Source organism: Procambarus clarkii, chromosome 45 (genome assembly GCF_040958095.1).
Source record: "Procambarus clarkii isolate CNS0578487 chromosome 45, FALCON_Pclarkii_2.0, whole genome shotgun sequence".
Taxonomy (NCBI): domain Eukaryota; kingdom Metazoa; phylum Arthropoda; class Malacostraca; order Decapoda; family Cambaridae; genus Procambarus; species Procambarus clarkii.
In genome coordinates, this window is record NC_091194.1 from 8478674 (window position 1) to 8622852 (window position 144179).

At 42.4% G+C, this 144179-nt stretch overlaps 5 protein-coding genes across 10 annotated transcripts in view; 1 reads left to right on the forward strand and 4 right to left on the reverse strand.

The window, feature by feature from the left end:
• Positions 1 to 415, reverse strand: part of LOC123770070 (uncharacterized) — a gene marked incomplete in the record, with an annotated part of 133140 nt that extends 132725 nt beyond the window's left edge. Inside the window, 1 exon segment of the mRNA XM_069301342.1 lies at positions 321 to 415.
• A 5969-nt stretch (positions 416 to 6384) lies between these two features.
• LOC123770066 (protein kinase shaggy) lies at positions 6385 to 71846 on the reverse strand. 5 transcript variants are annotated; one of them, XM_045761725.2, is made up of 9 exons: positions 71282 to 71814; positions 39932 to 40122; positions 27221 to 27304; positions 25669 to 25779; positions 21217 to 21454; positions 19161 to 19354; positions 18257 to 18316; positions 13204 to 13390; positions 6385 to 10686 (listed from the first exon to the last, which is right to left on the reverse strand). In XM_045761725.2, exons 1-9 carry the CDS (start codon positions 71364 to 71366, stop codon positions 10544 to 10546), a joined length of 1293 nt encoding a protein of 430 aa, XP_045617681.1. In that variant the 5' UTR covers positions 71367 to 71814; the 3' UTR covers positions 6385 to 10543. The 5 variants fall into 5 exon arrangements, with proteins under 5 accessions (XP_045617681.1, XP_069157445.1, XP_045617682.1 ...); XM_069301344.1 differs by lacking the exon at positions 71282 to 71814 and adding an exon at positions 68030 to 68081; XM_045761726.2 differs by lacking the exon at positions 71282 to 71814 and adding an exon at positions 57967 to 58108.
• A 23988-nt stretch (positions 71847 to 95834) lies between these two features.
• On the forward strand, positions 95835 to 114609 carry LOC123770183 (uncharacterized). Of its 2 annotated transcripts, none has more exons than XM_069301345.1 (24): positions 95835 to 95975; positions 98360 to 98537; positions 98639 to 98808; positions 99084 to 99192; positions 99689 to 99785; positions 102390 to 102544; positions 102693 to 102848; positions 103555 to 103663; positions 105135 to 105215; positions 105472 to 105677; positions 106300 to 106389; positions 106940 to 107081; positions 107473 to 107582; positions 108823 to 108926; positions 109312 to 109428; positions 110063 to 110273; positions 110740 to 110877; positions 111654 to 111822; positions 112100 to 112199; positions 112474 to 112619; positions 113257 to 113370; positions 113505 to 113678; positions 113903 to 113977; positions 114159 to 114609. In XM_069301345.1, exons 2-24 carry the CDS (start codon positions 98364 to 98366, stop codon positions 114314 to 114316), a joined length of 3105 nt encoding a protein of 1034 aa, XP_069157446.1. In that variant the 5' UTR covers positions 95835 to 95975; positions 98360 to 98363; the 3' UTR covers positions 114317 to 114609. The 2 variants fall into 2 exon arrangements, with proteins under 2 accessions (XP_069157446.1, XP_069157447.1); XM_069301346.1 differs by lacking the exon at positions 95835 to 95975 and adding an exon at positions 96200 to 96222.
• A 5860-nt stretch (positions 114610 to 120469) lies between these two features.
• LOC138350413 (uro-adherence factor A-like) lies at positions 120470 to 121560 on the reverse strand. Its single transcript, XM_069301046.1, has 2 exons — positions 121505 to 121560; positions 120470 to 121379 (listed from the first exon to the last, which is right to left on the reverse strand). Exons 1-2 carry the CDS (start codon positions 121558 to 121560, stop codon positions 120470 to 120472), a joined length of 966 nt encoding a protein of 321 aa, XP_069157147.1.
• A 19-nt stretch (positions 121561 to 121579) lies between these two features.
• On the reverse strand, positions 121580 to 137976 carry LOC123770181 (fap1 adhesin). The gene is made up of 3 exons (XM_069301347.1): positions 137128 to 137976; positions 133232 to 133377; positions 121580 to 131823 (listed from the first exon to the last, which is right to left on the reverse strand). Exons 1-3 carry the CDS (start codon positions 137304 to 137306, stop codon positions 121583 to 121585), a joined length of 10566 nt encoding a protein of 3521 aa, XP_069157448.1. The 5' UTR covers positions 137307 to 137976; the 3' UTR covers positions 121580 to 121582.
• Positions 137977 to 144179: the final 6203 nt, after the last annotated feature.

The window sequence follows — 144179 nt, forward strand, 5'->3', positions numbered from 1 at the left end:
TATAATGGCTGTATGTGTCTGTTAGTAATATTAGGCAGGAACAAAAATACGACTGATTTCTTCACTAACCTGTTTGTAACAGAGCCTGTCCTGGCAACAGTGGCGACATAGTGCACTTACACCACTGTTATGGTGACTGTTAATGGTGTGCCGTCACCCTCAACTGGCAGTGAAGTAGTTACTGCCAGTCGTTAATTGCTGCCGGCCGCCCCCAGGCTACAGTCGTGTAATAATTCTCAATCATTTAGCATGTAGCGCCATCTATAATCCTCACTTTTATATGGTTTTTAATGTCTTTATGTCACTTGTATTCCCGCTACTGTATTCTTGTATGTATTCACAAACTATATAATACGACCCACTGCTGCCTTCAAGGACACAGTTTAACCACCTCGAGAACCATCAAGATATCAACGTTTTCCTTAGGAACTCTGCTATGTTCTCTAGGGTAGAGGTGTTCTTCGCACCCTCGTCTGGTGTCCTAACACTACTGCTCTTGATTGATTGGTAAAGATTAAGCCACCCAAGAGGCGGCACGGGCATGAATAGCCCGTAAGTGGTGGCCCTTTTGAGCCATTACCAGTATCAAGAGCTGATACTGGAGATCTGTGGAGGTGCGACTGCACCCTACGTGACGGGAGATGTCTCCCGTCACTACTGCTCTTGCTGCACAACTCACAAATATAAATATACCAGAAGAACCCTGGGTGGAACCACCGTGATAACGAGAGCCGCCGACACACCACCACAGCCGTGGACGCCTCGAGGGTGACGGGGGAGGGTGAAAAAATAAGTCACAAATAGACTCGTTTCAACAATTTATAGTACTGCACACGCTTAGTAAAATACACTATATCCAAAAATATGAATGTGTTATTATGAATAGTATTTAAAAATAAAATAAAGCTAGCAAAGAATTACAAACAAAATTCATGATTGAAATATTGTTGATTTCGGGTCCACGAGGAGCAAAAACACCGTGACGTCAGAGGCATCCAAAACTCACCCGCGTGAATTTTATTATGACGTCACAAACCTCGTGCACACCATATATATATATTTAACACAATAATTTATATCTTAGTTGCGTTTAGTTAGGATAGGATATATTAAGTTTGTTTATATATTAGCGATGACGTAGAGAGATACCTACGTCACTCGTATCTTAGACCCAACTCACCACCCGCCCAGTGAGCACAATTATCTAAGAGTAACATTAATTCAAAGTTGAATTAACGTTACTCTTGGACACTGAGCTCACTGGGCTCCAACGTGCCAGTGTAGTGTACACATTTCAATAACTTCAAGGTATAGTTTACATTAGTTCTCTTTTTTTTAATTATCATCATCCTAATTTTACATCTCACAGCTCTAATGGCAGTACAGTTTTATCAATATCACCATTCAAATTGTAAGCTCAATGTTATTCAATTTGTACCTAAAAATATGAGTGCTATACACTTGTACAGCTGTCCAGTACATAATCGTAGCGATTTGTACAAGTTATTACATATATAGTTCCAGATTTCCTTTCTAATGCTATACGTCGCCTATCTACTGAGCTTTACAACACATACGTTTGGCAACCACTACAGTCACTGGGGAACAAACAAACGCAGTTTTATTTTTTTAATATAAATTCTAATTTGAGAAATCCTGTGGATGGACTTGACTTGTTTAGAGAAATCTGTTATAGGGAGACCTGGACTTAGGATGATGCCCCACATTAGAATCGCACTACAGTGTAGCGGCGACTGAGCCTTTAACATCTATGTTCAAGGATCAACCTCTCATCTCAAGGCTTCAGACTCCTGTCCCTGGTTCATTAATCGGGATGAGGATGTTCCTTCGTTGGGGATGGCATTAGCATTTGTGCTACCTCAACAAGTGTTCACCAAAACTGGAATATGCAACGGTTGTGTGGTGTATTTATCACATAAAGCACATCAGCAAACTGGAAAAAATGCTACTACACATATGCCTTCCAGAACTGAAAAACTAGAAAAAACTCCAGGTATGAGAGGCTAGAAGTGTTGAATTTGCCAAACCTGTAAGAGAAGAAGAAAAACAAAATATACGATCACTTGCACACAAAATATTAACAGGAATCAATAAAATTGACAAAAATGAATTCTTGAAAACTGCAATTTTAAGAACAAGAGGTCACAGATTCAAACTAACAAAGATGCTAAACAAATATTAGAAAGTTCTCCTCTGCAGAGCAGTAGACGACTGGAACACGGGAAGTGTGGTGGTGGTGGATGGCATAACCGTTAGTAGTAGTACTAATACATCGCATGACAAAGTACTTGGAAGACGGATACAAGTGTAGGTCTCATCCTGCAACTACACTTATGTAATTATACTTACATAATTTCACCACATCACTACCCACCATCAGTTGATTGTGTGTCCTCTCCACTTGCGGGTGTCCTTTCTTAGCCATTCTAATTTTCATGATGAAAACTGCCAAGTATGAGAATCTTAGGCCTCGCTCATCAGAGCACTGTACCTCTCTTTTGTTACCTTTAGATAGTTTTCACTGTCATACAGTATTCCTCCTTGGTATTTAGTGGGTAGTTGTACACGACTTACTCTATTCTTGGTGTCAATTTTCTATGTACAGTATATAATACAGTATAAAGTCCTACGAGTTGTTATCATACGCATGCTAAAGCATGTAACTATCAAAAGAAGGCACCAAGCCGGGAAGGCTATGTAGTGCGTACATATGCCAAAATTTCAGTGTAGCTGAAGCAGAAGAGTTAACTTCTCTCCTGTACAGCCTTTCCTGTCTTACTATGTATCCTCATGGAAAATTGCATTCCATATTACACATACCAGTTTTGATTGTTATTCAGCATAATATAGGAAACTACTAAAAGCAGAGTGGCCCAAATGAGGTAGCTCCTATTTTATATCAAACCAAGCCCATCAGTATAGGGTATAATGTATGCCTACAGTTCACTTTGCTCACACTGTCACATTTTTCATCACGTGTTAATTTTCGTGATTTACACACACACACACACATTATATATATATATATATATATATATATATATATATATATATATATATATATATATATATATATATATATATATATATATATATATATATATATATATATATATATTATATATATATATATATATATATATATATATATATATATATATGCTTGTTCTGTTGCAATGTAACCTATTTCATCCATAAATCAACAACTTTTACCAGACCAGATTATGCTCAGTTTACCAATATCTGCCGATTCATATTCAGTTTTTGGTTCTATTTTGAGAAGATAATGTTTAGAACCATATTCCCCTCATAATACCCTTTAATCCATTTGTATAATTCTATCGTATGTGCCTTTCTGTCTTGTTAAGTAATTATCAGAAAAATGCACCAAGACTTGAAGGCTATATAACACAACCTGTCACACTGAATGAATACATCAGTGTTCACACGAGATATTAACTGGCATCCCAATACCCACACACAAGTTTGAAGGAGATGAAGAGAATGAATTGTGTAATTCATTAGTGAATTACACATTCCATAACATGTATCATAGTAAGGAAGAGCATTAACAAAATAAAAAGGTCCAAAAACTCAACGTATAGCTGGAATTCAATCCGAAGACAAAAGAGCTGGCAAATGAACTATGTCACCCACTGACACTCATTTCCAGAATCCCTTGGTTCAGAGAACTATCCTTCCGGACCAAGTGATAGTTTCCCTAGATTGGAAATATGCAATCACCCCAATTTTTAAAAAAAGTCAAACAGCTCAGTAGAAAACAGCCAATCCATGTCCAATCAGCTTGACTTCACACATCTGTAAGCTCTTGAAGAGAATCCTAAGGAAATCATTCACAATCTCTCAGTGAACACTAATAAAATCAACTCAACATAGGCTTGCTAAAAATAGAATAATGCCTTACAAACCTGCTCACATTTTGGGAAAGGGTAATAACCTGCTACTCAGAAAAAGGACTTCCAGTAGATGTATTATACATGGACTATGCGAAAGCTTTTGACAAAGTACCACATGAAACACTAGCAAGGACATTACAGGCATATGGAATAAATGGTAGAATACTAAAGTGGCTAAAACAATGGTTAAAACAAAGAAAGCAAAGGGTCGTTCTTAACAGAAATGAATCTGACTGGAGAAATGATGGAGAGTGGCACTACAAGGATCCATTTTGAGGCCATCCTTTATTGTCATATACATCAATGACATAAGTGAGAATATTACAAATCACATCATCAATTTTGCAGATGACAGAGTTATTATGAAATTAGAAGTGAAAGTGGGACTGAGGCCTTACAGAGAGATCTACATGAACTTCACAAATGGTTAGAAGACCGGAAAATGCTTTTTAATATTGAAAATGCAAGACGTTGCATGTGGGACATAATAATTTTCATCACAACTACAAAATTAACAAAATTATCATAACAGCAGATGGATGAAGAAAATGACCCCTGGAGTCAGAATCCATCAATCACTGAAAGTTGCCCAAGTGGAAGCTTCAATAATAATAATAATAATAATAATAATAATAATAATAAAGGCTAACCAAACCGTTGGAATAATAAAGTCAACATTTAACTCCAAGAAAAAGAAGGTAGTTATTCAACTGTATAAATCTCTGGTGCCCCCCCCCTCCCCCCACTTGGCTTATTATATCCAAGAATGGAGCTTTCACCTATGGAAAGACAAAGCTGCTCTGAAGAAAGTTCAACACTGGCCAACAGATATCATTCCAGAACTAAGTCGACTCTCATACTACCAACGGCTGAGGGCCACATGGCTAACACTACAAACCAGACACAACATGGCTGATTGCATAGAAACTTTACAAATTCTGAACAATTTTGAGGATATTGATCTGGACAGCTTCTTCAAAACCAACAAATGTTTGTCAGATGCAACACAAACAAGGTGCAATGGTTTCAAGGTCAACAAGCCACATTGTAGGACAAAACAGGAGGCTTTTCACCCAGTTACAAACCCATGAAACTGCCTTCCCGCCAAAGCTGTAAATGCCAAAGCACTGCTGAATTTTAAAATTCAGCTCAACAAAATCATCAGGACAAATGGGGGTACATTTGATAAGTTGCTGGCTTCCTGTCCTCACGGAAGCCACTTGTGAAATAGTGGCCCCACAGGTAAATAACACTCCTGTTCCTAGATATTCACAATGTCAACACATGAGCAGAAAGGAGCAAGACAAGTAATGTTAAAGGATCTCTTTTAGGAAATGTACATAAGGATTCATTCTCTTCATAAAGATGGTTCCTAATTCCCAGGATTAACCTTTTTCCATCCTTTTTTAACATCTTCAAGAGAATATGTCATTTAAAGTCCTCATAGCCTTACTAACTATATAGCCAGTAAAGCTGTATAGCACTGTACATGTTACACAATACTATACCTTACACCAAAACCAATATTAAACAATACCAAAATTACACAATACTATAAAACTAGACATAACATTTACTTACCCTCCACATTTGACATAATTAAAACAAAAAAAAATTGACAATATTATCAATTGACTGGAAAAAGCTAACAAGAATGAGCTCAGTCTATTACCTTTACCTGTGTCTACCTGTAGCTGAATGGTAGTTTCAAGTGTTTATATACTCTTGACGAGTGCCAAATTAGTGAGGCCATTGCTGTTATCGACCACTGGCCCACCTAACCATCACAACCTGATCAATCAAGCCCTATCTGCATTTCAACTTTTGTTTTGGCAATATATTTCTCAAATTAACTGTTGGAAGGAAGTTGTTCAAAATTTTGTATTGCAGTTACAAAACCACTATTAAAGATCATTGTATCATTTATTTATTAGTGGTTATGGAAATTCAATGGATACAAACTGCATCAAGTGCCCTTAAAAACACAGTAATGCCTTGCAAATGAGCTTCGAAGAACAGCAATTTGGTTGTACTGTACCTCTCGTCTAAATAATTACATTTTATATGAATTATTTGTAAAAAGCAACTTTGGTATCATTTATCATTGCATGGTTTCCCCACTTTCATGGGGGAGTAGACATTAGCTGGAGTGAAAAATAAAAGGTATTATTCATTCATGTACCAAATAACACACAGTTTTTCACATGAAAATACAATACGGGCAAATGTTTTTTAAATTTTGAACTCAAAAATCACATTAATGACGAGACAAAAATAACAAAAACCGGTAATGTCTTAGTGCATTGTAATGACCAGGACCAAATTGATCCCTTGAAACAAGACATAACTAGACAAAAAAAAAGTATGAAAAATATCCTTTTGAAATAGTTTGCCATTTTCCTATTCACCGAGGTAATCTACAAAGGATACTGAAAAATGCTCCATGTGACAGTAATACAACTGCTCTTTATTAAAACAATTATACTATAAACTTAGTACATGTACTACATGTCATTTAAAAGTACATCCATTAAGAAAAACATAAGAACAAGAACAGTTGCATCTACATTAATTTAAAAGCACACTTTAAGCATTAGAGTACATTTTTACATTAGGGTAATTACAAATATTATTGGCTAAGGTGTTGTGAACTCAGGATAGGATTCCCTCATCAAGAGTGGGCCGCGACACTACTCGGCAAAGGGGCTCGTGTTTGTCCACATACATCTAGTTTGGCTGAAAGCTATATGTGATACCCATGTGTGTGGATATCAAACTTTACTAGTGCCCCATCCAAAATCCCCTATATATATATATATTCCATCCTAAATGTATCCAAGGCCTGCTATATACCTAACCTGCATTAAATCTTCACGAAAAATTCACTGTAAATTAATATAATTGACTGATAGCTAATGTTTCTTGTAATATGGAGATACTTTAGGCAGAACATTATCTATCAGTACTAACAAATTTCAACCTGTTGAAGTAAAAACAGTATTATCACTTATCTCGACGTTCTCTACCCTTTCAAAACATAACAATAAATACACGAACAGGAGAAACTTGAGCAATGTTAATTCATACCACAAAGGATACATTCAACACCCTCCTACTACGGGTTCGAGTCAGTTTTCTCGACATGTTCGGCCATTTCCCCAGTTTGGCGTTGTATACCTTGGAGAAGTGTCGCGGCCGTGTGTCACACCATTGACAGACAGTTGAGCACTCCACCTCAACTCTCAGGTCAATTGCTACGCCTATCACGTAAACAATAATAATAAACCATTAAGCCCTCTATTGTGGCAAAACTTATCTGTCAACTGGTAACAGCTCCTTATTGTAGTGCTTGGGTTGTCAGATCTGTTCTGCATTAAAAACAAAGAGCTTTTATAACTCAATTGTCAATATCCATCTTACTGTTCTTCCTTTTTTCTGTACATGAGGTATTATATGCGAAACTTACCCTGGTATCCTCATATTTTTACAAAAGGGGAACTTGGGATCATCAACGATTTCATACTTTTATACACCCTTAGCACAACAAATTTAGACACCCAATGGAGTAAAATTGAATTTTCATTCAATAATCATTCCTGTCTTGACAACCCACCGCACAAACATGCACACACACCTGATCTTGCCATGTCCCCTCCCAGCAAAAGTTTCTACCTCTATCACTACATTGCAGTCTATATATATATTTATATATACATACTGTGTATATATATATACATATACATATATATTACTTCTGCACAAATTGTGTTTCATTCTATTGAGTGAACAAGCCACAAATCAAGGATGACTTTTTTTTTTGCAGCAATACCCATAAACGCCCAGCACTGCATTTTTATGTATTGAAGTATTCAGTGAATGTCCTTCCGATGCAGGGACTTCCACAATGGCTCATTATTTTGCACTATGAAACGGAATATGAAACCTAATTGAGAGTCCCATCTAAAACTTGGCCAACACTGAACTTGTCCATTTTACTACAATATTTGAAAGGAAATTATTTCGTGCCCTGGATGAGTAGCAGAATATACTAGGTGATGAGATGCTCACCAACACAATTACTCAGTACCCGTGCATTCAGAACATGAGATTTTTGTCACTATGTACAATTTAAGCTTATTTCCTGAAATCAGTGTAAACCATACACAAACCTCAAAATTCCACATCCTGCACAAACGAGACTGAATAATCGAAACTGTTGGCTAATGAATATATATGTATATATATTAGCCCATCCTGCTTCACTTTACTTGCCCTAGGCCCTAAATGATCTGTGAGAGTCTTGGCGCCCAGCACCAATGCCTCAAAGAACTGCTTGACCCACTTAATTCCCAGTTACCCACAATAAGAGATTATGACATGTGATTTGTCTAGAAATTGTACATATGTCAATTGTGAAATGAATACAGCAGTCAAAATCCAAAACTGAGAATAACCAAAATATTTATTAAATGGGCCCACAGACAATCGAGGTATTGGTGGGCTAGATGCCCTTAAATCATGACTGTGAAGAGCTTTTCACCAAGTTATGACTAAAAATGACAAGATATATGCAATTAAACAAATCTGATTTGGAGAATGGACAGTCTCACTGGAGGAAGAGTAAAGCTTTCAAGTAAGCTTTAATTTTTGATTTGATTAAAATAAGGCTTTACTTCCTACTATGTAATATATATGGAAATGAAACCTCATTAATTATTTTAAAGCTCAACTGCTGATGCGGTCTGTGTATCCAAGAGACAAGAAGGACAATACTCGTTTTGTACCTACCATAGCGATACCAATCATATTATTATAATACCTTTATAACTATGATATCATCCATGCTATGAGAAAAAAATAGCAACCAGGCTGTTTACTTATTTTGTCTCCCACTGCATCATAATAAATGAGAAACATGAATGAGCAAATGCTTTAAAAAGAGTAATTATAAGCCCTGGACATAGTTCAATGAGGTTCAAGTGGTTGCTTCCAGTTGAGGATATTAAAAATGAACCTTATTGTAGTACGACCTTCTAAAGCTCCTAATCACTGATGGTATAACTAGGCTTCCATGCAAGTGTCACTGGTTGGATGGTGTCGGACAAAACCACCGAGGGATGGGGGATGGGAAGGGTGTAGTTTACCGAGTTAGCATTATCTTCCTGCTCAACCACTTATACAATAGGGTTAATTAGAAAGAAAAGAAATGAAATGACAAATATGATACACCTGACACCTCTCCCCACCAGCAATCGAACAGTACAGAGGATCACACAGGATCCATGGAAGAGTAGCATCCATTCAAATACTGCGATGAACTACATGGTGGCCAAGGGCCCTGGTCGTCTGCAGAGACCACTTTAAGGACTGTCTATGTATAAATTGTACTTGTGATGGCAAAGTGAAAATGAACACTATATACAGAAGAGGAAACCCAACATTAAAGTGCTAGACAAGCAACAGACTGCTTGCCATGCCTAGAAGTTCATCAGCCTATTCAGAGGGACAGTACCACAAACCTCATCGTAACGACTTCCACGCGTGTAGCACAAGCATGTCGTCCAATCCTAGATTATCCTGCCATCAGCTGTACAACCTCGGCCATAACCAGCAACGATCCACACTATGATGGTTACAGATCACAAAATATGGTGACGAGCCCTAACTCGCCCACTACTGGTGATGGGATAGTGTGGTAGAGTATGTGCTGTCTAGGGATCACTGAAGTCCAGACTGGCCTCCTTATAATTATAATAATAATAATAAACTTTTTGCTTTTTTTTCAACTCCAGGGACACTGATGCTACATGGGAAGCTGGTGTCCCCAGCAGAAGAGCAGGAACAAAGTGAGCCCAGGGCGGGCAAACAGAGGTGATACTACAAGTAACATTGGCACTAACTCAGTGTGACACACCAACAACTCACAACTCATCACTAGCACTGGCTTGGGGTGAACTAGCTGCTGCAGGTGAGAAGGTAAGGGGACAGCAGGGGAGGTGGGAGGCAGCAGAATACCAAGAGGGAGCACATTGCTGTTGGTCAAACTATACACCTCGTCAGAGCATACACACTCCCATGCAACAGTGGCCTACAAAACTTGGTGCAGACATGATGGACCTAACTATGATAGTCCAAGACAATTACAACGCATCCGAGGCTGGTTCCACTGCTGGGCGAGGAGTTGGGTGCTCGAACGACCCCATGAGCAGTAGCTACCACGCATGCAGTGGGCTGGGCACCCGAGGGCTAGCCGTCAGCACCAAGCTCTTGCCTCAAGATCGAGGACACCTGGGCCCAGCCACACTGGCACAACAGTGTATGCAATAACAAGCAAACGGTGTGGCTGCTAGGTGCCTCAAGCCTGGGGAGTCATTCACTAGTACAGTATTGTTCAATGTATTTACACTTTACACATCACGAGGGCCGCACAATTTACAGCCAAACTGCAGCTTGAGGTACAGCTATCCGCCCAAGAAGACAGGCCTCCTCAGCCCCATCACCCCGGCCTTATTCTACATTGGAGTAGTCAATGGCACGGCACGAAGGGGCAGGGAAGCAAATGGGGAGGCTGCAGGGGTGGCTGGCTGAGCTGACCACCTCTTAACTCAGTTATCATTGACAGCAGCAGCTGCAGCACCCTCTGATGAGTCCACAGCAGATGAGCCGCCCCCGGTGCTACTGTTAGCTGGTTCCCCACGATAATGTGGAGGAATCAGTTTGCTGTTCAACTCAGGTTGGATCTTGATTTCTGTAATAATAATAAGTTAAATACCACTACTGAACATCAAAGATTAACTTAAGACTTTTTCTTTGTGATTCATGCAAATAATTTCACTAAAAGTTTAAATGAAAGAACCTATTTTTGATAATAGGAAGCCAGACTTCAGATTCTGTCAACATTAACTGTATAGGTTTGTGAAACTGAAGGCAAATTTTAAGTATGTTGTGTGTATTCCAACTGGTGTCCAGTTACTTAAATTCAAGTATAATTAGTAGCTCTGAAAAAAAGGCAGTATCCATCTTTGATGTTTTGTTCCACACTCGCTGAACTATTCATCCATGAGGTGGCAGCTATGGAGAATTTTCCCAAAATATTGCATGCAGCTTTCAGAAAATCAAATACTCCTAAAAGTGTAAAATAATTCTTGCTAGTTTGGAGGAATATGAAGTGTCTCAGGAAATAATGAGCAATGCCCTCAGTGCACACATGTACTAAATGAACACAAGGGCAATATTCTGAGGCAAACTGGTTCGCTACATGTAAATCACCATAGAGCAAAGTTTTGTGTACTAAGCATGGCAACCTGTGAAACATTTCTATGTGACTAAATCTAAGAACTCAATTAACAGAATTTGCCCACTCAAACACTGTTCTTATACACAATATATCTTGTGCAATCGGCCCTTTGTCAGTAATCTTAGCATTTCTTTTCCCACTCAATGTAACTCAATTTTACAATCATTTTCGTATTGACATGTCACATACCAAATAAGTTTCTAATTTTTCATGTACTTTGACAACTGATCTCTCTGTCCAGAAACTGAAATGCCTCACCCTTTTACACCCAATGTCTATAGTTGATACTATTATTCCTTGAAATACTGTGTCTTAATAAACAGCCGATAGCTTTCACAGGCAATCATATACACACCATTCATCCAACTTATCCTCAAGATCTTTAAGAAATTTACTATTATTCTATTATGAATTTTAAATTTCTTAATAACTAACTTTATTTTCTAAAAAATTTCTTAATAATTTTCTTAATCATTTTTAATACTGCAATTCCAACAAACTGAATAAAAATGTTTGCCAGATTCCAGTAGTACACTAGACTCCCGATCAAACGGACAAAGTTGTGGTTGAAACCCGACGAAGTTCTCGTGTATTCAAAAAAATTTTATATTTTATAATATTTACAGTTTATCACCAAATTTTGGGAAGTATTCTTAACACAAATGATAGAAAGCAGCTTTATGCACTTTACAAATAATATATATATAAGCAAGAACTTATGAATAATGTATTTTTGTTTACCAATAATTTCTATCACATTAAGGTTCCAAATATAGATGCATATATTGGGTAAAATGGTAATTACAACCCAATATAAGATGAAAATTGACAAAGAAAACCTGATTATATAGTTTTCACCCTCATCCCAGGACTTTTCCACAGCAGTCACCAACTCATATTGCTCATATATAGTACTGATAAACAAAAGCCACGTGTAACTGAAAATTAAGAGCAACCACAGTTCAGTCTTAATGGCTTTCCTCATGTTGTACTGCTATATTTCTAAACGTAAGAAAAGTCTTTGAAACTGTATCCCCAGCAATATTGAACGAGTTACCACAAATGTTCTTATTTCCCATGCTCTATGGGTGAATTTTGCTGAGAACAAAAATAACTTTCAACCTATCACATAATGGACATATAACCTGTCATATAATGGATATCTACTAGAATTTCCTAACTGCACCCTCATTCTGTGTCTATCCCCATAGTCCAACAACTATACCATACTTTTCAAAGACAGTGCCATGACTTCCCTATCAGGTGAAAGAAAACGGCTTCAAACTCAAGTGAAAAAAAAAATCCAAACCATTCCTAATGATTTTTACACAACACAAAGTGTTCATCAAGATTTAGTTTTAAATTTTTTTATTAACAGAATAAAATCCAAGTTAAGGAGATATGGGGACAATATCTAATAATGACCAACTGAGCTTGTTGCTCTCCAAATGAAAACTAAACGTTAAGACATTTCCAAACCCAGCCCATCGACTTTCCTGCTACTGAAACAAATTAATCTTTGAAGAGGTATCAGCTCATAACCATTTTTGGAATAACATTTCGAGTACTTCCACAGAACCAAACTCTGATCCCCAAGAAAGCATATTTGGTCCTATTGGTGTATAGAGAACAGGTACTCTATATATTTCATGTACTGGTATATATCTAAGATGGGGTTCCAGTCCATGCATACACATCAACTTCACCCAGTAGTACCAAAATCAACCACAAGAATTCATCGTTTCCACTGAGAAGCTTTCCAAATGACCGAGTTCTGTTTGAACATAAGTCTAATGTATTACTGTATCAGTATAGACAATGTAATGTCACAAACAGGAATTTCTTAAATATAGCATGCTTGTTTCTGCTTCACATACATAATTTCTTACCCATATTCTAAGACATAAATATATTTTATTGAGAAATTTTGAGAGGGCGAGATAAATAATATTGGATGTACATAGATACCTTGTTCGGTAAAGTTGTAAAGGGGTGGCAATTCCCGGTTGTTGGGTAGTCTGGTGTTGGGGTCCCTGAGTTCGTCGAAGAACTTGTGTGCACATGCCTGCAGTGGAGTGATACGAGCCGAAGGGGTGTATTCTAACAGCCGAGCGACAAGGTTAATAGCGTCTTCGGGCGTACGCTGACGAAATACCTTATAGAAGAAATTGGAGAATTACAATTTGTACAATACAGTAACAATATTAATACATTAATACATAAATAAACATGAGCATTGGAATGTGAGGAAAATGGTACAAGACAGATCACTAACAAATTTATAATTCAGCTAAAAGGATTTTAGATGTAACCTTAAGGAATAAAACATGGAAAGAGAAAGCATATAAAGAGGTTAACCAGAGACAACAGAGCTTAAGGAAACAACCAGATGATATAGAGTATATTGCACAGAAAAGTATGTCCAAAATCAGATACCAAATGGATAGCTACTCCCAAAACTAGTGAGTGGGATGAGATACACTACACGTCTAACGTCCAAGAGGAATGACTGCAAAGGGTGGGGGGGGGGGGATCTCAAACAGAACATATACAAAAATAGGGATTAGACGCACACTTTTACTTCTGACAGCACTGAAGAGTGTGTTACTTAGTAGACATTGGGCAGAGAGAAAAGATAGAGCACAAGGGGAAATCATTGGATGAGAGAAAAGGTACTAAATGATGGGGGATATATGCAGGGTTAAGAGGAGAGAAAAGATATAGGACGAGACAAGAAAAATTTTTAACAGAAAAGAATGATCATGGCAAGAAAGAAATAATACAAAAAATAAAAATAATGCAAAAAAAAAAATATACGAGACAAGAACAATTTTTAGCAGACAAGAATGATCATGGCAAGATAGAAATGATACAAAAATTAAAATAATGCAAATAAAAATATACTAATACAAATCAAAAGCATATAGCTGCACATTTAGGAGACAAGTACAGCCTTCATCCCTCACATTTTGCAACCATACACACAAAATAACAGCTTTTGAATTTTGTTTTCAATATTTTGTACTTCCATCTCCAGTGACTATGCACATACTGTAAGAGCTTGGTATTTTTCATTCCTGCGATCAAAATTTTCAAGTACTGCAATCCGAATTAATTCACGTTCACGGTTTTTACCTATTTTGACCTTTTAATCTGAATAGGAGTTCAGATTAAAACATTCTACCAAACTCGGGTACTTCTCAACATGAATAGAAATTCGGGTTACTGCAATTTCTACTGAATAAGAAATCAGAATAAATTTGTGTTCATTTTTCTCAACATTTCCCCCTTAACAAAGTTGGCTAACTTGAGTGGGGTCTCATGATTCTTGACCCATATGATTCATATTATCAAGTGCAGACAGTATTATTCTAGGACGTTGTGCTAATTCATAAAGATAATCCTTTCATGGCTAAAAATTCAGTCAGGTTTTGAAACGAGACAACATGCAGACAATCTTTGCTAGTGCTACTATCGCAGTACAGTACATACTTCAATCTATAATTGAATAGGTACGAACACAGTTATTACAGAACAATGACCAACGTACTGAATCTCTCTTTGGTATCACATTACAAGATGCAAACATCAGTCATACAGCAGTGCACGAGTTTCAGCAAACCATAATACAGGGAATATCTATGCCTTTCAAATCACTAGGGGGGTTACAGCTAACTAAATCCTCCTTTTGTTACATACAATCCTTTCATTTTACAGGAAGCAAAGTACCAATTCTCAAGCAGCAATAATATACTGTATTATAAAATGTTCAATTGGTTTATCTAGATTTGCTAATTTTGTGGGGGCCTCTGCTGTACCCTTCATATATGGCAATTTGAAGTACAGTATCAAGAATGCAACATTTTTAATACTGTATTAACATTGACATTTTACTAACTATATGGGCAAAGTTCATAAAGCATACCTTTCTTATACTTCTAATTAAATACTAATGAAGCCAAGACAAGTAAATTATATACATTTAATGCCAATAAAAGAAACCTTCAGAAACAGGAACTAATATAGCAATCACAAAGCAAATGAGACCAAACAAGAGAGATCAAGACTCATTGAACTAAAATAGCCCCCTTCAAAGTTCCTCAATATGGCATCAAGTCACATACAACAGAACATGCAAGGAAGCATAGTAAATATTCAATTTAAAAAGCTTCTGCATGCTAGATCCAGACACCAATTCTCCTATGTTTTGCCAAGATGACGGAGATACTGTACATAAGTGAATAATAGTGCTTTATTTTATCAGTCTCTCTTACTTATCCTTTGCGAATGCTCGTCACACGTGTATAGTACAGCACGTCAGCTTTATCGGATTGAAATCAATGTGCTCATAATTAGCCTGTTGCCTGTCACAGTTTGTTCCAAAACTAAATAATACTACTCCCCATATGCTATTACACATTTATTAACCATAACATACTACAGTATACTGCTAGAAAAGTTCCCAAGATCATCTATCTTAGGAACACAAAAATATACAATTTTATTTTATATGTAGGTTATACCTCCCAAAAATACTTTTAACTTCAGCAGTTATTATGATACTTATAAGTAATCATCAGTGTTTAAGAAAGCAGCAAGTTAATGTGTAGTGTGTGGTCATCACGTGCTGATCTCGTGAAATGTCATCATCATGTGACAATTTGCGTGTCAATGTTAGAATGTGATGCTGCCCGCATGACTCCCCATAGCTCAACATGATCTGCCGGCAGTCATGGGAGGCCACAACACATTTTGGGGTCAGATGTAGTTCAGCTCCTGGTCTACCATCACTACATGATAACCATTACACTTACCTTGGCCAAAAAAAAAAAGAATCCCACTGCTATTTCTTAGCCAGACATGACCAGATAGCCACCCAGTCAGCCAACCTGACAGCATGCCTTCCATGCTAACCTGACTGAATGTTTACATGCTGGCCTGCTTGTATCCCAGCATGGCAAACATATATGCTTTTATAGCTTGGTTTTGTAACAACAAAAGGATTAATGGAAGGAAGCGAGGTACGGCACAATGAAAATACAGTAGTGTGGATTAAACTCTGAAGTGTGAACTATTTCACAGGATTCATGAATAAACTAATCCCACCTCTTAACAATTACCAAATGAATTGCTCAAAGCAGACAACATCAGTGGTATTACTTTTTAGTTTAACATCAATGTATTACTGAGAGAAAAGATTTTATTTTGTGACCTCTTCATTGTTTTTTTCCTGGAATGCTTCCCCCCCCCCCCACCTTCATTTTTTGTTCAGGGTGTACTATACATTGGAGAATATCGATCCAGACCCCTTCTTTAAAAGATAAATTATAACATACAAGGAGCAACAGCTTCCAGCTCAACAAGTCCGATAATAGGACAATAAACAAATGATTTTTCACCTACAGGGTTATAAACCCATGGAATTGCCAACCCACCAAAGCCATGTCAAGACATTACTCCAACTCAAAATCCAGCTGCAAAACATGATCAGGAAAATGATGACGTAAGGAGAACTTTGACAAGCTGTCTGCTTCCTGTCCCCACTGAGGTCAACTGAGCCAAAAACTGAATACTATTTAAATTCCAAAAGTCTGAATAAAATATATTTGACTGGCCTTGTGCAATTTAGTATATAATCTCTTTGATGTAATTTTCTGAGAGGGGGAGAGAAGGAAGGAGAAGGGTCCATCTACTGTTCCCTCTCTTTGTCCATCCACTGTTCCCACTCTGTCCGTCTACCGTCTATTAAATCAAGCATGACTTGCCACAATTTTGTGCATAGAAGAAGTACACATAAGCAAAACATCAGAAGGTTTACTCAAGGAGTAAAAATTTACCAAAATGCAAAAGTTTTACTAGTAATGGCAAAATAGAGGATAAGACAAGAATCACGAGATACATGACCAATAATAATGATAAAAAAAAAGGTTTCGGTCAACATTTGTTAACTTCCCCAAAGATGACACCTCCTGGGCCAACTGAAGCCATCCAAATATGATAATGCTTACTATGTGTAAGACATTATTACTGGTATATTAGTGCTTTTTAAATCCCATTTTTCATCAAACCCAAAAGCTGATCCTAAAACTCAAATTTCTTATCTGGCAAAAACTGTGATAGGTTAGGCAAGAAGCCAGATAGCAACACTACAAGGCTTTAAGATCAACAGGTCAAAATAGCAGAGATGTCCTTAGACATCTATTATCAGTAATGAACTCCTAGACTTTTGTTGGCTTCACTGAAGAGCCAGATAAACTTGCATTGAGATGTGAATCTTTTACCGCTACTCAATTCATAATAAACACTACTATCCAAATAAGTCTCTAAATCATGACGAGAGCGTGTGGGATACGGTGCAGACACAGGTGAGCAAGATTATGCACATAAACGTGACAAGGAACAAGTTCAAACTCCGGTGAAAAATTAGCCATTCAAAAAAATAAATAAATAAATAACTATAGTAAATAAAACATGGCAACATAAAAAATAAATTAGGTATTTGAAAAAGGGATGTTTCTAGTCAGACGGTCGAGATCAGTATATGTTAGTGAGGAAGACTTTTCTCAACATAACTGTCCAGGTTAGGAAAAATAAGTTCACCCATTTCACAAACACAAAATCCAGTAGTGAAATTATTGATATTAATGAACTCTGACAATTCTTAAAATGTGTCTACAACATATATACACTTTGTACAATGAGAGTAACATACTCAGCATGTCGTAAAACTGCTTCAAGTCGCCAATAAAGCATCTAAAAGTGTTTCTCTAGGTTAAAACACTGACTGTTACATCCTCAATGTTATGCTCATCTATCCATTATAGTGAAATGCACAATATATTACAAACTCAAAACAAAATCAACAAAGACATTCACTGACAGCCTACGTTTAAACACGCGATTGCCATCACAAAAGTACCCAGCGTCCCCCCACAAGAACTAAGGTTTTTAGGTGGTAAATGAGGTGTGAAGGGTCTAACGCATCCAGCATACCAAGCCACCACGTCCAGCACTTACTTACTCTAAGCTTCTGATGTTTTTTATCATTGTTAGCAGAATCAGCCATGCGAGTCATCAATGCCTGTAAAACAACATCACCGCCTCCAGTTAGCATTTGGCCCCGTCTGCTGGCCCAACGACAGAAATCACTGCCAGGCCGACCGTTCCTTTCTTTTTTTTGATGTGGAATGCCAATTACGTTTCAACTTTTAAATATATGCAATGCTACTTATCCTAAAGAATTAGTGAGCATTAATAGAATATGATCCAGCTATTGACACATTATTTGTTCTCAACCAAAATATTTAGGAAGTTATGTCATGAACAATAAATATCGGTTGTGCTGGCTCTAACTATTGACGTCAAAACTGTGTGCTGGTTTTACATCTAGAGTATAGTGCTTTAGAATGCTGGATGCATAACTAATATATTTATGAAATTATCATGCATTATCATTCTCAGGTAAAAAATACTTAAAAGTATAATCAGGAATACCTAACAAACTGCATACAGTCATATCTAAATATATAATGCGACATTATAATACAATGCCTGAAATTCACGATATATATACTAGCTCCAGGCACAGCCTAGAAGCCACCTCATGAACAACAGCATAACTACAACTGCTCTCATCTAAAAAGGTGGCTAAAGGATGTACTGTATCAATATTTAGTTCTTCGCTACAGTTTTTAATAAATTCCTTTATTATTTAGAAGATTCTCAAAAAACATATATTAGTTTCACACATTCTCTACAAGCACAGACAATATAACAACAATTAAAACAAACGGTTAAGTTTAGCATACGCATCTCTCATCACAGCACTCAAGATTGACAAATATGTACGTAGACAACAAACCTTGCACAGGCCATACAATACATCCCTATACAAAGGAACATATGCTTACTCCCACTAATCCTACCTTTTGCCATGGATGAGACTTAATTTGAGGGAATTTGAACTCCGTATAATTTGGGTTCATCTCCCGTATCTGCTCACGGGTGGGTGTGCCAAGAACCTTAATAATTTCCACTAACTGGTCAACACCCGAGTCACCTGGGAAGATAGGCTGCCCAAGCAGCAGCTCTGCCAACACGCATCCCGCACTCCATACATCTGCAGGAAAAATTTTAACAAAGATAAAATATGTCTGGCACTAAGGCACAAGAACACTGTCTTATTTTATACTGAAAAACACAAAGAGCTGTGGTGTATCAAACAGCTACAGTCTAGTGAAAACCCGTATGAAAAATTTAAGCATCAAGATGCTGATGTAGTGGTTTGGCTAAGTGCTTACCTATCAGTGACTACAGGGGAGTGAGATCTAGCTTTTTATGCCCCACCTCCTTGCCGTTTATACATGGTGTGCTAAGTACTGTATTGTACTTCTCTCCACATTAACATTTTCATATTTATAAAGTTGTGGATGGAATTGGGTTTAACCTCTTCCCTCAATGCATTCCATTTGCTGACCACCCATAGAGGGAACGTGAACTTCCTTACATCTCCTTAACTGCATGTCCAGCTTCTGTAACACCCAGTGACTACTATACTGCCAGGTCAAGAGATCAACCACATGCACAGACGAGGGTTTTAGTTTTGCAAACAATTTTAATTGAAACATTTTCTGGCTAGACCCGAGTCAGCTTTCTCAAGTAGACATATTAATATATTAATCACGATAGTCTTGTCAAACAATTATAATGCACAATTCCTGGGTGTAACATGGAGGGAGGCAGACTACCTTACAAGCCTCCCACTTCCAAGTTAGCAACAACCACCCCCCTCCCCCAACCAGCTTACTGGGCATGGCAGTAGGGGTGTATAAAAAGCCTGTAGATAGATTATTGAGACAGAGTGACTGAATCAGGGACAAGGGCTGGACCGGTTCATCTAGGGTCCAAAAGGAGAGACAGGGACACCAGCAGGCTGAGAGACAGGAGTTTCCATCAGATAATGTGTGTGTGATCTCTGATGTTATTATTCCATGTCTAAATTCCGTAACATTTGCCAGTGTAAGTGTAGGGAGTTGGTGAATATCATAATTTTTTCTTAAATAAATTCTTTTTAAATTTGCGATCTGTATGTATTACTCACCTCTCCCTTTGTCATCTCCCATGTGCATTCGTCATCAGGGATATTGAACCTCCCAATCCTCTGGGTTCAGATTGTTAACATACAGTCATTCAGTAATTACATCTAGAAGAGAACCCTCTCAACACAGTAATGTTTCCTGTCTCATTGTTGTATAGGATTTAATATCAATAAGACAGGATGGTGGCAGCATTGGTTAATAAGTTTTCTCAATTTAATATTTCCTTGAAAGGTACCATTGGTCGAGGGCTTAGCCAACCAGTGTTATACAAAATTTCAGTTCATATTACCCTTGAATAATTTATCAGTGTTCCAAAATACTAGTGTTACCAAGTGTTACAAATCATTAGTGTTACAATTGCTAGTTCAGTAATCAAGGGTTAGTTTAACATAGTATCACACAATCGACTTGAGAATGGTCCAGGACGGGCCAAAACGTCATCGTCCCTTCACCTTCTAGTGTGTGGTCTGGTCAACATTACACTTCCACCATGTCCTACCTCTAAGTGTGGTTGTGCTGGTTCACTATAATGCTATTCAGCATATAAGATGCTGAATGTTTGAGTGTCATTTTATAATAACTTTTACTTTCTTGTATTACACCGCTTCTCATTTTTATCCTTTGCTATTGAGAAACGAGAAAAAAGTAGTAATAATGATAAATTTACTATTACCAAAATGGGCTGTAGTATTGTATCCTGTCTTTCATGTGTCAACTTTAAACATTTTTATAAATAAAACACCCTGCTGAAACCAGCAGCCAAATCTGACATTTACAAATATAAAGGATGCTTTCTTTTTTGTACCAAAAATTAAATGAAAGTAAGCTTTCTTTAAACTTTTCAAATATATAAATTATCTTAGTGAACTACAATTGCACTTACCAATATTGGTGGTGTAGTCGGTAGCCCCAAATATGAGCTCTGGGGCCCTGTAGTAACGAGAGCAAATGTACGACACATTGGGCTCCCCACGTACCAAGTGCTTGGCACTCCCGAAGTCACATAGCTTAAGGACCCCGGTCTCAGGATCCAAAAGGAGGTTCTGGGGTTTAATGTCACGATGACACACGCCCAAAGAGTGAATGTACGCAAGGCTCCGGAACAACTGATACATGTACAACTGAAATGATTCAAATTATTATAAAATGTTTTTGAAAATCACAAAGTTTGATTCACATAAAAGATGATCATTATAATATGCATACATAAGCTATTTCAACAAGAATAGAATGGTTTTATTCACACCAAACATCACCACATTCTTTTCAATAACTTCCTCTTCTAAATTATCAATCATTTTTTCCCTCACTCATCATTGTCAGAGATAAATTGAAAGATAGATGTATTCATAACCCTGCTTTCAGTACTGACCATTCATTTTATCTCTGCAAATGTTATCATGCCCAATTATTCATAGGGATCCTTCCCCACTTCCAGTAGTATCCTCCCCTCCATATATTCTTTCAAATTTTAGACAACCCATTTGCACACTAGAATGCCATTTATATCTGCGAGTGTAATGCTGCTTCTCCAAACAGCACATAAGCCACACTGAAAATCATTACACTCCACTTTACTCTTCATATGCCAAGCCACTTATTCCATGGCATCTATCCAAAGCATAAGTAAATAATTATCAAAAGGTGCCAGGCCAGGAAGATTAGTTAGCACAGTCACAGAATATTCAAAGGTCTTAAATATCACTCAAGATACCAATACAAGAGCAAAAAGTCTTAGAATGTGTTAATAAATATAAACTTTTATAACACAGACTTATAGAACACAAAAGAGGTGTTAAACTTGTAGACATACACAATGTCCTCTTCTGTCATGCTAGTGACTCCAATCATCCCACAGCTTGGTCTTCTTCCAAAATAATCTTTCCTGCTTGTACCCTACACAAATGCTGTCTTATTGAAGCAGCTTTCATACACAACATGAACTTTGTTGTCATATGTACAACAAAGTTGTGGTTGTGTTACTGTCAACTCCTGCCTTTGTTCAGTACATAGTTAAATGCTCAAAATCTTAACAAGTGTCATCTAACTTGAACCTGTCTTCTAGTAATGATAGCAACTATTGGTTGAATGCACATAAACTGACTATTACATCCAAAAATTTGTACGACTTTTTGTACTACTAATTTTGTAGAGGGCACGAGAGAAAAGGCAACAACCAAACCTAAACTTTCCAAGACGTCCAAAATTACTCTTCCTGGACCACCTCTGTTTGCAATATCACCAGTTGCAATGGCCGACTAATCACAGTGGTCATCAACAGAGGTAAATAGTTTAGAGCGACACTAACAATTCAAGTGAATTCCATCAGATTATTGGTCGTGTCAAACTCAACCTGTTAGGCCAGGAATTGGTCTCAGATCCATCAATATTTATATAATGTTGTGCTAGCATTAACCTTTCAACTCTTTCCCTAGTCAGAATGCAACTAAGAGCCTTCATCGTCTCCTGCGCCCTACTAACATTTTCCTCGACCTCATCAGACTCTTTGTTACTCCAACTACTGTACTTCCCTTTCAATGGAAAATACTTCTCTCAAACGTTCAGTGTAGCTATGGGTTCAACTCCGTCGCCACTATATGGAATACCTGTACTGTACTTTGAAACTACTTTTCTTTCCACTATTAACACTCATCCCTATCTCTGACTAAACTATGTTGATGATACTTTTGCTCTACAGCCTCTTTATGGCAGATACAGTTTAATGCTGACAAATATAAGGTTTTGAGGCTAGGGAGAGTTACCAGATAACGAGCTAGATGGTGTTAAGATTGCGAAGGCGGATTGTGAAAGGGATCTGGGAGTTATGATTAGTAAGAATTTAAAACCAAAAAAATCAATGCATAAATGTTCGTAATAAGACAAAATAGGACACTGGGATTTATTTATTGAATTATTGAAGCGTTAGTAATTAGACACCTGGTGTTGTTCTTCAGCTATATCTTGATCTGGTTAGGCCATATTTAGATTATGAAGTTCAGTTCTGGTCGCCGTACTATAGAATTCATTCTATAGTATGTTCATCCGTACTAGTCTTTCTTATGAATAAATTCATACGAACACATCCACCGTAGGATGACAAAGTTAATCCCACAAATTAGAAACCTGTCGTATGAAGAAAGATTGACAACGCTTAAATTACATTCTTTAGAAAGGCAAAGAATTAGGGGTGACATATAGAGGTGTACAAATGGATGAATGTACATGACAAAGGGGATATTAATAAAGAGGATATTAACAAAGGGGATATTAACAAAGGGGATATTAACAAAGGGGATATTAACAAAGTGTTAAATGTATCAAGACAAGACAGAACACAAAACAATGGGTATAAATTGGATAAGTTTAGATATAGGAAAAACCTGGGTAAATACTGGTTTGGTAACAGTGTTGTTAATTTGTGGAACCAATTACCGTGTAACGTGGTGGAGGTGGGGTCCCTTGACTGTTTCAAGCGTAGGTTGGACATGTATATGAGTGGGATTGGGTGGTTATAAATAGGAGCTGCCTCATATGGGCCAATAGGTCTTCTGCAGTTACCTTTATTCTTATGTTCTATTATGCTAGTCTTTTCTAACCTTTCTTCTACTCACTTAACACTCTGGCTCCTCTTATCAATTCTAAAGTTGAATGGTAATCTAATTCCATCCTATCTTTCTTAGATGTTTATGTTCACAGCTGTGTCTGGTTTCTCTATCTGTTTACCTTAAGTCCATGCATTAGTATGTACATTCACTTCTTTTCCTACTATCTACTTTCCAATAAGAAGTGTTCTCGTCTCCCTCTTCCTCCAGGCCCTAAGCATCAGTGACCCTCAGTTTCTTGATTCTGAAATGTCTTTAATTTACAAGTCTTTCTCTCGCCTTGGTTATCCTTTACATTTTATCAACTGTACCTACTTTCCAGCTAAAAGAAATTATTCATCTTTAACCTTTTTCAAACACTAGTAAAACTACTGTGCCTTCCCTACATATCTGAACTAAAAAATCTGATACCCTTCAGCCCCTTGATATAAAGCTCGCCTTTTAACAAACTAATATGGTTCATATTGCTCCTGCTTCAAATGCTGCTGGTATTTGCTCTATTTCCTATTTGTTTTGTCCTCTCCAATAATAGTGAAACTGACCATACACTGAATGACAAACAAAAAAAATATGAAAGAAGTGTTAAGTCTGCAGACACAAACAATGCTCTCTTCCGTCATGTTAGGGACTCTAATCATCCTATAGATTGGTCTTCTAAAATAATCTTTCCTGCCTCTACTCTTCACAGGCTCCATCTTATCGAATCGGCTCTTCATACACATATCCAGCATTAACCTTAGTTCTAGCTTTGTTAGCATTGACTCTTTCATTTCACAGCACAGTACATACTTAAATGTTCTAACCTTCTTAACATATGTTATCTTGAGTTTATCTTGAGATGATTTCGAGGCTTTAGTGTCCCCGCGGCCCGGTCTTCGACCAGGCCTCCACCCCCAGGAAGCAGCCCGTGACAGCTGACTAACACCCAGGTACCTATTTTACTGCTAGGTAATAGGGGCATAGGGTGAAAGAAACTCTGCCCATTGTTTCTCGCCGGCGCCTGGGATCGAACCCAGGACCACAGGATCACAAGTCCAGCGTGCTGTCCGCTTGGCCGACCGGCTCCCAAAAAATGTGACCTAGGAGTTATATCCCCTTTATGTTCTCCTTCCATTCTGTCTCGTATGTTAGTACAGTAGATTTTTTCTCTTTCTCTATTACCCGACTTGATAAATGGTCCAGGACAGACTGAAACGTCATCGTTTCTCCGGGAAAATGCCACATATGCATTGTAATATCTAATCCAACTCTTATCATTTAAAATGGGAGAGGGCGGGTAAAAAACAAAACAAAACTTGTACAAATGACTACAATCTGCAGGTACCAATGACCACCTTGTTACAGCATCAGAAAAATTTATTTGACTTAATTACCAGGTAATCAATCCCAATCTGCAGCCAAAGGAAATATATATGGATTTCTATTACTGTATATAATTTAGTAACATGCTATACTAAAGTACTGCTTCTTTTTATTGACCTTTATTGCACACAAAACAAAGGACAAGGCATCAAGTTGTATCTTATGCACCTCACAAGGTGTTGGCCCCACACACACACATCAAGACAACATACAGCGACTGTAACACACATCCTCACAAGATGTGAGGATGAGCATCCTCACATCCAGTGGTTGCTTATGTTGCAAGCATCCACACACGCTGCCTGCCCCACACATTATTGTTACAAGATCACACCTGTGACTGTTTTACACAATCACAACAGATCACTTACCTTAATATAGCTGATTGGTATAGTCTGTTTCTGTTTGCTATGATGCCTTGCTACTTTATATACTGTCTCTGGGATAAACTCTAACACTAGGTTCAAGAACACCTCTTCTTTCTGGGGGGGAAAAAATTAATTAAAATGTAACTTTCTAAAAAAAAAAATAAAATTATATCGTGAGAAAATATTGAAGCCATGTAATGGGATCATACCTATATCCGTGGACTCTCCCCACACACACACTGCTGGTAGTGTATGTGTTTGGGGGGTTAAGAGACGTGGGTTTGATCCCATCACATGGCTTCAATAGTTTCGTCAGATACACTGCCTCTTCGTGATTTCATTGTGCATTATTGTATTTGATTTCTGCTCTTACCTGTCACTGTCATACCTTCACTGCTTTGACCTTCCAATTATTCCTAAAAGGAACAAAGACAAGGACCAACATGGAAATCAGTTTTGAGCAGTTTCAAAGAATCAAATATTGTGACAATGAGAATGTCTGTGTACTTGTGCACGAGAAGCACTACCAATATTGAAAATGCACAGCCAGCATTATGGTGCAAGCAAACTCTAATGAGAAAAATTCCCGAGGTAAAAATACTCATATTTTTGATAAACGAGTGTAAGGAGTGAAATATTAAGAAGTATTCAAGATAAAAAACTGCACAATAACATAAGGGTGATCAAGACGGGTATCTTCAGACACCCATATTTCAGGACATGAATGAACACAAGCTAGTGTAAGGAGTACAGGCTGGTGTAAGGAGTACAGGCTGGTGTAAGGAGTACAGGCTGGTGTAAGGAGTACAGGCTGGTGTAAGGAGCACAGGCTGGTGTAAGGAGTACAGGCTGGTGTAAGGAGTACAGGCTGGTGTAAGGTGTACAGGCTGGAGAAAAGATTACAAAAGACCACCAGTGAAAATGACACTCCCAGAATATTTCTCCTATGTGATCTGTACTCACTACCACTATACATAAATGGGATCAACTTCAATATGAACATTTATTACTAAATTATGTTTCAGAAGTATGTGATGTTTTGCATAACCTAAGTTCAGGAGAGCTGGAATTATGTTTTACTTCATCACAATAAATCCTTATCAAAATATTGCTTTAAAGAAATTGTTGGTCTAAGTTTTAGCATATAGTGGACTTTAGTATTGAACATACCTCATAGCAATATTATATATATAGCAATGTTTCATCATTAAATAATATTATTAACTCAATCATTTTCAGTATCTAAGTACTGAAATTAACAGAGTTCAATTCAATTTCTTACATACTAACCAACAAACTGACAAACAAATATATTGTACCATTAACTTGCAATCTCATAGGGAGATAGTTGGGGTTAAAAAAAAGTTAGATTATTTCTGCATGTTGGCCAAGGCAGAGAGGAAGAGAGTCTTCCTATAAGTCAGTCAGTTCTATTACACACTCCACAGACATTTACATTCTTATATAGAGGAGTGTAAAACCTCAAGTGATACTGTACCATGAGGGTGACATGACAACTGTATAAGAAGTAATACTACACAAGCATGGTACATACCTTATCTCCACTGGAATAGAAGAAATACATCAGTTTAACTATATTACAATGTTCTAGTCTTCTCATTATCTGAAGTTCTCGATTCTGGAAATAGAAAGAGTATCTTAGAAGCTGAACTTCCAGGCTGAAGAAACTGTGAAAATAAATAAATAAATAAATATATATATACATATACAGGGGGTGGGGGGGGTGGGGGTGGGGGTGGGGGGGGGGGGGGGGGGAGGTGTGTGTAATTACCTAAGTGTAGTTACAGGATGAGAGCTACGCTCGTGGTGTCCCATCTTCCCAGCACTCTGTCATATAATGCTTTGAAACTACTGACGGTCTTGGCCTCCACTACCTTCTCACCTAACTTGTTCCAATCATCTACCACTCTGTTTGCGAAAGTGAATTTTCTTATATTTCTTCGGCATCTGTGTTTAGCTAGTTTAAATCTATGACCTCTTGTTCTTAATGTTCCAGGTTTCAGGAAATCTTCCCTATCGATTTTATCAATTCCTGTTACTATTTTGTATGCAGTGATCATATCACCTCTTTTTCTTGTGTCTTCTAGTTTTGGCATATTTAATGCCTCTAACCTCTCCTTGTAGCTCTTGCCCTTCAGTTCTGGGAGCCACTTAGTAGCGTGTCGTTGCACCTTTTCCAGTTTGTTATCACGCACGCGTGTGTGCATGTGTGTGTGCGTGTGTGTGTGTGTGTGTGTGTGTGTGTGTGTGTGTGTAAATCACGAAAATTAACACAGGATGAAAAATGTGACAGTCAGACCACAAAGGACGGAATGAAACGGGAATTTCCTTAAGTACTTTTGTATTTTAATAATACATCTTCAAAAGGATGGCTTTACAAGTCAGTAGTGTGGATATATAGGCAGAAGAGAGATGAAGTGAAGTGAGGTACAATGACATATATGAATGGGATTGGGTGGATACAAATAGGAGCTGCATTGTATGGGCCAATAGGCCCATACGTGGATATTAATATCATAAGATAGTGGATATTAACAAGATATTAGCGAGACAAATGAGCATAATGATCCTACTCAAATCGCCCTTTAACTGATAAATAAAAAATGGATCTAAATTATACAAACCACTGCTAATGTTCAAATTACATGATTTTGTAATCTGTATAAAAGCAGATTCAATTATGTTCCTATTGAAAGTGCTTTAACAATTTGTTATTAAAGAAGCCATCTCCCAATCAATTCAGTGAGAATTTTCTGACAGATGAACAAAAAAAAACCTTAGACAATTGGCCGTGTCTTAGAGTATTTATGTTGCGAAAATCTACATTTCAAATCTTTAGATGTTTGCCCGACATAGAACCTATTACAGTCTTTACAAGGTATTTTATAAGTGACACAATTATCACTACAAGGACTGTTTCAAACTAATAAGTTTTTCAACAGTATATTCGTAATTAAACACTTAATACATGTACAGTATATCAAAAAGTTTCTCAAGGCCTTGACCATAATTTCAAACCCAGAAAAATATGGTAAACATAACACATTCTTTGGGTGAATTTTCTCACTGTATATATTATTATAATATGTACGACGTGCTTTGCTACGGCAAACTTCAAAAAAACTCGGCGGATAACAAAGTTCGAGACCAATAGAAACGTATTCTTAATCTCTTCATCTAGAACTCTGGACTAACAACCCGAAGAGCTCTTAGATACATAAAGGAAAAAATTTATCGTTTCACATTGTATCTATGCCCAGAGAAATAATGAACTCAAGATAAATTATTCGTAGGCTATCTGTAAACTAAACTTTACTGAAAAATCTTCCCTGTGAATAAGTATATCTAAGAATGACAAACATTTATCAATTTCAGTCTCGATAGTAAATTTTATAGAGGTGACTTGATCATTGAGTTTAGCTACAAATTTGTCTGTATTTACATTTGTAGGTCATATACACAAAATATCATTAACGTATCTAAACCATGGAATGATTCCAGGGGTAAGTTTTTAAACAAATTTCTTTTCAAAGAATTCCATGTCCAAGTTAGAGTGCAATGGAGATAAATATACAAGTCATTGTACCCCACTTCATTTCACCTCTCTCCTGCCTATATATATCCAATCTACCGACTTATAAATCCATCCTTCTGAACATGTATTATTAAGTACGAAAGTAGTTAAGGAAATCCCCGTTTCATTCCTTCCTTCATGGTCTGACACACACACACACACACACACACACACACACACACACACACACACACACACACACACACACACACACACAGGGAATCGACCGGGTAGACAAGGATAAACTATTCAACACTGGTGGTACGCGAACAAGGGGACACAGGTGGAATCTGAGTACCCACATGAGCCACAGGGATGTTAGAAAGAACTTTTTCAGTGTCAGAGTAGTTAACAGATGGAATGCATTAGGCAGTGATGTGGTGGAGGCTGACTCCATACACAGTTTCAAATGTAGATATGACAGAGCCCAGGTAGGCTCAGGAATCTGTACACCAGTTGATTGACAGTTGAGAGGCGGGACCAAAGAGCCAAAGCTCAACCCCCGCAAGCACAAATAGGCGAGTACACACACACACACACACAAAGTATATATATACAGTGGTACCTTCTTTTACGATTTTAATCCGTTCCGACTCCTCGTACACCAAAAAATCATAAACCATAACGAAGTTTTACTAATATAAATAATATAAATGGAATTAATCCACTTCCCACCCAAAAATATAAACTTAAAAATACATTTCATACCGAATGCCACTCATATTTTGCATTACAATACAGTATGTATGTACTGTATATACCTTTATTGAGGACTCTTGGTGTATGAGGACAATGAGGACCCGGCGGGGTGAGGGGGAGATGTTAGTGTTTGGAAAGTGAGTCCCCCTACATTATAACATCAGGCAGTGATAATTTTTCTGGGGTACTTTCTCCTACATTTTGCAGGCAGACCACTAGGACCTGGTTGGGGCTCAATGCTTGCTTGTCTTACTAGGAATTTGTCTACAGACACGTTTTTACCCCCCTAGATTTTATCACTTGTCTGTAGTGGGACATCACATTGTCTCATTATGAAAGATCTCATTTTTCCTCTATCGTCATCCTCACAACTATTTTCTTAGATTGAACATTACCACTGACTTTCTTGGAACCCATGGCGTGATATATAATAAGAGCTTTTGTGTTCAGGAGACAAAAACAGCACAAAAACAATTAAATTCTTCATAAAGAATTCAAGCTTGATCATCACTAGGTAGGAGACACTGGTAAACTGAAGCGCCACATGCTCGATGGACCCCCACGTGTATAAACAAACTCCGAAAACCGAGGCAAACAACGAGTACCAAATCAAATATTTTGAAGAAATTGAATTCGAGTACTGAAAAATATGAAAACAGGGTTTAGGAAAACCGAGGTTCCACTGTATATACATAAATACATATATACACAAAGTACATATAAAATGATTACACTGAATTATAAACATTAAATGCAAGATATATTGCATTTTATGCCCCAATCACACTTCACGCTCACCTCCTCCCCCCTACCCTCCATAAAAGAAAATACTTTTCTAATGTTCCTAATCACTTACAAATTATTTACTCTGAAACATCTACACTAGCAGTGTCTTATTAAAAACTTTGTCACATGAAAATGACACAACGTAATGATGACAGGGGGTGGCAAGCAGTGCAGCTGTACGTGTGCTTGCACACACCTCTATATTCTCCTCCATATTCTGGTACTTGTCTGTGTACATTTCTACCTACCTTAGAAGCTTTCAAGAGCACTTCTATTCTGCACCTTGGTCCGATGTCCGACTTCCACGGCAACTACCTGATCAACCAGACTGTCATTGTTTACAGCCATACAAGTATATTTTAATGGTACGCCTAATAGAACACAATACATCTGACCACTACATTAACATTCTTTATGATTAGCCTTTGGTATCTTAAATGTTTCCATTAAGCATACAGTACACACTCAATTCAACAAAGAATATGGAGCTTTACCCTACTCATTGTTTACGATACTGTAGTTTAATGTGTGCTACCAAAGGTGATATATTGCCAATCATGCAAATTATATAACTTGCACATATAAATAAAGCACTTTACTGTGCAATAAAATACAATACTGTACTTATAATTAAATGACCAAATATTTGTGAGGGATGCACAGTATAATTCAAATTCTGTATTTATTATGCATTCCAAGGATTCTATTAGCCATTCTGTTAAAGTTTTAAGTGTCAAGTTAGAGCATGCATCAGAAAAATATAGTACAAAGGCATTGAATATGGTCTGGGTTCAAAAGTGGAGTGAGAAAATTAACTTCTTTTAAAGGATTTGGCAAGATAAAATATTTTCTTTTTAACATTGTACATACTTTTGATTTATGTTAATAGTATATGTGTTTTTGCTTTATTTTAATATAATTGTTATTTTACTTTGAATGTAACCATTTCAATCAACCCACATCGCTGAGCAAGCCTAGGTTAGCCTTCTCTCTCTTCAACCCTACTCTTGCAACAATAGTCCAATTACTCACCAACATAACCAAAAAAATAAAAAGGGCAACAAATAAACCATTGGAAATTCAAGCTAGGGAACACTAAGAAAACACAGGAAGGCATGAGCCAACATGACATGTTCATATCAACAAGAAAAACATACCAAGTGCTATTTTATTGTCGTAGCATTTAACCCTTGCACTGCATGTATCGTATGATGTTTTAGATACTTTGCAGTATATGAAACTCCTAATGGTATACTGTGTTCACATTTGGTACTCGAGACCTCCACGTATAACATCTGCCATCTTAAAAAACCACTTATGATATTTGGGATTTTTTCCTATGCTGAAGGCATGGGATTTAACACCACTTTATAGGAAGACAAAAACATTGTATGGAATACTAGTTCCTGAACGAATACAGATAATGCGTCATGCAACACCTGCAAAATGCAAGGGTTAACATAATAAATTATACATTTTAAAAATAACAATTGTTTTCAATAATAACTGGAGCCCTGTAGGAGATAGCCGGGATAACATTTTGATCAAGAACTTCATCCAGTATCGACATACCATACATGCATGACATGACGTATTTGCTGGCATATAAGACACTTTTTTTTAATGTATCAAAAAAGTGCCCTGTGTCTAATATGTGCCGTATTACAGATGGAAGACTGAGGGGCATAGGCTAGGGAGCCGGACGAGCACACTGGGTAAGTTCGCTATTCACAAAAATCGTTGCTAATAATAAAATATTGAAAGCAAGCGGAGTTATAACAGTCTGTTAGCACAAACTTATAATACATCAGCAGTTATGAAGGAAGCTCTCATCATCTTACCCAGTATACATAACCCACACCTGATATGTCATACATGTTGACCAAACCACACACTAGAAAGTGAAGGGATGACGACATTTTGGTCCGTCCTGGACCATTATCAAGTCAATTATGTCATACATTATTTAACAACTGTGTTACCTTTAAGACACATTTATTAATTTACCTTTAAGACACATTTATTAATTATCTAAATGAAAAATGATTCTAGAAATTTAAAAGGAATGTTCAACTTCCATCCGCTGTCAGACATTTGCAATGCGTGAATGACACCACCACCAGAGCACTGTGACGGTGTGCCACAGCCGGGTGCGCAGCCCTGGTGGCTTGATGAGTCAACAAACATAAATTAATAAATCTCTCGAAAACCATAAATTAATAAATGATTCGCAACATTGTTTTACAACTGGCCATTTATGTTTAACAAATTTTTTATTATTTTTTTCCAGCATAGTTGAGGCAGTTGATACTGGTCAAGTTTGTGATGTTGTGTACTTTGACTTTAGCAAAGCCTTTGATACAGTTCCACACGAAAGACTGATTAAAAAGATAAGAGGCTCAGGGTATTGGGGGTGCTATATTAAGTTGGATTAGAGCATGGCTATACCGAAGGAAATAGTGTAAATGGGGTTAAGTCAGAATGGGAAAATGTTGTAAGTGGAGTGCCTCAAGACTGTCCTGGAACCTCTGTTATTTATAATATATATATATAAATGATTTAGATTCAGGCGTGAGCAGCAATATTTGCAAGCCGATGATACAAAAATCGGGAGGGAAATAAACACGGAAAAAGACTCACTATTACTTCAAGACTATCTAAATAGGGTTTTGCGATGGTCAAAAGATTGGCAGATGCAGTTTAATGCTGACAAATGTAAGGTTTTGAGGCTAGGTAATAATGATAGGAGTTACTAGATGTGAGCTAGATGGTGTTGAGACAGCGAAGTCGGATTGCGAAAGGGATCTGGAAATTATGATTAGTAAGATTTTAAAACAAAAAATAAATGAATAAATGTTCGTAATAAGGCAAATAGGACACTGGAATTTATTAATTGAAACGTTAGTAACAAGACACCTATTGTTGTTGTTCAGCTATTTCTTGCTCTGGTTAGGCCCCGTTTAGATTATGCAGTTCAGTTTTGTTCGCCGTACTATAGAATGGATATAAATTCACTTGAACGCGTCCAGTGTAGGATGACAAAGTTAATCCCCCAAGTTAGAAACATATCATATGAAGAAAGATTAACAAAGCTTAAATTGCATTCACCAGAAAGTCGAAGAGCTAGGGGTGCCATGATAGAGGTTCACAAGTGGATGAATGGACATAAAGAGGATATTTAATAGGGGTATTAAAAGTATCAGCACAAGACAGAACAAGAAACAATGGGGTATAAATTGGCTAAGTTTGGATTTAGGTCTTTTGGTGGAGCTGGAGTCCCTTGATTATTTCAAACGTGGGTTGGACATGTATATAAGTGGGATTGGGTGGTTATATATAGGAGCTGCCTCGTATGGGCCAATAGGCTTTCTGCAGTTACCTTCATTTTTATGTTCTTAAAAAAACATCACATCCAGAAATACAGTACATGTTTCACATCCTGTATAGCAATTCTCTTGCCCAAAATATAAACAACTACACCACAGCTGATATCTTTCAATAAATGTATGATGAAACATACTAAAATATGTTGACCAGACCACACACTAGAAGGTGAAGGGACGACGACGTTTCGGTCCGCCCTGGACCATTCTCAAGTCGATTGTCTTGAGAATGGTCCAGGACGGACCGAAACGTCGTCGTCCCTTCACCTTCTAGTGTGTGGTCTGGTCAACATACTTTAGCCATGTTATTGTGACCCGTCACCTGCATACTAAAATAGTTTTTTCCACAAGATATGTTTGTAAAATAGGGGGTACCCTATGCGAGGTTGCATTTTTTACGCCTGCAAATACGGTACTTGCCATAGCATTGGACACACCTGCATACGATGTACCCTGTTTTTGAACATACTGTACATTTATTGAAACGTGATTTTAAAGTGGTTTTGTAGCGGAAAACACGATTTTGTGCACGTAAGGTCAATATACACTAGGAAACAAAGTAGGAAACCAGGTGTACAGTAACTACCTCTATATAATGTTTATATTTTGGTCAAGACAATTACAGACAGATGTCAAACTGTAATGTTGTGTGTTGCAGCACTCTACCGTCATGATGCGATGCAACACCATCGCTAGTTTTTGTCATCAACTAGTGGCCAAGATTTGTTAACATCCTTTAATCTTTAGGGCTCTTTCATTTAGATAATAAAATGGTTCTTAAAAGTAAAATACTGTATTGCAAAATAAAGTATCATATATATATATCTGGTGTAGACCACATATGCTGAAAATGAGGTACAGATGTACAGCAAGATGTCAGCTTCCCTCTGCTGTTAACCTTTAATGTAACCTACGATAAACCATTATTTACATCGACCAATTTGTTCTAAGTCTGTACTAATAGATTGTAACATTTAGACTTGTTTTTTAATATTATATTTTATTAGCAATACTATTAGTAACACAATTTTTGGGCTTGGTGAACTTCTACTTGTCCAATTCCTTAGTTAAATGTCTTGTATCTGCAGAGTCGACTCCCATTCAGGTGCATTATATACATAGATATACATATTTTTTTGTTTAGTTTCATCCTATCTGCTAACAATTATGGTTATTTACCCAATTGTTATAATATTGTTAAGCCATCACTATTTAGTTGGGCTTGACGGGTGAGTGGACAGTTCTCAGGATTTGTAGTCCTAAGGTTCGATCCCCGGTGGAGGCGAAACAAATGGACAGTTTCTTTCACCCTGATGCTCCTGTTCACCTAGCAGTAAATAGGTACCAATGAGTTAGACAGCTGCTATGGGCTGCTTCCTGGGGATGTGTAACATAAAGGAGGCCTGTTCGAGGACCAGGCCGTGGGGACGCTACCACAAGGTTTACAGATCCAATGGCCCACATCCTGCACAAAGTTTGAGGTGGAGCCCGAGTAGCCAAAGTTAACCCCTGTCTACTACCGACAAGAGAGAAGAGAAAGCAAGGGGGCAGCCAAAAGAAGAATTGGAGGTACTGAAACTGACTGTGTGCTGATGAAACGGCCAGATGGACCCTATGTATTACAGCAATACTTGTCAGTAGCAATGTACTATAGAGAGCTGGGAAGAAATGGGAATGCTTTAAGAGCTCAGAGCTAAACTCAACGGGAAAGCTTAGATCTTTTACAGGCACACACACTGGCTAGCCTTTATACACACTTACCTGAAGAACTATTATATCCCAATACCCTGTAAGCATGTATATAACACAAGTAAGCATCATCATCACACTACCACCCAGTCTGCAACACACACCATGGATACTCAGGACAGCAGAGCTGAGAGTCTGGGGACTGTGTTGTGATGAAGACAGCCAGGGAAAGGGGGGGATAAGGTGCAGTGTAAACGGAGTGCTGAATACCAAATCATTGCATGCACATAATACAGTTCTTCTGACAGGAAATTAATAAGATGTAAAAAGAAATTAGTTTCATTGATGTAGGCCAATGTGAGACAAGACTGCAAGAAAGTTGATAAAGACAAAAGTAATGTAATGATGGTGGAGCAGGAAGTTCTGAATATGAAATAATACCTTGGGATCTCTATATGACAAAGTATGCACTTGGGCAGAACACTTAGCCAGGGAAGGCAAGTGCCAAGTGAAATTAAATTACTGACTTGGAAGGCTATAATTGTGAGTGATTGAAGCCAAAGAAGTTGTAAAGCCTTACGTATGAAAGAAAGATGTAGGCATGGCATAAGTCTTAACAAATTGAATAGTAAGAACAGTAGAAATTAACAACCTGAGATGCTTTAGAAAAATCAATGATGATCTCATTGAAAGAAATGGAGTGAAAAAGTTGATAATTCATTAGATTGAGGGAAGTGTATCCAGATAATTTAGTCAAATTGAATGAATGAATGATAGAGTGCCTGAGATAATTTGTACAAGTTAATGAATTTCAAGAGGTAAAGATGACTAAGAAAATGGGCAAACACGGCAAACATGCACGCGTGCGTGCATGCGTGTGTGTAAGAAGCAGAGACTTTTACTCCAGTGGCCTGACCAGGAGTATGGATATTTTTAGTAAAGCTGTTGCTGACAGCAGTCTGAAGACCCACATATCCATCACTGCCTGGCCAATTTGGAACTTCCTGCAAAAACAGCTTATCCAACTCCCTCCTGAAAATTTCATTTTTTGTTTTGGCAATACTTCTTATATTAGCAGGAAGAAGACTGAAAGTGTGTGAATTATAAACAAGATGCAGTGGAGAATAGGGTTGGGTAATAAAAAGAGCACAAGCTCTAAACCTGCTGATATTACTCATGATCAGTGTGTTGGGTCTGCTGCCAGGGGCCAGAATGCTCATCCATTCGAGCCCACACACAGGATATAATTTGGATACTTAACCAACACAGCTATGATTCATACAACAGATTGTAAGCAGCTGCATTTATACAGCCTGGTAGACCAGACCACCAAACAGGAGGTCTAGTCAGACTCAGCTGTGGAGACATTAATCCCCAGAACCAACATGAGGTGAGCTGGTATAAGTAACTGAATGGGCTACCAGGAAGAACTAATAGAATATACAGGACCACAGTTTTTCAATACCTCCCAGCAAATATGTATAAGAAATATTGCTGGAACAAAAGTGGAAGTCTTCAAGAAAATACTGGACAATTTTCTGCAAAAAAGTGCCAGACCAACTGGGCTGTACCGTACAGTACTGTATTAGATATGTGGGCCTGCGGCCTGCTCCGAGCAACAGCCTATTGGACCCGTTTGGTAAGTCAAACCTGTCCCCGGATCAGACTTGGGGAGTACAATACATGAATTCCCAAAACAACATCCAGGTACAAGCAGATATGGTCACCCATAAAAATACAGGAATATTCTTAATGCAAGAAATTATCACTTTGACAATTCTGCTGACCACCACATCAACACCAGACACATCACATAGAGAAAGCATCACACCTATCGGCCAAACTTATCATTTAGAATTTGTTTACAAGTTCTTCACCATTCTGTATGTGCAGTACATGGATATTGTTCACGTTCTGTCATTATTTACATTACAGTATTATTAACACAGAAATCACATTATGTAATGTGATATATCAATGAGAAAATACACTGGGACTATAGGTGGGCGCAAACCTACGACCCCGCCAATGCCAGGCTCGTACTGTACCACTAGACCACCACTTTGCCCTTTCACCCGAGTGCTTGTGGGTCATACATAAAAACTTGGACTGGCTTCAGACTTCATGTTATTTTAGTTGGAATCCGGTTATATGCCTTTTTACAAATTCAGCGGTGGTCTAGAGGTAAGAGTATGTGACTGGCAATGCTGGGGTCATAGGTTCGCTCCGACCTATAGTCCCAGTGGATTTCTCATTATTATTATTATTAGTAGTAGTAGTAGTATTATACAATATTATATTATTATTCCTATCAGTATTACAATATTACAGAACAGCCACAACACTAGATTAATCATTAGCAGGATGATATATGTAACAGGGACATGCTGTGTTGCAGCCAGAATAAAAATCTGTTAATAACCATAACAGATCTTGAAGCAACCTTACAAAATATGGTAAGAGACCCAGAACCCAGTGCAATGCTCGACTATACCTTCAAACCTCTTCAATGCACCACATATAGTAGATTGTAAATCTGTCATTGCCATGAAATTATTATGAATCAAGAAGTACTGGAAACTGCTATAATTTTAAATGCAAGTTTTTATATGAAAAATGTATTTGGGCAAGTCAAGGTGGCAGCAGGGTGCATCAGGGAGGGGAAACAAGATAAACAGTGATGTGATCAGAGAGGTGTATGAAGGAGTGCGATGATGTATGGACAGAGGAGACACTTGTGTGGCATTTGGTGGCATTAGGCCAACTAATTAAATCCCAAAGTTACAGTAGATATGGCACCACACACAAGGAGAATGTGAGTGGTGCTGGGGTAGAGTAAATTTGAAAAAGCTAAGGAAAGATTGCAAGCCATTATAATTGCAAAATTGAAGAAGTGTATACTGAGGTTGAATCAAGTTAATCATGAATGATGATGGACTAGTGAGGTGTGTGTTCGAATTGATTTGACAGAAAGAGGGCGAGAGGAAGGTCAAGCAGATGGACATTCATGGTAAGTGTGTGAGATGGCAGCCCCAGTGTAGAGAGAACACGAGAAGTGGAAATGAATAAGGCTAAGTGGCAGCAGATGGTGAAGAGCGAGTGAATGTTTGTACAGTATGCCATTGTGTCAATTCACAAGAAGCACTACAAGTCAAGTCTTATGAAGTACTTGCCTAGTTTTACCCACCTATTTGTATTTGCAAGGTATGAGCTATGGCTCTTGGGTCACACCTCTCAACCCTTAATCAGCTGATATATAGGTTCCTATTGTACTGCAATACGTACATTTAAATCTATGTATATAATTTTCCTCCACTTTACTTCTTAGTTCATTCCATTTATTCACTATCTTGAGTGAAAAAATAATTTATAGTGTGTTTGTGGCTCACTTGGGAACTTTGTTTCCCCTTGCAGAAACAAAGTACACTGTACCCAGATTTACAATCCCTGCTAGTCTGTAACTGTCATGGTGGAGTGGTGCTTTGGGTGATGTGCTAGTGAGTGATGCCAGTTCTCTATGATGCTGTGTGGTTAAAAACTCTGCAAAAGGCCATATGTCAATGTTACATATCTTTAGTCTTTTATACCTTATATTGTTTCCCCAGGTGTAACTGTGCTAATCACAAATTGCCATATAAGTACAAACAAAATATTTACTCTCAAACTGTGTCACTCAGGTATGATAATTACCAAATTTCCTGTATGGTTCACATATAATCCCTACTTACTCACATCTATGGTTTCCAATGTCTTCTTGGGCCTCCTCCCACCCTCAAATTCATCAAAATGCACTCTCTTCACTAGTCTAATATTATCCAGACATTTAAAACCACCACCATCACTCCTGGTTGACCAGTACAGCAACCAGGAGGCCTGGTCGGGGACCGGGCCGAGGGGACGTTGAGCCCCGAAATCATCACACGGTAACCGCCAGGTAACTCCCCACCACTCCAGCAAAATGAACAGTACCACCCCTACTGATTTATGAAATTAATACAACCTAAAATATACATATACTAACAGAGAGAACTGCTACAGTATATAAAACTTCATGAATTTTGATTAGGTTTAAGCCTATTTTTTTTTATGCCATATGCAGCAGATATCAACTGACCTTAAAGCGTTTGTCCTGCAGCACCTTCTTGATGGCGACGAGCTCCCCAGTCTCGCACAGCTTGGCTTGGAACACCACACCAAAACTGCCATTGCCAATGACTTTCGTGTCCATGTAGGATACCTCCTGAGGTCTATCTGAGCCCTGACCCGGGGTGGCAATAACTGTCGTGATCTTGTTGCCATCTTTACCTGTAAAGTCCAAACATAGCAACATGTAACACACACGTGACAACTGCAACAACAAAATAATTATAAAATTATTAAAAAACTGGATAATTAGGGTACTGTAGCTGCAAATGTGTTTAACAGACTTTCTACCGGCAACTTGCCTTATTTGTCTAGAGCCCCTAGCCCCAAAGGGCAGGCACACAATTGCTTTATTTTCCTCAGGAAGATAAAGTCAATAACTAGTCCCAGCAAGCATAAATTACTTTAAAGTAAATACACTACAGGTATAAGTAAAGATTGCTTATCCTATGCATGTCAACTAAAATTCTATTTAGTACTGTAACTGAAGAATTCGTGTAAAGCTGAATACATATTGCTGTACAATATATAAAAATTATTTACATTTGGAGATCTCTCAAGGATTTCCACCTGTGCAAAACTATCATTTGGAGACTGCAAATGATATATTTTTCTGCCTTCCTGTCAAGCCAAGCTCTAAAATTTGGCCAATATTTTCATGCCAAGCATTAATTACACCATGAACAATTATTAGAGAACAAAACAGTCCAGTATTCTGAATTTTGTATTTATTTATTTATGGATTTTAGAATCAATTCCTTAATAAAACACACACTGTACGCATCACTCAGTGTATCCTGCAAACCAAATACACACACCCCATGATTCACTAACTTTCCCCTTATGTTATCTTTCCAAATACCTACGTGCAAGATCCTGAAGGGAATAGACCGTGTGGACAAAGGAAGCCTATTTAAATTAGAAGGAAGTAAGACAAGAGGACTTCTGTGGAAGCTGGGCATGCTATCAAGTTGTGGAGATGTCAGGAAACTCTTGTACAGTACTTTGTATGGGTGGTTGGCAAAAGGAATACATTGAAGAGGTTGTCAAAGCCAATTCCTTCCACAACTTTGAGAAAAATTTGAAAAACTTCATTAATTTTAAGAGAAGCAATTAGTGCACCAGGTATAAATGGCTAGGAGGTAGCATAATGCACTAGATTTCACTTCCTCGTAATCACTGATAGGTAAGCACTGCTAAATTAGCACCTTGCCTTTTGTTTAGCTATCCAAGTAACTTGGCTAATGATTTTTTACCTCCATTACCAACTCCTCCATTATATCCTTGATCAATAAAAATTAAAAACAATTCTTCGGGTATTGTATAATCAAATCTAGAACAAAACAAGTGGAAATGACGTTAAAAACTCCACACTAGAAAAAAGCCTAATGGTAATAGAATAAGATATTCAAAGACAGATGCAACTGTTGTGAGGCAGAATATGAAGACAGTTGTGGTGGTGGAGAGGCAATGTGGTGTAGCGTGGGGGAGGGGAGGACGTGGTGTAGCGTTGGGGGGGGGGGAGAGGAGTGGTGGAGGAGGGGCACGTGGTGTAGTGTGGGGGGGGGGGCTGGAGGAGGGGCACGTGGTGTAGCGTGGGGGAGGGGAGGGCGTGGTGGAGGAGGGGCACGTGGTGTAGCATGGGGGGGGGGAGGACGTGGTGGTGGAGAGACACGTGGTGTAGCATGGGGGGAGGACATGGTGGTGGAGGGGCACGTGGTGTAGTAGGGAATGGGGGGGGGGTAGGGCTACCTGCTGGGACAGAGTGCTGCGAGATGATGTGCCATGACACAGCAGCAAGCAGTCTATGAGGAAATGAGATGATTAATGGAGGGGTGAGAGGGAAGGAGGGAGGGAGAGAGGGGAGGTAGGTAGGTAGGGTGGAGTGCCAACAAAGGCGGGGGGTCAAGAAATAGTGGGTATAAGAAACCTCAAGGGGGGAAGGGATACAAGGGATATAAAGCCAGATAGAAGGATAGGGAAGGAATATGAAAAAGCCAAATTGGAAAACAACAGAGGTGGCGGTTGGGAAAGATACGAAAAGACCAAATTGGGAGAAACACATTAGAAGCCATGCAGCAGCAAAGAATGAGAAGGGGTAATAAAAGGGTAGCTAAGGGAATTCACTTGCAACTGAGCCGATCCCTTGCCACTCGCCATGAAGCAAGGGATCAGCTCAGCTGCAAGTGAAACCACTTGTTATGGTTTAAGGTTATACTCATCAGTATTATACTATTGAAACCTTATTCAGATTTACGTTTCTCCAGACATGCTCTCAACTCTGGTTCCCTCTCACTATACTACATGTCCTCTTACCTGCTGTCTCTCACTGTACCACATGTCCCCTCCTGCTCTCTCTCACTGTACCACATCCCCCTCCTACTGTCTCTCACTGTACCACATGTCCCCTCCTGCTCTCTCTCACTGTACCACATGTCCCCTCCCTGCTATCCCTCACTGTACCACATGTCCCCTCTTGCTGTCTCTCACTGTACCACATGTCCCCTCTTGCTGTGTCTCTCTGTACCACATGTCCCCTCCTACAGTCTGTGCTGTGTCCTGCACATCAGAGGGCCTTGGCTTTTCAACCTCCTCCCACTAAATTTAAGAAATCTTGCCAAACTCAAGTACTGTACAGGTTTAAAAGAGGTAATTGGGCAAGTTCCTGCAGGAAGTACCGCATCAGCCAGGTAGCACAGAATATGTGGGTTTACAACAGCCCTCCAGGAACACAGCTCTTGGAATTAACAACAGGTAAACTACAGATAAACAAATTGCACTCCCCCCCCTTTCCCATCCTGTCACAGTGTACTGTTAACAAACTTATTGGGGTACATTAATAATATTTCTGAGAAACTTGGAAAAAAACAGCAACTTTTGTCATTCCTGCTCTTCAATATTTTTCATTTGCCATGATACATCTCCAGAAAGAACCATCGCAATTATCTTTTTTTCATATTCTGTATCAAAGTCCAAATTTTGACACATTGCTAGTGTTGAATATTTAGGAACACTCACAATAACCATTCACCAACCAAGTTCATTCATGGCTACCAATGGAGTTACCCTTTTAACTTGTCAAAGTCTATACAACAACCAATAATAATCATGGAGCCAAATGTTACATTTACCTATAACTTTTTGTTTTCTCAAGGTTATTGTCTAGCTTGCACGTTTATAAATTATGCAAGAATGTACTACGCACCAACCAGTATATGTACTCCCATAAAATCCCACTATCTTCTCGTATATGAATAGATAAAATAAAAACATTAAAATACATTAGGTTTGATAAGATAAAAAAAAATACCTAGACACATTAGAATAAGAAGTTTCCATTTCCAATTGTAAAATGAACCTGGCCGTGGTGTACGTGACTTTGCTAGGCTAAGCACTCTACTACTGTATATCAAAATGTTTTTAAAGTAGCTTCAGTGTGTACATACTAGGGTCTCAATGCTGCATTCGCCATTATTGCACGTAACAAAAAAATATGTTACTCGTGTACCGATCCTGCCTTAAATTGGAGAAATAGTTACATTATCATTATGCAATGCTAAAGTCCCGCCACCACAGTAAACATCCACACTTCCTTTGGCCTCATTTACCCGTCCGAATTTTGAACGAGTTCATATACTGTATAAAAAAGTGTGCAATTTAATTAGAATGTGATAAAAACTCCTATTTGTATGCAAATTTATCCACAGAATATTCAAAAGTGGTCCTCGCTAAACTAATGATAACGTGGGAAGTAATTCCATCAAGTCTAGATTTCAAAAGTAAATTATTACTATTGTATGAAGCTACAACCAGCCAAAATTCAACATTGTAACTTAATACAGTATAAAAATATATGAAATTGCCCTGTTTAATATTCCACAATTTTTCAAACCAATTTTTTCAAATCAAATTTTTCAAAATTTGACGAAGGATATTGAATGAACTGAATAATCTAAATAAATAACAAGTGCAAGAGGACGGATAGGGCAAGGAGTGTCCAGCATCACATGTAGTGACAAAGGCCAATTCTGCAAGAGATATCCTACTGGTGGAACGACAGGCATACCCTGCAAGATCAACCTGTCCTCTTGAATAATACATTGCATTTTGACATGAAAATCTCCAACAGACAAAATATGATGAACTATAAATTAGAGCTACTCACAAGAATTCAGGTTTTCCATGTAATTACCTAAATGTAGTTAAAGGATGAGAGCTACACTCATTGAGTCCCATCTTGCTAGTATTCTGTGTCATATGACGATTTGAAACTACTGACGGTTTTCGCGTCGACCACCACCCCACTAAACTTGTTCAAGCCATTTACCACTCTGTTTGCAAAAGTTTTTTTTCCCAACTTTGTTTCATTAGCTCGAGTCTATGACTCTTGAAGATGCAGAAAATCAGTAGGAGCCATGAGGAGAATTTGAACCTATCTATGCTCTGGGTACTCCCAAGCACTTGAAAATGCAGGTCAAAAGAATTCTTCCTTGTCAATTTTGTCGCTTCCTATTACAGTACAGTACTATATTGTATGTAGGATCTATATTGAGGGAATACAGAGAACATATATGCCATACACAGACACGATAAAACACCTAAATTATTGGGATCGTCTCAAAAGCTCTCCAAATGTACTCACTAGAAAGGAGATGAGAGATATCAAATAATATATATGTGGAAAATACTAGAGGGCCAGGTCCCAAATCTACACAGTAAAATAACAACGTACTGGAGTGAACGATATGGAAGAAAATGCAGAATAGAATCAGTGAAGAACAGGGGTGCCATAGACACAATCAGAGAACACTGTATAAACATCAGAGGTCCACGGTTGTTCAACATCCTCCCAGCGAACATAAGAAATATTGCCGGAACAACCGTGGACGTCTTCAAGAGAAAACTGGATAGTTTTCCCTCAAGGAGTACCGGACCAACTGGGCTGTGGTGGGTGTATGGGCATACGGGCCGCTCCAAGCAACAGCCTGGTGGACCAAACTCTCACAAGTCAAGCCTGGCCTTGGGCCGGGTTTGGGGAGTAGAAGAACTCCCAGAACCCCATCAAGCAGGTATGTAGGATCATATCATCACCTCTTTTTGCTCATACCTTCTATCTTTGTCATATTTAGCACCCTTAACTTCTTCACATAGCTCTTGTTTTTCAGTTCAAGAAGATTTTAGCTGTATGTCTTTGCACCTTTGAGTTTATTGATGTGCTACTTAAGATATGGGCATCATATAACTACTGCATATTCCAATTTTGGTCACACACAAATTATTAACAATTTCTGTAATATTTTGCCATCCATGTACAGTACTTACAGGCCATTCTGGAATTGGAAAGTGTTGCACAGGCTCCTCACACAATGTGTGAGGAGCCCAATGTGGTCCTAAGGTGCCAGTTTTCTACCCATGACCTCCCCCTAGATGCCTTTGTTTATCAGAGTTTTTTAAAGACCTTTTCACGTAATTTGAATGTTGCATTTGACCTATTTTCTATTCCATAATATGGTTCAGTTAGATTGGGCACAGGTGCTCTTAGTACACCATTTTCTGTCCTTTGTGGCAACTCTTAGAGGATGGACTAATAAGATATCCTACTGGTGGATAAGACAGACAGACTATGCAAGATACAAGTAAAGGGGGCCTGATAGCCGAGTGGACAGTGCTCTGGACTCGTAATCCTAGGGTCCGGATCGGTCCCCGTGATGGCAGAAACAAAATGGGAAGAGTTTCTTTCACCTTATGCCCTTGTTACCTAGCAGTAAATAGGTACCCGGGAATTAGACAGCTGTTACGGGCTGCTTCCTGGGTGTGTGTGTGTGCAGGAGGGGGGGGAAGGGGAATAATTAGCAGTTAGTAACAGTTGGGAGATGGGCCGAAAGAGCAGAGCTCAACTCCCACAAGTACAACTAGGTTATCTTGAGATAATTTCGGGGCTTTAGTGTCCCCGCGACCCGGTCCTCGACCAGGCCTCCACCCCCAGGAAGCAGCCCGTGACAGCTGACTAACACCCAGGTACCTATTTTACTGCTAGGTAACAGGGGCATAGGGTGAAAGAAACTCTGCCCATTGTTTCTCGCCGGCACCCGGGATCGAACCTGGGACCACAGGATCACAAGTCCAGCGTGCTGTCCGCTCGGCTGACCGGCTCCCAAGGTGAATACAACTAGGTGAATACATCCTACTGGTGACTAAGACAGCTCACCAGAAGTAAACAACTCTCTAAACAAACAATACACACAAAAATACAGTGAAATGTTAAGTGGATAAGATAGGCTGTATGGAGTGAGTCACCAACTGTCTAGGCCCATGGAAATTTAAATACATATAGGCATAACCTTATTTAGAACAAGAGGAAGTGAACAATATGTGCATGAAAATGGCATGAGGATAGATGAAATATCCAGGTAAGGAGGGAAAATGGGCGGATGAGGTATAAACATCCAAGGGTGATGATGTATAAACATTCAGGGGGGGGGGATGAAGTATAAACATCCAGGGGGGAATGAGAAAGTATAAACATCCAGGGAGTGAAATATAAATAACCACGGGGGGGGGGGGGGATGATGACATATTAACATCTAGTGTGGAATGATGAAGTATACACATCTAGAAGGGGATGAATTAAATATAAACAACCAGGGGGGGGCTGGGATGATGATGCATAAACATCCAGATGGGGATGATAATACACCCAAGGGGAGGTGGGGGGGGAATGAAGTATATAAACATCTAGGAGGAACAAGGACACAAACATTCAGGTGGTAAGCAATGGGAAGTGTCCAAGAGTTGGCACAGATGAGAATTATGACGGTTAAATTTGTTTTCCAAATATTTATGAGGTGCTAGCAAGATGACTTCTGAAAGGATGATGGCTGCAATGTTTGTTTACATTAGCTCAAAAGCAACTTGGTCATTGCGAGCATGTTTACATCAGAAATGTGTTATGCTTAAGTTTTCACACGCCTCTTTTTATATACAGGTAGTTACATGTGGGCAATTTCAACAGCACTTCTACTATTGCAGCCTGGCAAGGGGCCAGCCTTCCCAGGTGGTGGCCTGGGACCTGGTAACTCCAGTATAAACCCGACAAGTTTTCTCTTCAAAGCTCCTACTTTGCTCCCATTAAACAATCATTTGTTCCAAGACCAGCACTATCAAACATATGGCATGATACGTAGTGCACAGACTTCCTAGCATTTACTTTACTTGTGCTACACATCTGATACGAGTCTTGACATCAAAGAGAAACTCGTCAATCTACCTAGGTCTATGAATCTATGTATTTATATCTCCTCTAGATTCCTACTATTGTTAATCTTGTTGCTAGCATTAGACTCAGAAGCCAGAAGTGAGGGAAGCAGGCAAGATTGTGAGACCAAGGTTAGTCACTTCACAAGTATTAATGCCTCATGTTTACCAAGAGTGTAAACTGCCAAAATCAGTCCCACCAAGTTGAGATAAAAACAAAAAAAACTGGAGCAGCAACAAAGGCTCTCAGAAGTGATAATCTAACATGGAAAGTTGCATGGAGGTTTTCATGAACCTTCAACAGCCTAAGAAAATACACTTGGGATGTTACATAGAAAGGTACTGTGAAAGATAATTGTATTACTACACACCATCAGTAGTTTGGTGAAGCATTACACTCACTCCACAGTTTTACCACCACACTGAGGAATTCGAGTCCACTTACAGTACCCATTTTGGCTGTATGCCGAGAGTACAGCTTGATGGGCACACTGTAATACTCAGGCTAAAAAGATGACAAGAGCCAGAGAAGTCTATGAACTGAAATATACAGTAATGTCATTTGGTATTAGAGGACTCATGTGCTGACAAATTATGAAGATAAAACCTCAAGATCAGAGTAAGAGTTTATTTGCAGCTGAACCTGAAGCCTAAGAGCTTTATCAAATCTAACAGACACACACACATACACAGAGCAAGTGATGATAAAGGTGCAACATAAGGATGGGGGAGGTCAGTGATGCAACAATAAGACTTGAGGGATTGTGTTGTTTTATGAAGTACAGTATTTATTTAGCACTAGGGGGTTGAATACACTCAAAATGTTTCCTCCTTTTTTTATGATAAGTTTAGCATTTCTTAGATTCCTGTGTGTCATAAGCATTAATGGTGTTACCAACATGACAGGCATACTATAGTTATACAGTACTTGTAACTCCTTGTATCTAATATTAGAGCTTCAGCGTCTTACGCATGGGGTCCATGGTTCGTGACTCCTAGACCCCAGGTGAATGGAATCCTCGTATCTAATTTTCAAGATGTTTCAACTAGGCTGCATATACAGTACTGTCACTAGGTCTACCAATACAGGGTACAGTATACAAGCTTGCTGTGATGATGCTGACAGTTGTTTCTACAAGGGTTTTGATTGTAACCAATGTTTTATGAGCAATCTATACACTGTACCTCAACAGTACAGTACTGTACTGTATTGACTTTATTGCAAGTTTGCATTAAGCTGTTTTGATGGTCTTACTATTGTTAATCTTGTTGCTTGCTTTCTGCATTCCCTAACAATACCTAGAGCATACCTGGAGAGGGTTTTGGGAGTTCTACTCCCCGAGCCCGACCTGAGATGACATGGAATACTTATGCTTCAGTAAGGATTTAGTAGTGTAATGGCACTCTTCTTCAAGGAATGAACGTATATAAATACCAAGTACTGTACATAACTATTTTTGTAGGTACCATATGTTTCAAGTATGTATGATGCATCTATTTTAGAAGGACATTTTGGGGAATTGTTTTTTTAGCAAGTTTCATCATACATATACAGTACAGTACTGTATATTGAAAGTGATGTTAAATGGTTTTGTAGAGGAAACATACAATTTTGTGCACATAAATACAATACTGTATATATCCACTGGTAGTGGACCAAAAACACACGTACTGCCTGCCATTAAATTCAGAATATTTCTTTTAAGCTTTGAAATTTTACTATCTTTCATTATTCGTGAGTCTATGAAAAGGAGTACCATTACCTCTATTTATAAAATAAAATGACTCAGGCTCAAGAGATTAATTCCAACCTCTCCTAGACACATTAATGATGTAAGATAGTGACAAGTTCAAAGTCTACAGGAAACCCCACCAACAAAAAATAATTATTTTGTCCCCTTTGATAAGCACCAGCTCTGTGTATCTGTTAGAGTTGATAAAGTCCTTATAGGCTAAACATTATCAACAGCCTCCTCTCACCTAAGTGTTTCTTGACAGATAACTGTCGTATTAAGGAAAGGCTAACAATAATCACTATCTAAATATATTTCACACATGAGAATCTGGACAGCTTAAACAGTGACCAACAAAGAGTCTACACAGCTTATGGTAGAGCCTTGATGCCATGTGTGGCAAGGCCCCAAGTACCAGCTGTGATGTGGGGCATGGCAACAAGTCCTGTTGTCCTGAGACAGGGAACCATATCATGCCACTCACTTTGAACTGCCGCATGACACCAAAGAGCCCTGTGGCACAGTGGTAATCACAGTGGGTTACAGCCGAAGAGTCACAGGTTTAAATCCTACATTTGGGTAGCATTTCCTTTCACCTGATGCCAATTAGGTGAAGGGAAGTGTAATTAGGTATCCAAGAGGTAGACAACGGTTGTGTGTTACAGGCTGAGGAAAGCCAGTGGTCTGCCTAGGGGTACCTCGATAAGCCTAACAGGCTCTCTGTCCCAATATGCAAAACCATACCATGCATGTGACCAGGCTTGACTGGTGATAAATTAATCAGTAATGCTGTTACTTCCAGGCTGTTACTCATAATGAGTTTACTCAAATGTATCAGTCATTTCAACATCCTAAATGTTTATCTAGACATCTGTACTTCAGAACAGAAGTTTAACCCATCTTTAACCCATGAAATGTGCATACATACATGCAGCAAGAGTACATACATGTTCTCCTGCTGGTACGTGGTGTTCCCAATCAATATTTGAAGCCTCCAGCAAACATCTGCCATCTTAAAAAAGTAATATTATTTTTGGAACATTTCTCCTATGCTTAGAGCATAGTTTTTAACAATATTGGAAGGCAAAACCTTATTTTTAATACCATTTTTCCGTGTGCTTACAAATAATGACTCGTATAATACTTATGCAATTCTAGTTAAAAATAGTAGCTGCAGCTGTTTGGCAATAATAAACAAGTGTTATCTAATACAGGAAGATGATGCCTATCACATACAGTATACTGTATAGCATTTTGTATCATTTGCTTTCAACAAAAAATGTACTAATGAAAAACACTGAACAATAGCCAAAACTATATAATTTTGTTTAAATTAAGCAATTTGGATAAAACAAAGTTAGATAATGAGACTGGTATTCCTTACGAGACTGGGCAATGCCAGCAAATAAAACAGAAAAAGAAAAAATTTCCCTCCATGACATTGAACAAAAAATCCCCTTCAATTTTTTTAATAAATATTTATCATATTAATAAAGGCACAGTAATTTAAATTTTATGTACAAATATATGAAGACTGCCACTCGCTCCAGCAATTACATTATGTATGCCATGTCTCGAGCAGTTCAACACCTTAGCCAGTAAGCATCATGCCAGAGATGAGAATGGATGAACAAGAGGTATGTTGCATGGTGAAATCATGTGGTGACAGCATACAGCTGCTGTCACTTCCATGTGTTGGTGACAGCATACAAGAACAGCTGTTATGTCAATCAGTTCACTATAATAGTTGTACTATTATAGTGAACACCATGTGAGCATGAAAAACTAAGTAAATACAGTGAGAAACAATGAAAATCAATGACCAAGTTATTCCTGCACAGCACCTCGCCTCATTTCTGCTGGGGAAAAAAATCAGAACAATTTTCTCTTATGCATGAGACACTACTGAAATAGCCTGCGCAGTTTAGGGGTTAATGTACGAGATGGGTATGTCTTGCTAGGCACAACTAAATGACTGGCATCTAGATGTATAAGCTTTATGTAAAAACATCTGATCAGCAAATCAATTTAGAATTGGTCAAATTGCAAACCATTTTATTAGTCTTAATATTCTTAAGGTGAAAACTTTATTCCTTCCTTTGCTTACCTCATTCCTGCTTATTTACCTATCTCTGCAGCCTTGTTTACCTTAGCTACCCTTTCCTACACCCTCCCCATTTACCTTTCCTACACCCTCCTCATTTACATTTCCTACACCCACCACATTTACCTTTCCTACAACCACCACATTTACATTTCCTACACCCACCACATTTACATTTCCTACAACCACCACATTTACATTTCCTACACCCACCTCATTTACATTTCCTACACCCTCCACATTTACCTTTCCTACACCCTCATTTACATTTCCTACACCCTCCTCATTTACCTTTCCTACACCCACCACATTTACATTTCCTACACCCTCCACATTTACCTTTCCTACACCCACCTCATTTACATTTCCTACACCCACCTCATTTACCTTTCCTACACCCTCCTCATTTACATTTCCTACACCCACCTCATTTACATTTCCTACACCCACCTCATTTACATTTCCTACACCCACCACATTTATATTTCCTACACCCATCTCATTTACATTTCCTACACCCACCACATTTACATTTCCTACACCCACCACATTTACATTTCCTACACCCACCACATTTACATTTCCTACACCCATCTCATTTACATTTCCTACACCCACCACATTTACATTTCCTACACCCTCCACATTTACATTTCCTACACCCACCTCATTTACCTTTCCTACACCCTCCTCATTTACATTTCCTACACCCACCACATTTACATTTCCTACACCCTCCTCATTTACATTTCCTACACCCACCTCATTTACCTTTCCTACACCCTCCTCATTTACATTTCCTACACCCACCTCATTTACCTTTCCTACACCCTCCTCATTTACATTTCCTACACCCACCACATTTACATTTCCTACACCCACCACATTTACATTTCCTACACCCACCACATTTACATTTCCTACACCCACCACATTTACATTTCCTACACCCTCCACATTTACCTTTCCTACACCCACCACATTTACATTTCCTATATCCTCCACATTTACATTTCCTATATCCTCCACATTTACCTTTCCTACACCCACCACATTTACCTTTCCTACACCCACCACATTTACATTTCCTACACCCTCCTCATTTACATTTCCTATATCCTCCACATTTACATTTCCAACACCCACCACATTTACCTTTCCTACACCCACCACATTTACATTTCCTACACCCTCCTCATTTACATTTCCTACACCCTCCACATTTACATTTCCTACACCCTTTACATTTACATTTCCTACACCCTCCACATTTACATTTCCTACACCCTCCACATTTACATTTCCTACACCCTCCACATTTACATTTCCTACACCCTCCACATTTACATTTCCTACACCCTTTACATTTACATTTCCTACACCCTTCTTGTTTACCCACCGTGATGCTTACTTTTGCCAACTGTTTACTAATATAGCCAATTCACACCCTGTGCAAATAGACATGTACACTTTTTTAACAGGAGAATTTAAGGTGTGTTTGGAGGGGTTCACGTGCACACGAGTGCTAGTTTCCTCCAGCTGCGATAACCTGCGGCAAAGGCAATATTCTGAATAACACGTCCATAACATTTCAAAGTCGATGTTCTGATCCATGAGGCTGTAACATTGCAATGGCAACGTTGTGATCAACAAGGCTGTAATATTTCAAAGGCAACATTCTGATCAACAAGGCCGTAACATTTTAAAAGTAACATTCTAATGAACATGGCAATAAAGTTTTTATGGGTGGTGATAGTCATCAAGGACCACAGCAATGTTTCATGGGTGTCAGTTCTGTTCAGCATAGTAAAATTACTGGAGATAGCACCAAACTAATATGACTATGTAGCACTTGGAAGGGAAATGAGGACAGGGAGCTAGGGTATGAGGAAGGAAAGAAGGAACAATGCCCAACCACTTGAACCATTGGAGATTGAACACTGACCCTGCAAGAAGTGGGGCTGTCACTGTATCAACCAATCCAAGTGGTAAACAAGCCTAAAACAATATTTAATGCATGACAATCTCATCAACAAAGCCATAATACTTCATGGGTAATGATGTAATCGACAAGGCTATAATATATGCAGCTTCATGGGTAACAGTATGATAAAAAAAGCACTATCATGAAGAAAACTGCCTACAGGTATAATAGTTATCCTTACTCCCTAACCACCTCCCTCCCGTCTAGTCTTAGAAGCCTTATACAACACCAGTGGTTGGTTGGTACAATTTATTCTATCCTTTTTAGTCACTGATGCAACAGTTTAACTCATGCTTGTAGTCACCTTTACACGACTATCTAGACAGACCTACAAATGTGCTATAAAATCATTGTACTGTATGTACACGTACACCAACTCACCCAATTCAGTGTCATTCAGAACAATTAATGTTGTTCTGTTGTACCAATAGAATGCATAAAGGATCACAGTGTGTGTATAGTGTTTAGAAAAGATGAAACGATTTATACCACAGCTGGGAAAACATCACTAGACATGGAAGACAGCAACCATTTAGGACACCTCCCACCAACAGCTCCCTGAATAACACATTATGGATGCACTGCTAGGCCATCCTAGAAGCCATCAAAGTGGCAAATGTATGACGCTTGGGCAGGGAGGAAGAGCAATGCATGTCTCCTGGCTTTGTGCTCTACCATACTAAGCTTCCCATGCTGTCAAGCAAGACAGTAGTAAGATGGGTCAAGCATCATGCTGTACCACGTAATCTTAAAACCTTTTTGTGAATAGTTTACAATTTTTCACACTTTCTTGGAGAATGCCTCCCCCTCCACTTCTTCACCATGAAAGTAGGTGACAGAGGTAATGATAAAAATAATGGACTCTTTCAAACTTCCCCTGTTTAGTCACTTTAGGCTAATCCATGACTGAAATCAAACATTTTAACCATTTTAACTTGGGAGATATTAGGTTTTATATACAGTATTTAAACAATCATGGTAAAAAATAAAGCTTGAATTCTAAAAAAAAAACTACAGTACCTCGTAAACAACAGAGCAATGCAGACACAAGAAGTGCCCTCCCCCCCCTGCCCCCCCAAAACTTCCCACCTTGCCAACAACGTGACCTTGTCTCCAATTTCCTATAATGCTGCTGGACCACAGTTAACGAGGCTAGGGCCTCGACACCTTCATCTACAAAATGGAATGTGAAAATGAGCAGAATGCTAGCTGGTATATTTACACTTCTCTGTGCTGGCTGGCCAAATCTGACTGACTGCCAACTGATTCTATTTTGGGTATGGACTGAAATTATAAAACCATGTGAAGAATATGTTTGAGTGTTGTTCAACCTTGAGTGAACAATACATTTCTGGGGTTTGTTCAACAATAAATGTACAATACCTTTCTGGAAGTTGTTTAACCATGAGCGCACAATACTCTTCTCAGTGTTGTTCAACGAAGCGCATACAATACCCTACTGGGTGTTGTTCAACCATAAGTGTACAATACTCTTCTGGAAGTTATTTAACCATTGTACAACCCTTCTAGGTGCTGTTCAACCATGAGTTTACAATACCCTTTTGGGTGTTATACTCAGAACAACACCCAGAGGTTACAACCCCGTGACAACAGTTGTAACTACAGTACAAGGCACAGATTTCTGTGTCCCGCTCCTGTAGCAGCACCAGTTTCAGTAGATTCTCTGGATAGCTAGTTTGACTGACCTCTTGGAATGTGGGAGAAAGGTTGAAATTCGGGGGCCCACAGATGGACACCCGGATCCACAGACCTCGAGCAGGTCTCAACCCCTGAGATTCGAACCTAAGGTACTCACCTAATTGTGCTTGCGGGGGTTGAGCTTTGGCTCTTTGGTCCCGCCTCTCAACTGTCAATCAACTGGTGTACAGATTCCTGTGGGGATAGGGGGTGCAATTTGGTGGGACACAAATGGCTTCCTGAATCCAAAACCATATAGCTTGGTGGTGATAAGAGACAACCTCCATGCACATACTAAATATAGTCTCATTACAATGCATGACTGAAAACCAATGCTTGGTGCACTGCGGGATTGTCATTATCAATACAGTACAGTTATTCAAATATTTTAGTGTCTAATTCACATTTCTCTCTATGTAATTCAAATTTCCACCTGGTAATTTGATTTTCTTAGCATAACAGATCACATTGCTATCCATCATCAACCAAATAACTGAAATTAACTGAGAATTTACATTTTTCAAAACAATGACTGTAAACATATAATCAATCAAGAATGAACGAATATATCAGCAGTATAGCACCACAATAAAAAAGAATAATCATACATAAAAAAAAATGATCTCACAAAAATAATGACCTTAGACTACAATAAAAAAACTACACCAAATAATGATCCTATAAAAGTAATGCCTTTCAACCAAGACATCAGCATGAAAATAAATTATTAAATAAAAAATTATGTCTTCAACAAAAAAAGAAAGATCCACTGGATACATTAAACTAAAGAAACCAACTTAGTTTATAGCTGTAGTGCCCTACAACACCTCTTTCTCAGTTTTGAAATACATGGCAAAGACGATCTTTGACACCTGAGGAGCCATTCATAAATAAAAGTTAGTGTCAAGTCCTGTTACACGCCACTCCTACCTGTGCCCACATCTCAGTCCTGTTACACGCCACTCCTACCTGTGCCCACATCTCAGTCCTGTTACACGCCACTCCTACCTGTGCCCACATCTCAGTCCTGTTACACGCCACTCCTACCTGTGCCCACATCTCAGTCCTGTTACACGCCACTCCTACCTGTGCCCACATCTCAGTCCTGTTACACGCCACTCCTACCTGTGCCCACATCTCAGTCCTGTTACACGCCACTCCTACCTGTGCCCACATCTCAGTCCTGTTACACGCCACTCCTACCTGTGCCCACATCTCAGTCCTGTTACACGCCACTCCTACCTGTGCCCACATCTCAGTCCTGTTACACGCCACTCCTACCTGTGCCCACATCCGTCACATTGCTGTTCAATAATGCATCGAGCCATCACTATCTACTTAACAAGGCCTATAGTAAAGTTATCTATGTACAGTACTTATTAACCTTATTTAATTTCCAACAACGTTTCCTTTCCGTAAAAAATAGCCGATTCATCGGCCAAATGTACTCTCTGGAAAAGATACGAGAGATGTGAAATAATACATACGTGAAAGATATTGCATACATTCAAGAGTACTGTGCAGTATCTCTTTTTGAAGTTGTGAATTGAAATGGCTTCTATGATCTTTTTTCAAATGTTGAAATGTGATTCATACTTATGAAATACAATCATGCCAATTCCAACAGTACTGTATTCGACCAACATTAAATACATTCAAGTCTGTATAACCTAAACTTGCTCCACACATGCAATACATTCATGACCATGCAACCTTACTTGTTCCACACATGGAATAATGTAGATGCAAACCAGCTACAACAACCTCCTCCTCTCAAGTCACCAATTATCTATGTTTTCACTGGCAAAAACCTTTTAACATGCACAAAGGACAAATATGCAGTAAAAAAAAAAAATTTTAAGTTACTTATTATTATCATTAATTTAATATATTATACAAATGATCCAATAAATGGGCGATTTTGTATTGCATATTTGTGTCAGTAGTGCTCCAGGCAAAACCTACATCCTATGATATGCCCAGAACAAAACAGGCTGTTAAACATATCTCGGCTGCCAAGTAAATTGTAGATTCCAGTTTTGTTCATCTGTATGTGTATGATTAATTCAGTGAACAGCCTACAGAGTGCTCTGATAAAGTTCTCCAAAGCAACCATTCTAATGGCAGCTTATTTCTCTTACACATCAATGGAAAATCTATTGTTATTTCCTGCCCAACTATTTGCACTGGACAGTAGTGTGTCAGTCTCGATTCTTGTAGATCTGTTTAATTCCCATACTGTATATCCAATTGGATGGGCAGGACCTTCCCTCCATCCAATCCCAAACCCTTATCCTCATCCCTTCCAAGTGCTACAGTCATAACAGCTTAGTGCTTTCTCCTGATAATTACCTTATCTTACCTTCCTGCATTTATGCCTCATTTATAACCACTTAGCTTCCCAGTTTATTTCTACAAAACAATTAATAGTAATCTAAAGTAATAACTAGGTTATAGTGAATACAATATTAATACAGTATATTGAAAACAACTGAAAGTTTGCAGAATTATTCCCCAAAAGTTGATCAAGAACCTACATAGTTACTGCAGCTGTATGTTATGTACTGAATAACTTTGCTGTAATATGCTATGTATTATATCAGCAAGGCAAAGCAGCACAAATAATGGAGCAAAATGCTAGTGTATAAATTGAGATTACAAACTGATTCTGGGTTGTTTGGGAGTCACACAGAAACGTATGGCCAAGCCCCAATTTATTTGAATATATCGTACTGCAGCTAGTTTTTCCGATATCTCACATAAAATTAAAAAACAACAGCATGGCTGAAATACTCACGCTCCTGGGAAATACTTCTTCTAAACTTCATAAGGAGTTGTTTCATGGTTCAAAAACACATACTAATATGAAACACACACACAACCTGGCCACTAAATTGACCACAGATTACAAGTTAAAATAATACAGCGAGACACTTAAAATAGTTTCCTCGTTTCGACAGAACCGAATTGATGAACACCCTGCGACCTCGACACACTGTGCTCAAGACATATCACCAGCGTTTACTTAAGATAGTATTAGTGCACGAATCTCCAGTAACCATTCAACACATGTTTACACAAGTACCATAACTACTGACGCTTTTTAAGTCACTTAACAAATACTACACTAAGTGCACTTTCACAGATTAGTTCTTTTACAATCACGTTCTTATTCTGTCAGGCATCTAATGCACCTAATCAAGTCACTCACGAGATGCAAGTTGGAAAGGTACCTCGATAAGTACGTTTGCGTGCAATCAGGTCTCCACTCTCGTGAGTAGCCACTGCACTGAGCTGAGTTGCAAGCATGACTATCGGCTACACAGGTAGGCTACAGATCCCAGTCTCCCAGTCCACAAATAGCCGCATGCAGTGTGGAGCCAACTGCCAGTGTACGTGCAGAGAGCAGTTAAAGTAACCCGTTCACGGCCAAAGCTTGGCACTAACACTGGCTTTCCTCTTCAGTATAGTGCCAAAACTATGCTTCAACTTGGCACCATCCCTAGCCACCCCCAACACCACCCAATCTGTACCCAGTGCCAACCAACCCTCCTCAGACTGTCTACTCCTGACCTAAATTCACACATGAATATCCATAGCATGAAAATCAACCACACCAAAAACACGTTCTAATTCAAACCGTGTCTACATTCCCTTGGTATATAGTCAAGAATTACCCTACATGTAAGAACTGAGCGATCTCTCTCTCTCTCTCTCTGTAACCCTTGCGCTATAATTAGTTTAATGTCGTCGGTTCACCCTCTAACATCTCTTCCTCTCACCACCACAAAATTATGCTAGCATCACAAGATAATAATGAGTGTCATTATTAACTTTAAGAACGAATGATATTCATGCAACTGCCTCACCCCTCTCCCCATCCTACACACTACTCAATAATAAAAACCGAGTGGTTCTGGTAACATGACCCAAAAATAGTCAAAATACATGTGTTGTGAAATATTGTCCTTCAATCCTTTTTAAGTCTATAGAAAAATTGCAGTTACCTTTTTTTTCATAGTTATGACAGTTACAGCACTGGAAACTATTTTTTTCAGGCCTAACCCAGTCCATTCCAGCACTAGTCATTTACCATCTAAGAAAACACCCAATAATGATTTCTTATACAGTACTATCCAATTCAAATATATAAACAGAATTAAAAGATTTTGGGGCTAGGTTTGTTCATAGGAAATCTGGGTAATCATGGAAAAGTATTCTATTCACACATTCTTCTCAAAGCAACTTTTTTGTCAAAACACACACAATGCAAGCAACATTCCTAGGTGAGAGCAAGAGACTGGAGGATTTCTCAATATTACACTCAAAATACTGTATAGTCAAATTTGCACATAATCCCTGGTTAAAGGAAAATACCAAGGATTTAAAGCAACACTGAGCAAACAATTCAACACAAGTGCTGACTAGAAAAAATTCCTCGAGTTCAGCTCACCAGACCAACTCGTGTCCCATAGCACAGTGGTTTACATCCTCAGTTCACAGCCAGGGGACCCAGCTGTTTGTTGTCTACCTGTTATTGGTTCTGGAAATTAATGTCCCTATCTTTAACCAGGCAGTTGGTGGTCTAGTCAACCAGGCTCTTAGATGCCACTGCACACAATCTGGCGCAAGAATCAGCCCAGTTGATTGGATACCATTTGGAGGTTGTTATGGAGTACTGTACTTGGGTTCAATCCCCAGGCAGGACAGAAATGGTTTGACACATTTCCTTTCACCTGATGCCTCTGCCCACCTAACAGTAAAATAGGTAACCAGGAGTTAGGCAACTAATGAGGGTTGCATCCTGGGAAAGGTCAGTAGTTGCTCACCCTACTAAGTACAATGTGAATTATACCAAGCATTAGAACTCAAGTCTAAAATCTAGCACCAGGAATGTTTGTCCACTTGACAACATACTAATATACAATTCTAAGTCCTGTACTGTATCAATGTAACCCACTTTGGCCAACAAAAGTGTAAAGATTGTTCAATACATAGTTAAGAAAAAAGACCCTAATTATAGACAACCAGATAAGATTTTTACCACAGGACTACATTATTTATAGGGAAAAATATAGTCTGTTTTCAACAAAATATTCCCCACCTAATGCTTGATATTCTTTTAAACAAAAACTCAGTACATATTTCAGGGTTCCAAATGTAATCCTAATATGTAATACAGTATTCATATCATGTCTTACTGAATTTCATTCACTCTTGTAAAAAACAGCATTTGCCTGCTTACTAACCTTATCTTCCTGGTATAGAGGATGGGGGGGGGGGGTGAATGCAGCTGTGCACACACACTGAGTAGGTAGAGGGCCTCAGAGGATACAGATGCCCTTCTCTCCGTGTTCAGAGGTACACTAGACTACTGAACACACTACTTTCACATGCGCTGCATAGACAGTAGTTACAATAAATGCAACTACCTCTTTTGTTTGTAAGTACAGTACTGTACTATCTATAGTACATAGTCAAGGGGTACAAATCTGACTTCTGGTCTCTAACAGTCCTTGGTGCCTAAGAACATAAGAATAAAGGTAACTGCAGAAGGCCTATTGGCCCATATGAGGCAGCTCCTATTTATGACCACCCAATCCCACTCATAAATGTCCAACCAATGCTTGAAACAATAATGGACCCCACCTCCACCACGTTTTGCGGTAATTGGTTCCACAAACCAACACCCCTGTTACCGAACCAGTATTTACCCAGGTCATTCCAAAATCTAAACTTATCCAATTTATACCCATTGTGTCGTATTCTGTCTTGTGTTGATACTTTCAATACCCTATTAATATTCCCTTTGTCATGTCCATTCATCCACTTGCACACCTCTATCATGTCATCCCTAATTCTTCACCTTTATAGAGAGAATGTAATTTAAGCTTTGTCAGTCTTCATATGACAGGTTTCTAGTTTGAGGGATTAACTTTTTCATCCTATGCTGGACGCATTCTAGTGAATTTAGAAACAGCATTTTGTAGCTGTTGCATACAACACAGCTACAAAAGTGCTAGGAACTCTTTGAAAATATGTACTTCAAAAATATAACGAAATATGAAAGATATCTATAGAAACCTGTCAAATAAATATTATAATAGTTTTTGCACGATTCAGTGTGTGTGGCTCTTACAAAAATCAATGTAATTTTTTTGGATATAGTTAAATTTTAAGGGATGCTTACTTTACTCTGTTGTTTTGAGGCAGAAGAACAGTAATTAAATTGTAGGCTGATATCGAGGTAGACACCCAGAAAGGAGTCTATTAGCCATCAATAGAAGGGGTTACAGGGACTGTCCCCCTCTCAACACCACAAATGAAAGATCTGGAAATCTTAAGGAATTCCAAAAATCTTTTTGGAATAGAAAGATAGAAAGAATGGGGCCTGACAGATGAGTGGACAGCGCTTTGGATTTGTAGTCCTGAGGTTCCGGGTTCGATCCCCGGTGGAGGAGGAAACAAATGAGCAGTTTCTTTCACCCTGATGTGCCTGTTCACCTAGCAGTATAGGTACCTGGGAGTTAGACAGCTGCTACGGGCTGCTTCCTGGGGGGGTGTAACAGAAGGAAAAAAAAAAGAGGCCTGGTCGAGGACCAGGCCGCAGGGACGCTAAGCCACGAAATCATCTCAAGACAACCTCAAGATAGTCTACATTAATGCCCAAACAGTCCTTAACCATTTAGATTAACCAAAAATAATAATGCTGGCCCTAGCTCTTTTCTTACCAAAAAACTATCAATTTCAGCCATACAACTGTTGTTATAGCATGTAATGTGCACATCAGAAAAAGACCTATTTACCGTTTATAGACAATTTGGGAGCTTGCAAGGGCAATGAAAAACTTGCTGGGGTGGGAAATGGAAAGACAGTTTAAGCACTATCTCCATAAACCTACTGTATAGTACATGTACTCATCACTCAAAAGTGACCAATAGATCCAGGCTCTTACATCACTGAGGCATGCATGTAAACAACAAAACTAAGACCATCCAATATTCAAGAGTGGTGTGTTGGTGCCTCATTATGTCGTGAGGAGGGTTCCGTAAGTAGACACCCAGCGATCCAACAGCAAAATAAGTTACCTACCTCAAGACCCTTCTGACATACTGGCACTGTATGAGTACACTTCACAAAAACTAGCCTTGTTATCAGGGAGAGAAAAGTTCAAATAAATGTCAGTCGTGGTTTATCATTTACAGTTGCTGCTGCTGTTTTAGATTCAGCTACTCTGAACAAAAGTTCCAATTAGCATGGGCTATGGTGAGCATATAGTGCACTTACCTGGCACAAGAGCAGGGTTGTGACTGATCATTTACAGATTACATTTTCTAACCTCGGTTACTATAAATAAATAAATAAATAAATTTCAAACCTGACCAAGAACAATACGGCTTGAAAGCATACAAAATTAATTTGTTCTGCCCATAAGAAGCAATTATTTAAACTTCACAAATGAATACTATACAGTACAAGACAGAAATTTTAGAGAACTACAAACTACTGTTGAAATGCAGGCCTATAATAATATGAACATTACAGTTCCTTAGTAATGTTCACATCACAATATTGTACCGTGTAGCCTAGAGCAGGGGTATTGAAACTTATGATCCATGGACCAGTAACGGTCCAGGAGTTTCCAATTAAATTAGAAATAATAAAATGGGAAAATATTGAAGTCAAAGGATGGTGTCGAACTTGCACCCCTATACTCCACAGGCATACTCACTACCAGGGTCGAGTCAGTGGTGTGTGCCCGGAGTCCGGGAACGTAGATGCAATCTCACTGTACAGCCTCAAGACTTTTTCATAGGGTGCAACTTCCTTGTGACTCCATTGTCCAACATAACTCTTGTGCATTAATTAAAATAACACACTAGAACTACACCAGGAATAATGTCGTCGATGAAGTCAACGATATTAAATAACTTGTTCACAGTTGAAAAAAAAATTTACAAAATAAAATTATAAGATGCCTATCAATTTCCACTACATTTATTACACTTTCAATATAAAGTTTCTTGAATCACACATGATTAATAGCCAATTCACACTCCCTACAGATGTGCAATTTTCAACCCGTCTTTAATGTATTTATATGGGAACATCTCCACAAGTACAGTAAACTACATTTGGTATGCACACTCGCATTCCAATTAATATACAGCAAAGAATATTGGATTGTATGCTCAGTTGAACATGTGTACTGTATGTGAATATATGAAAAATATAAAACAAATATTTTCATAAAACAGTAAAAACGAAAATTGTTGGTCTGCCACATTAGTTTGAGAAGCACTGGTCTAGAGTTGGCCACAGTTCAGAGGTAAATTATGCCAGCGCAAAACTCTAGGGGACACACACACCACCTTTCTAAATAATGTAATAAAGTCAACTACAGTACAGTACAGTATTACATTGTGGAAATTGTGGAAATTATTTATTCAAACCATAGGCTCCTTAAAGCAGAATTCAGACAATCAAATAACCCAACTACATGTACATGAAATAAAGGAAAACAACCTTATTCTGGCCCCATCATGGACCCCCGGATGACAAAAATTTACAAGGTTACAAACAAATTTCAACACTGCTCTTCAAAACAAAGCAAAGAGGATAAGAGGCTAGCCTAAGAGTTTCCTTGATCTTAAGATTAGGTACACTACACAGTAAAGATATTACAGTATGTAGTGGAGTGTGTGAGGCAAGATAAGCAAGGCAACCTTGAGGTGGTTCCAAGGATCAATGTCCCTGCAGCCTGGTCTCTGACCAGGCCTCCTGCTCGGCTGTCTGGTCAACCAGGCTGTTTAACCCCACTGCTTGCAGCCTGACATAAGTTACAGCCTGGTTGATCAGTTATCCCTTGCAGGTATTTAAAAAGTTCCCTTATGAATACTGAGAAGTTGGCTAATTGTAACTATGTAGTGATAGACCATCAATAATTCACATTTTGTACTTTTAAAGTACAGAACAAAAATGCTAAAACCATACTTAAAGATTCCAATGTCGAGTATAGCACATATATATACAGTACAGTATATATACATATGCACTATATTGCATGTATTAGGTCTACAATTGCTAGGAGAGGCCTAGAGTCCCATTTACATTGCCATTAAAATTTTCCCATTTGGCCAAATTCAATATTACAAATCAACTTCTTGATGATCCATCACTTCATGGTTCATACCCTCGACCAAATAGTTACTTTAAGTACTGGTACTTTCATCTTAGGAGGATACCTACCTACCTTACAGTGTATGTGTAGTTTCCGGGGATCAACGGCCCCGCGGCCCAGTCTCCGACCAGGCCTCCCATAAAGAGGCCGTTGGATGGGCTGATCTTAGCATACCCATGGGCAAATATAACACAATCAGATTCATCAGTTTAATAAGGACATAGTTATGCCTTTTGTTTGCCAAACATGAAGGGACCACTGGCTTACGTATGTCATTCCATGTCTTCAGTCAGATATGAAAGGTCCAACACCAACATAAAAAGGTAACAAAGATAACCAGGTTTCTGGATGTTTAGGCCCCAGCATCCCATAAGGCCAGATACCAGCATTAGGTACCCTAAAGTTCAGTGGCTTGTTTCCTTGGAACCGCTGACCATAAAGAACTGATATTACTTGACATAGTAACAGGGCGTGTTAGAACTGTATGACAGTGGTTTCATATCTACCTGGAGTTTACAAGTAGTCAATTTTGAGTTATCACCAGGCAAACCTGGCCACAGGCTGAGCTTGTATAGCGATAACTTGCTTCCTCGGGTGGTTTCTCTTTGGAGTACTTTACTGGTTCAATAAAGTATTGGAGAATATTTAGTTTATGGCTTTTTATGATTTTATTCTGTGCACTGGTGTGCACAGTGTCCACCAGTGCAGGTTAAGAGTTTTTGGACTCCAGTAGCAAGATGCAGGCAACTTACCCCTAATTCTCATTTGATTTTACATTTCTAATATAAAAAGAATGCTCTTTTTATACTTACCAGAAATCATTATAGTACTGTACTCATAATGGTGACCGAGTCTTGTTCATGAATTAAATATTTACAAGCAAGAATTTGAATCTACTGTATATTGATTCCCAATCATACATGCAATACCAATACTTTATATCACTTTCACAACATCACAATGTACAAAACATAAGATATACCCTGTACAGCTGTAGGCTACCAAAATAACAAGTAATCAAAAGTAGCCTAAATGTGAGGTTTTAAATTCTTGGCAGGTTTAGCTGATTGTTCTAACACAGATGGTAGTACCGTTCATACCGGATCAAAGTGCCAGTTTTGAAGACCTGACATTAGAGGGCCTCGTAGTACAGCTGGCTTTTTTTAATTCACTATCTGGGATCCCAGATTCAATTCCCAAGATAGAAATGGTTGGGCCAATATCCTTTCGCCTAATGCCTCACTTCATCCAGCAGTAAATGAGGTACCCAGGAGTCAGGCCAACAGTTGTGGGGATTGCATCCTGGGGAAGGTCAGTAGTTTGACCTTGGGAGGGGGGAGGGGGTTTAAGTGACCTCATTTTAAGCCTAGAGCACATATATACAATATATAATCATGGAGAATAATAAACATTATTCACTCAACCAAAATAGATACCACAACTAGGGGCTAAACAAAATATTTAAAGTAATCTTATGGGGCCGGGAAATCAAAATGTTCTCGAATTACAGTACAGTACAATATATGAAAATTACTTGAAATGTTACACTGTACAAAATTTGGCATCAGATTCGTGAAAGTTTCACCCCAATATGTTAAGAAATAGATTTTATATGATTAAAAAAATATTAATGATAAGAACAGCTCCTATTAAATGGAGCCGAGGCATAGTAACTGCAGTAATAAAGAGATGCAGGCACCTGCCCGATGTACAAAGAAGAATAGTAGTAAGAAGTGTCCAAAAGTGAATATGCAGCTGGTGCCTTTTTATCACTGCTGAGTATTACATAACAAATAATAATGAGTATGTATGTATCATATTATATATGTATGTATGTATATATGTATCATATTATATATGTATATATGTATCATATTATATATGTATGTATATATATATATCTCTCCCCTAAATCATTATAATTATCCTATACTTTATTTGTTTTTAGTGGGAGTTGGGGTTACCTTTTCTGAACTTCAACACATATTGACCTACAATTTTCACATATTCGAGTATGAATGCCAAGTAATCTTTATTAAAACATTCAAGATCATTCATCAATTAGAACTACAGTACCATATTCGTTGTCGATAACTTCAACTCCAATCATCTCTAAAACTGGAGGCGACTTCAAAAATCCAGTTTCTGACCGATTCTCATAATTTTTTTATATTATGTACATACTGTACTGTAGTTCTTAGTTCTACGGTTTCCATAGGTGCGTTTATTTATATACCCATAACTTTGGGAGGTGTACATTTTTCGGTCAAAATATACAAACATTCCATCAAATTTTGCGCATATTTTGAAGGCTACATTGACTTTTTTTTTTACAGTAAACTATACTCTCAAACAAAATTTTCTATAATAGAAAAAGAACATTACATGCCATTCTGAGCCCATAATGAATAAAATAAAAATTTGTGAATTATTAAATTCGTTGGCATAATTTGAAATTGTGAAAGTTTCAATTTTTAAAACAACATTTTTTTTCCCTGTTCATGAAATGATATTGATCTATTATATGAAAAGTTGAAGCATTTACCATGTAAATTATGCACAAAATATATGAGTTTGAGGAAAGTTTAAAAATTTTCAAACCAGCCCCTTAACCACCGTGCTTCGCAGAGTTTATTGTGAAATTCCCCCGATGCGCATGAAATAAAAGTGTTCCCAAAAAATTATTTTTTCTTCGTAAAATGATAAATTCCCTACCCTGAACATGTCTATGTAAAAATAAATACCAAATTCCACTTACTTTGGCTGTGGGTACATGGACAAGGTGCGCTGTGACGTCATCAGGGCCTGGTCGCCCGTGCGTGAATCGCCCAGACACGGTCGCGCAGGCCATTCAAGCACCGGGTGTTGCCACAAATATATTTTCAATTATTTGTTTTACGTATTACCAATGCGGTTTTATTTGTTTTTTTATCATATATGATGCATATTTGTGTCCTTTACAATATGTATACAGTAGAACGTTCATAATGTTCCATGGAACTGTGATACATGTGTCAGTAATGTGTCCACAATAAATGTTTATTGTCGCAATATTACCTGTTAAAATTTCACTAAAATTACAATATGTACAGTTTCACACACTATTTACACAGTAACACACTGTATTACACACTCAGTACTTCGGAGGCGAGTAATAATCAACAAAGTAGCCCACGGTGCACAGCACGACTTCACTCCCAGTGCTTCATTTCCTGTTTCACTTCCTGTTTCTTCATTCTGTGCTTGCAAATAATGCACTCATGTATACCCTTGGCTTTAGTACTTGCAGGTTGTATGTAGCCAAGCTTGCAAAGCATAAGATAGTATTGAAAAGATTATAGGAAAAGATCAATTTGTATGGTCCCACACAGGAAGAGGTTCAGCTTACCTCAAGAGTGTCCGTCAGTCAGAAAGTGAACTTGATAAAACACCCTAAAGGGTACTTGATCACCGGGCTGTAATTTACACATCAGACTGTGAGCAGCAGTGTCTATCAGCCTGTGTGACCATAATGCAAACCAAGAGGCCAGGTCAGAGATCGAGCCGAGATGAGAATGATCCTAGAAACCATGTCAAGGCAATACTAGCCGATACAGTACTTATAATTCATCCCATCTAAAAATAAATCTAGGATAGTGCCTCAAAACAGTAAAATTTAAAAAGTGTACAACACAGAAAAACCAGCAATAACTTGACGTGACCTAACTCAATCGCAGAGACCTAATCTTTCTTGGTTGTAATACAGTGTACAGTATTAATAATTTAATTTTCAATCTTTACATTTTCAAACTTTATTTCGGCAGATAGTGTGTGCAACAATCTGCCAAAATAAAGTGTGACCCTATGTTAACAAAATCCCATTTAATTAAGCCTAACGAGCTCCTCAGCTGCCGGCAACTGAAAAAATACCTCATTACTTACAACACTGGATGAACAAAGCCCCAGAATGCCCTAACTCTTCTGGCATACTGTACTACAATAATATATACAGTACTCTATATACAATATGAAAATATATCTGAAAAAAGTGTGAATAAAAATTCAAACTTCTGGCTTTACCTGACTGTGAATGCTTCACATGAAAATATGACATTTTTTTTTATCATTAAATTTACCTGAATTTACCTGAGGGCCACCATCTCTAGTGGCCATGATGGGGACAGGAATCCGGTGGCTTGTCAAAGGTCCCTCGAATATGCCTGAGGATTTTGAGCTGGGGTAAGGTGTTATATTTAATAACTTATTAGTGCTTTCTGTTTTCACGCAGATGTAGAATTATGCACGTAATTATTTAATTTTCAACTTACTCTAGGCACCAAACTGAAGTAGTAGCCTAGGTAGACAAAATCACACTTACCTATGCCTAGCAAGCTCCTCGGTCACTTTAAATTAAAAAACATTACATTATTGCATGCATTAAAAGAAGCCTCTCCAAATGTCCGTGCATAGACTAACTCTTCGAATATACAGTACTGTACTACAATATGTTTCAATATGAAAGGTACAGTATATGAAGAAGTGTTGCCCCTTTTGATAAAAAATAATTACGTCCATCACCGAGAATGCCGTAATAATGTTAGACCTATAGTAAGTATTAAACAGTATTTCAACAAGACTATCTTGATAAAAGATGTATACAGCACAGTACATAGTGTAGAGTAACTCCACACTGGTTTAGTTTCAATAGTGCATGAAATGGGTTCATGGGGAAGAAGTTCTATTACAACAGGTAGATGCTCTACAGGGGCATTACCAGTTACTGCATTCCCATCCCATGCACATTACCATTAACCATCCAGTTGGACTTTGTCACATCATACCCAAGATAATTCAACAGATATTAAAAACCTACCTAACCTAATCAAACCCAAGCTAAAATAGCCTGCACTTAATAATATATTTTGGTAAATTAGAAACAACCTGTGTATGACTTGATCGTACCCATCCAGCCATAAGCACAAGAGGTAAATCTTCTCATTGGAGGCACAGTAATATATATAGCTACCAACTACAGGCACATCAGGCTATCTTCTTCTTGAGGTTATCTTGAGATGATTTCAGGGCTTAGTGTCCCCGTGCCCGGTCCTCGACCAGGCCTCTTCTTTGTTACACACCCCCCAGGAAGCAGCCCGTAGCAGCTAACTCCCAGGTATCTATTTACTGCTAGATGAACAGGGGCATCAGAGTGAAAGAAACTCTGCCCATTTGTTTCCGCCTCCACTGGGGATTAAGCCCGGAACCTCAGGACTACGAATCCCAAGCACTGTCCACTTGGCTGGCAGGTCCCTTTGTCAGGCTAGCCTATAGAAACACCACCTAACCATACACATAATACAGTAGTTTTCTAACAAAATATCATAATTTTTTGGTTCCCTATACTATCAACTATTAGCTATGTAAACATGATAAGTATAACTTGCATGCACTTGCCCTTTCCAGGCCTCGGGATGATTCTAGATGGCAAAGTATGAACAGCACAGATGGCTAACTCAACAAATTTGACAATAATGGAATTGACAACATTTTGGTCCATCCAGGACCATTATCAAGTCGTATAATGGTCTAGAATGAACCGAAATGTCAAAAAATTTCTTTATTTTCAGATATGTGGAATGGTGATCATTTTCAACCACATTGTGACTTACTGTCTGCAACACCATAAATATCCTTTCAAGACATTAATGTAGTTACAAGCAAAATTCTTCATACTGAGGGTTAAATGGTCCAGCTATACAGTAACTGACCAACCCATAAATATGAAGTATTTCAAGAATAATGAACCCTAACCCAACTGCTTAGCTCATATAATATTGGTCATTTGCCTGAATATATCCATGGGTCACCATCTCAACTGGGACAGGAAGCCAACAACTTGTCAAAGATCCCCCATTGTGACTGTTGGACCAAGTTATCACAAGTCGAGCCTGGCCTTGGGCTGGGCTCGGGGAGCAGAACAACTCCCACAACCCTCTCCAGGTATACTCCAGGTACCCAAGGATTTTCTATTATAATTTTAAAATGAAATACAGTACTGTAATGCCTTAGTAGTAATAGCTTAGGTGGGTAGGCAGTTACATGGGTTTATAACCCCATGGGTGGAAAAGAATCGCCTGTTTTCTGCACCTTCACTGTGGCTTGTCGAGCTTAAAGCTACTGCCCCTTACATGGGTAACATTTAACCTTTCATAAATATTATACCTTACAAGTGCAGCACCCTCATAGGACAACCATACTCCCTAGCTTAGGGTGCATCATGGCGTACATTTCAGAAAGTCGCGCCACACACGGCTGGCTCTACAGTACATAAATACAAAACCATTTTCCTGGTTAACCAAAGCTACCTCAGCTGCCTAATAAACTCTCACCTCAGGCCCAAGACTATGTAGCCCCATCACCAAACATTACGTAAACGAGGACAGGCCTCAAACAAATTTGATGTCATCTGGAAAATAAAAAAAAATAAAAAAAGCTAAATACACACCGATCCTCAAACCCATGACCTCTCAAGTAGATTAAGCCTCTTGTCTCCCAACCCCTCTATACCACAGCCCCATCCCCAGTCCTCTTGACCAGCTGGATCCCCCCCCCCTCACCTTGGTCTCCTAACCCCCCCCCCCCTGATATCCTAACCCTCCTGTCCCATCCCCCCCCCCCTAGCCCTTCCACCTGCACCCATCCTTGTCCACCAATCCTTTGAGACCCAATCCTCTCATTCCTCAATCCCCGGCCCCCCCCCCCGCCCCCACCCCTTGTCTGGCAACCCATTCATCCCGCCCCACCAATCCCCTGACCTGCTTTGGTGACCCTTTAATCCCAAATCTATCCATCCCCGGATCTACTTATTGCCCAACCACAACGGCCCTAAACTAAAAAGCTAACATTACCTGCAGTAAGAAAATATAACCAAGGAATATTTCTTGAAGGATATTACATTAGGCCTATGGTCATTTTCAGCATTCTTTGGACAAGACAGAAAGGTGGAAGATCAAAAAAAAAAAAAAAAAAAAGGCAACATGGAGGCCCTGGCTTCCAGACCCCCAGAGTACTCATGTTGGACCCGAGGGTGGGGGTGTGGGCCTCAGAGGTGGGGGGGTGCTGGGGGAGGGGGTCATGGGTGCTGGGGCCACCCACCCCCATCAGCTGTTTTCTGCCGTCCCCCCCCCCTCCCCCCACCCCCGCCACGCCCTGTGCCGCCCATACCCCCGCCCGCACGCCCATCCCCGCCCTCCCTGGCGCCCACAGCCCCCTCCACCACCCCGCCAGGGAGGGCGTGAGGCAGGTGGAGAGGGCAACTACCCGCCAGGAAGAAGTGTAGACTAGTGGGGGACGATGGGTGCCCGCCATCACGGTATCCTCCCTCTACTTACTGCTTATTTTCATGCCCGGGAAGGAAACTGAAGGCGGTCCTTTGTTCCCTTCAGCGAAGCTTGTAGTCCTGGGTCGTCCACTCATCGTCGAAAAGGTTCAAATAAGGAGGAAACTTACGAAAATCCCGTTTCATTTCACGCGCACGAAAGAATCACGAGCCCAGCTCCGCTAGGCAGGTCCATGTTTCCTGCTATACCACTCCACCGCCCATCTCGCTACACTTATCACTATAATGTACACACTATAAGGGAGCCATAACCCCCGAAATACGCCACGGAGGGCCAATACATTAGTGGGATTTGCAAAGATTTCTCCTCTTGCTGTGCACTCTGGATATTCACAGCCTTACTGAGATGCGTTCCATTATTGATCCTCACGTCCCTACCCAGCAGACGGCTCGCTCTACTTCCATTTTCTGGCCCTCGCCTACACCTCACGCCTTCCCTGGCTAATTTTGACCCTCCTGTGACCCGCGAAGAATATTACCGTGTGGGTTATGGGGCGCTAAATACCCAGAGTGAGGAGATAATATTTTTCCTACAAGAGGCGAGCTGAGCGTTTAAGAGTCTGGCGAGATACATTCATCATTATTGGAACCGAGGCCTGCCATTGACCGAGAGGCGAGGGCGCTCAGCCAATCATGAGCCTTGACTCATCCCTTCTCGTCACCAGTCTCTTCTCTTGCCACATTCATCCTCGGCCGCATCCACTTCTTCCTCCTCTTTTCCCCACAAACGCCTCACAACCCCGTATTTTGACAATTTTCAACCCTGTACCAGTTCTTTCCAGAGATCGGTTCCCACAAAGGCGAAAAAATCTTCCCCTACTTCTATGTTTCGTAACTTTTCATTTTGATGAGGCGGTGGGAATCTCCAGGAATGACGTCATTGACAAGTGAGGATCGATGGGCGCACACGTTTAATGAATGAACGTACTCTTATAGTAGTACTCAACCTGATATACCTACCCCGCCTTTCTCAGCGTCTCATCACACATCTCCTATAAACTTAGAAAATCTACATTATATGACAAATCATATACAAGCAACAGTTGATGTTTGGTTTGACCGGTAATATATGCTACGTTCAAGTTTGAACGTCTCTAACTTCTTTTACAACGGCGTGTCTGTCGTGCCAATATATATGTTAATTTACACCAGGAAGAGTCAGGGTGGCCCTTGTTGGTACAATACACATTCAACGTGATTCATATGCCACTTGTCAACAACCCATAGCTTGGTAATGAGTCCCTTATAATTTAATTTTTTTAATTCCTAATTTAATTTTATTTATATATATATATATACAATAGTTCTTACATTCTTGTAAAGCCACTAGCACACATAGCGTTTCGGGCAGGTCCTTAATCCTAATTTTTCCCCGGAATACGACCCGCCAAATCGGGTACCCATTCACTGCTGCGTGAACAGAGGCTGTGCGGTTAATTCTGGTTAAGAATTGGCGCCCAGTCAATCCTCCCCGGCCAGGATACGAACGCAGGCCAAAGCGCCGGGCGAGTGTTTTACCACTGCGCCACGGGGAATGCGGACACAACCACAGATCTCTTGCTATATATACGCGTGTGCCTCGTTACTTTATACTTTAACAAGTACAATATTCCTATTGTTCTAATAGGAAGTACTTGTGTCTAACCTCACACCAACGCCCACAGGAGGAGTGTGGGGTGTACAGACGCCCACAGCAGGAGTGTGGGGTGTACAGACGCCCACAGCAAGAGTGTGGGGTGTACAGACGCCCACAGCAGGAGTGTGGGGTGTACAGACGCCCACAGCAGGAGTGTGGGGTGTACAGACGCCCACAGCAAGAGTGTGGGGTGTACAGACGCCCACAGCAGGAGTGTGGGGTGTACAGACGCCCACAGCAAGAGTGTGGGGTGTACAGACGCCCACAGCAGTAGTGTGGGGTGTACCGCCGACCACTAGATGGTGCTGGAAGCGTGATAAACAGAATAAAGCTATCCGTAACTAGTTCACTACAAATGCAAATTGCCGAGCTCTTATCCTGGGGTCCATTACCACCATACAGGATCCTACCAATATTGTCCAGAGCGGCACACACACGTGGGCCCTCAGATTCTTGACCCTGGTCGCCTTGCTCTGTCTGGCTCACCTCTCAAGAATTTATTGATTGATCTCTCTCTCTGCACTGCCAGTTACCCTTATTAGAGTCCCTTGGGTGGCCCACTGAAGTTACTGTCTACACTGCTACAGTCTTCTACCTCTTCCTTCTTTATATATATATATATATATATATATATATATATATATATATATATATATATATATATATATATATATATATATATATATATATATATATCTTATTGAATGCAAAGACTACATACATTCTAGATACTAGAATGCATGTTTGTCCATGGTTGGAGGCCAGATGCTTGGGGCCAGCTTCATTCAAACTTTGCACAGTGATTGCTGAAGGGTAAGTGCCCAACATGTAGGATTGTGGTCAGCCCAATTTCTCACATTAAAACGTGGTCGGCTCCCATAGCAATCCCCCTCGAAGATGGTGGAGAGCTTGAAACCGGGTCGACCCTTGAAAAAATCCAAGTAATTATTTTCTTATAACATATATCGGAAATCATTAAGCATTGATGTCGCTAAAATTAAGAAAATATTCTATATAACATAGTGTGCCCATAGTTTTGACAGGGACTATAATAACATTCTTCTTGTATTAAAAGTAGTGAATTTTGTTTTATAATTATTCGTCCTGGATTATATAAATTAGATCGTTCCTCAATTGGTATATGTGTCACCTCTCACTGCTAACTGTCTCGTGTCGTATTCAAACTGATCACAAGGATATATTATATATATATATATGCAAACAAGCACTTGTTTGCATTTGTGTTCCTCACGTGTGCCCCAAAGAATGAGGTGATTTGATAAAATGCTATGCCCAAGATTACCATCCGAGTGCCGGCGGGGAAGTGGTTCAAATAGCCTCGGCTATCACTTCCTTATGTCCGGTCGTGATGGTCAAGCGGATTAAGGCGTCCCTGTACATACCAGTTGTGGTTGCTCCTGGGAGTATGGGTTCGAGTCACTTCTGGGGTGTGAGTTTTCAGTTATATATATATATATTATATATATATTATATATATATATATTATATATATATATTATATATATATATATATTATATATATATTATATATATTATATATATATATATATATATATATATATATATATATATATATATATATATATTAGTTTAGTTAGGAAGAGACGCCTTCTGACATGGATTACTACGGGCTATTCATGACCGTGCCATCTCTTGGGTGGCTTAATCTTCATCAACCAATCAATCAACATGGATTAGCGAGCTGAGATCTTTCCCTCCCCTTAGTTCACGGTAAGCCTTATGCACTAGTTCTCGCCCCAGAACATCACCGGCCAGTCAGTTAACAACCAATTATTACTTCTGAGTGAAGACAGGCGATCACTTATGGACTGGTGCCCGGTAAATAATCCCTGGCCAGAATTCGAACCCAGACCATACTAGGTGTAGTCCGAGGGTGTTACCACTACTCCAGCAAGGAGAAAGCACTAAGCCAGCACGACTATATACTACTTGGAAGGGATATGAGGACATGGAGATGGTATAGGACGGAAAGGAGGAATCATTTGGACCTTTGGGAATCGAACGCCGACCTGCAAAAAGCGAGACCGTCACTGTACAGACCAGTCCAAGTGGTTGAATACTTTACTCTACGCCAGTAAGGAGGTTCCATTTCAGAGAGGAGTTTCCAGGAATTCTAAGTCACAGTAGTTAAGGTGACCTGGATAAGTTTAACTAGCTTAGTCTCCCCGAAAATGTGACGCCATAAGATCTGGGGGCGGGGGGGGAGGGGTGTCTACTTGTGTCAGGTGGGATGTTCTCTTCAGCTGCCTAAACGTCCACATTCCACCGTCCTAACCCACACCAGAGGAACCCAACCCCACCCTCCTAACCTATAACCAACCGATGCATAGAAAACGTGGATCTTTGTGCGTGACCTGCCACTTTTGCTATCACGTTGCATTTGTAACGTTGGTCACCATAACCAGGTGTTACTCACGAGGACATGTTTGAGGGGGGTACTCTGGGGTCCTCTGGTACTCTGGGATAGGTCCGGGGTCTCCAGCGGCGACCCCGGACCTATCTCCACCCCTTTGTACTCCCTGCACTCTGACCCATGAGCAGAATACAATGTTAGATTTATCTCAAGCCTAATGAAAAGTGCTTATCTAAAGAGATATAAGAAATACGTTAAGTTGTATTACGTGCGTAATCCAGTGAATGGCCAATAACGACGAAGGATTGAACAGAATTTGACGTAAGCCATGAGGATACCAGTTTGGCGCGCGCTGATTGGTTCTCGTTCACCGCAATGTAACCTCATTGGTCCTTGCTGGATGTGACGTCACTAACTGTACCACCCACTTGCATGCTGCAGTCCGCGCTGCAGCGGTCGTCAGTAACCGCCTCCAGGCTTAATTCGAATCTATTTTTTCGTAGTTGTACCTAATTGAGGCCACGTTAAATATGACCAGTCGTGATAGGATCACTAGTAACCTCAAATGGTATATTGTGGCAGTTATTGCGGGCAGCAGCCAATCAGGATGCGTTGTAGTTAGCAAGAACCAATCATCGAACGTCGCAGTGGGCAAGAACCAATCATCGAACGTCGCAGTGGGGCAAGAATTAACCAATTAACGTGCGTCGTCGTAGGCAAGAACCAATCAGCGAGCGTCGTAGTAGGCAAGACCCAATCAGCGAGCGTCACAGTAGGAAAGAACCAATCAGCGAGCGTCACTGTCTCACAAGAACCAGTGTAAGAACAGGCATAAACACTATATTCCCTGTACCGGCAAGAATCATTAAGAAACACATTTCAGCCACGCACGCTCCAAACATAAGAACTTCAGCCGACCTATGCGGGTCGGGTCCTGTTTACACCCAGTCATATGAGGCTGGTCCTGTTTACACCCAGTCATATGAGGCTGGTCCTGTTTACACCCAGCCTGTAAGACAGGTCCTGTTTACACCCAGCCTGTAAGGCAGGTCATGTTTACGCCCAGCCTGTAAGACAGGTCATGTTTACACCCAGCCTGTAAAACAGGTCCTGTTTACACCCAGCCTGTAAGACAGGTCATGTTCACACCCAGCCTGTAAAACAGGTCCTGTTTACACCCAGCCTGTAAGACAGGTCATGTTTACACCCAGCCTGTAAGACAGGTCATGTTCACACCCAGCCTGTAAAACAGGTCCTGTTTACACCCAGCCTGTAAGACAGGTCATGTTTACATCCAGCCTGTAAGACAGGTCCTGTTTACACCCAGCCTGTAAGACAGGTCCTGTTTACACCCAGCCTGTAAGACAGGTCCTGTTTACACCCAGCCTGTAAGACAGGTCCTGTTTACACCCAGCCTGTAAGACAGGTCCTGTTTACACCCAACCTGTAAGACAGGTCCTATTTACACCCAGCCTGTAAGACAGGTCCTGTTTACACCCAGCCTGTAAGACAGGTCCTGTTTACACCCAGCCTGTAAGACAGGTCCTGTTTACACCCAGCCTGTAAGACAGGTCCTGTTTACACCCAGCCTGTAAGACAGGTCCTGTTTACACCCAGCCTGTAAGACAGGTCCTGTTTACACCCAGCCTGTAAGACAGGTCCTGTTTACACCCAGCCTACGAGAAAGGTCCTACTTACACCCATCCTATTTTTACCAACCTATTTTTATAATTCCTTTATCCGCGCGTTCGTTCACTCCTTCAAGACACTCGTCAAACCGAGGTTTACTTTAACCTTTCTAAATCTAAATTAGTCTATTTTGAATCCAATTTTAGGAGTTTTGTTGTAATTACATAATTCTGGCAAGCCATGTAGATATCTGTTCTTATTGTCTATGATCCATTACAGCAATTCTATCAAATTTAGTCAATCAATGCCACTTACATGAGGCTATCACCCAATGTAGCCTCGTCAGCCAGCGCTCTGTCGCTTGCGATAAGGTTGGTTGTCAGACGCCCCGAACCTGCACTAGAGAAAACGGTTCGGCGCTTTCTAGTGTCCATATTTCTGGAAGCTCTCCAGAAATTGGTGTCGTAACGCACTTTGCAGAGGCTTTCACAGTGCTGGCGTTACATCGTTTAGTAGCCCAGGAGATATTTGATCTAGATCCACCGCCCCTTTTCATATATATCAGCTGACGCCCCAGCGGGAGGCCGCTTCCCTTCCGAGGATGTTCCTCCGCCTCCGGGGCGTCTTCCGCTGCGGTTCCCACTACTTATTGAGTTCCTTGACAGTTCTTGCATGGATTTCTTTATTATTCTCTGTTAGCTCAAACTTTCCTTTCCTTATTACCTGGAGAGTGAGCGGCATATTTCTCCCTATATACTTGTACATCAGTCTTCGTGGCTCTCTGGACACGTATGTAGTTTGTTATCCCTTTCATCCACCCCGTGCACAGACACAAAGGGCCCGGGTTCGATTCCAGAGTCTTTTGCAGAAACAAATGGGCAGTTTCTTTCACCTTGGTGCTCCTGTTCACTTAGCAGTAAATAGGTACCCGGGAGTTATACAGCTGCTACGGACTGCTTCCTGCAGACTGTTTCCCCGCAAACACAACTAGGTGAGTACACACACTGTGGAAAGGAATTAGAGAACTCTGATAAAGAAAGAGACCTTTGGGTGGTTTTGGTCACCAGAACACACAAAAAACATTGTGAGAGGAGCGTATGCGTTGTTGCTGTTGTTTCAGATTCAGCTGCTGGGAACCAAAAGTTGCAAGTAGCACGGGCTATGGTGAACCCGTAGTGGACTTACCTGGCAGAGGAGCGGGGCTAATGTGAGGTATGCGTCGCTTTCCAACTTCAGACTTGCTTATAATTATATGGTGGTGAAGTACTAAAGAAACTGTTCATGACTTTCGTGAGACCAAAATTGGAATGTGCAGCAGTTGTATGGTGTCCAAATCTCAAGAAGCATATAAATACACTGGAAATGGTGCAACGGCATTTTATAAAATGTCTTCCGGAACTGAAAAGCAAGAGTTACGAGGAGAGACTAGAGGCGTTAAACATGCCAACACTAAAAGATAGAAGGAAAAGAGGTGATATGATCACCACTTACAAAATACTAACAGGAATCGACCAAACTGACAAAGAGGAATTCCTGAAACCAGCGACAACACGAACTAGAGGACACAGATTCAAGCTAAGGAAACAAAGGTGCCGAAAAAAATATTATAAACTTTTATTTTGCAAACAGAGTGGTAGACGGTTGGAACAAAGTAAGTGAGGTGGAGGCCAAGACCGTCAGTAGTCTCAAAGCGTTATACAACAAAGAGTACTGGGAAGACGGGACACCACGAGTATCCTGCAACTAAACACACACACTCACACACTCACACACACACACACACACACACACACACACACACACACACACACACACACACACACACACACACACACACACACACACACACACACACACCAAGTATAGCAGCACTGCAGAGCTGCCGGAAGTATACACAGGATATGGAGCAACGAATACTGCCTTAAACCCTCTCCTTGCTGTCAACATCCTCTGCCTCGACGGTCATGACCTTTCGTCTCTGTCTGTCTGTCTGTCTGTCTGTCTGTCTGTCTGTCTGTCTGTCTGTCTGTCTGTCTGTCTGTCTGTCTGTCTGTCTGTCTCGAAGGGAGAGTCCGAAAGACAAGCACAGAGCAGAGGAAGATAAAATTACCCAACTTACGATGTCATCCTCTGTTTAGTTAGGTTAGGGCACTGTAATACGACAGTTTCTTGATGTTGGGAACGCTCGCGAGAACGGGTTGTATAGTGACCTTAACAGGACTTTCCTCGGTTATAACTGGTCGTTGTAATTACAGACTGACAGTAATAATTACCTCCCCCGCTGCTGAAGGTACAGTTGTAGCCTATGCAGATATTCTTTTTTTTTATGGTTTAATATAAAATAAATTATCCGAGGTCCAAAAAGTAGTCTTAAAGGAGCCACGATGGGCAATTGTTTCTGATGGATCACATCCATGAAGCCGGATCAAGCGTCTCTTAAATAGACGAACGTTATTGTTATTATTCAAAAGGAAAATAATAAATAACTGCTATTATTCCTGCAACAACACTATTACTACTCACACTAATAACAAAAATAGTAATTACTTAAGCCACAGAGATATTGAGCCTAGTAATATACACCAGTAACGTGTTTAGTACCTGACTTGACTGGCATGACAAATGTCACTAATGCACGAGTAGGTGAATTTGTGACCTTTGTATAATGCAGTATATGAACCTACTTAACAATTCAAATACATTTTGGAGTTTTAAATATTTTTTTTTTTGCTTGAAATGAATGCATGTATAGTCTACAAGGAAATGTTCGGGTGCTCAATTGATCAATGCAAGTGCCGCCATATTGGATGACGTCACTGTAGATAACGTCAAGTGAATCAGACAAAATTATAAATCTAGTATTCAAGGTTTATAGTTATCACACAATTATTATTATTAATTATATATTTTATATCATATATATCTTTATTATACAACTTACCTCTCCAACAAGGGGAGCCGGTCGGCCGAGCGGACAGCACGCTGGACTTGTGATCCTGTGGTCCTGGGTTCGATCCCAGGCGCCGGCGAGAAACAATGGGCAGAGTTTCTTTCACCCTATGCCCCTGTTACCTAGCAGTAAAATAGGTACCTGGGTACCTCAGCTGTCACGGTCAGCTGTCACGGGCTGCTTCCTGGGGGTGGAGGCCTGATCGAGGACCGGGCCGCGGTGACACTAAAAAAAAGCCCCGAAATCATCTCAAGATAACCTCAAGATAACCTAATTTGTATAAAGAGGGCATTCACTGGTGATGTATATGTTTTAATGCAGTTAAGTTTTACAGTTTGGATGCTTGATCAGTAGCAGTGATGTGACGACATATCAGAGATAACTGCTCTCAACCACAGTCGAACCTATATCACCTGAAGGCCACTGATTATCAATATACATACATATTATATATATATATATATATATATATATATATATATATATATATATATATATATATATATACATATATATATACACATATATATATATATATATATATATATATATATATATATATATATATATATATATATATATATATATCATAGCGCAGTTTTTTTGGGGGGGCAATTGTATAGACAGCCCTGATATTAGGTAAGGTAGCCAGTTAGGCTAAATCCCGACAACAGAGCTAATAGACCACAGTCTAGTTTAGACCCCTGCAATAGTGGTAATAGATCACAGTCTATCCTAGACCCTTGCAATAGAGGTACTATAGATCATATAACATAGCCTCGTCTAGTCCAAGCAAGAGAGGTATCAAGAGAGAGGCGGCAGACTAACCTCGCCATTTCTGGGAGACCTGGTCGGCGACTGGGCCGCGAGGACGCTAAGCCCCGAAATCATCTCAAGGTAGCCTCTTTCAGGAGGGGAAGGAAAGGTAACTATCAGGAGAAAGCGACAAGTAATTATGACTATACAGTATTTGGGTTGTCACATGTGTGTATTTTCATGTCAAAATTTGTCAAAATGTCAAAATTTGTCAGATGTCAAAATTTGCGTTCGGGAAGTATTTACAAAATTCTACAAAAGTCCAGAATTTCAGCTTCCATCACTAAAAAAAAAAATGATTCCACTATATTGGCACTATATCGAGTGCCAATATAGTGGAAAACAGATAAATTGCACTAAAATACAAACCAGTGTCTCTTACATATCATGCAAAGTCATAGACATGATCACAAGAGGCTGGTAGAACATCATGAGACAATGCTGTTAACATCAGCTTAAATTTCGTGACTAGGTGAATGAGATCAGACAAAACAGACAAGAGTAGCTGCATATTTTTCACCTGTTAGAAAGCCGTAGACATAGTACCTCGCAGGAGACTAGTGCACAACATAAGGAAATGGGCAAGAGTGACAGGGAAGGTTCTCCAGTGGATAAAGGAGGATTAGAGCAACACAGTGTGAGAAGAGCCATCAGAGTGTCTCTCTCATCTCATTTTTTTCTTGCAATGTATCTGTTATCATTTTATTAATTCTGCTAGAATTTACCTACTTAAAATTATCAGTTAGATTAAGGACCTGCCCGAAACGCTGCGCGTACTAGTGGCTTTACAAGATTGTAAATACTATTCTATGTATTCTCACAAACCCAATGTACCTTCTTGTATATAAATAAATAAATAAATAAATAAAAATAAATAAATAAGAGTGGTGGGATGTTAACAGCGATGTCTCACAAGGGCAAAGGATCCTTCCTCTCTATGTTTGTCGCCGAGGCCTAAATTATGATGGTAAATACGGTGGAAGACTGCATGATGATTAGGGCAAAACTAAAGAATGGGCCAGGAAGGGGATGCTAGAGTTTACTTAAGGAAGTGCAAAGTAATGGCGGTGTGTGCTGGGGAAAAAAGGTCAGACACAACACTTGAGAGAAAATCCTGCTGGAATAGAACGAAAAAATATGGGAGGTTGATAGTACATTGCTAATGAAAGAACCGCCTTCAGCAATCTGAACGAAAAGTGGTCCAGGAACTTTTATTTCAATTATGTCAGACCAATTCTGGAATGTGCGGCACCACCGTGGATTCGTTGTCTCATTAAACACAAAACGAAGCTGGAGAAAGTTGAGAGGTCCCGGACTAGTCCCAGAGTTGAGTGGTATGATATACGAGGAAAGACTGCAGGTGCTAAACCTCACGTCTCTGGAAGAAAGAAGAAAGAGGGGAAATATGATTAGTATGTACAAGATCCCCAGGGAAGCAAATACGGGAGAAATGACAGACTATTTAGCATAGTTGAACTAAATACTCAAATGAGCCTTAGAGATTGTATAAATATTATGTACAGTGTCAGGATGGCGAACAAATAGGATGTGGTAAATAGTGAACTTGTGGAGACCGACTCCATACACAGCTTTAAACGTAGACAGAAATGAGTCCAATAGGCTTTAAAACACACCATTCGTTTACGGGTTCAGGGGCGGGACCCAAGAGCCGTAGCTCATTCCCTGCAGGTGAGTTGACATGCAGTTGCGACCAAGGTTGGTCGCGATACCGAGGTGGTCGCAAGATGAGTGGGTTAGGTAAGAGAGCGGTGAGGACCCAGCAGGCTGCGGTCGATACTCTGCCTCATGGCCCCACTAGGCTACACAGCTCCATTTTTCATGCCAGTGCTCCTCGGGCAGGTTGTGGGTTGCGTGGGTGACGGGTGTGGGTGAGCGAGTACGGATTACTGTCTTGGTGGGTGAATGAATGCCTCGTTGAGTAGGTTGGTGGATGAATGTGGGTGAGCAATCAGATGTGTGGGGTTTGTATTGTGGATTGAGGTTTTGCCTTCAATATAAAGATAGAAGTTTGTTGACCCCCTGACATCTTGTGTGATGGGCAACGGGGCCAAAAGACATCAGTACAGATGTCCAAAAGGGTGTCAAGTGACTTCCATGCTTAATTAGGTGTAGGGATAAAGGTTTATTAACTTTTTGGATGATTATTAAGGCCTATCAACCTCTGGAGGGTTGGTAACTAAGGCCTATCAATATCTCGAGGGTTGGTTATTAAGGCCTATCAAGCTCTGAAGGGTTATTAATGCCTATGAACGTCTGGTGGGTTATTAAGACCTAATTTACATTTGGAGGGTTATTTAGGTCTTTCAACCTCTGGAGGGTTATTATTAAGTTATTAAGACAATAACTTACAAATTAGTCAGCAGGTATACTTCAGTCATGAACATCATTCAAGACTAATGTAAACTCAAGTGTACATACACCGAGAAGCCGATTACATAACGTTGTCAAGTGATTGGTGATAGAGTTGGGTTTACCACCTGTATCAAAAGCACCAAGGGTTCTGTTGGGCACAACATTACCCTACTAACAACTCATCAAGTAAACTGTAGAGTCCTGATCATAGTACACGACGAAAGTAAACCTTAAAGTATACATATATACAAATATATATCTCTCTCTCTATATATAAATATACACCGAAAACATTCACAACACTTTACAGTATGGAGATATCCTAGTATAACCGACTGCGGACAGCCTAGCGGCAGCGTTTCCAGAAATAAAGAAACTCTTCCGTCTACCTGTACCGGGATAAAGAATCAATAATCAATAAAGATTAATCTTTATAATCAATATAATCAATATAATCTTTATAATCAATAAAGATTAATCAATAAACAATCAATAGTCTCTCTTAAACTGCTACTCAAGCTTCTGACAAGACTTAAACACCAAGACTGTATACACCATTGTTACGCTCCATGTTGGAAATAAAACCGAACGAAAACAGTTATGTTCTTTCTCTGTCTCTTTTTTTAAACCGGATGCATTTTTAACCGGCCGTAGACAGATTTAGCCTACACAGGAGAAACGAATGTATGTCGTTTTAACCGGTTGTTCACTTCTAAACGAGAGAGCGGTGAACTCGTCGCGTGACAGAACACCATATAACTCAAGGGTGAATATTTAAGTAACTACTGGCTTGTATGATTGTTCCATGGGGGTTCCAGATTGTCCTAGGGGTGTCAGGTTGTGCCAGAGGGTTCCACATTGTCCAAATTGCCCCAGGGGATGTCATGTTGTTCCATAGGGTTCCACATCATCCGAGGGGGGGTTCCACATTGTCCAAGGAGGTTCAAGACTTCCCTGGAGTGTTGTTAGAAAGAGTTCCATGAACTCTCGAACCAGTGTTCTCACAAAAAACTTCCCCCTTCCCCACCCACGACGCCCCGCCCCGCCCCACCCACGATCCCCCGCCACACCCACGCTGCTAATGGCTCTTCACTCTACTAAAAAATACCAATTACTAAAAGCCCAACTAGAAGGGTCGACCAGAATGCATATTTAACTGGTGAGCGATTAATGGTGCCACACTGTCACGAGGTACGAAGGTGCAGTGTGCTGACTGTCAGAGTGCCACTGGGCTTGAGCTAGTTGTCAACAGTCATTGACTGGATCACTTGAGGTCAACACACTCACTGACTGGGTCATCTGAGGTCAACACTCACTGACTGAGTGTGTTGACCTCACTGAGGTCAACACCAGGGTGAAGATAAACAAGATGACATCGATCGGTGTGTGGGAGATGACGGGCGTAACCCACATTACTCACGACATATAACCCCTTCCCTCAACCCTTCCTCTTGAGTCTCCCCTTTCCTTTGGCCTTATACCTGGCCGTTCTCTCTCTCTCTCTCTCTCTCTCTCTCTCTCTCTCTCTCTCTCTCTCTCTCTCTCTCTCTCTCTCTCTCTCTCTCTCTCTCTCATACACAGATGGGTGCAGGAGTAGACGAGGCTTCGTCTGCTTCTGTACTTTTCTAGTTTTCCCTGGAACACGACCCGCCAATCGGATTACAACCAGGTCCCCAGTTAATGCTGGGCGAAATGGCCTGTTGGCGTCCAGTCAATCCTCCACGGCCAGAGCTCGAACCCAGACGAAATCGGTGGCGGAGCGAGTGCTACCACTACGCCAACAGGTGAGGACCCGATGGCAACAGGTGGTCGCAGGTGGTAAGGTGTACACCAATTAGCACCAGGCCAGGTACAGGGTGTACACCAATTAGCACCAGGCCAGGTACAGGTGTACACCAATTAGCACCAGGCCAGGTACAGGTGTACACCAATTAGTACCAGGCCAGGTACAGGTGTACACCAATTAGCACCAGGCCAGGTACAGGTGTGCACCAATTAGTACCAGGCCAGGTACAGGTGTACACCAATTAGCACCAGACCAGGTACAGGTGTACACCAATTAGCACCAGGCCAGGTACAGGTGTACACCAATTAGTACCAGGCCAGGTACAGGTGTACACCAATTAGTACCAGGCCAGGTACAGGTGTACACCAATTAGCACCAGGCCAGGTACAGGTGTACACCAATTAGCACCAGGCCAGGTACAGGTGTACACCAATTAGCACCAGGCCAGGTACAGGTGTGCACCATTTAGCACCAGGCCAGGTACAGGTGTGCACCAATTAGCACCAGGCCAGGTAGAGGTTCTCTAAAATAAACGACTGGTTCCCCCTTAATTAACATTAATTCTTCAGTTGTTTGATGGTTGTTCCAGGGTACCTGGTAGTTTGATGGTTCCCAAACAATTTACAGTTCATTGATTGGTTGTTCCTCTTTAACCTCCATGTCCCCCCATTGTCCTTATACCCCCCCCCCCACCCCACCACCACCCTGGGTGGTGGTGGTGGTAGTGGTGGTATGGGGTGCACAATACACTACCACTCTCAGAATGAGTATGGGGTGCACAATAAACAGCCAAAATGTACTCACTGGACCTCACATTGTCTCCGAGTGCTTAAATTACGACGTTTTATACCGAAAATTTGCAAATTAGTGAAAACGGCGATTGGTCAGATTTTGGCCCAATCCTCCCGCGCAGTTTTCAAAATACGATGCCAATCAGAAATATGACTCCTGACCGTTATTTTTTGAGCGGAATTCTGGGTGATTGGACGAATTATTTGTCTTTCTCTATTTTTCTATTCCTTACAACACTCCTCCCCCTCCCACAATCCCCCCTCCCACGCTCTTTCCCTACCCCCTCTCACGCAACTCCCACATTCTCAACCCCTTCCTCTCACACTCAAATCCTCGCCCCTCCCACACTCCCACCCCCCTCCTTCCCATCCATCCCACACGCCCCCCCTTCCCCCCCCAGAAACTTGTACAAGTCAGGTCCAAGCGGGATGTTCTTCTTTAAATGTGACGTCATTGACTAAATTGGGCTGTACGGCTTGCATCATTAACGAGCGAACTGTGGGTGTGGTCCGTGTTCCAGCTGCCCTCCCTGGCACAGTGCCTCAACCCCCCCCCCCCCCCCTTCAGTCACTCCTGCAGGAGGCAGGGGGCATGAAACTGGTGTTCAAAACCACTTTTGTTCACTATGGCGCGTGTCACTATGGCGGGAACTGTCTTGGCGGGATAATGCGCTGTTGAGTGCGATATTCACACTCACACACCCTCACACTCACACCCTTACACTCACACTTCACCACTCGCTTATACACTCAAGTCGCGATTGATTCTAAACATTTGAACTAGTCATTGTGTTTGTCGGGGCACTTGAAGTGTACTCAGCTAGATGTACTCACCTAGAGGTACTCACCTAGAGGTACTCACCTAGATGTACTCACCTAGATATGCTTGCAGGGTCGAGCAAGCATATAGGTGAGTCCTGCCTTCCGACAGTTCTCAGAATAATACAACGACTCATTTCTCATGCCTTTTTTTCATATTTACATTTAAAAATTTGAATCGAATGTGTTTCAACGACTTCTGCATCTAACGTGTTCCATTTACTGAGACCTCTAACACTTCTTTCTATCGTCTCTCTGACTCATTTGTGTCTGTTAGTTTCCATCTACCACGTCAATCTGTGTATCTATGTATTTACGTATGTAGGTTAGCTTAGCATTTTAAAAGCACCGAATCACCTTCTGTGGTTGAGTGTTCAATAAACCCTTGAACTGTATGTTTAACACTTCTCTAACCCTGTCCATGGAGGACAGAAGAAAATGTATATATGCTGGTTAGCATTGCAAATGTGTGGCCACGTCTGTGGTAGAAAATAATAAAAAAAAAAAACCTCCCTCGTTCTGCTGTTTCTGGTTCTGAACCACGATGACTTGTATACATTTTCTCGTTTCCCTTAGAATCTTGTATGTTGTTATCATGTCCCCACTGTCTCTCCTTTCCTCCGGTGTGGTAAGATACAGTTATCTCAGTCTTTCCTCGTAGCTCAATTCCTTCAGCTCTGGAACGAGTCTCGCTGCATATCTTCGGACCTTTTTTAGTTTGTCCTTGTCGGGTTTTTTTTTAGGTAAATGTTCCAAGCTGAGGATGCATATTTAGGAGTGTGTCTCACGTACGTTGTATATAGGAGCCCGGAAGTCTGCCCTTGTCTAAGTTTCTTGAGGATACACGGATGTTGGCCAGTATGTGTGTCTCTTCTCTCTCTCTCTCTCTCTCTCTCTCTCTCTCTCTCTCTCTCTCTCTCTCTCTCTCTCTCTCTCTCTCTCTCTCTCTCTCTGTCTCTGTCTCCTTTGCTTTGCCTAGATGTACTTCCTTGCCACACCCTCAGCCTATTTTTAACAAGCAGTCCTCTCCTCCACCTCTCTCCTATCCCTGCCCGCCCCATGCCCCCTCCCACCCATCTCTCCCATCCATGCCCCTCCCTTCCCTCCCATCCCTGCCCCTTCCCTCCCATCCCTGCCCCCTTCCCTCCCATCCCTGCCCCTTCCCTCCCATCCCTGCCCCTTCCCTCCCATCCAGGTCCCCTCGCAGCAGACTCTGCTGCAGGTAATCGATCACCTGGTGTCCCAGTAATTACCCCTGGCTCTCCCTAAGGACTAACCTGGGGCACTGGTACCTGGGGCACGGTCCCACGGGGCACTGGTACCTGGGGCACGGTCCCACGGGGCACTGGTACCTGGGGCACGGTCCCACTTGGCACTGGTACCTGGGGCACGGTCCCACGGGGCACTGACACCTGGGGCACGGTCCCACGGGGCACTGGTACCTGGGGCACGGTCCCACAGGGCACTGGTACCTGGGGCACGGTCCCACAGGGCACTGGTACCTGGGGCACGGTCCCACAGGGCACTGGTACCTGGGGGGCATAGACCAATTTAACGTAAGTCTATCACCGATTTGGTAGTTTAGTTTCTAGAAGAAGAAATTAACAATATATGTTGGGATTATGTTTAATATTGATATAGGTAGAGAGAGAGAGAGAGAGAGAGAGAGAGAGAGAGAGAGAGAGTGAGACGTAGACAATACTTCACCTCACAACCACTTGAACCACCTCAATACAAGGCTGTGATTGTCTGGCTCCATGCACCCAGTCTCTCTCTCTCTCCGCTAACAACTTATAATTGTCTCAAGTATAATTACCTTCCGGTCATAGCTAATCTCACAACTTGCCACAATTGGAAGTTTTCAGCCAAAATGTCTTAAATTTGTTAATAGTTTAAGCTCGCTAGCTGTTACAGAGAGAGAGAGAGAGAGAGAGAGAGAGAGAGAGAGAGAGAGAGAGAGAGAGAAAGAGAGAGAGAGAGAGAGAGAGAGAGAGAGAGAGAGAGAGAGAGAGAGAGAGAGAGAGAGAGAGAGAGAGAGAGAGACAGAGACCATGAACAACAACAGTAGAGAGACGAAAGACGACCAGAGAGAGAAAGAAAATCTCTCGTGAAAATAGTGAATCTAGCCCTTGCGGAGTGTCGGCGGCCACGCAGCAGCCATGCACCACACACTCCAACACAACCTGGTGGACCAAGAGGGCCAGGTACACCGGACTTGATGGTCAAGTGTGCCGGTGGCAGGTGTAAGCGGAGAGGACCACTATGGTGCCGGACCATAGTGGTCCATAGGTCCACCTATGTGGGTCCACAACCCTCCACCTTGGACAGCCTAACCCTTACACATTTGTTTAGTGGGTAAAAAAGGTAAACAAACAGAGAAACGAAGAAACAAGGAGGTCAGCAGAGAGGAGCAGACGCAGAGAGAAGCAGGTAAGCAGAGGGTGGAGCAGGTATGAAGGAGAGGCTGCGAGTGGAGCCATTTATCTCAATAAGCAGTAATAGCAGACAATGGACCAGAAGACACCTTATCACGCAACAATACACACTCCATTTTCTTTGACGCCAAGTTTGTTCTCCCGGTTAAGAAAACGGATCCCAGGAGGGTGGGCACTTGGGTTAGTGCCTTAGATTATGTAGAGTAGGTGATGGTGTTGGTGGGGTATATAACAGGTGTCTGTCTGTCTGTTTCTGTCTCTCTCTACGTAACCTCCCTCTCCCTCTCTCTCTCTCTCTCTCTCTCTCTCTCTCTCTCTCTCTCTCTCTCTCTCTCTCTCTCTCTCTTCCTCCTCTCTCTATGACGTCACCGACGACTCTTAAAGGTGACGCAAACACACCAGGAGCTCAAATTCAGCCCACACTGCTCCCTCTTCCTCCACTACTCCCTCTCCTCTACTTCTGTCTCTCTCTCTCTACTTCTACCTCTCCTCTACTTCTACCTCTCCCTCTACCTCTACCTCTCCCTTCCTCATCTCCCTTGGTGTTGATGAGTGCAGTAAAGGCAGGCCCAGGTGTCCCCCAGACAGTGAAGGTCATCTCCCTCACCCTTGACCCAGTAATGGTGTGCCCACATATGACAAGCGTAGCCCCCAGCCTGGTAAGGGGAGGGCAGCCTCACCGCTCCCCCAGGTTTGGAGAGGACAACCACTCCCTTCCCCAGGTAAGGGGCGGGCAATCAGCTTCCCTTTCCCCCAGGAAAGTGGGGGACAGTAAACCCCTGAGAGAGAGAAAGAGAGAGAGAGAGAGAGAGAGAGAGAGAGAGAGAGAGAGAGAGAGAGAGAGAGAGAGAGAGAGAGAGAGAGAGAGAGAGAGAGAGAGAGAGAGAGAGAGAGCATCTACCATGTCCCTCAGGGCATTATCTTATCACAGGTTGATGAGACAAGAGGTATCGCGCCCCTGTCTTACCACAACCCGTCCCTCGTCTGACACCCCTGACTAGAGACACGTCAGACACCCCTGGCTAGAGACACGTCAGACACCCCTGGCTAGAGACACGTCTGACACCCCTGGCTAGAGACACGTCGTACACCCCTGGCTAGAGGGACACACCTGGCTAGAGGCACGTCTGACACACCTGGCTAGAGGCACGTCTGACACACCTGGCTAGAGGCACGTCTGACACCCCTGGCAAGAGACACGTCGTGCACCCCTGGCTAGAGGGACACCCCTGGCAAGAGACACGTCGTGCACCCCTGGCTAGAGGGACACACCTGGCTAGAGGCCCGTCGTACACCACTGGCTAGAGACAATAACAATACCATCCCGCGCACTAGGCTACATATCCCTCCTGGCCACCATTGGAGGAGGAGGCTTGGCATTAATATGCCTCTAGGGCTGGCAGAGGCTGAGAGGGCGAGATCCCGGCCACAAATCACACAGTACCGCCCCAGAAGACATGATCTGGAGATGGTCATAACGGGTCTACCTGCCAGGTTACTCATGCACTTTTCCCTGAACTGTAACGTTCGTTTGTCTGTTCGTGAGGTAGATGGCGCTTCTGTGCACATGCAGTTTATTCCACAAATATATTTATATTGACAACACTGGTTTATTTCCCTGATATTGAATTGAAATGTTCTTTTTTATGATTTGTTTTCTGAATGGGAGTCGATATAATTTTAGTTATTAGTTATTTAGGTCTGTGAGGCAGGATTAGGATGAGCCGAAGACCAAGTCAGGAGCGAGCGTTAGAACGAAGTAAACATGTGATGGCGATGACGTAACCAGGGAAGGTGGCCGAGTTATTGCTTTTATCCCGTCCTCAGATTTAGTCCATTCCACCCAGCGGTCGACCCCAAAGACACATTCATCAATTTTAACACGCTATTCATTCAAAACAGAAATTTTCTCAAATATAGATTAATATTATTATATATTAGCATATTTCGCATATTTAGGCATCGGTTAAGTTAGGTGTTTAGGTTCTGTTTATTTGTATTATTTGCATTTGTATTTGATTATTTATAATCAAATATTATTAATAATCAAATAATCGATTATTTGTATTTGTAGTACGTGGGTGAAGCATTTTCAGAGTTGCTGTTCGAACAAAAGTCGTCAGCGAAGCACTTGTTCCGGAAGTGTTCGAATGTCATCAGTTACGAGTCACGAGGCAAGGAACCTCCCCTCGTGAAAATCGTTGTGTGTGAGGGGAATGGGGGAGGGGTTCGATGTTAATATTTCTTAAAGTGATGGTCTAGGGCCGACCCCAACTGGCCTATGATATTCCCCACTCCCCCTCTTACTAGCTCCTTCCTTCCCTCCCTCACTAGCTCCCTCCCTCCTTCCCTCACTGGCTCCCTCCCTCCCTCAATACCATCCAGTAACGGATGCATGCATAACAGCGGAAGCACTGAATATGTTGACGTCTTCCTCGCCTTCTCTTCCACTCCCCTTTTCCTCTCTCTTCCTCTCCCCTCTTCCTCTCCTGTCTTCTAGCTGCCTGGCTGACTGGCAGTTTAGAGTGCTGGCTGACTGGTAAAGTGAGTGCGCCAGTTAAGACAAGCACAAGGGGGGGGGGGCAGACAGGGATCACGTGTGACAGAAGAGTGGTCTACTGTGGTGACTGGTGAGACTGTGGTGTACCGCCTTGTTAGAACAGGGAGGTGGCGAATGGTGAGGAGACAGAGCAGTGTGTGTGTGTACTTTGGAGCCGGTCGGCCGAGCGGACAGCACGCTGGACTTGTGATCCTGTGGTCCCGGGTTCGATCCCGGGCGCCGGCGAGAAACAATGGGCAGAGTTTCTTTCACCCTATGCCCCTGTTACCTAGCAGTAAAATAGGTACCTGGGTGTTAGTCAGCTGTCACGGGCGGCTTCCTGGGGGTAGAGGCCTGGTCGAGGACCGGGCCGCGGGGACACTAAAGCCCCGAAATCATCTCAAGATCTCAAGATAACCTAGTTGTGATTGCGGGGGGGGGGGGGGTTGAGTTGAGGGGGTTTCTAATTTCCTTTCTGAATCTTTTATCCTACACATCATTGTGTATTGCCCGTCTCTTCCTGTACCTGTCCTCGCCCCGCCCTTGCTACAAGTGCTGAAGCTTCCTCACAACTCTCAGAAGCTTGTGAGTCTCTTGTGAGTCTTCTACTGCTTGTTGTCGGGTGCAATATGAGAGCTTTGACCCGCCTCTGTGAACTCATATCACATATAAATACACAGACTGCCTGTCCCCGACAAAATGAATTTAATTAAAAAGGAGCTTCCCTCTAATATAGTCCAGTTATTCATTCATTTTCTAACATTTTTTATCCTTGGACACATTTTGTTCCCCGTCTGATAATTCATTACGAATATTATCATTCTTATCCTGGCTGATAGTTTTGTCTCAAAAATCGCTATAATTTGGAGTTATAGCTCCAGCACTCGTTCATGAAACTCTACTAGTTTGTTTATGAACCTATCTGCCACCAGGCTAGTCATAAACGTGAGAGACATGAGCTACAAGGAATGATCCTCACGTCACTAGAAAAAAGGGGAGCCACAGGCGAGACATGTTCACGGCATATAAAATTGTGAAAAGGAATAGATAGATGAAAACACGCTATTTTACCACCAAATGTTAAACTCTGGTAGAAACTAAATATCAGGAACCACAGGGATATTACAAAGGTCTTTACTGACATACAAGTAAAGCAGCGGAGGACATCAGAGAGAGAGAGAGAGAGAGAGAGAGAGAGAGAGAGAGAGTGGGAGAGACTGGCTCCGTACTCAGCTTCAAGGGTGTGGATATGCCAGAGTCTGCCAGGACTGTCTATACCAGTCAACTGGTGGCTGGCGCTTCAGGTATACCAAGACAAGAGGTATATCAACATAATTGGCAATCCAAGATCGCAGGTATACCAGACACAGTATACCAGGATCACAGCATACTGCCACGGTATACCAGGATCACAGGTATACTACTAGGGTATACCAGGATCACAGGTATACTGCCACGGTATACCAGGATCACAGGTATACCGCCAGGGTATACCAGGATCACAGGTATACTGCCACGGTATACCAGGATCACAGGTATACTGCCACGGTATACCAGGATCACAGGTATACCGCCAGGGTATACCAGGATCACAGGTATACTGAGGGCCACACTCTTACCCTTGGTAACAATGAGTTCAATGAGTCGCTAAAATCACTCGCTTCGTCATGATTGGTTGACGCGGCGTGTGACGTGTCGCGAGCTGATTGGTTCATTCTGAGAGAGAGAGAGAGAGAGAGAGAGAGAGAGAGAGAGAGAGAGAGAGAGAGAGAGAGAGAGAGAGAGAGAGAGAGAGAGAGAGATATTAAATGTGTACTCACCTAGTTGTGCTTGCGGGGGTTGAGCTCTGGCTCTTTGGTCCCGCCTCTCAACTGTCAATCAACTGTTTCTACTACTACTATTTTTTTATTTTTTTTTCACCACACACACACACACACACACACACACACACACACACACACACACACACACACACACAGGAAGCAGCCCGTAGCTGTGTAACTTCCAGGTACCTATTTACTGTTAGGTGAACAGGTTCATCAGGGTGAAAGAAACTCTGCCCATTTGTTTCCATTGCGCCGGGGATCGAACCCGGACCCTTAGGACTACAGCATGTTGAAACACAATCGGGGATCCCAGGATCTATTCCCTGGCTAGGGACAAACATTTTGCACGTTTCTTTTCACCTAATGTTCTGTTCACCTAGCAGTAAATAGGTACCCGGGAGTTAGACAACCGTTGTGGGGTTGCATTCTGGGAAGGTTCAGTAGTTCCACCTTGGGGGGATCTAGAGGCAAGTGTACACAGGCTTTCTGTCCCTGACAAAATAAATTAAACTTGCCCATTTGCACAACAAAAATTAACTCCCAAAATGTAAATAGCTACCCCTTAAACATTACAACTTTCTTTAACCAAAGTTGGACAGAAAATGATTCCTTCTGAAGGAATAACTAAAGCAAAAGAAAATATTTCAGACCAGAAAGGTTTGTCGGGGACAAGACTGTGTATATATATACATCTTTTAGGCTTGTATCGAGTTTTCCCCCATAGTTTATACTACTGACCTTCCCAACGATGCAACTCTGAAACAGTTAAGTAAAGTAAATTTTATTCAGGAAAGTACATACATAGTTGATTTACAAACATAATGTTGGATTTATAGATAGAACTAGTACATACAATACCTAAAGCCACTAGTACGCATAGCCTTTCGGGCAAAGTTGACTAACTCCCTGGTACCTATTTACTGCTAAGTGAACAGAGGGCGTAAGGTGATAGGAAAAGTGCCCAACCATTTGTGTCCCGGCTAGCAGGCACACCTGGCTTTACCGATGGTGAGTCAAGAACGAACCCAACTGTACTTCCGAAACCCTATGATTTCTATTACAAGGAAACTGCTATCTCCATTGAGAAGTTACCGCCTAATTACCCGCACAGTGAATGGGCCGAAACGCTGTGCGTACTAGTGCCATAGTATATAGTATAATATATACTATAGCATATAATATATTGTGTACTATATTCTATGGCATAGTATATACTGTATATTACGGCATAATATATAGTAGCTCTATCTAGAATAGTAGCTCTATCTAGAATAGTAGCTCTATCTAGAAACCCAACATTTTGTTTGTAACTCAGTTTGTATGTACTTTTTCCTATATAAATATTATCATTATTATCGTTAATTGTGATAATTAATGATAATACCCAAAACGCAGTGTGTATTAGTGGCTTTAGGCACTGTATGTACTAGCTCTAGCTATTAACCCAACATTATGTTTATAACTCACCTTGTATGTATGTACTGTTACCTGAAGAAACATTAAATTTGATTTGATTTATACATAGTGTGTATAGCGGGGGCCCCGCATTATAGTAGCTTAACTTAGAAACTGTACTTGTGGTCGATCTCGAACCCATTTATGATGTCACGACTTATACAGAATTTTGTAACTAGCTCATCAAGATTGTAACTTGCTTAGCTAAATGAATTGTGGGGTTCAGTCCCTGAGCCCATTATGTGCCTCTGTAACCCTCTCCACTACCGCCCACAAGATGGGTATGGGGTGCATAATAAATGATCTAAACTAATTAAACTATCATGCTCTCAGCAGGAGCTCCTGGACGGTGCTGAGTTCAGTCGTACAGGACGACCTCACAGCCCAGAAAATTAGGGTTCCGGATTTCAGTGACCAGAGAAGATCTATCTTGAGATGATTTCGTTTTTTTTTTAGTGTCCCCGCGGCCCGGTCCTCGACCAGGCCTCCACCCCCAGGAAGCAGCCCGTGACAGCTGACTAACACCCAGGTACCTATTTTACTGCTAGGTAACAAGATCAGTCTTGTTATTGAGAATGTTATAATGATGAGGATCAAATGTAATTACAGTTTTATAATAATGTTAGTTATTATTATTATTAATGCCAAAACTACAGATTCTTTAATAAATTAGTCTATCTCTATCTCAATTATGCATCATCATATTTCTTGAGCAATCCATATATGTTAGCTTCCTTATTGCTGACTTTATTGAATACATCGAAGCAGGTAATTAATCACATTATCATGTTCTGTATATATTTTAAATAGTTATTATTGTTATTATTGTACAGTATATCTAACATTAAGAGAAAGACAACAAGCCCCCTACAGGGCCCACGGGGGGCCCTTAATTCACACCGGTCCGGGTAACGACGCCCGGATGAGTCCAGATAGTGACATACGGGTGATAAAAGCTATAATCACATAATGCGTGAACAAACCACAGTGGCTACCGACACAGGTGAGGGAGGGGGGCGGCTCCTGGCCGCCAGCTGATACCACATATCACCCGGGAGCTTGTCAGGGAACGTGATTAGGAAATATATATTTTTTTATTGTGACACACCCCCCTTGCCTCCCCTCTCTACGTCCCCTCTTTCACCACCACAGCCACCACCATCACCACCACCACCACCACCACCACCATCACAACAAGTCCAGACGCCAGTAGGCTAACTCAACACCGAGGGCCAGGTAAGGCGGTCCGCTGCTCTCCTCATTCTTCACATCTGTTGCATAGTTGACCCGTTCATATACGTGCAAGACAACGACACCCGTGTTTACTATAACTACTTGCAACTGAAGAGTCAATGTAAGGAGTAGAAGCCGTCGTCAAGGCGCTTGCAGTCAACCATTTCACAAGAAGACTGGAGGAGGGATAACTAATTTAGAGGAATAGTGAGGGTTTTATATTGGCGACACAGTAACTGAGACGAGCGAGGTATTATACTTTAATATTATTATTATTATTATTGGATAAAAAAACCACACTTGTGTATTTTTTAAATTTATGTAAGGAATTTACACCAAATCTTTCGCACTCTCCTGAGTGCTTTGTCAAGGTCTGAGTGTGTGGTGAGGACCAGACTAAAATCTCAACGACTAATGATAAGTCGTCGAGATGTAAGTCTGGTCCTCACCACACACTCAGATCTTGACAAAGCACTCAGGAGAGTGCGAAACATTTGGTGTAAATTCCTTACATAAATTTAAAAAATACACAAGTGTTTTTTTTAATCCAATGCTATCAAATCAAATCAAATGTTTATTCAGGTAAAAGTACACACATACAAAATGAGTTACAAACATAATGTTGGATTTATAGATAGAGCTGGTACATACTATGCCTGAAGTCATTAATACGCACAGCGTTTCTGGCAAGGTGTGGGGGAAAAACACTTAAACTAAAACTAAATAATAAAATAAGAACATAAATTGAGTTGAATAAGGGGAAAAAAGAGTGGGGGGGGGGGGAAATGGCGGAAATCAGCAGTTATACAAGTTGGTCAACAGTGTTGATTGAAAATAGCAAGACATGGGTTGACATTTAGGGAGTAAGGTAGGTTACATGGTGCTTATTAGGTAGTACTTTATTATTATGTCTGTGAGAAGACATTGCCATTATTAATTATTATTATTATTTAAATTAAGACATAGACCGCAAGATCTTGAGAAGAGGAATCATGCAAGTAATGATAGAAGAGAGAGAGAGAGAGAGAGAGAGAGAGAGAGAGAGAGAGAGAGAGAGAGAGAGAGAGAGAGAGAGAGAGAGAAGGCTATGGAAGGAGACCAATGACTCGAGATCAGATGCGAGGTGAATTTCAATGGATTAGACAAACATATTTTCTCTGATCTGTCCAGACAAACACCTATCCTTTGAACTATCCAGACGAACAGCCGTCCACAGAAATATAACAGAACCATCCTAAACAAAAGCAAAGGAGATTTAGCACCCGGAAAAAAGGCTAAACAAATTTTAAGCACGAACAAAATGGGCAGCATTTTGGAAGCACATTGGACGAGATTCTGAGTGCCCCAAAGAAAGAAAGACAGAATTAAGAACAATAGAAATGAACTTCAAATTGTTAACGTCAACGTGGATTTCAAGGGCAGGACCGTACTGGCGTTTGAAAAGGCACAGTAGAGTCAGCTTACTAACATCAGATATGCTATCATCATTATAAGCACATACTGGCGACTTTAACTCAAGGAGAACTCACCAGAAACGTCATTATAAACATAGCAGAAAGATAGATGGAAGATACACACTCAGATGATCCATAGTGATGTAGGGAAGTACTTCTTCGTCAGTGTAAGAACAGTGAGCAAGAGGAATGACCACTTAGGGAGAGTACTTAAGACCAACGCCATACATAGTTACATGTGTGAACGGCCAACAAGAGGGTCGGCTGCCATTGTACCAGGCGTTCAGAGATTGAACAATTCAGGTGTTATAACATGATGAACTGCTGGAGAACACGGAACATAATATGTACTCCTACGTGGACTATGAACATCAGGAGGTGATACCATAAGTTATCTGTTATTGTTCAGGTTATCTTGGGTTATATTGTGGGTGATGGGACGGTTATCGTAGAGGACGGTGCTGCCCTCTACCTCCTTCCTCTTCTGCATGTTAACCCAAGCCCATCTTCCCTCCCTCCCTCTACACCCACACTGCTGTCTGCTGCTGGCCGCATCTGTCTGCTACTGCTCCTGCTGCCTGCATCTATATGCTGTTGCTGCTATTGCTTGCAACTGTCTGCTGCTGCTGCCTGTAACTATCTGCTGTTGCTGCTGCTGCTGTAGAACTGTGGTCTATGTCCTAAACTCACAAACGAAGTCCCCGGTTTCAATCTTCGGGGAGGACAGAGGCGGTTGAGCACCTTTCCTTTCACCTGATGATGCTGTTCGCTTAGCAGTTAAGTACGCACCCAGGAGTTTGCCAACTGTTGTGGGTTGCATCCTGCGGTAGATGAGTGGCCCTGGATAACCCAGAGTACAGGCTTACTGTCCCCCCACGACAAAAGATAATTAAATAAAAGCTGTCATACATATTCTGTGGACCTGTGTTTCAGAGAGATGAGAGTAGCGGCGGTGATGGTGGCCCTGATGGCCCTGGGGGGCCAGCAGGGCGTCCAGGGCCAGACAGGGTGCACTCCTGTCACCCCCAATCAGGATCACCCCATCCCTGATTTCTCAGCCACCTTGGCCGGCTCCTTCACCTTCGTAGTGGAGATGACCAGCGAAACTCAGGTGAGATAGATCTACCTACCTACCTACACCAGCCGATCTACCTACCACAACAACCACCCCCCACGTGATCTACCACCCTCTCCCTCCTCTTCCCCTCATAGACGACAACCAGCTACGTGGAGGAGCGGCGAGAACGACGCGACTACCACGACTACCGCAGCGACACAGCGGCGGTGTCCGTCCTCACTGACGCTAATACCACAGTCTTCCACTTCTACCCTGACGTCCGCAAGTTTATCATCCAGTACGGGGAGTTCTGTGAAAGTTCCGGGTAAGTTTACCTCTGAGGTACCCGGGGCTCTGTCAGAGCTCTGGGTAGGTTTACCTCTGAGGTACCCGGGGCTCTGTCAGAGCTCCGGGTAAGTTTACCGTATAGTATGAAGAGTCTACACTTGTCTGAACTAATCACCATCACTAACAATTTTCTAATAAAATCCTTTGGTGAATATTTTCTGAAAAACTTTGTACACACACACACACACTCACACTCACACTCACACTCACACACAGCACGTGTAACTAACCCCACGCCCCCTCCACCCCCAGGGAGGCCCCAGCGTACAACCCCTGGGGCTGGTACGACGTGGACACGACCCACGGCGACCTGAGCTATGGTCCAGCCACCATCCTGAGGCTCTCATCCTTCATCGACACCGTCAGTACCTCCTGCATGTTCTCCTGTGTTCTCCTGTGGCCTGTTCTCCTGTGGCGTGTTCTCCTGTGTCCTGTTCTCCTGTGGCCTGTTCTGCTGTGGCCTGTTCTGCTGTGGCCTGTTCTCCTGTGTCCTGTTTTACTGTGTTCTGTTCTCCTGTGGCCTGTTCTCCTGTGGCCTGTTCTTCTGTTCTCCGCGTTTGTGGTTCATGTTATCACTACAGGTGCTACATAGCCTTCCCGGCTTGGTGCCGTCTTTTAATAATTACTTACGTCTTATAACCACTTGGACTGGTCGGTACAGCAACGTATTCACTTCATGCAAGGTCGGCGTTCGATCCCTCGATGATCCAAGGGGGTAAAGGCGCCGTTCCTTCACCCTCTTCCTCATATCCCAGCTCCTATCCTGTCCTAATCTCTCTTCCACGTGCTGTTCAGTCGTTCCGATGTAGCGATTTCTGCTCATAATTCTCTGAGAGATGTTTTCTGTCCTCCTGCAGGAGTTCGTGGGAGAAGTGACTATAGAGGGCGTGCGTAGTGAGTCCTGGAGAGCCTGTTTGGAGGGCAACAAGGTGGAGGTCCTCTACTCCTTCTCAGGTGAGAGCGTATACCTGTCTGTCTTCCCTGTGACGAGTACTCACCTGTTGTGTGTAATTAGGTGACGAGTACTCACCTGTTGTGTGTAATTAGGTGACGAGTACTCACCTGTTGTGTGTAATTAGGTGACGAGTACTCACCTGTTGTGTGTAATTAGGTGACGAGTACTCACCTGTTGTGTGTAATTAGGTGACGAGTACTCACCTGTTGTGTGTAATTAGGTGACGAGTACTCACTTGTTGTGTGTAATCAGGTGATGAGTACTCACCTGAGTGTGTGTAATTAGAAGCGCTTCCGCCTAATATGTATGTATTATATATAAGTAGGTACCAGGGCAATGACCTGTCCTCACACTTAATGCATATATAGCAATTGTGATGGCATCGACCACAGCGTGGCAATTCCCGTGCTTTAGTGAGACTCTGAGACTCTGTGGGACTGACAGAGAACTTGTTCTTCCAGCTTGTTGTGGCTTGCAAACCATAGGTAACCGGTGCTTGTCTAGTTGTGATCAACCAGCATGTGCAAGCTGATTGGTAGTGTTCTAGGGAAGACTGGGATGGTAAAGCTCTAAGCTTTACAATCTCAGCTTTAGCAAATTAAGCTTTACTAACAGGAGTCAGAAGTCATCTTTTTCCCGACACCATAAATTCAAGGAATGTATTTATATGTATATGTGGATGAAAAAGTATTTTGGATGTTTTCGGCAAATTCTATGTTAAAAAAATAAATCAAATCACGTTGTATACAATAATTAAAGAGTTGGGGTGGGAGGAGAACATACTCAAGCCTTCAGGGAGAACCCACAAGATCTTCTCTGTATGCCCTTTATTCTCTTCTCCCAGGCTATGTGTCCCTAAAATTGCATCAGAGATGGCACCCCTTTGGATGAAAAATCCATTACGGGCTAATGGATGGCAACCATAAGTTGGATCTATTCATAGCTTAGTAGTAGGGGGTTGATAGCCAGGGTAGGTTGATACGGAGAAGCTGTTACCCATGCAGCAGGTCCATATCAGTCATCAATCAGTCATCATAAGGACCCTGGCGGGTGTGACAAGAGGCTGGGACACACTCCTCAGAGTACACTTGACAGTGATGACGGTGGTGCTGCCGTCAAGGTGGTGTTGCCAGTCCTCCTCGCACGCCAGGAGCTTGACCGCCATGGGTGCCAGGTTAAGGAACGCTGGCGGGTCGCAGTAGAAGTCTCTGACGATCTTGTAATAATGCGCTCGAAACACCCTCTCGTCTCTGGCCCTGAGGTTGGGCACGGCACTCACCAGGTCGAGTGCCAGCAGGTCCCTCTCCCCAGCTGTCACCAGCCTGTGGTGTGACGTTACTCTCGTCACGCACGTTATGTGTTCGCCGGTGTCACGCAGGTGGAAGTCTACTGTCATGTTTAGGGTGACGAATTTCCTGCCAGTGTAGGTCGGCTGGTGGGCCGGCTGGTGGGCCAGCTGGTGGGTGGAGAGGTAGGCCGTGTAGGTGCAGGCGGTGGCAGGCCAGCAGTGCTGACATATGCCCCACCTCAGGGTAGTCAGGTGCTCGATCCGGGAGCTGCTGACCAACACGCCAGACGGGCACGACAAGGCCACCTTCCGTCCCAGGTGGGATATATCACACCATATCTGGGCCTCCGGGGCCACTGGGGCCTCCGGGGTCTCCGGTACCATTGACGGGGATCTGATACACCAGTTCTGAGCCCCCGGTGGGGGTCTGATCGGCCAGTTCTGTGTAACTGGTAACTTCGGAGGGGATTTGTCACGCTGTGCAACTGGTGCCGTCTGTAGGGAACTGTCACTGGACCAGCTCTGTGCCACTGATGCCCCCAGGGCGGCTCTAAGACACCGGGCCCTTACCTCTGGCGTCCCTGGGGGTGACCTGGTGTCTGGTGCCCCAGGAGGCGGGTCTGGGGCCCCAGGAGGCGGGTCTGGGGACCCAGGAGGCGGGGCACCAATGATCGCCGTGTTGTGTCGGAAAAAATCCATAGTTATAATAAAATTTTAGTTTACTTAAAATTGTAAACTTATAGACACAAAAAATAGTGTATATTGAACCGGAAATGTGAACTTGACCGGCAGACACGTTCAGCTTTCTCTTGTACACACGCGCGCTTTCAGACACACGCACGTACGCACGCACGCACACACGCACGCACTACACTACCCACGGGTCGTGACTAGGTTGCTGGGCCCCACACCAAGGCGCCCCAACACACCCACAACACCACCAACAAACCTGACCTCAGACACCTGAATGAACATTTACATGTCAAACAATATTCTCCAAGCAGCGCCCCCCCCTCCTCCCACATGGACAGGACCTCTCCCCCCTTTACCTAACAGGACCTGACACCTGATGCATCTGTTCACCTAGCAGTAACTAGGTGCCCGGGAGTTAAGCAACCATTGCGGGTTGCATCCAAGGGGAAAAGGAGACCACGATAAGCTTGACTCTAGAACAAGCTTCACTTAGAGTCAGAGAGGTAGGTAGATATCTGCCTCCTACAAGTAGATATAGAGGCTGTATCTACTGGTAGTTAGTGGCAAATAGATCAGAGAGCCTTGGAGTAGATGGATTAACCAGGTGTGACGGTGGTTACAGAGGTGCCTTGGAGCATGCCTTACGCCAACTACTTCAGCGAGGGAGACGGCCGCCTTCCCGTACAGATCGACGTCAAGTTCATGGACGGGAGCGCCGCCTGGCAGTACAACGTGGTCGAGTTCCTGCCCTACGTGGGCCTCCACACCGAACTGGAGGTGGGTGCTGGTCGGTCTGTCTGCTGGTGTTGGTCTGAGTGTGCGTGTGTGTCTGTTAATGTTGGTGTCGGTCTGCATATCTCTGTGTGTGTTTATAATTGTTTTATCTCATGTTCCGTGTGTGGGTAATCCTGCCGTGCCCCCACAGACACCCCGAGGCCTCGCCTGTGAGAACACTGTGGGCGTGGTCGCCGACCTCAAGATCCCAGACATCCCTTGGCACTTTAGCCTGGCCGAGGAGTATATCAACAACTCCGAGATTGAAGGAAGCTCGTACGGCAAGCAGCACCTGGATAAGCTGCAGGTGGGTGTGTGTGTGGGTGTGTGTGTGGGTGTGTGGGTGTGGGTGGGTATGTGAGGGGTGTGGGAGAGGGGTGTGGGGGAGGGGAAAGGGTGTGGGGAAATGTCTGTTACGTTCCCTCATTGTAATTTTCTTCTTTTTGTTTCAACATTGCTTCTCTTACTTGGCCACTACTACTTGGCCATTTCCCTTCAGAAGATCTGATGTCATAATGTTTGCTTGTATATCTTTCTTCCCTCCGGTGAGGTGAGATCTTAGTTCCTTTCTTCATAGCTCTGTCCCCTTACCGCAGGAACGAGTCTTGTGGCACATCTTTCGACCTGATAAGGGAAAGTTATATGTATATCGGGGCTGCGTATCTATGTGTGGGTCTCACGTACGTTGTAACGTGTAACCTTTGAAAGATTCCATTGTTAGCGAGGGCCTCTGGTGGCAGCGTTCTGGTGTAGTAAGCTGTCAGAGAGCTGTTCTGTGTCGTGTTGACTGCTGTTCCTATCCTTGAAACTTTTCGCTTGTTTTAATAATATACTTCTCCTCAACACCCACAACATACCTCCACCGCCCCAACATACTCCTCTCCCCATATCATACCTCCACCACCAGTACATATCTCCACAACTCCCCCCCCCCAAACATACCCCTACCACAGCATACCACAACAACATACCCCCCTTCCCATTCTACTAAGTACTCGCCTCTCGTCCACCAGCTGACGTACGCAGGCAACATCTCTATGGTAAGCCTGACCTTCACCGCCGCTGACGACGCTCCGCCCGACGCTCAGTTCGAAATGGAAGCCATTCACGACTTCAACACAGGTGAGAGACGCTCCAGACTGACTCTATATACCACCCAAACCACCAGGGGGGCTCTATATACCACCCAAACCATCAGGGGGGGCTCTATATACCACCCAAACCACCAGGGGGGGCTCTATATACCACCCAAACCATCAGGGGGCTCTATATACCACCCAAACCAACAGGGGGCTCTATATACCACCCAAACCATCAGGGGGCTATATACACCACCCAAACCACTAGGGGGCTCTATATACCACCCAAACCACCAGGGGGGCTCTATATACCACCCAAACCACCAGGGGGCTCTATATACCACCCAAACCAACAGGGGGCTCTATATACCACCCAAACCATCAGGGGGCTCTATATACCACCCAAACCACCAGGGGCTCTATATACCACCCAAACCACCAGGGGGGCTCTATATACCACCCAAACCATCAGGGGGCTCTATATACCACCCAAACCACCAGGCGCTCTATATACCACCCAAACCACCAGGGGGGCTCTATATACCACCCAAACCACCAGGGGGCTCTATATACCACCCAAACCAACAGGGGGCTCTATATACCACCCAAACCACCAGGGGCTCTATATACCACCCAAACCACCAGGGGGGCTCTATATACCACCCAAACCACCAGGGGGCTCTATATACCACCCAAACCATCAGGGGGCTCTATATACCACCCAAACCACCAGGGGGCTCTATATCCTTACCTCGTGGCTACAGCGCGCCTCTCTTATATGCACTAGCTCTATCTAGAAATGTTGGATTTCTAGATAGAGCTAGTATGCCTAAAGCCAGTAATACGCACAGGGTTTCCGGGAAATATAATATACTTGATAACGGGTTGAGCCAGCGTTGGTATTTTTGTCGTTATTATTACTATTGTTGGATTTATTGACTACTACCACTTCTGAAAATTATACTACAATTACTATTACTATTTACCACCGCATCTACCAAAACTACATTTATCACCGTTCTACAACCCTCTTACTACTATTAAACCTTCTACTCCTGCTACAACCACTGATATATCCATTACTATCTATTAAATCTAATTACTACCATTAAACCAAAATGACTATTGTACCCTCGGTGTCCATAAGCTTTTTATTCTTTAGTCTCTCATACTTTCTCTCTATGAGCTCCGTTTTCTACGCATGTTCCCGCGCAATCCAACCCGTTCTCTCTAATAATATATCGTATTTTGACGGCAAACTCTTCAACGGACAAAATATGATGTACTATAAACCATAGCGGCTCGCAAACATCCACGTTTTCCTGTGTTTGGGTAGGGTAGGTTAGGTTAGGTTCAAGGGTTTTAGTACACCATAATCTGTCCGTTGTGACAGTTCGAGAGGATGGGCTATTCTATTAATCCACTTTTCCAACGTACCCAAATCTGCTCGACATCGCTGGGGCCTGCTCGAACCTGCTCGACATCGTTCGACCCAACTTGCCGTGGGTGTTCAGGAGTTCAATACATTCTGAACAGAGAGTTTGGCAACTGTACCCTGTCGTTCATCCCGGCGTTCAGCTTCGACTCCCACTTTGGTACGTTGTTCAACATTGTTCATGTTTTATTATTATTGTTGTTGAGAGAGAGAGAGAGAGAGAGAGAGAGAGAGAGAGAGAGAGAGAGAGAGAGAGAGAGAGAGAGAGAGAGAGAGAGAGAGAGAGAGAGAGAGAGAGAGAGAGAGAGAAAAAAAAAGAGAGAGAGAAAAAGAGAGAGAGAGAAAGAGAGAGAGAACGAGAACGTTCGAACGGGTCGGAAAATGACCTCCGTTTCCCTCGCTGTGTTCCCTTCCAGCGGGGTTCATTGGGTCCGGGGGTTCGTTACTCTCCCCGAACGCCCTCTTCCACATCGACGACTCTTACGCCTTCGTCGGGGAAAGGTCGACTCGTAGCATCGAGGGCGACCTCTACACCTCCACTCGACTCCACGACATCCCGGACCCAACCACCAACGGCGTCGACACGTACTCGAAGGCCGTCCTCGAGTATTACTTCTCCCAGGTGAGTCGTCTGACCGTATCAGTATTACAAATTTCCAAGCACACTTTGCTTTAACAGATTGTATGACTGCAGGGCGCAAACAGCAATAGCCTCTCTGATCAGGGGTTCACTCGAGATGTTAGCGTACATATACTCTCGAACCTGGACACAGGTAAATGTTTAAGGTAATAACTCGTGAGCCATCAATGAGTGTCAATGATAGATCACCTATCTGAGTTGCCCGTTTTCTATATGTTTCATCATGGAAGGGGCCTCGTAGCCTGGTGGATAGCGCGCAAGACTCGTAATTCTGTGGCGCGGGTTCGATTCCCGCACGAGGCAGAAACAAATGGGCAAAGTTTCTTTCACCCTGAATGCCCCTGTTACCTAGCAGTAAATAGGTACCTGGGAGTTAGTCAGCTGTCACGGGCTGCTTCCTGGGGGTGGAGGCCTGGTCGAGGACCGGGCCGCGGGGACACTAAAAAGCCCCGAAATCATCTCAAGATGGACTTTTATAGGTCGTGGTGGAGGAAAGCTGCAGAGGTTTTTGTGGGTGGATGAGTAGATGTAGATGTTGGGTGAGTAGATGTTGGGTGAGTCATTGGGTGATGTGGAGTAGTGACCTGACGTGTGGGTGTTTCAGGGTGTGGAGGTGACCCCGGCTGGCACCGTACCGGTCAACATTCCTCTACGAGGTGACCTCTTTGTCTACAACTCTTCAAATTTGATGCAGGTGAGCTTTGCCAGCGTGTACACGCGCGCACACACACATACACATACACACACACACACACACACACACACACACACACACACACACACACACACACACACACACACACACACACACACATAGATGGTAAAATTATATAATTGTTGGCAACATATGCTACACTTAAATAAGAATAAGCAGCAGTTGTAAAGTATTCCTGGACAGAGACCGGCCCGCGGGGTCACTGATTCCCGAAATCGTCAACAGGTATTCACATCACAAAAAAATACCTATTTAAATAGATAGAAAGACCTGCTACTAAATTAGTACTAGACACGAAACATCCAATCTTGCCCCCCTCCATTTGCTTATCTTCCCCCCCCCCCTCCCCCCAACTAGCCCCAAGCCCCCCCAACCCCCTCCATCCCCAGACCCCCTCCAGACCCCAGACCCCTCTGATGACCAGGAAACAACCTAACGATACAATATACTGTCAACAAGTGTCTAAGCTTAAACGGTGAAGGGGAAGTATAGCACAAGTATGACAAGTGCAAGACGACCTCTGCTGCAGGTGGTGGGGACGCAGACGACCAACTTCTACGACTTCCAGGAGATAACTCTGTACTCCGAGCAGGAGTTCTCCGTCCAGGAGTGTTATGAGAGGCATGACGACCGCTGGACCAACCTGGATATCTTCTTCCCCGCCACGAGAGGTAGGTGTGGGGGCAGGCAGGGAGGGAGGGAGGGAAGGTAGGAGGCAGGGAGGCAGGGAGGTAGGGAGATACAGTCATTATTAAAATTATTATAACAAGTCCATATTGGTCATTTATTTCCTCTATTTATTCTTCTCCTGACCCCACACTAACCCCCGTCTTGACCCCACCACTAACCCCCGTCCTGACCCCACCACTAACCTCCGTCCTGACCCCACCACTAACCAACGTCCTGACCCCACCACTAACCCCCGTCCTGACCCCACCACTAACCCCCGTCCTGACCCCACCACTAACCAACGTCCTGACCCCACCACTAACCCCCGTCTTGACCCCACCACTAACCCCCGTCCTGACCCCACCACTAACCCCCGTCCTGACCCCACCACAGCTGAGCAGTTCGCCGTGGTGGAGGAGCAGATCAAGAGGTTTAAACACGAGCTCATCTTACAACTGTTAAGGATTGGACACATGTCTCCTGTGAGGCTCGCTGACATTCAGGTAAGTCAGCCTTCCCTATCTGCCCTTACCTCAGTCACTAGGGCAAGCTCCTCCCTTTACCTCAGTCACCAGGGCAAGCTGTGTCTTTCCTTTACCTCAGTCGCTAGGGCAAGCTGTGTCTTTCCTTTACCTCAGTCACCAGGGCAAGCTGTGTCTTTCCTTTACCTCAGTCGCTAGGGCAAGCTGTGTCTTTCCTTTACCTCAGTCGCTAGGGCAAGCTTTGTCTTTCCTTTACCTCAGTCACTAGGGCAAGCTGTGTCTTTCCTTTACCTCAGTCGCTAGGGCAAGCTGTGTCTTTCCTTTACCTCAGTCGCTAGGGCAAGCTGTGTCTTTCCTTTACCTCAGTCGCTAGGGCAAGCTGTGTCTTTCCTTTACCTCAGTCGCTAGGGCAAGCTGTGTCTTTCCTTTACCTCAGTCGCTAGGGCAAGCTGTGTCTTTCCTTTACCTCAGTCGCTAGGGCAAGCTGTGTCTTTCCTTTACCTCAATCACTAAGGCAAGCTATCAGCCCACAAAATCTGAATACTAGTTCAGATAAGACAACTATCTAAAGTTAACCCTTGTGATTGTCCCAATAACTAGCCCCCGACCTACCCATCGTCCCTAAAACTATCCCACATGCAACTCCTACACAGTCCCTAATCTATAATGTACAGACTCCACAACCCCCTATAACTAATCGACAACCCCTTATAACTAGTCGAGAGCCCCTTATAACTAGTCGACAGCCCCTTATAACTAGTCAAGAACCCCTATAACTAGTCGAGAGTCCCTTATAACTAGTCGACAGCCCTGAAACAGTCCACAAGTAATTATCAGAAGAGAGGACCAAGCCAGTACTAGCGAATGGTTTTTAGTAATCACTCCACGAATGATCACTAACAATAGTCCCTGACCCCTGAAACACAATCTAACCATTACCTTCCCCCAAACATGTCCCTAGCCCTCACGTAGCCCCTTAAACTAGTCTTCAACCCCCCAACATAACCAGCCCAACCACTTGGGCTGGACGGTAGAGCGACAGTCTCGCTTCATGCAGGTCGGCGTTTAATCCCCGACCGTCCAATTGGTTGGGCACCATTCCTAACCCCTGTTCCATTCCTTCATTCCTTCCCCGTGGCGCAGGCGGCGGGCCGGGCGAGGTTACACACACCCACACATTGACTCCAAGAGCCTATAAGCCCCCTGCCCACGTTAACAAAGATTACCATGACGGCTGCTTGACCTCCAGACACTCCCTCAGGTGCAGGACGGCGTATCAGGGGTGATCCCCAACACCACAGACGCCGACACCATCGTCGCCTCCGTCAGGCTGCTGGAGAGAGCTCCTTACATCTTCTCCTACAGGTATGAGAGACGTTTAGGGGTTCAGAGTGTAGTGGAAAGTTTAGGAGAAATGTGTCCTAAGAATTGAAGCAGGTGTGGAAGCATAGAGAAATGGGGTCCAAGAGCTGTAGCAGGTGTGGAAGCATAGAGAAATGGGGTTCCAAGAGCTGTAGCAGGTGTGGAAGCATAGATAAATGTGTCCCCAAGAGTTGTAGCAGGTGTGGAAGCATAGAGAAATAGGGTTTAAGAGCTTGACGAGACCCAAGGAGCGTGGATTAACCAGAAGAGACAAAGATGACTGTGTATACCTCCCCTGTGTCTTCTCCACGTGTCTTCTCACTATTCATACACCTGTTGCCCCAAGCATGTGTGCACCAGCAGGTGTCTAACTACCTGTCCTCCTCAGGGAGCCATTGGACGAGCCCTACGAAGCTCCCGGGAACAAAGAGAAACTGTTTAAGGACATCACTGAAACAGAGGACTGTGCCTCGCTCTGTAGCAAGGAGGAGCTCTTCAAGTGCAAGTAAGATATATATATATATATATATATATATATATATATATATATATATATATATATATATATATATATATATATATATATATATATATATATATATATATATATAAGTGATTGAGAAATCACAAAGATATTTTTACCTTATATACATATAAAAAACTGTGCCAAGTTAGTATCGACTTTCTTTACCCCGTTTATTTACGAATATTGTGTTTATTGTGCACCCCATACCAATCCTGTGAGCGGTAGCGCAAAAATGATTACAGAGGGCACAAAAGGTCTTCATCAGACCTCAACGGAGATTATTACATTAACAATAACACCTGTTTTGCACACACCTTATAATTATAATGTCAGCTAGTAACAGAAATGGTTCCATTTCAATAGCTTTGTATTTACAATTATTATATATCAATGGTAGGACTTTTCGCTGCCACAAGTGCTTTAGCCGTGGTGGTCGTATAGATGACATGCTTGTTCACGTTAGGCTGACATGCTTTTCCCTCAAGACTAGGTCGCTTCTATGCCACACTTCACCTCCTAGTCTTGCTCTTACTGCTTCCAAGTCCTCCTGCCACCACGGCCTCCTGATCTTCCTGTTGCTACGACCTCCTAAGCCCCGACTCCTTGTCCCCAGGTCGTTCCACCACTGCGGCGAAGAGCAAGTGTGTTTCCTGAGTGCCCTCAACGGATCCGACGGGACCAGCTTGGACCAGTACAAGAAGTGCCGCCACTGGGTCTACGACCTCTCCAATGTCACCTTCGAAGACCCGCCCTCAGAGGTCGTCTACGACAAGATTCTCCACGCCATCAATGATAAGGATTTCAGTTTCAGCATTCCTTACAAGGTGGGTGTGGGGAGGTGTGGGGTGGTGTGGGGTGGTGTGGGGAGGTGTGGGGTGGTGTGGGGTGGTGTGGGGAGGTGTGGGGTGGTGTGGGGTGGTGTGGGGTGGTGTGGGGTGGTGTGGGGAGGTGTGGGGTGGCGTGGGGAGGTGTGGGGTGGTGCGGGGAGGTGTGTGGTGTGTAGTGAAGAGCGGGGGTGGGCGTGTGAGTGCTGTGAGGGGGGGTCTGCCACTCCCAACAACACCTGGTTAAGGAAACGTTTAAGCCCGTTAACCTTCCAGTCTTAAATGAACGATTAAAACAGATCTGACATGATCACGACATAAAAAATAAAGCGGATAATAAAACAAAAAGTAAACTCAAAATGCACGAAGTAAAACCAGGTAAACCAGGTTACCTAACCGTTATAGTGACAGTTAGGTGGCCCCCCCGCCCTGTTAGCACTAACAGCGCCCCCACTTGTCTTAACAGGAGGACCTAACAGTGACCTTCGTTGCCTCTGCCAGTCTCTTCTACCGAACACCGGACCCCAACGATGAGATCAGGGCTCAGTTCACTCTGGAGAGCTCAGCCACCACCATCGCTCATCCGGACAACCTTGTCTCCAATGTAAGGTCACGACACGGGGTCAGTGTAAGGTCACGACACGGGGTCAGTGTTGGGTCACGACACGGGGTCAGTGTAAGGTCACGACACGGGGTCAGTGTAAGGTCACGACACGGGGTCAGTGTAAGGTCACGACCCGGGGTCAGTGTAGGGGTCATTACACGGGGTCAGTGTTGGGTCATGACACGGGGTCAGTGTTGGGTCATTACACGGGGTCAGTGTTGGGTCATGACACGGGGTCAGTGTTGGGTCATGACACGGGGTCAGTGTTGGGTCATGACACGGGGTCAGTGTTGGGTCATTACACGGGGTCAGTGTTGGATCATGACACGGGGTCAGTGTTGGGTCATTACACGGGGTCAGTGTTGGATCATGACACGGGGTCAGTGTTGGGTCATTACACGGGGTCAGTGTTGGATCATGACACGGGGTCAGTGTAAGGTCACGACACGGGGTCAGTGTTGGATCATGACACGGGGTCATAAGTCTCGCTCTTGATCACCTTCAAACAAATTCATGTCCAAAGTAGTAGAAAATATCTCCCAACAGGAGTCTCTGTTGTCCCATACTGGGCGGGTCCCGTTTACATCCACACTCACAACACCCACGTGTTTTACAACTTCCATCATAGTCTCCTTGCTCTGTGCCTCTCTAGAGAGTGCTGAGTGAGGCACTTCAATCCTTCTTCATCTTAAGTAAGGTCATCATACCCCAGCTTAATCTCCGGCTTTGGCCGCTCCACCTGGCTCTTAACTGACCTTCCTCTAACTGTTGGGCAGATCACCCTGGTTGACCGGTGCCTGAAGCTGTGTGTAGACTGGCGGACCTTCCGCTGCGAGACTGTGGTCCACCTCAGGAGAGAGAAACAGTGTCTCATCGTGTCTAAACACTACCACGCCATCAACCAGACGGAGCTGGTGCCGCACACGGAGTCCTATATCTACTCCAGTGAGTTCCTGGTAGCTGGTTAGTGTGGTGGGCTCTCTTAAAGAGTCCCATGTGTTGCAGGTTCGAATCTCACACACGTAATGAACAAATATGGTGTAGTACTGGTAGTCTTAGTAGTACTAGTAGTCTAGTACGGTGGAGGGGAATGTATATGAGGAGTGATAGATATAACAAGGAGGAATATGTATAAGTCGGAAGGTAAACAATAATTTATATATGACATATTCTCTCTCTCTCTCTCTCTCACTCCCCCGGCTGACCTGGTGTGTGGTTGCAGGGTCGTACTTGGTGGACTACCAGCCCATCTTGGGGGGCGTGGCCCTCACTTCCAACGGTCCCGTCTACGCCAACGTCAACCATATTGAGACATGTGCTATGTAAGTGTGTATGCGTGTGTGTGTGTATGCGTGTGTATGTGTATGCGTGTGTGTGTGTGTATGCGTGTGTGTGCGCGTGTGTGTGTGTTCACATTTATAGTTTTTACTAAAGTTTTATATTATTTTATTAATGCAATAACAGTCTGGTATGATTACAGCTTCCGTTACCTTGTTATTATCTTGAATCACCAACTCGTACTCTCCCTTCCCTTCTCTACCCTCCCTCCCTTCCTTCCTTCCTTCCTTCCACCCTTCCACATGCCCTCCCCCGCAGGCACTGCTCCACCGAGACGAGCATCAAGTGCCAGAGCTTCGAGTGGTGCTACCTGGAGCTGGCGTGCCACCTACACCAGGAGCACTTCCTCGACGTGGCTGGCGGCGGCGGCTACGTTACCAACGCCTCCTGTATACACTACTCCAGTAAGTTTACACCTCCTGTATACACTACTCCAGTAAGTTTACACCTCCTGTATACACTACTCTAGTAAGTTTACACCTCCTGTATACACTACTCCAGTAAGTTTACATCTGTATACACTACTCCAGTAAGTTTACATCTGTATACACTACTCCAGTAAGTTTACATCTGTATACACTACTCCAGTAAGTTTACACCTCCTGTATACACTACTCCAGTAAGTTTACACCTCCTGTATACACTACTCTAGTAAGTTTACACCTGTATACACTACTCCAGTAAGTTTACACCTCCTGTATACACTACTCCAGTAAGTTTACACCTCCTGTATACACTACTCCAGTAAGTTTACATCTGTATACACTACTCCAGTAAGTTTACATCTGTATACACTACTCCAGTAAGTTTACATCTGTATACACTACTCCAGTAAGTTTACACCTCCTGTATACACTACTCTAGTAAGTTTACATCTGTATACACTACTCCAGTAGGTTTACATCTGTATACACTACTCCAGTAAGTTTACGCCTCCTGCATTCACTACTCCAGCTATGGAGGTGGTTTATTCGACACTAACAGCTATGTATTCGACATTAACATCAATGTATTCGACACTAACATCAATGTATTCGACAGAGAAGTCTGACGCCATCTTCAGCCAGTACCCCCACCAGGGCATGTCGACCGACAAGCACAAGCTGGCAGCTGTCAGGTCCGATTCCTCCAGCTGTGCCAAGTTCTGCCTTGACGGTAAGATGAGACAGTGCCAGGGGGTGCCAGGGGTGTTGTGAGACAGCCACAGAGGGGCCCCAACAGGTCATAATAGCAGCTAGTGACACTGGTTCGACACCTTGACTGACGATCCGTGTGCCTCTCTCCCTCAGATCCTGACGAGGTGTGCCAGAGCTTCGACTTCTGCTCGGAGTGCCACCAGGAAGAATACGGAGTGTGTGGGGAGGAGAATGAGGGTGCCAGGGGCCTGTGCTTCCTCGGCACTCACCACCTGGGTGAGAAGGGCCTCAAGCTCCTCACTGCGACAACATGCGACCATTATTCACGTAAGTATGGTAGTGGTGCCATTATCTATGGTAGCAGTATGCCAGGCAAATCATGGTTGCATGGTATCATGACCTCCCTCATCGCTACCATCATAGCAATATCAACCTTAAGTCGCTAAGGATCTCGCAGGACGTAAGCTGTTTAATGGTTATCGATTAAGCTGAGGTTACGGGGACGGATGTCTTAAGTAGTGTTTGTAAACATTGTGATCTGGTCTCCACAGGTGACCTCTTCGGTGACCTGGATTACGCCAGTTGGCTCGCCCAGCAGCAGCAGAATGACAACCAGTATACCCCAGGTCAGTATACCCCAGGTGTGTGTGTGTGAGTGAGAGAGCGCGAGAGCGAGAACGAGAGAGAGAGAGAGAGAGAGAGAGAGAGAGAGAGAGAGAGAGAGAGAGAGAGAGAGAGAGAGAGAGAGAGAGAGAGAGAGAGAGAGAGAGAGAGATAACACAGTAATCGTCCCGTGTCCCTCCCCAGGAGACATGACATGGCTGGCCTTCGGCATGATCTTCCTAGGTATCCTTCTAGCCATAGGGTTCCTGGGGCTGATGGTGGCCTACAGGCCGGGCTCCGTCCCCAAGGACCTCTCCATCACCTACGTCAACATCAAGACATCCGGGGTATCGGAAATTTAACTTCATGGAGCATAAATGAAAATTTTGTTATGTTTAGTTTTAAGATCTCCCGCTAGAGGAGGTGATCGTATTCAGCAGTCAGGTGTTGTGGGTCGTGGTCCAACTGAGCATCTTTAGTGTTAACTACTAGTGAGCGGGTTCAGTTGCCTTCTTAATATTATAGATCTCTGTTCCCCTCTGCAAACCTTAGATCTGATTACATGTTTATAACAGTATTTTCCATGTTTTTCTAAAGTATTTTATGACTATTATTACAATCAACAAAATTATTTGTGAATATAATATAATTATATTGTTTGTTTTTTAATAATCCTTAATAAAGATTAGTATATGATAATGAAATATGATGGTAAGTTGAACAGTTAATATTCCGAAGAGTTTTTGAATTGAAGCTTTTGATTGTATTGTTCTATCTTAACTAATGATTTTTTATTTTGTAATTAAAATGATCAATTCTTCAGGAAAATAATATGAAATATTGTTTAATAATATACGAAATATATTTTTAATTTTGATTTCATTTCTCAATCCATCTAAAATTAGCTGCCCAGCATCTGTGAATTTCAAGATTGATCCTATACGGGTATACCTTTTTTTTTATTATTATTTTCTACCACAGACGTGGACACACATTTGCAATGCTAACCAGCATATATACATTTTCTTCTGTCCTCCATGGACAGGGTTAGAGATGTGTTAAACATATAGTTCAGGGGTTTATTGAACACTCAACCACAGAAGGTGATTCGGTGCTTTAAAAATGTATGACTCTGGCAGTCTTCTAGCTGTTTGGTAGATCTCCTTTCTCCAATTTCCTGCTGCGTTCCTTAGCATTAAGGAGAGATCGATGCTGTGACTTTTTATACATATAAGAGGTCCTTTGGGGCATTTTGTCGCCTCATGTGTACTCGCCTAGTTAAAGTGTATGGGTGTATTTACTATTTGTGTCTGCAGAATCGAGCTATTAGCTCTTGGACCCCGCCTTTCTAACCAATTTATTTTTCCTCTATTATGTCTACTATATATATTTCTACTACACGCACACATACATCACGTCCTTTTTTTCCCCCACACCACACATACGCACACTTCAGGAAGTTGCTTGTGACAGCTGACTAACTCCCAGGTACCTATTTACTGCTAGGTAACAGGGGCATAGGGTGCAGAATTTCTTTCACCTTATGCCCCTGTTACCTAGCAGTAAATAGGTACCTGGGAGTTAGTCAGCTGTCACGGGCTGCTTCCTGGTGTGTGTGTGTGTGTGTTGGGGGGGGGGAAAGTAGTAGTAGAAACAGTTGATTGACAGTTGAGAGGCGGGCCGAAAGAGCAGAGCTCAACCCCCGCAAGTACAACTAAGTGAATACAACTAGGTGAATACACACACACACACACCCAGGAAGCAGCCCGTCTAACTCCCAGGTACCTATTTACTGCTAGGTGAACCGGAGCATCATGGTGAAAGAAACTGCCCATTTGTTTCCACCTCTACCGGGAATCGAACCCGGGCCATTAAGATTACGACCACCCAAGCGCTGTCCACTCAGCCTCGAGGCCCGAGCTGTGTGTGCATGTGTGGAGGAAGTCAAGTCAAGGTTACGAGAACAGTTGATACCAAACCCCTCCCTACCCTCCCCCCTCCTCACAACCCCCATCCAAAGGGGTTCCCCCCACCACCACCCCCATCAAAAGGGGTTCCCCCCACCACCACCCCCATCAAAAGGGGTTCCCCCCACCACCAGCCCCATCAAAAGGGGTTCCCCCCACCACCACCCCCATCAAAAGGGGTTCCCCCCCACCACCACCCCCATCAAAAGGGGTTCCCCCACCACCACCCCCATCAAAAGGAGTTCCCCCACTACCACCCCCATCAAAAGGGGTTCCCCCCACCACCACCCCCATCAAAAGGGGTTCCTCCCACCACCACCCCCATCAAAAGGGGTCCCCCCCACCACCACCCCCATCAAAAGGGGTTCCCCCCACCACCACCCCCCATCAAAAGGGGTTCCCCCCACCACCACCCCCATCAAAAGGGGTTCCCCCCACCACAAGCCCCAACCTCGTCTGACCTCACACAGTGAAGCAGGTTATGCTGCCCAAGACACACTGCGTCACATGATCACGTCTGCCTTTTTGTTGAATTTAATTTGTTATGGCGTGTGACGTCTTCCAAGCCACGAACGATCCTTAAGACGCATTCGTAAATTTAAACGAAATGTAATAAAAACGGGCATTTTCTCATACATTAACTGACTTTATCACATGTCACTATTTTGTAATTTAATTTAATAATTAGTTACCGCCCATAACAGTTCCATGGACCAGAGACAGTGTTGACAGGGACATGGAACACTCCTGGGGCACCTCAAGCACCCGGGGCCAGATTCACGAAGCAGTTACGCAAGTACTTACGAACGTGTACATCTTTCCTCAATCTTTCAAGGCTTTGGTTACATTTATTAAACCGTTTACAAGCATGAAAACTTCCCAGTCAACTGTTGTTATTGTTATAAACAGCCTCCTGGTGCTTCGGAGCTCATTAACTGTCTAATAACTGTAAACAAAGCCCCGAAAGATTGAGAAAAGATATACAGGTTCGTAAGTGTTTGCGTAACTGCTTCGTGAATCTGGGGCTAGACTCACAAAGAAGTTACGCAAACACTTACGAATCTTTACATGTCTTTATGAATCGTTTACATGAATCTTTACTAAATCTTTGCCGGCTTTGTTTACAATTATTAAACAGTTAATGAGCTCCGGAGCACCAGCAGGCTGTTTATAACAACAGTTGATTGGCAAGTTTTCATCCTTGTAAACTGTTTTATAAATGTAGCCAAAGCCATCAAAGATGTACACGTTCGTAAGTGCTTGCGTAACTGCTTTGTGAATCTGGCCCCTGATCCTACTGTACAGAAGTGATCTTTACATCATTTGGACAGTGGGTGTAACCGCGCCTCCGTCTAACGACACAACTATCAATCACGTGCGAAGACAACGACAACCTTATCAACACGTTCACTGCAGACAAGCCTCACCCAAGCCTTGTAACCCACAGACTTTCGCCTTAATAATAGCAAGACTTACTTGTGCGACCGTGCGCAGGCGCGGGGAGCAGTTCCCCGGTGGTGGTGTCAGCCTTGTGGCCAATTAACCTTTCGAGGGTAGTTAACACCGTCAATACAGCTAACTGATCACCCAGCAACTATACTTTAGTCCAGCCGCATATTCGTACGGCAATGTTTTTGGCCTTTAGGTAACGCATACGAGCGAAAAGCGACGTTCTTTGTAAGAGGAGAGGTTACCCACACAGGCTCAAGCGACACTTGACAACGCAATCAGAACACCTAAATGGAATAGATTTCAAAGATGTTACAGCAACGCCCGGGGCCTTACAGCAACGCCCGGGGCTCTACAACAACGCCCGGGGCTCTACAACAACGTCCGGGGCTCTACAACAACGCCCGGGGCTCTACAACAACGTCCGGGCTTTCACCAACGTCCGTAGAAAGCTGTTTGCACTAAAAAATAAACAAGGGCGCATAATGTCATATATTGAATTAGTCTTATGCATTAGTCTGAATTAGATATGCAACGGCATATCACCGTATTCACTGATTCAAGTCTTTGGTTACGACTAATGTATCTCTAGAGTTCTTATAACAGTTACACAGTAAAACAACTTTTTTTTGGGAGTTGTGATAAGTGTTCTAACGACAACCCTGCCTAATGATATTCACGCTTGAAGGCCTGTCTGATATAGGCTGAATAATGGACAAGGGTAGGCCTAGCTGCACTGCCTGCGTCATCTGACTCAAGACGCAGACGGAAGCAACCTGTCTTATTTTGCAGGAAAGTTGCTTTTCTTCACTACACTGCGTTAAAGTGACTTGGACGCCCATGAGAAGGATACGTACAGACGTAAGTAGTTAGCTAGTAGTACGAGGCTACTGATCAAGTGTATCTACCTGTTAGTTAGGGCAACATGAAGTCAGGTAGATCATGTGTTACGTCAGGAGAGATCTGGTGGACGGGAGATGGAGGCGTACGTCCGCCCTCGGTCACGTCACGAGGACGAGTGACCCTCGGCGCGTCCCGCGGGTCCTGTCCTCACCTCTGTAATTATTGCCATATTGCTCCCTTTATATAGTTCATTACAATTTATGTATCTAATCAGGAACATTAAGTTGAAAGGTCGCAGTTGGCAAACAGGAACGGTGTTGCTGTTAAATTATTATTGGTGTACTTTCATTCGATTCAATTTTCTGCTGTGTGAGAGATAGCCTAACTTTTAACACTGTGACATTCCACATATAAACGTTCTGTTTAATATATTATTATATCTTCCCTCCTCATTAGCGTATTAGTCACGTGAAAGTATAACTAATAATGGAGTTAGGAGTGTTTACAGTAAGTTTTATTAGTAATTATAACAGAAGTTATCATACAGCAATCACAGACAGCCTACGGCTTTCATGTTTGTATTATTTGTGTATATTGGGAGAAAGTTCCCATACTATACACCAAGAAGCGTACCTGGTATACTTGGTATACCTGGTATACCAGGCGTACCTCCCCACTCTCTGGTATCAATCAAACCAAGTTGTTGTATCAACGAGATGTTATATTTCATTACAATCATACCATTATTAATTACAACAATAATAATCATACTACTACTACTAATAATAATACAAGTAATAATTATAAACGGATAATAAACAGAACAACAGAATCAAATTAATTATAACGACGCCAATATACATTTTTGGAAAAATAACTTAAACGGTTAGTTATCAACACTCCGTTTGTACTGTTATCGGGCTGTTATCGGGGCTGTTATCGGGTTTATATATAACACTTCGCCTAATAAACAGAAACAGAAAAGATAAAAGGAATATTACTATACACAGTTATCTACTTTCCGCTGAGGAAAGTAGATATCCGCTGAGGATATCAAGAGTAAAAAACGTATTTCTGAAGTGATTTTGAGCTGTAAACTCTAAACTATAATGAGCTGTAAACTTTACATAATGAACTGTAAACTTTACATAATGAGCTGTAAACTCTGGTACTCTTGTAGAGTCTTCCTGGGAGTGTAGAGGCTTCGAGGTGTTGGCACTTTAGCTAACTTTTCTGTGATGTTCAAGTTCAAGTATGTTTATTGAGATAAGCAATAAATACATCTCAAAGGGATAGAGTAGCTTAGACTATTTCTACCCCCCTTTCTTGGCTGGTGACTGACATAATCCTTGATAACTGGTAAAATGGTGACTGAATCCCTTGATGACTGGCATAATAAGGATTCTGAATCACCTGGTGACTGTACTGTAGAACAGATGTGACTGTATAACACCTGGTGACTATTAAACACTTGGTGACTGTAGATCACCAGGTCTATCCAGATGTGTTCATACAGTTTAACTGGTGACTTGACTAACTGGTGACTGGATTAAGTGGTGACTTTCCAACACATGGTGACACGAGCATCTCCAATCCTTTGTATGTCTGTGAGCCTATAGTGGTGACTCTATAGTGACTGACTGATGACTCTTTTGGTGCCTCTGTAGTGGTTGGTGCCTCTGTAGTGGTTGGCGCATCTGTAGTGGTAGATCCATAGGTATTAGTTGTCAGCTTTATAACAATAGAACACTTGCGTGACAAACAGGTGTTACATCTGTAACGTTCTGACTGTCAACCAACGTAGCAAACTTACATAGACTTGTGACTTTATATATAGTGATTCTGTAACGCTTGGTGACTCTGTAACACTTGGTGACTCTGTAACACTGGTTGACTCTGTAATGCTTGGTGACTCTGTAACACTTGGTGACTCTGTAACACTTAGTGACTCTGTAACGATTGGTGACTCTGTAACACTTGTTGACTCTGTAACGCTTGGTGACTACGCGTGGTGATTCTATAACACTTGGTGACTCTGTAACGCTTGGTGACTCTGTAACACTTGGTGACTCTGTAACACTTGGTGACTCAGTAACGCTTGGTGACTCTGTAACACTTGGTGACTCTGTAACACTTGGTGACTCTGTAACGATTGGTGACTCTGTAACGATTGGTGACTCTGTAACACTTGGTGACTCATTTGAGGACTAATGCAAGGCAAGTCTCAATGAGTTTATAACTGTCAAAACCAGTCAGTCAGTCAGTGGTATTTGGTGACTGTAACGCTTGGTGATGCTGTGACGATTGGTTACTCTGTGATATTGGTGAGAATGAATCCGTTGTTGACTCTGTAACACTTGGTGACTCTGTAAGACTTGTTGACTCTGTAAGACTTGGTGACTCTGTAAGAATTGGTGACTCTGTAACACTTTGTGACTCTGTGAGACTTGCTGAGAATGAATCAGTTGATGACTCTGTAACACTTGGTGATTCTGTAACACTTGGTGAGAATGAATCGGTTGTTGACTCCGTAACACTTGGTGACTCTGTAACACTTGGTGATTCTGTAACACTTGGGGACTTTGTAACACTTGGTGAGAATGAATCGGTTGTTGACTCCGTAACACTTGGTGACTCTGTAACACTTGGTGATTCTGTAACACTTGGTGACTCTGTATCACTTCCCGAGAATGAATCAGTTGTTGAATCTGTAAGACCTGATAACTCTGTAACACTTTGTGAGAATGAATCAGTTGATGAATCTGTAACACTTGGTGACTCTGTATCACTTCCTGAGAATGAATCAGTTGTTGACTCGGTAACACTTGGTGACTCTGTAACACTTGGTGACTCTGTAACACTTGGTGACTCTGTTACACTTGGTGACTCATTAAAACTTGGTGACTCTGTAATACTTGGTGACTCTGTAACACTTGGTGAGAATGAATTAGTTGTTGACTCTGTAACACTTGGTGACTCTGTAACACTTGGTGACTCTGTAACACGAGGTGAGTCTGTAACACTTGCTGAGAATGAATCAGTTGTTAACTCTGTTACACTTGGTGACTCTGTAATACTTGGTGACTCTGTAACACTTGGTGATTCTGTAACACTTGGTGACTCTGTAACACTTGGTGAGTCTGTAACACTTGGTGACTCTGTAACACTTGGTGAGAATGAATCAGTTGTTGACTCTGTAACACTTGGTGACTCTGTAACACTTGGTGACTCTGTAACACTTGGTGATTCTGTAACACTTGGTGACTCTCTAACACTTGGTGACTCTGTTACCCTAATTGACTTTGTAACACTTGGTGAATCTTTAACACTTGGTGACTCTGTAACATTTGGTGACTCTGTAACAATTGGTCACTCTGTAACAATTGGTGACTCTGTAACACTTCGTGAGAATGAATCAGTTAACGACTCTGTAACACTTGGTGACTCTGTAACACTTGGTGAGAATGAATCAGTTGTTGATTCTGAAACACTTGGTGACTCTGTAACACTTGGCGACTCTGTAACACTTGGTGAGTCTGTAACACTTGGTGAGTCTGTAACACTTGATGAGAATGAATCAGTTGTTGACTCTGAAACACTTGGTGACTCTGTAACACTTGGTGACTCTGTAACACTTGGTGATTCTGTAACACTTGGTGAGTCTGTAACACTTGATGAGAATGAATCAGTTTCTGACTCTGTTACACTTGGTGACTTTATAACACTTGGTGACTCTGTAACACTTGGGAAGAATGAATCAGTTGCTGACTCTGTTACACTAGGTGACTCTGTTACACTTGGTGAAAATGAATCAGTTGTTGACTCTGTTACACTTGGTGACTCTGTAACACTTGGTGAGAATGAATCAGTTGTTGACTCTGTTACACTTGGTGACTCTGTAACACTTGGTGACTCTGTAACATTTGGTGAGTCTGTAACACTTGGTGACTCTGTAACACTTGGTGACTCTGTAACACTTGGTGACTCTGTAACATTTGGTGAGTCTGTAACACTTGGTGACTCTGTAACACTTGGTGAGTCTGTAACACTTGGTGATCCTGTAACACTTGGTGACTCTGTAACACTTGGTGAAAATGAATCAGTTGTTGACTCTGTTACACTTGGTGACTCTGTAACACTTGGTGAGAATGAATCAGTTGTTGACTCTGTTACACTTGGTGAGTCTGTAATACTTGGTGACTCTGTAACACTTGGTGACTCTGTAACACTTGATGACTCTGTAACACTTGGTGAGTCTGCAACACTTGGTGACTCTGTAACACTTGGTGAGAATGAATCAGTTGTTGACTCTGAAACACTTGGTGACTCTGTAACACTTGGTGAGTCTGTAACACTTGGTGATCCTGTAACACTTGGTGAGAATGAATGAGTTGTTGACTCTGTAACACTTGGTGACTCTGTAACACTTGGTGACTCTGTAACACTTGGTGACTCTGTAACACTTGGTGAGTCTGTAACACTTGGTGAGTCTGTAACACTTGGTGAGTCTGTAACACTTGGTGAGAATGAATCAGTTGGTGATTCTGTAACACTTGGTGAGAATGAATCAGTTGTTGACTCTGTTACACTTGCTGAGTCTGTAACACTTGGTGAGAATGAATCAGTTTCTGACTCTGTTACACTTGGTGACTCTGTAACACTTGGGAAGAATGAATCAGTTGCTGACTCTGTTACACTTGGTGACTCTGTAACACTTGGTGACTCTGTAACATTTGGTGAGTCTGTAACACTAGGTGACTCTGTAACACTTCGTGACTCTGTAATACTTGGTGACTCTGTAACACTTGGTGAGAATGAATCAGTTGTTGACTCTGTAACACTTGGTGACTCTGTAACACTTGGTGACTCTGTAACACGAGGTGAGAATGAATCAGTTGATGACTCTGTAACACTTGGTGACTCTGTAATACTTGGTGACTCTGTAACACTTGGTGACTCTGTATCACTTGGTGAGAATGAATCAGTTGTTGACTCTGTTACACTTGGTGACTCTGTAACACTTGGTGACTCTGCAACATTTGGTGAGTCTGTAACACTTGGTGACTCTGTAACACTTGGTGACTCTGTAACACTTGGTGACTCTGTAACACTTGGTGACTCTGTAACACTTGGTGAGAATGAATCAGTTGTTGAGTCTGTTACACTTGGTGACTCTGTAACACTTGGTGACTCTGTAACATTTGGTGAGTCTGTAACACTTGGTGACTCTGTAACACTTGGTGACTCTGTAATACTTGGTGACTCTGTAACACTTGCTGAGAATGAATCAGTTGTTGACTCTGTTACACTTGGTGACTCTGTAATACTTGGTGACTCTGTAACACTTGGTGACTCTATAACACTTGGTGACTCTGTAACACTTGGTGACTCTGTAACACTTGGTGAGAATAAATCAGTTGTTGACTCTGAAACACTTGGTGACTCTGTAACACTTGGTGACTCTGTAACACTTGGTGAGTCTGTAACACTTGGTGAGAATGAATCAGTTGTTAACCATGAAACACTTGGTGACTCTGTAACACTTGGTGAGTCTGTAACACTTGGTGAGTCTGTAACACTTGGTGATTCTGTAACACTTGGTGAGTCTGTAGCACTTGGTGAGAATGAATCAGTTGGTGATTCTGTAACACTTGGTGAGAATGAATCAGTTTCTGACTCTGTTACACTTGGTGACTTTATAACACTTGGTGACTCTGTAACATTTGGTGAGAATAAATCAGTTGTTGACTCTGTTACACTTGGTGACTCTGTAACACTTGGTGAGAATGAATCAGTTGTTGACTCTGTTACACTTGGTGACTCTATAACACTTGGTGACTCTGTAACACGTGGTGAGAATGAATCAGTTGTTGACTCTGTTACACTTGGTGACTCTGTAATACTTGGTGACTCTGTAACGCTTGGTGAGAATGAATCAGTTGTTGACTCTGTTACACTTGGTGTCTCTGTAACACTTGGTGGGAATGAATCAGTTGCTGACTCTGTTACACTTGGTGACTCTGTAACACTTGGTGGGAATGAATCAGTTGCTGACTCTGTTACACTTGGTGACTCTGTAACACTTGGAGACTCTGTAAAACTTGATGAGAATGAATCAGTTGTTGACTCTGTTACACTTGGTGTCTCTGTAACACTTGGTGAGAATGAATCAGTTTCTGAGTCTGTTACACTTGGTGACTCTGTAACACTTGGTGACTCTGTAACACTTGGGAAGAATGAATCAGTTGCTAACTCTGTTACACTTGGTGGGAATGAATCAGTTGCTGATTCTGTTACACTTGGTGACTCAGTAACACTTGGTAGGAATGAATCAGTTGCTGACTCTGTTACACTTGATGACTCTGTAACACTTGGAGACTCTGTAAAACTTGATGAGAATGAATCAGTTGTTGACTCTGTTACACTTGGTGACTCTGTAACACTTGGTGAGAATGAATCAGTTGTTGACTCTATTACACTTGGTGACTCTGTAACACTTGATGAGAATGAATCAGCTGTTGACTCTGTTACACTTGGTGATTCTGTTACACTTGGTGACAATGAATCAGTTGTTGACTCTGTTACACTTGGTGACTCTGTAACACCTTGTGACTCTGTAACACGTGGTGAGAATGAATCAGTTGTTGACTCTGTTACACTTGGTGACTCTGTAATACTTGGTGACTCTGTAACACTTGGTGAGAATGAATCAGTTGTTGACTCTGTTACACTTGGTGACTCTGTAACACTTGCAGACTCTGTAAAACTTGATGAGAATGAATCAGTTGTTGACTCTGTAACACTTGGTGACTCTGTAAAACTTGATGAGAATGAATAAGTTGTTGACTCTGCTACACTTGGTGACTCTGTTACACTTGGTGACTCTGTAACACTTGGTGACTCTGTAATACTTGGTGAGAATGAATCAGTTGTTGACTCTGTTACACTAGGTGACTCTGTAACACTTGGTGAGAATGAATCAGTTGATGACTCTGTTACACTTGGTGACTCTGTATCTCTTGGTGACTCTGTAACACTTGGTGAGAATGAATGAGTTGCTGACTCTGTTACACTTGGTGAGAACGAATAAGTTGTTGACTCTGTTACACTTGGTGACTCTGTAACACTTGGTGAGAATGAATCAGTTGGTGACTCTGTTACAAATGGTGAGTCTGTAACACTTGGTGAGAATGAATCAGTTGTTAACTCTGTAACGCTTGGTGACTCTGTAACACTTGGTGATTCTGTAACACTTGGTGACTCTCTAACACTTGGTGACTTTGTTACCCTAATTGACTTTGTAACACTTGGTGAATCTTTAACACTTGGTGACTCTGTAACAATTGGTGACTCTGTAACAATTGGTGACTCTGTAACACTTGGTGAGAATGAATCAGTTGTTAACTCTGTTACAAATGGTGACTCTGTAACACTTGGTGATTCTGTAACACTTGTTGACTCTGTTACACTTGGTGACTCTGTTGCACTTGGTGACTCTGTAATAGTTGGTGAGAATGAATCAGTTGTTGACTCTGTAACACTTGGTGACTCTGTAACAGGTGGTGAGAATGAATCAGTTGTTGACTCTGTTACACTTGGTGACTCTGTAACACTTGGTAACTCTGTAACACGTGGTGAGAATGAATCAGTTGTTGTCTCTGTTACACTTGGTGACTCTGTAACACTTGGTGAGAATGAATCAGTTGTTGACTCTATAACACTTGGTGTCTCTGTTACACTTGGTGACTCAGTAACACTTGGTGTCTCTGTTACACTTGGTGACTCAGTAACACTTGGTGACTCTGTTACACTTGGTGACTCAGTAACACTTGGTGACTCTGTTACACTTGGTGACTCAGTAACACTTGGTGACTCTGTTACACTTGGTGATTCTGTTACACTTAGTGGCTCTGTAACACTTGGTGACTCTGTAACACTTGGTGACTCTGTAACACTTGGTGACTCAGTAACACTTGGTGACTCTGTTACACTTGGTGACTCTGTAACACTTGGTGACTCTGTAACGCTTGGTGACTCTGTTACACTTGGTGACTCAGTAACACTTGGTGACTCTGTTACACTTGGTGACTCAGTAACACTTGGTGACTCTGTTACACTTGGTGACTCTGTAACACTTGGTGACTCTGTTACACTTGGTGACTCTGTAACACTTGGTGACTCAGTAACACTTGGTGACTCTGTTACACTTGGTGACTCTGTAACACTTGGTGACTCTGTTACATTTGGTGACTCAGTAACACTTGGTGACTCTGTTACACTTGGTGACTCTGTAACACTTGGTGACTCTGTAACACTTGGTGACTCTGTAACACTTGGTGACTCTGTTACACTTGGTGACTCAGTAACACTTGGTGACTCTGTTACACTTGGTGACTCAGTAACACTTGGTGACTCTGTTACACTTGGTGACTCAGTAACACTTGATGACTCTGTTACACTTGGTGACTCTGTAACACTTGGTGACTCTGTCATACTTGATGACTCTGTCACACTTGATGACTCAGTAACACTTGGTGACTCTGTTACACTTGGTGACTCTGTAACACTTGGTGACTCAGTAACACTTGGTGACTCTGTTACACTTGGTGACTCTGTAACACTTGGTGACTCTGTTACACTTGGTGACTCTGTTACACTTGGTGACTCTGTAACACCTGTTGATTCTGTTACACTTGGTGACTCTGTTACACTTGGTGACTCTGTAACACTTGGTGACTCTGTTACACTTGGTGACTCAGTAACACTTGGTAACTCTGTTACACTTGGTGACTCTGTAACACTTGGTGACTCTCTAACACTTGGTGACTCAGTAAATCTTGGGGACTCTGTTACACTTGGTGACTCAGTAACACTTGGTGACTCAGTAACACTTGGTGACTCTGTAACACTTGGTGACTCTGTAACACTTGGTGACTCAGTAACACTTTGTGACTCTGTTACACATGGTGGCTTAGTAAACCTTGGTGACTCTGTAACACTTGGTGACTCAGTAAATCTTGGTGACTCTGTTACGTTTGGTGACGCAGTAACACTTGGTGACTCTGTAACACTTGGTGACTCAGTAAATCTTGGTGACCCTGTTACACTTGGTGACTCAGTAACACTTGGTGACTCGGTAACACTTGGTGACTCAGTAAATCTTGGTGACTCTGTTACACTTGGTGACTCAGTAACACTTGGTGAATCTGTAACATTTGGTGACTCTGTTACACTTGGTGACTCTGTTACACTTGGTGACTCAGTAACACTTGGTGGCTCTGTAACACTTGGTGACTCAGTAAATCTTGGTGACTCTGTAACACTTGGTGACTCAGTAAATCTTGGTGACTCTGTAACACTTGGTGACTCAGTAACACTTGGTGACTCTGTAACACTTGGTGACTCAGTAACACTTGGTGACTCTGTAACACTTGGTGACTCAGTAAATCTTGGTGACTCTGTTACACTTGGTGACTCAGTAACACTTGATGACTCAGTAACACTTGGTGACTCAGTAACACTTGGTGACTCTGTTACACTTGGTGACTCAGTAACACTTGGTAACTCTGTCACACTTGGTGACTCAGTAACACTTGGTGACTCTGTCAAACTTGGTGACTCAGTGACACTTGGTGACTCTGTAACAATTGGTGACTCTTTTACACTTGGTGACTCAGTAACACTTGGTGACTCTGTACCTCTTAGTAACTCTGTAACACTTGGTGACTCTGTACCTCTTAGTAACTCTGTAACACTTGGTGACTCTGTACCTCTTAGTGACTCTGTTACACTTGGTGACTCTGTAACACTTGGTGACTCTGTAATACTTGGTGACTCTGTTACACTTGGTGACTCAGTAACACTTGGTGACTCAGTAAAACTTGGTGACTCTGTTACACTTGGTGACTCAGTAACACTTGGTGACTCTGTAACACTTGGTGACTCAGTAAATCTTGGTGACTCTGTAACACTTGGTGACTCAGTAACACTTGGTGACTCTGTAACACTTGGTGACTCAGTAACACTTGGTAACTCTGTCACACTTGGTGACTCAGTAACACTTGGTGACTCAGTAACACTTGGTGACTCTGTAACACTTGGTGACTCAGTAACACTTGGTGACTCTGTAACACTTGGTGACTCAGTAACACTTGGTGACTCAGTAACACTTGGTGACTCTGTAACACTTGGTGACTCTGTAACACTTGGTAACTCAGTAACACTTGGTGACTCTGTAACACTTGGTGACTCTGTACCTCTTAGTGACTCTGTTACACTTGGTGACTCAGTAACACTTGGTGACTCTGTAACACTTGATGACTCAGTAACACTTGGTGACTCTGTAACACTTGGTGACTCTGTTACACTTGGTGACTCAGTAACACTTGGTGACTCTGTTACACTTGGTGACTCAGTAACACTTGGTGACTCTGTTACACTTGATGACTCAGTAACACTTGGTGACTCTGTAACACTTGGTGACTCTGTTACACTTGGTGACTCAGTAACACTTGGTGACTCTGTTACACTTGGTGACTCAGTAACACTTGGTGACTCTGTTACACTTGGTGACTCAGTAACATTTGGTGACTCAGTAACACTTGGTAACTCAGTAACACTTGGCGATTCTGTAACACTTGGTGACTCAGTAACACTTGGTGACTCTGTAACACTTGGTGACTTTGTTACACTTGGTGACTCTGTAACACTTGTTGATTCTGTTACACTTGGTGACTCTGTAACACTTGGTGACTCAGTAACACTTGGTGACTCAGTAACACGTGGTGAATCAGTAACACTTGGTGACTCTGTAACACTTGTTGATTCTGTAACACTTGGTGACTCTGTTACACTTGGTGACTCAGTAACACTTGGTGACTCTGTAACACTTGGTGGCTTTGTAACACTTGGTGACTCTGTTACACTTGGTGACTCAGTAACACTTGGTGACTCAGTAACACTTGGTGACTCAGTAACACTTGGTGACTCAGTAACACTTGGTGACTCAGTAACTCTTGGTGACTCAGTAACACTTGGTGACTCTGTAACAATTGGTGACTCAGTAACACTTGGTGACTCTGTAACACTTGGTGACTCAGTAACTCTTGGTGACTCAGTAACACTTGGTGACTCTGTTACACTTGGTGACTCAGTAACACTTGGTGACTCTGTAACACTTGGTGACTCTGTTACACTTGGTGACTCTGTTACACTTGGTGACTCTGTTACACTTGGTGACTCTTTTACACTTGGTGCACCTGTAATGGTTGGTGCACCTGTAGTAGTTGGTGCACCTGTAATGGTTGGTGCACCTGTAATGGTTGGTGCACCTGTAATGGTTGGTGCAGCTGTAATGGTTGGTGCACCTGTAGTAGTTGGTACACCTGTAGTAGTTGGTACACCTGTAGTAGTTGGTGCACCTGTAATGGTTGGTGCACCTGTAATGGTTGGTGCACCTGTAATGGTTGGTGCACCTGTAGTAGTTGGTACACCTGTAGTAGTTGGTACACCTGTAATGGTTGGTGCACCTGTAGTAGTTGGTGCACCTGTAGTGGTTGGTGCACCTGTAATGGTTGGTGTACCTGTAATGGTTGGTGCACCTGTAATGGTTGGTGCACCTGTAATGGTTGGTGCACCTGTAATGGTTGGTGCAGCTGTAATGGTTGGTGCACCTGTAATGGTTGGTGTACCTGTAATGGTTGGTGCACCTGTAATGGTTGGTGTACCTGTAATGGTTGGTGCACCTGTAATGGTTGGTGCACCTGTAATGGTTGGTGCACCTGTAATGGTTGGTGCACCTGTAATGGTTGGTGCACCTGTAATGGTTGGTGCAGCTGTAATGGTTGGTGCACCTGTAATGGTTGGTGTACCTGTAATGGTTGGTGCACCTGTAATGGTTGGTGTACCTGTAATGGTTGGTGCACCTGTAATGGTTGGTGCACCTGTAATGGTTGGTGCACCTGTAATGGTTGGTGCACCTGTAATGGTTGGTGCACCTGTAATGGTTGGTGCAGCTGTAATGGTTGGTACACCTGTAATGGTTGGTGCACCTGTAGTAGTTGGTGCACCTGTAGTGGTTGGTGCACCTGTAATGGTTGGTGCACCTGTAATGGTTGGTGCACCTGTAATGGTTGGTGCACCTGTAATGGTTGGTGCACCTGTAGTGGTTGGTGCACCTGTAGTAGTTGGTGCACCTGTAGTGGTTGGTGCACCTGTAGTAGTTGGTGCACCTGTAATGGTTGGTGCACCTGTAGTGGTTGGTGCACCTGTAATGGTTGGTGCACCTGTAGTGGTTGGTGCACCTGTAATGGTTGGTGCACCTGTAGTGGTTGGTGCACCTGTATTGGTTGGTGCACCTGTAATGGTTGGTGCACCTGTAGTAGTTGGTACACCTGTAGTAGTTGGTGCACCTGTAGTAGTTGGTACACCTGTAGTGGTTGGTGCACCTGTAATGGTTGGTGCACCTGTAGTGGTTGGTGCACCTGTAATGGTTGGTGCACCTGTAGTGGTTTGTGCACCTGTAGTAGTTGGTGCACCTGTAGTGGTTGGTGCACCTGTAATGGTTGGTGCACCTGTAATGGTTGGTGCACCTGTAATGGTTGGTGCCCCTCTAATGGTTGGTGCACCTGTAATGGTTGGTGCACCTGTAGTGGTTGGTGCACCTGTAGTGGTTGGTGCACCTGTAATGGTTGGTGCACCTGTAGTGGTTTGTGTACCTGTAGTGGTTGGTGCACCTGTAGTAGTTGGTGCACCTGTAATGGTTGGTGCACCTGTAGTGGTTGGTGCACCTGTAGTGGTTTGTGCACCTGTAGTGGTTGGTGCACCTGTAGTAGTTGGTGCACCTGTAATGGTTGGTGCACCTGTAGTGGTTGGTGCACCTGTAGTGGTTGGTGCACCTGTAGTGGTTGGTGCACCTGTAGTAGTTGGTACACCTGTAATGGTTGGTGCACCTGTAGTGGTTGGTGCACCTGTAGTGGTTGGTGCACCTGTAGTGGTTGGTGCACCTGTAGTGGTTGGTGCACCTGTAGTAGTTGGTACACCTGTAGTGGTTGGTGCACCTGTAGTAGTTGGTGCACCTGTAGTAGTTGGTACACCTGTAATGGTTGGTGCACCTGTAGTGGTTGGTGCACCTGTAGTGGTTGGTGCACCTGTAGTAGTTGGTACACCTGTAGTAGTTGGTGCATCTGTAGTAGTTGGTACACCTGTAGTAGTTGGTGCATCTGTAGTAGTTGGTACACCTGTAGTAGTTGGTGCATCTGTAATGGTTGGTGCACCTCTAGTAGTTGGCACCTTTTTGGTTGGTGATCTTTGGTCTGTTGGCGAAGCGTCATCTGGCGGACCTTCGTCAGGCGAAGCGTCATCTGGCGGACCTTCGTCAGGCGAAGCGTCATCTGGCGGACCTTCGTCAGGCGAAGCGTCATCTGGCGGACCTTCGTCAGGCGAAGCGTCATCTGGCGGACCTTCGTCAGGCGAAGTGTCCCTCTCGTCGCTGGAGTCGTCGTCGTCGTCGGCGTCGTCGTCGGCGTCACGTACCAGGCCCTTGTTGACTGCCCGCCTGATGAAGTTGTGTACCGTGCGACTCACCACCTTCCTCACGTTGCGTCCAGAGGCTGTGGTGGGAAGTGAGGCAGGTGAGTCTTGTGAGGCAGGGGGGTGTAGTGAGGCAGGGGGGGGGTGTTGTGAGGCAGGGGAGTGTTGTGAGGCAGGGGAGTGTTGTGAGGCAGGGGGGTGTTGTGAGGCAGGGAAGGGTGTTGTGAGGCAGGGGAGTGTTGTGAGGCAGGGGGGGAGGGTGTAGCGGGGCAGGGGGGGAGGGTGTTGTGGGTAGTGAGGCAGGTAAGTATAGTAGGCTTATATGCTTATAATATCTTAAGAATAATCTTAAAATGAACCATTCTATCTCCCAGTCTATCTATCTTCAGTGTATCTATTTAAGCATCTGTCAGTTATTTGCTTGCCAGTCATATCTGCTTGCCGTCTGGGGACCTGACTGTCCCTGCCTGTCCCCCTAGTTAGCACGCCTCTCAATCTGTGCCGTCCGACCCATTAATGTGTCGCAAAAAAATTAAAATAATAATAATAAAATGGGTCGCGACTAACATCAAAATATCTAGACAAAATCCCATGAGGGCGTCACTCACTCATCACTGAGATTCATGAATTTGATGGTTCGCTTGTTGCCAGGCCATTGTTGATGAATCGGTGCATCTCTCAGTTTGATTGACACTGAAGAATCATTCTGAGCAATTTGTCCTCGTTCTGTATTGTCATAAAGAAGAATTTTCAGTTGTAAATAAATAGGCTTTCATGATGCTATGATGAACCTTCAGGTGCTTGTGTGAACTAAGATTCTCCACCATAACTCAATTAATAACAACGAAAGACAGCAACGTGCTCAACACTGCCCAAGATTTGCGTATAGCACTGTCTTCTTGTGTTCCTAATTGTCATCTACAGCTTAGGAAAGAACACGTCCTTCTCATTAAGTAAAAAAAACTTGAAACAAAAATATTTACTGTGTCTTGTTTGCTAGAATTTCATGCCAAATGTTCCTTTTTATTTGTCTATGTTATTTCGAAAATTATACATTTTTAATTTAATTACAAATTAATTAAATTTGGGTTCATAAGTATCTACTTATGTGTCAATAGTAAATAAGAAAACATATTTCACAGAGTTTGTGTCTGATATGTTAGGCATTGTTGCTTTGGGTCCAAGTAAAAGGAGTTTGAAAAACGCTATACCTAGCAGACCTGTCTATCCTCCAGCAGTCGCTCCTATCCCCTAGTTGACCTGTCTATCCTCCAGCAGTCGCTCCTATCCCTTAGTTGACGTGTCTATCCTCCAGCAGTCGTTCCTATTCCTTAGTTGACGTGTCTATCCTCCAGCAGTCGCTCCTATCCCTTAGTTGACCTGTCTATCCTCCAGCAGTCATTCTTATCCCTTAGTTAACCTGTCTATCATCCAGCAGCCATTCCTATCCCCTAGTTACCCTGTCTATCTATCCCTCAGAGTACTCACCCCTCCCCCTGAACCGGGTCCAGTCAGGGCAGGTCATCTCGCCATGTACCAGCCATCGTCTGGACATGGAGGTCAGATGGACCAGGAAGACACACGAGTGGCCCTGGAATTGGACAGGTGTCCCCATCCTTCCTTCCTTCAGTGACCTGGAAATAAGGGCAGAAATGGGCTGTTATTAATAGGTGGCTCGAGACATTAGGAAGCATATTATCAGGTGGATCACTGGCCAATGATCCAGGTGGTTTGGATCATCTTGAGGTTATCTTGAGATGATTTCGGGGCTTTTTAGTGTCCCCGCGGCCCGGTCCTCGACCAGGCTTCCACCCCCAGGAAGCAGCCGTGACAGTTGACTAACACCCAGGTACCTATTTTACTGCTAGGTAACAAGGGCATAGGGTGAAAGAAACTCTGCCCATTGTTTCTCGCCGGCGCCTGGGATCGAACCCAGGACCACAGGATGACAAGTCCTGCGTGCTGTCCGCTCGGCCGACCGGCTCCCAAACCGACCGGGTCATTGGTGGTTTGGTGTCGCATCATGGAACAACGAGGGACTATAGTACCTCGTTACTGGCTCTAATGAGACCTGATGGCTCTGTATCTACCATGGAGAAAGGCTGATCTTTTACCTTCTTTACTTTTTGTTTTTTCTTTATTATATAAACCAACATATATATTATATACAAATAAAATTAAAGCTACCAAAGTATCATTGTTGTACATGAATACCACAAGATACAGCGCAAGAAACGGTGCACACAACCCAATACATAACTATATTGAACAAAATATACACCACACAAATACAAAACACACACGTACCCAGGGCACAGCGCATACAGACGCGCCCAATATGTACACCAATCCACACAAGTGGAACACAGATAAGGTACTGTAAGTACAGATCACCAGTACCACATGACAGAAAATACAGAAAACACATAAGAAATAATAACCACACACAAGGGACCTCAACAGACGGAGGCCGTTACCATCTACACAAATCATTACAAAATATAAGACATAACCCAAACCGTAATAAGGCCCAACAAGGGCACTCCAACAAAAAAAAGCATACGACAGTCAAATGAAAACAGCACGGTGAGAGTGACAACTGACCACCACGGTGAGAGGAAGGAGGCATACACACACACACGGCCAGAATGAACAGATTCCAAGGTCAGAACCTCACAAGTCATACAACACATACGCAGCTCCGTCACAACGAGCAAGGAGGGAAGACACCTCTGAACCTTGCAACAGAAACACACGCACAATGAAGGTCCCATATACAAAGGGGCCAAGACAGCTCAATGACAAAGAAAAAATTCATGGTAATACTCATGGTAACTTTGGATACCATCCAACAAGGTAGGGCGGACGTCCAAAGAAAACAGCCTCATACAATAAAAACCCGATGTACCCAACTCACTCAAGCATCCAAACAAAAGATCAGGAGATTAGAAACACACACAATCAATCAAAACTTGAGACGCAGCCCCAACTCACGTGCCAAGAATACAGAACAATGACTAACTCCGCCGCCCGCTGAACCCCACAACACTTGATAATCCATCATGAACCACGGAGCATGTACCCGGGGAAACGACCGCCGCAACCTCCACATCGTGTAGTGCCGCCTATCCCTCAAGAACCCCAAGAGCCGAGTCACATCGTACCCTCTCAACCTACCAACCCACAAACAAAAAATGTAATCTGACACCAACACCCCCAAAGTGTGTCGAATCCTACAATTTCCTCTCGGAAACTACACGAAGGAAAACAGCAGAAAATCTACCTGCAAATCAGACCCGCATAAAGTAGATATAGCACCACGAACCCAGTCCACCAAACAGGATACCCACCGACACATGTAAAACACATGTAGTTGAGACTAACGCTCCCCACAATGGGCACAACAATCCGAGCCCACAATACCCAACGTAAACAACTGGGCAGTGCTAGCCAGTCTCTCCTGAAGAAATCGATACATCAACTTCCTTTGTTTAGGGGTGAGAAACGGCCCCCCTCAGAGCGTCCCACACCGCCCCTCCCCAAATCAAACAACGGGTACAACCACCCACCCTGTGAGCCACACCACCCAAGAGCACACGACACACCTCCCGACAACCAAATGACACATACGCAAGAGACCTACACAGCGACGACCGAAGAATGAGCACCGCACAGGAGTAGACCGGCGGGGTGACGACTTCCACGTCCCGATAGACCTGCACCCACATAACTCACCCGAATTGAACTGAAATACAGAGCCAAAGAATTGAGACCATCCCCCAACCCGAGCCCACTACAAAGGGTCACCCAAAAACCAGCCACCGACTTCACTTACACATTTGCCAGACCTATCCCACCCTCCGCCAGACCCTGACACAAGGAGGACCTGTGAACCGGGGTAGCACCGGCCATGCCACACATGACGGTACACAACCATCTCCAGCGCGTAGGCCCTGCTCAAAGGAAAACAATGAGCCTAATACCATATCTTAGAGAACCCGACAATTCACTATCAGCGCCCGCTGAAAAATCGTCACGAGGCTCTTGGGACAGCATCCCCACCGCCGCCTCCGCCGAGCGAGAGATCGCCGCCCAATTTTGCCGCAAGGATTCCTCATAAGAACTAAACAAGGTGACGCCCAGCATGCGCAAAGCTCGCACCACCGGCAGCCAAGACCCCTCCGACCAACCCAACACTAACCCCATAATACAAGATTGCAGACGGTTGATGACTGCCAACGCGGCCAACTCAAAACTATGCACCACGTCCTGCACATCAACCACCGAACCCACAGTAGTCACAAACACAAGTCTTATCATCACCATACCCACACACTCTCAGGCCAAACCCGTTGGGACACTGCGGGGAAACGATAGATCCCCCTAGCTCGCACCGCTTGAAACAATGGTTCCTGAAAAATAACAGACACCGACAGGGGCAACCCTGCCGAACCGAGCGCCCAATGGCAAACGAAGAACTAAATAACCCATTCACACACATACTCGACTACAACACCTCGACTACAATACCCCGCATACAACACCCCGCATACAACACTGGCACCCAGCTATAAACCGGGAGGCAACGCCAAGCCTCTCTAAAATCTGCAAGACAAAGTCAATGGCCAGACGGTCGAAGGCCTTTGACCAGTCCTGATTGATCAAAGGTGTTGGTCCCCCAGAATGTGACATATAGACCATAGATCGTGGACCAGGTTGTCGCAGTGGACCACTGACCTACCCAGCGTACTCTCTCTACTGATTACTAACTGGTCTGTGTGTATACAATAAAGTTTAAACAAAATGCCATACCACCCCACCCACGCCATTTAATTCCTCTGCGGATTCTTCCCTCAAGAACAAACTGCAACAAGAGATAAGATGGGTGACTACCTGATAGATATTCCTTTCATACAGAGCAATTTGACGTTCTTACCAGCAGAAATACGCAACACATTTTGGCAACGTTGTGACCACCAAACAACACTATCACCTCGACAATTTAGAACCCTTCTAAGTTAATAGCTAAGATCACACAAAGATGCTCTATAAAAATATGGACTTCCGGCATTGGTATACACAACCGTCCAGTAAAATTGCAGTTCTGCATGTCTAGCTTGCAAACTAAGAAATCTAGTAACGCATATAGTCTCCCACGACATTCAATGTCTTACCTTCTCCTTCGTCACTAAACACAATCCAATCATGGTCTGCAAACCACAACAGTTGCCTATCTCTCGGGTAACTGCTTACCACTAGGTTAACAGAGGCACTAGGTAAAAGAAATCGTTGTCCAAACCATTTTCCCCTACCCCCACCGCGGGAATCGAACCTAGGACGTCTCGGCTGTGACCCGTCTATACGCAGACCACTACGCCACATACCTTACGACAGTGTTGACAATATGTGCCACATCTGCATCCCATCTCTTAGCGTGGCACAGGTGGGGCGAGAGTGCCAGGAGGCCCAGGAGTGCCAGCACTAGGGCCGAGTGCCAGGAGCCAACACTCCTTTGTATAGGATTCACGATGGCCCTGTTTAGCGGTGTCTGTGACGACGTCATGGCACACGTCTGTGTAGATGACGGGTGTTTGTCAGGTGTGTGTTGACAGGTGTTTGTCAGGTGTGTGGGTTGACGGGAGGGAGAAGCACTGGCATCTGCGAAATGGTGTTGTCAGCGCGGTTGCCTCCGGACTGTTGTCTGTGTGGTGAAGTGTTGGCTGATGCAAGCGTGGTGTCAGTAAAGACGGTGGTGGCAGGTGTGGTGACGGGTGTGGTGACAGGTGTGGGTGTTAGCTGGAGTAATGTTGTCAGCACCAATCATTAGTCAGGCGTGGGAAGATGATGTGATGGTGTCAGAAGGGTGTGGTTGGCAGGTAGTTTGGTGTTGGAGGCGGTAGTGGCAGTGTTGGAGGCAGTAGTTGCAGTGTTGGAGGCTATGGATGCAGTGTTGGAGGCAGTAGTGGCAGTGTTGGAGGCAGTAGTTGCAGTGTTGGAGGCAGTAGTTGCAGTGATGGAGGCTGTGGATGCAGTGTTGGAGGCGGTGGTTGTGGAGGTGGAGATGGCAGTGGTGGTGGTAGTTGTGGTAGTGGTGGTGGTGGAGGCAGTGGTAGTTGTGGTAGTGGAGGCGGTGGTAGTTGTACTAGTGGAGGCGGTGGTGGTAGTTGTGGTAGTGGAGGCGGTGGTGGTAGTTGTGGTAGTGGAGGCGGTGGAGGAAGTGTCGGGGTAGAGAGGGAGGTGGTGGCCTTATATACCATGAGTGAGCGCCACCAGGAGCCAGGTCGGCAGACGTCAACACCATCAGCAGCCGGGCAAGCAATACCCCGCTGTCTTACTTACAGTCACGTTCCTCCTCTACACCGTTTTGCAAGTCAGATTCACCCACCAGTGTGTGTTAATGTACGCAGTTACCTCTCCCTGTAAGATCGAGCTTGAGCTCTTGGACACCACCTTTTCAGCCGCCGGACCCTACGTCTTTTGGTAAACATTGAGTTCCTCTTGTCCTTCCAAACATATGTTTTGGAAGTCACAGCTTTGACTTCCAGTTAAGTTTTATTCTGGCTTATAATATGGTTTTAATGGTCCAGGAAGTACAGCTAGTTGGGTTCGTTCTTGACTCACAATCGAGAATTCCGTGTTCGAATCCCGGGTGGACAGAAATGCTGGGACGCTCTTGTTGTTGTTTAAGATTCAGCTACTCGGAACAAGTTCCAAGTAGCACGGGCTATGGTGAGCCCGTAACTTACCTGGCACAGGAGCGGGGCAAGTAGCACGGGCTATGGTGAGCCCGCAGTGGGCTTACCTGGCACAGGAGCGGCTGCGTGCTGGGACGCGTTTCCTATCACCTAATGCTACTGTTCACCTAGCAGTAAATAGGTACCCAGAAGTTAGTCAGCTTGTGGGGTTACATCCTGGGCGGGGTCAGAAATTCGACCCCAGGTGGGGGGGGGGACTTGATATAAGCCTGACATGTACAGTATATATAAACTGTCTGCCTGTCCCCCTACACAATGTATTATTATCATAAAAAAGTATTAATTCATTTCACGATAATAGAGTTTTTTAATTTTGTTAATTTTTTTTAGGCGTGGGAGCCATATATGACAGCTGCCTACTGCAATCTTCGTCTCACATATGTTGCAAATTATTTATTTAATAAAAAGGTAACTTAAAGTTAGTAAAAAAATGCCAAACACTCTTTCACTTTGGTACTTAAGAGGATCTCTGGGGATAAGGGAAAGTCTCGAGTTTCGTTTGATGTCTTTATCTTTATCTAAGACGTCTTTAAGTCTTTAAAGATTAACACGTCTTTATTTTTATCAGACTTTCTTGCAAGTTTCTCACACAGTTCGTGGATGCTGTGGGGATGACGTCACACGACCTGCCCCCCCCTCCCTGAGTACGTAAACATTCAGTCCTTATATATACTACACGTCAGACCAATCCTGGAATATGCAGCATCAGCCTCGATTCATTAACTTTTCAAACACAAAATAATGTTTGAGAAAATCTAAAGATATGCCACCAGTAACTGACAGGTGTGAGTCATGAGGTAAACACTAATGGATTTTAACGTAGCTGGATGATAGAGTTACGGGAGACATGATTACCACATAAAAAAATTTCAAGGAGAATCGATAGGGCAGACAAGTATATACTATTTAGCATGGGTGTCGCTGAAGCATATGTGGATATGTTAAGTGAGCATAAACATACCCACTCACAGTCTCTCTCTCTCTCTCTCTCTCTCTCTCTCTCTCTCTCTCTCTCTCTCTCTCTCTCTCTCTCTCTCTCTCTCTCTAACACACACACACACATTGGGCCTCGCCGCTGAGTGGACAGCGCTCTGGGGTCGTAGTCCTAAGGGCCCGGGTTCGATTCACGGACGATTCGGAAACAAAATGGGCAGAGTTTCTTTCACCTGTTCACCTTGCAGTAAATAGGTACCTGAGAGTTAGACAGCTACTGCGGGCTGCTTCCTGTATGCGTGTGTGTGCGTGTGTATGAATGAGTGTGTGTGTGTGTGTGTGTGTGTGTGTGTGTGTGTGTGTGTGTGTGTGTACTCACCTAATTGTACTCACCTAATTGTGCTTGCGGGGGTTGAGCTCTGGCTCTTTGGTCCCGCCTCTCAACCGTCAATCAACTGGTGTACAGATTCCTGAGCCTATTGGGCTCTATCATATCTACATTTGAAACTGTGTATGGTATTGTGTATAGTATTGTGTGTGTGTGTGTGTGTGTGTGTGTGTGTGTGTGTGTGTGTGTGTGTGTGTGTGTGTGTGTGTGTGTGTGTGTGTGTGTGTGTGTGTGTATACGTGAGTGTGTGCGCGCGCTACAAACATATGTAGTAGGCATAATAAAGGGAAAATAGATTGGTTAGAAAGGCGGGGTCCAAGAGCTAATAACTCGAGCCTGCAGACACAAAATAGTAAATACACAGGCGCGCGTACCATTAGAGGTTAACAAATACATGTCAATGTTCCCAGACAACACAAGCTAACGAAGAATGTAAATGATTGTAATGATTGAATAAAATTACAAGAAGGCCTTGACAATCTCCTGGAACGGACAGGCAAATGGCTCTTAGGGTTCAATCCCTGACAAGTGTAAAGTAATGGAAATTGGAAAGATAAAAATTTAAGAGTGCATATAATTCCCAGACTGGACGCACACATCAATAAGGTAACATCAGCAGCATATGGGACGCTGGCAAACTTTAGAACGGCAATTAATGCCTAAATTAGGACTATTTGAAGACAATCTACACAACCTATGTTAGACCAATTCTGAAATATGCAGTTCCGGCGTGGAATTCTCACCTTGTGAAGCACAAAGCAAAATTAAAAAAAAAAAAGGTGCAGAGGTTTGCAACACGATGAGTGCAACGACTTTGAGGATACGAGGAAAGGTCAAGACAACTTATGTTCACAACCCAAGATGAGAGAAGAAACAGGTTATGATTACAACGCAGGGTTGTTGTTGTTGTTGGTTTACATTCAGCTACTGGGAACAAAAATGTCCATGTAGCACGGGCTATGGTGAGCCCGTAACAACGCAGGGATCCGGTGCCAATGTTGTATGTGCCGGAGTTCTGGTGGGCCTGACAAAAACCTGTCATTTCCTATCCTGTTTCTATATGGCACACGAATAAGTATTTCGTGTTTATACTCATAAAATATAATTATCAAACTAATAAAGAAAAAACATGAATCATGTATTTATTAATTTAAGAAGTTAAAACATTCAGGACTGCAGTGATCACACAATACAGTTAGGTTAGGAGAAGTTTCACAATAGTCTCCCCAAAAGGTCAGGTGTGAGGCGTTTAGGGGATACTGAAGTAACTCTTGTCCTAGTGTCATCTGTCGCTCTGTGGTACCGCAGTCATGACATGGCTCCAGGATTCCATTGAACTAGAGGAGGTCCATGTTGTGTAACAAACACAAGTGCTGATGCATGTTTTATGAGAATTCTTGAGCGTGTTATTATTTCCAGGTTCATGTGACTGAATCACCTCTCACACTCAGCTGTACTAATAGGAATAACTTGTAAACAGCTCAGTAATGGGTGTACAATTTTTTGGGGGGATTCGGCGTCCATCATCCTCCAGAAGAAAGATACAGATAGTATTTCAGCTTCTCTGTAATTAGGTGGTATTTCATCAGGCCAGGTGTCTCTTGTTATCTTTAGGTTATCTTGAGATGATTTCGGGGTTTTTTTTTTTTTTTTTAGTGTCCCCGCGGCCCGGTCCTCGAGCAGGCCTCCACCCCCAGGAAGCAGCCCGTGACAGCTGACTAACTCCCAGGTACCTATTTACTGCTAGGTAACAGGGGCATTCAGGGTGAAAGAAACTTGCCCATTTGTTTCTGCCTCGTGCGGGTGCGGGAATCGAACCCGCGCCACAGAATTACGAGTCCTGCGCGCTATCCACCAGGCTACGAGGCCCCTGTGTTAGGACACACATTTCACTTAGCAGTGATTTATACATTCTTTGAGGTTCAGAAGTTAGAGAGCCTTTCATGGAGGTTGCCGTGAACACACAGAGATCACAATAGCGTGATGCATCAATGAACAATTAAGGCAGCGTCTGGGATGATCTCGGACGTAGGTTCGAATCCTCGTCACGGCCCTTGTGGATTTGTTCGTTGTCGTGAACATACGGTGCTGCTAATTGTTCACAAGACTAGTAAGGAACTGATGGAGATAGTCAATAATTAATGGACAGTTATTTTTGTTGCTTAAATTTTAAATTTTGCCCCGAGGGGCGAGTTTATTGGGCAGCGCCACTCATCTGAGTGGACACTTACTTGTTATGGTAATTCTTCCAAACTTTCCCTTTTCAATTGCCTAATGAGCTTCTAAAGTTCTAGTAACAGGTTTCTCTTTTAGTCCATACAAATATCTTATGGGGCGTTGAATCAGTTTGTCATCATACACAATCGAAGTGGTGCGTTTCTGTAGAGACTCTGACAGTAAACCAAGTTGATGTAACGTGTCATACATTACAGCTACGTCCAGTAGAAACTGTTCTAAAGTTAACTTTTTCAACAGACTTTTATAGGTTTTTCTGCCACTTCCAAATCTTGTTTCGTCTTTCACTGTTTTTTTTAAATGAAAATAAAGTGCTTCATAATTTGTCCACACTGTTGAAACTGTTGGACACGACCTGGTCGTCCAGCTGGGGCTCAGAACACGGCCTCTGGTCGCTCAGCTGGGGCTCAGAACACGGCCTCTGGTCGCTCAGCTGGGGCTCAGAACACGGCCTCTGGTCGCTCAGCTGGGGCTCAGAACACGGCCTCTGGTCGCCCAGCTGGGGCTCAGAACACGGCCTCTGGTCGCCCAGCTGGGGCTCAGAACACGGCCTCTGGTCGCCCAGCTGGGGCTCAGAACACGGCCTCTGGTCGCCCAGCTGGGGCTCAGAACACGGCCTCTGGCCGCCCAGCTGGGGCTCAGAACACGGCCTCTGATCGCCCAGCTGGGGCTCAGAACACGGCCTATTATACCAATCTGTTGTTCAAGTTAAGAAGCACATTCAGATAATTCCTTTTGATCCAGTGTAATCTGAGTACAATTTGTCCATAGATGCTTGCAAATGATTAATTCCATGAACTTCTCTCACTGAATCACCTACTGCAAGTTCTAATCTGTGATTAAGACAGTGTCAGAGTATTATATCAGGATAATGTTCCTTGAGAAGTGTTGCAGCGCCAGATTTGACACCCAGCATGACACTTCATCACTAGCAAATGCTACAAGGTTATCTTTCAAATATAAGTCATCAAACCCCATGACGCTTGAGACAGCTCAACAGATGCCATGCAATAGTTGCTTATTTCTGATCAGGTAGTTCAATTACATCTAAGAACATGAGATGGGGATTACCTTCCTTACCACTTTCACATTCGTACCAGTACAAGTGAGTCTATTTAATTTGTAAATATATACAAATTGTAATATTACTGAATCTTAAAAAAAAGGAAGAAATATCATAGCATGATTAACGTATTAGTGATGTAATGCTAATATTTTCCTACAACGATCAATCATCACCCACAAGCCCTCATCTCCCTTTTCCCCTCATCCTCTCTCCCTTTCCCCTCATTCTCTCTCCCTTTCCCCTCATTCTCTCTCCCTTTCCCCCATTCCGTCATCCACTTGCAGAAGCGCAGGACAGCTTTTATAAATTGAGAAAAAAGATAGGAGAAGAAGACACAGGTGGAAGCTGGAAACACAAATGAGCCCAAGGAAATACTCAGGAATGTCTGGAAATACTCGTATCCTGTACAGCTGGTCCGCAAGCGGAACGGACTGAAAGAAGAAGTCGTGGAGGTCACCTCCATCCACAACTTTAAGGCCAGACTGGACAAAGAATTTGAGCGTGGGCCACAGCTGAAGAACAAGGCAAGAGGTACAACTCGGCTGGAAGAGGGAGACATAGAGATGTAGACCTCACTCTCCTCAACACTAATACAAAATTATTTGTTAATTCCCAGAGCTGTGAGAATGAGGGAAAGAGGGAAGGAGGAGGGAGGATGAGAGTGGAGGAGAGAGGGAGAGAGTGAGAGAGGAAGGGAAGGAGAGAGGGAGGAAAACAGCACGAACAGGAAAATAGTGTTGCCAAACAGGAGGGGACACTGACACAGTTCCCGCCACAACACACAGCAACACCACCAGGCTCCCCAACATGGAGGATACATCACAAACGCTGACCATGTAACTCAAATAATATGCCGACCACGACAATCAAGATCGACAGTGACCAACACAACCCAGGCAACAATTGAATTGGTAAACAGCTTTGAAAAGCAATGTTAGCAGAGCTAACAGAGAGAGAGAGAGAGAGAGAGAGAGAGAGAGAGAGAGAGAGAGAGAGAGAGAGAGAGAGAGAGAGAGAGAGAGAGAGAGAGAGAGAGAGAGAGAGAGAGAGAGAGAGAGA

Excerpts from the sequence above, each read along its gene's own strand:
- LOC123770183 (XM_069301345.1), top strand. The coding sequence starts at position 98,364 with ATGAGAGTAGCGGCGGTGATGGTGGCCCTGATGGCCCTGGGGGGCCAG. Across the intron at positions 103,664-105,134 it reads CATTCACGACTTCAACACAG|GAGTTCAATACATTCTGAAC; the intron begins GTGAGAGACGCT and ends GTGGGTGTTCAG. Across the intron at positions 112,200-112,473 it reads CATATTGAGACATGTGCTAT|GCACTGCTCCACCGAGACGA; the intron begins GTAAGTGTGTAT and ends CCTCCCCCGCAG.
- LOC123770066 (XM_045761725.2), bottom strand. The coding sequence starts at position 71,366 with ATGAGTGGACGACCCAGGACTACAAGCTTCGCTGAAGGGAACAAAGGA. Across the intron at positions 13,391-18,256 it reads AAAAACATCAGAAGCTTAGA|GTATTTCGTCAGCGTACGCC; the intron begins GTAAGTAAGTGC and ends TTCTTCTATAAG. Across the intron at positions 10,687-13,203 it reads TTACAACTTTACCGAACAAG|AAATCAAGATCCAACCTGAG; the intron begins GTATCTATGTAC and ends TTATTATTACAG.
- LOC123770181 (XM_069301347.1), bottom strand. The coding sequence starts at position 137,306 with ATGACGTCGTCACAGACACCGCTAAACAGGGCCATCGTGAATCCTATA. Across the intron at positions 133,378-137,127 it reads ATTGTCAACACTGTCGTAAG|GTCACTGAAGGAAGGAAGGA; the intron begins GTATGTGGCGTA and ends CCTTATTTCCAG. Across the intron at positions 131,824-133,231 it reads GACCCGGTTCAGGGGGAGGG|CCTCTGGACGCAACGTGAGG; the intron begins GTGAGTACTCTG and ends TTCCCACCACAG.
- LOC138350413 (XM_069301046.1), bottom strand. The coding sequence starts at position 121,560 with ATGTTACAGAGTCACCAAGTGTTAAAGATTCACCAAGTGTTACAAAGT. Across the intron at positions 121,380-121,504 it reads GTGTTACAAAGTCAATTAGG|TGTTACAGAGTCACCAAGTG; the intron begins GTAACAGAGTCA and ends ATTCTCACCAAG.